This window comes from Toxorhynchites rutilus, chromosome 1 (genome assembly GCF_029784135.1).
Source record: "Toxorhynchites rutilus septentrionalis strain SRP chromosome 1, ASM2978413v1, whole genome shotgun sequence".
Lineage (NCBI taxonomy): Eukaryota > Metazoa > Arthropoda > Insecta > Diptera > Culicidae > Toxorhynchites > Toxorhynchites rutilus.
In genome coordinates, this window is record NC_073744.1 from 12,431,998 (window position 1) to 12,556,650 (window position 124,653).

Here is a 124,653-nt window from a genome sequence, read left to right on the forward strand (position 1 = left end):
TTGCAATTCAAAATTGTTGTAGGTGGCGACACCATGAATAAAATTAATTGAATCATTCGTTTGGCATTTGACATGACGGTGCTGGTGGAAGCATTGACTGCATGTGTGAATTGGTGGAGACATTGACGGAACGTAGACGGTCTTCTCCGTAACGTGCTATGTGAATCGCACATTAACCGACTCCTGTCCTGTCAACCCTACCAGGTGAAAATCCTACAAGCCGAGATGTCTCCTTGTATCGAACCCCAGAGAGAAGAAGCGCCATGGTGACAATAAATAGTTCCCTTTATTCTGCGCGGCGAATGACGTGAGATAGCAAGGTTGATTGCTTTATTGTGGAAGCCATCTAACTTTTCAGATCCCATTTGATACCTGAGCCGATAACATAGAACGACACGACTTCGAATCTCATCTACTGACAAACTATAGTCACGTAATTCACCTTCGAGAACACCGTGACTTGAGCCATTTCACGTCATTCGCCGCGTAGAATAAGGGGGAGTATTTCTATAGTCTTTGCAGAAAACTGATTTATTTCGTTTCAATGCATTGTTGTGGCCAACAGGTTGAGGCCGCCCATAACCGTATCCGCGGCGCGATAATTGGTTAAAGTAGTGCTATACATCGGTAACAGTGCTTTTCAATGGAAAGAAATATCACCGTGAAATGCGAGAGGCGAACATTCAAAATGGCGGACGCAAAATTCGTGGTGGAAAAGTTAGGCGATGCCAACTATGCTACGTGGCATATGGAGTTGATATTGGCCAAGATGTAATTTTACGAGAGACGGTTTCTTGCCAGAAGCCGGCTCAAGTGGATGCCGCATGGCTAGCCAAGGTTCGAAAGGCTTGTGCGGATCGTGACGACCATGCTAGGTGTAATTAGAAGCGGATCGCGACGACCGCGCTTATTGTTATACAAAATGTATCGTGATGAACGCGCTAGATATAATTAAAAGCGGTTCGCAACGACCGTGCTTTGAATGTTTGTATGTGAACTTTAAAACAACACGGTCATAATAAATAGTGTTTCTATAGTCTTTGCAGAAAACTGTTTTATTTCGTTTCAATACATTGTTGTGGCCAACAAACTAAAAATCCCTGTGTTTTACTTCCACTTACAGCCGCTGCATGCTACTTCCCGATCGAGTACCAAGGCGAGTACATCACCCAGAACACGGTAACCGACGGATCGGTGCGATACAGTCGGATCAATATCACCGAGAACGCGATTCCCATCTGGGGGATGTGTCACCGGAGAAACGACAGTAACGTTGTCCTGCTGACGGGGACCGAGGAGGCATCCTGCTTCCGGTGCTTCCATCTCAAGCTGGTGTCCAAGAATGTGCTCCGAGTGCTAACTACAGACAGTGACTACATTTCCAAGTGTCACACCAACGAGGAGAAAGCTCTGGCCTCCTGTCTCCAGGAGGATGCTCTGCAGGACGAGGAGAAAAATACCGAAATCATTCTCTACAGTAAGTTCACACATCTAATTCCATTACAAACAAACGATTCTACGAATCTGTTCTCGCTTACAGAAATCCGCGAGTGGAACGGTGACGAGGTTCGCCAGGAGTACTGCCCGATCCACGGTCGCTATAAGCTTACCTACAACATCGACAATGGCACCGAGAACCAGGTGGAATGTGAGTCCCAGGAGTCCGAGGTGGACAACTGCCCGTCGGGTTCGGCAATCAATTTACGCTTCCGCAACTGTGCCTTCCGTGACCAGGAGGTTACCCTGGAGTGTCTCGGCCATTGGCGGGGCTTGCGCAATCAAAACTTCATCGCGCTGGTCAACGCAAACAACGACGGTCGGTTCGGACCGAAGTATCGCTGCGCGACCTGGGTGGAGAACCCGAAGAGTGGTGAAATCGAGATCTCCTTCAGCAAAGATTCGACCTGTCGGGCAATCAACAAGTACCATCGGAGTCCCAGTACGTACGGGAATAACATCAACAACGATTACCACAGCGAGGTGATCCGGATGAAACCGATTCCACAAAATTTTGGCAACATCAACCAGTTTTGCAGGTAGGGACAGGGTAAAATATCAGCGCAAAATCTAGGGTATTAAAACCGGCCTTCCATTTGCAGCTTCCCGAACTGGATGATCGGCAAGTGGGAACACGTGATCGTCAGTCAGAATCAGCTAATCTATAAAGATCACACCTCGTTCAAAACGTACACGATGAAGTGCGTGAAGAACCACACCAGTCACGACTCGGACAAGTTCATCGTACACAGCCAAACGCAATGGTAATTATTCCGTCGATCCTAGCCTGGAGTCAACCTCCTATAACCATGTTTATTATTCTTCCAGTGGCGAGGAAAAGTACCAGTGCCTCAAGATAGAGCGACGTGACGAAAACGTGTTCGAGTTTCAAATCAGCGCCCGGTCGGAACCCAACTTCACCAGTACGATCTGCAACGAGTTCTACTTCAACGACGACCGGTGGCTAACGCAAGGTCGGCTGGACAGCAACAGCATCGTATCGCCCTGCCCAATCGTGGGTGAGTTCTCCGGCGTCATCCCGGACGACGAAGGGCTCTGCGCGAAGCTGTCGTCGGAGTGCGGCTCGCCGGATATTATGTACTATCAGATCTCAGCTTGCGGAGTCGTCGATGAGGTGTATGAAGGTGAGTTACTCTGATGATGACAACCTCTCTTGACACAATCTAATCGCGTCCGTATGTTCACAGAACGGGAATATCGCTGTTTGGGCCAGTGGACGCATCGGAACATTGTGTACACGTATACCCAGCGTCGGGACGTCGGCACCTACGAGTGCTTCGTAGGCACGATGCTTTCCGACAAGCAAATCTTCATCAAAGAAGCTGGCGAACACTGCCAGCGGGACGTCAATCCCCATCGCTTCGGCATGGAGCTGAACAAGGTAGCGCACTGCAGTGCTCCGGAACCATTCAAACCATCCAGTCGACCCATACACAAGTACTCCCAAATTCCGACGATACGGTCGTCTACCCTGAACTACAACAACAACAACAACAACTATTACAACAGTAATAGCAACAATAACAACAACAATAACTACTACTACAACAACCAACATAGTTCCTCGCCGTCCGGGGTGGCCAACTCGACACCGTCGCCAGTGGTCACCACCGGACGAAGTAACACACAGTACACGGTCTCCAATCAACAGCCGAAACAGTCGCATCCCACGGCGAGACCAAGCGTGCCCGGGAGCTCAGGAGCCACCAGCACGCGAACTGTACAGTCCTCCTATTTATTATTGTTAGTAACGTTTATCTGTGTTATACTAGGTCATAATAAATTTAGCTGTTAAATATTTTTTTATTTAAAACCGACACCTGTTTCATTCCCTGAAATCTGTGGTAAAATAACGAACAGCGAAACAGTCCGAAAAAGGAACACCAGCAAAGATAAAAAAGTTCATGGGTTTGGGCCTAGGGGCACTGACGGGATCTTGACATAGAACTGTGATTGTATGTAGTAATTGCATTTGAATTGAGTTTTTTCATTGTTCAAAATCTGTATTTTTTCCTCTTTTGATATGCGATGTCCTTCACTTCGCAGTCAAACTGGCCACACACTTGCATCCATTGACAGATCTGTGAACTAGTCTCATTCTTGTCAGGACGCGCCATTTTTCTATCGCTTTGTAATTCGCCTTACATTTATTTACGAAATAAAAGACATACCGAAACTTCCCAAGTTGGAATGAAACCTCGAACTGAACGTGCTGAGAAGAGACCGAAGCAATTACCTCCTGCTTTACGTGGTCCTGCTATCAACCACGGGTCCTCAGCACTGTTGTGTATTTAATTTTTTACATTCGAATTCTATTACTTTCTCTGGCAACACTGCCGTTCAGTTTTTTTAGAAGACTTTATACTATAGAAAAGAATACCACCTTTTGTCGGTATATGACAATCTGAATTTAGTCCGTTTAGTTTTTTGTAATGCAAATAAAAGTTATAAATCGCATCCGTCGTTGTCTCTTCTACCTCTAAAATTCCGAAGATATAATAAGCACTCCCGGAACGACACCGAAAACGTCTGTTACATTTTCGCGGTCGAAGCAACAGCCACTACATGGCTTGCAGACCTTGTGGATAACATTTTAAATGCTTTAAATATGCATGATCCTCTTAAAAGCATAGTATTATGTTTGCTTCCGGTTGTGAGAACATGTTTGCAAGAAAAATGTGGCCTTTTAACAGTGTTCATATCCCTCGATGCCTAATTCAGCGCAAGAGGTCAAGGATTTGACCATCACCTCTAAACTAGACCAATTTGATTTTTTTAGTTCACAGTTCTAACTGCGATGTATTTTATCTCTGTGAAACATGGCTTTGTTCAGACGACGAGCTGAATTTCCGCGATTTCAACATTTCCTCGATCGAAATGACTCGTTTGGTGGCGCACTATTAGGGATCAAAAAATGTCACTCCTTCTATAGAGTCACTATCACATCGATCACAGGCATTGAAGTTGCCGCTTGCCAGACACAAATCAATGGCGAAGACCTCTGCATTGCCTCAATATACATTTCTCCCCGAACGATGGTAGGTCACCATCATCGAGGCATTGCCGGAGCCGCGGCTAATCTCAGGTGACTTCAACTCCCATTGAACGGCATGGGGGTCACTCTACGACGACGACCGCGTCATGTTGATTTATGATCTGTGCGACAACTTCAACATGACAGTTTTAAATACCGGGGAAGCAACTAGGATAGCCAACCCTCCTGCGCGGGTAGCATTCTAGACATATCTCTCTGCTCTTCTTCATTATCCCTGGATTGCACATGGAAGGTAATCCAAGATCCCCACGGTAGTGATCACCTACCAATAATTTTATCGATCGCCAATGAATTAAAAAATATTTACTGGAGAAAATTTGCGGAATTAATACCTGAAGCAATCGTTTCGATGCATGAACTTCCTCCCCTTGAAGAGTATAACTTTATATCAAGTTTAGTTTACGATAGCGCACTTCAAGCTCTAAAGAAACGTGTACCTGCTACCACTTTCCGACGTCGTCCTCCATCACTTTGGTGGGACAGGGAGTGCTCTAAGGTCTATCTTGAAAAATCATTCGCTTTCAAAAAATTCAGGAAAACTGGATTAGTGGAATGGTTTCGAAATTACCAAGCTTCAGAAGCCAAACTAAAAGGTCTGATTAAAGCAAAAAAGTGTAGATATTGGCGGAAGTTCGTCAATGGTTTGTCAAGGGAGACCGCTATGAGCACTCTTTGGAATACGGCTAGGAGAATGCGTGGCTGGAACCATACAAATGAAAGTGATGAATACTCTGACCGTTGGATTTTCAAATTTGCAAGAAAGGTTTGTCCCGATTCCGTTCCTGCACAAAGCGTCGTACGCGACATTCCGCTCCAATGCGATTATGAGAATTTTTCGATGGTAGAATTCTCAATTGCCCTCCTCTCATGTAACAATTCAGCTCCGGGATCGGACAAGATTAAATTCAACTTGTTGAAGAATCTTCCCGACTTGGCGAAACAGCGTTTGCTGAACTTGTTCAACAAGTTTCTGGAGCTGAATATTGTCCCACATGACTGGAGACAAGTGAGAGTGATAGCCATACGAAAAACCCAACAAGCCGGTTTGCGATCACAATTCGTATAGGCCGATTGCAATGTTATCCTGTATTAGTAAATTGTTAGAGAAAATGATTCTACTTCGTTTGGACAAGTGGGTTGAAGCGAACAATTTGCTGTCAAATACGCAGTTTGGCTTCCGCCGAGGTAAAGAGACGAACGATTGTCTCACGCTGCTATCTTCTGAAATCCAAATCGCATTTGCTCGCAAAGAACAAATGGCTTCCGTTTTTCTCGATATCAAAGGGGCATTTGATTCAGTTTCCATGGAAATTCTCTCAGAGAAGCTTTATAATCGTGGACTTTCACCAATTCAAAATAAATCCTATACAATTTACTGTCAGAAAAGCACATGATTTTCGCTCATGGCATCTCGAAATATTCTCGTTACAGTTTTATGGGCCTATCGCAAGGCTCCTGCCCAAGCCCTCTCTTATACAGGACACGACCGCGTTGTTGACGTAGAACTACGCTGTTATATTATATATGTCGCTTGTTTATAACTTCGGATATTATTTTAGAATGCTGTGAAATTTTAGAAATAACTGTGTAGTAGAATGGTTTGATCGCCTGAAATGGTTTTTATTGTAGAATAAATTGTCGATAATTGATTGATGATTCATTCTCGCCCTCGCAGAACAATACACTAGCCCTATCGTATGTCGCAATTTGTTTCATGTCAATGCATTGAAAGTTTACCTCGAACGCTATTCCAGTGGCCTTTTTCGCAATTGACATAGACTCGGCTACAGTCGATCATATTACTTGTTGCGCCAGTACCATTATTCCACATCTTATAACTACATCAATATATCTTTGGCACCGTATGGAAACAACAACAATGACAATATTTGCAAGTATCAAATATCATGCTACCTGTTATTTAGTATTGCCTCAGTGGAATAGTACCTCTAGGCATCGTTCGTACCATGAAATCAAGCACCAAACAAGCTCAAAGGTGGCTCAAAGCTACTAGAAATATAAACAATTCTCATCATTTTACGCTATTCTCAAAAGAAACGCTCTCGTTAATATTACTGGCCTACTTTCTCATGCTCAAGATAAGCGCAGCTGTCATCCTTAGTGGACAAAGTTTTGCTACTGGCGAGCGAAACCAAATTACATACAAAATTCCAGAACGACATTTACTTTCATGGTGATTAAATAAACGAAATAATCTCTTTCTGTTAAAAAGAGTAGCATTGCTTCATTATGATCAAGATTAGTGCAAATGCAATCCTAGTTGAAGGCAGTTTTGCGACTGGCACGTTTGCATTCGTTTGATTAATTCTCGAGTAATGTAGAAAATTTGTGTTTTATTTGTATGGTAGCGTCCCCCCCTTTAAGAAGGGGGGAGGGGTCTCAAACTATCATGAAAACCTGCCCCGGCCCCAAAAACCCCTACATACCTATTTTCATGTCGATCGGTTCAGTAGTTTCCGAGTCCATAAGAATCAGACAGACAGACAGACAGAAATCCATTTTTATATATATAGATTTTCAGACAGTCTCAGCTCAATAGAGGCAATCCGCTCAGTGAAAGTTGATAAACGCTCATCTTATTTCCTAACAAGAATAAGACAACTATTGAGTGTTTTGGTCGAAAAATTATTCAAGATTACCTTAGCATGGGTTCCCTCTCATTGCTCGATTACGGGGAATGAGAAAGCGGACTCGCTAGCTAAAGTGGGCGCTTCAGTAGGCACACTTTTTGAAAGGCAAATTGCTTATAACGATTTTTTTCACATTCGGGTCAAATGTTTTGCGATAAAGAACAAAACTACTAATTTTCACCAAAATCCGAGAACCACTATATCGGTTTGGCATGGAATGGCTGTATATATATTTTGGGAAAAAATCCGGATCGTCTTCCTGTTGTTCCTTCACTGCGCAACAAGTCCTTTCCTTGATGAGGACCATCTTGATCGAAAAAGACCAGGAGCCGTAGTTCTCCGAACCGCGTAATATTTCCCTCACTGACAGCGGCACTGAACTACCCGGTAATCGAGCTCCAGCATTGCTTTGTCCTCTGAAACCTGTTTGAGTTCCGTTTCCCGCTCCGGCGTCTGTTCCGGCACCTGGCTTATTTTCTCGATCACTACTATTCATATTTCACACAGGAGATATCCTCACTGACATACTATTCACACGATTGAAAAATCTTGAATAATTCCTTCACATTGAGAAAATTTCTTCCCGAATGAAAAATTTGCCCGTCACCAAACAGAGAAACAAACAATCTGAGCCCATAACCTAATGGGACTATTGACTAAAATACGTCTGTTTGGTATGATGGCTGGATACAAGAGAAAATTTATTCATTAATACATTCATGGCTTGCTACAATATAAAAACTAATTCATCGGTTACTTATCCAACACCTTCAACTCAGTGCGTCGGTTTACCGACGAACCTCGCGAATCCTTCGAATGCCGGTCCCATCACATCCTGATACCCCACCAGTTCCTTCTTGCACGTTTCGTACCACGCGAAAACTTTTGGGAATTTTTCCAAACTAAATTTACAAGCAACCAGCACCGAGGCACTGGCCATCATCGATATGTCCGCAATGGTCAGCCCATTGCCAGCGACGTAACGCGTTCTGCCGAGATATGCCTCCAGAAACCCAAGCGCCTCGTGAAGTCTCTCGCGATCGGCCTCCGACCCTGTGGTCTTGCTCTTCCACAGCGGGGAACAGTAATCGTAAATCCGGTGGTAGAATATGCCCAAATCAAAGTTCAGCTGCTGCTGAATCAACGCCCGAACCTTGGCATCGCTCGGGTACAAAGGATGGCTGCCTTGGGCGTGAGCGTCGACCAGGTAGGACAAGATGGCCCGCGATTCACTGAGCGTGAATTCTCCCTCCTGCAGGGTCGGAACTTTGTGAACAGGATTCAGCTGAAAAATGCATACGGATGAAGTAATCAAATATGTGTGGTATGACTGCAGAGGATGTGTACAAACTTTGATGAAGTCCTCCTTCAGGTGAGCTTTCGAGAAGAAGTCGATCGGTTTCATATTGAATTTGATGTCCAGCTGGTGACCTAACAGAAGCACAGACCAGCACGGAGGGGAGAGTGAGAAATAGTAAAGATCCATGGTGGATTGGGACCGGTAAAATGCAACCTAGGGTAACAAACTGTTAGTTTCGTGCTCCGCAATGGTGCATTTTATACTGAGTTTTCTTTCGCTTCGTAATATAGCAAGATAAGATTACGGTTTGGCACACTCGAAGGGATATCACCCCTTTGAATTGAATGGTTGTCACTGCGTGTGATTGTTATCGTGAGTATGTGCTCGTTTCGGATTTCAAGCATGACTTGCACTTTGTTAACGAGGTGCCAAGATATTTGATTGTGTTCTGAATGTTACCATTACTGAAACATATTGGGCCTGATCACACGAACGTCACCTCACGGTGAGAACGAAGTGAATTGTATACAACAGTGGAACATATTTCATATGGGCGAGAATGAGTACCGTCGATGGGGGTGAGAATGGGTCAAAATCAGAGAATGTTACTATTAGTAATATCTTAAAAATATTGCGAATACTTTTAAAAGCTGTGAACCATTTAGCAGGAGGCATATTTTCACTACTTCCAACTCATAATACTTAACTGTAGTACAAATAGTTATTGTTTAATAATTCATCAATTTTTAAGTTGTAAATAGCCAACAAATAACATCTCAGAAAAATCGAATGCTTATCATTCTTCAGAACTACTACAAGGTTGAATATTTCATAAAATGATTCTTTTATGTCTTATCTAGATCAATAATTGTTGTTTTTGAACATCGAAAACGTTTTTACATGGGAATTTCAACACTTTTGAAATAATATCTTATTTACGCTGAGTGGGGGTAAGAATGAGTCAAGCAGAAAATTGACGGCTTCCCATCATCCTTCACGGTTCAAAATCATCCGCATCGCGAACGCCCACGTACGGAAATTTTGCCTTTCGCGTAATTTATCAATTTATCAACCAACTCGAACGTTTCCTGGTTCAGCTGCAGGTCGGTTCGCCCCATCTTCGACACTAGGATTGTTCCACGACTTCTTGACTTCGGATTTCTTCGGATACTCCTTGGTTTGATACACTTCTTGAGGTTCTTCAGATAAAATAAAACTGCTTCCAAACTTCCGGTTGTGGCCATTTGCCTGAGTTTGAGCTTGGGTAGACTGTACAAATCGTAGTTGCTCTCTGTGATTGACCTGAACCAACCAAATTGCACAAAGAACACACAGAATTACGCTTGGGACTAGCAAATCATTCTCGTTGTACAATTTTCGATGATTCGAGCTTTAAATGGTCAATAACGACGCCGGCCACGTCCTTACAGTCACCAGGGAAAGGGAAGGAATGTTAGCATGATATTCGCCGCCCGAAGGCCAGAAGGATCGCCTCTATAACGTGGTTCCCTAGCGTTTATCATGGAAAGGATAGTTGTTAGTGAGAATGGTTAAGAAAAATCAGGATTCACGGTAAGTGATGTGATTATGTAAACGCGAGCTATTGACTACTCGACGAAATAAAAACTTCATGTGTCACAACGCGCAGCAGAGATTATCTTTAGGTAACCTGAGAAGTAAAGCCTAAACAATTCATTGGACCAGCTATTGTTATTTAATTATTTAACGCATCTTTTTTGTCGAAATTTCATCGCGGAAATATAACTTTGGCAAACCTGAAAAGGTTTCCGAGTACGTTTCATAGAAATTAATAAATATCTAATCGGGACGGCGAAAATAAACTTTAGGAAACCTTAGAACCTAGTAAGCTAGTAACCTAGTAATCTGTAATCATCTTTATCGATGTTTCTTAAAAAGAAAAAAGAATTATAAAAAGTCGACAGAATCGATGACCGCGAATTCTATTTATAGAGAATGTGATTATTTTCGAGGTTACAAATGCGTGGGAAGAAAGTAAAATCCTATGTTCCTAGAAGTCAGCTATTCTGCAGTAAAGGGTGTGTCACATCAAATTGCATCACGGAAAAAACGCTGTAGAAATTTAATTTTTAGGAATTATATCTTCAGCTTTCGCTTATAATCAAATAAGAGTGTATAGATCACGTTGGCCATGCTTCACTGTCAATTTTTCGTAAATTTGGAAAAATGTTGTCGAACGAAAAAGAGCGTCGTGAATTAATCCTGCGCACTCATTTCGAGAATCAGGAGTTGTCACATCGGGACATCGGTAAGATGCTGGGAATCGTCCAATCCACGGTCAGCAGAGTACTAAAACGATACTTCGAGAACCTAACCATCGACCGGAAGGTGAAGAACGGCAAAAATGGATGCTTCGTCAGTGAAAAAGATCACAAGCGCGTAGTTAAGCAGTTTAGACGTGATCCGAGAAGTTCGGTCCGGGATGTCGCCAATAAGCTGAATTTGTCAAGTTCATTCGTCCAGCGGACCAAGCAGCGGGAGGGCCTGCGTACATACAAGGTTCAGAAGGCTCCTAACGGCGACGAAAGGCAAAACATGGTGGGGAAGACGCGAGCCCGGAAGCTGTACACCGAAATGCTGACGAAGCCGCATTGCCTGGTAATGGACGACGAAACCTACGTCAAAGCGGACTGTTGTTCTGTTGTTCTTCTCCGCAGAGGACAGATTCAGCGTTCCGGAGGAGATTCGCAAGCAGAAACTATCCAAGTTTGCCAAAAAGTACATAGTGTGGCAAGCGATCTGCTCTTGCGGAAAGCGGAGCGCCCCCTTCGTGATGACCGGCACGGTAAACGGACAGGTTTACCTTAAGGAGTGCCTACAGAAGCGCTTACTACCACTATTGAAGCAGCACGAGGGCCCGACCATCTTCTGGCCGGATCTCGCTTCGTGCCACTATTCAAAGGACGTGTTGGAGTGGTACTAAGCCAACGGGGTCACCTTCGTGCCAAAGGAAATGAACCCGCCCAACGCGCCGGAGCTTCGCCTAATAGAGAAATATTGGGCGATTATGAAGCAGGCCCTCCGGAAGAACCCGAAAGTTGTCAAATCGGAGGCAGACTTCAAGAGAAAATGGATTTCTGTTCAAAAAAAACTACAACCTGACGTTGTACAGAACCTTATGGACGAGGTAAAGAGGAAGGTGCGAGCATACGGGCTTGGGCTCGAAGTATGAATAAAAAGAAAATGCCAAAAGTTGTTTCATAGTTTTTATTTTACTGTCTAAAATTTTCAAAAGGATCGGTCTACTGGGCGAATTTCTACAGCGTTTTTTCCGTGATGCAATTTGATGTGACACACCCTTTATGCGAATTCTTTCCTCGGTATGGTATCAGTGCAACATTTTTTTCTTTCTTCATTTCCTCACTGTATAAAAAAAATTCCTGCTGCTCTAAAATGATAAGAACTTTGTCTACTGGAAACACTGTGCATATCGATAAGAGCGGCAAATAAATCTCCGCTGATTCACTGCACTGAGAGAAATAATTAGTAAATATAACGAATTTTTTGGTAAATACTACCAATCTATAGTCATTTTCGACCGTACTAATAAACACATATGTCAAGCAAAACCATGGTTCGGAAGCCCAATATCGGCTACATTTTCTCGCCGAAAATGCACGTATCAGAATTATATTCTTATTATACCTCCGTATTGCCTTATGGGAACAATGAAAATGGTTAATACGCGCTTTTCTCACCAGTTTTCAGATATGACAATATCCAAGCTTACTAATGTTATCGAGTAAAATATACTAATCTCTGGTAGGGATGCGGGTTTGTTGACAATATGTACAAAAAATTTGTACATTCTACTAATTTTGCATTACCAAATGTATTTGGTAGTTTTCGACCGAGGATTTTTCTAAGTGTGCTTGCAATAATCATCAGGGATGCCAGGTTTGAAGACATGTCTTCATTTTGAAGACATTTGACCTACTGTGAAGTCATTTGATTTTTGAGAGATTTTATTTCTATAAAATTCCAACTATTGGGAGAAAATATCATCAAAAGATGTAGGGGTTCTGTCTGACATTCGCTCGTCTTTATATAAGTGTCACCCGTCTACCTTTGGTCCCAGCAATCAACGGAAGCTTTTGTCTCGGGGTCATTCATTCGCTTTTTTCAAACCTTTCCAAGCAGAAAATCCAGCATCATATCCAGCGAGCATAGAGAATGAATTCAACAACAAAGCGATATCTACTTCAAATTCCGAAAAACTTCATTCTGAATATAAGTTGTCTCTAAAAGACACCAGTTCATCTGCGCTCGAGAATTCGAATGATTGTGACACTGTATTATTATTACACTGGGCCTATACTATACAACAGGCTAATCCAGATCCCTCAAATGACCACTTCACAATTCGAAAGCTTTCCGGCTACATACTGTCTCAACAATCCCAACAAGTCCCATGGATATGGTTTAAGTTACAACCAAATCCTCGATACTGAAACAAACAAATCCAGCTATCGAAGCTCGTGTCTATGGAAGAACGGAGGCTACATTCACTCAATCAACGGCCCATTAAGCCAACCGTCACTTCTAAACTCACAAAATCTAGTTCGCAGCTGCGCATTATATTATTTGTTCAGATCTACTGAAATAAACCCCAAAACCCCTGCAAGATTAATGAAATGCGCCATACAGTGTTAGACATTCGTTTAGCCGCACTTGAAAATAAACTTGAAATACTTACAAAACAACTAAGAATGTTCTTTTTATCGATATAGTTATTTGCTGTAGTGATAGTATATTTAAGTCACTTTTATTGAAAGAACGTGCGTCACAATCACACACACACACACACACACAAGGCGGCATCGGTTGATATAAAGATTCAAATGTCGTTTTTTCCCGAGACATACGTTTAGCCGCTGGGCATAAAAATCGAGTTTTCGCATAATCACCAAGCCTTTATCTGTGTTTTTTTTTTTAAATACTTGGGAATGTTCCATTTATAAGATAAATATTAGATGTGCAACGTAAGAAGTTGGTCAGATTAGTGATTTACGTAGAATTTAAAGGAATGGCGAAAGGTATTCTATTGACGGAAGAGGGGCGGAAAATAATAAAGATATTCAGCGAACAAAAGTTTTCTAATCGCTCGATCGTAACAAAAATTGGTCGATCAGAGAAAGTAGTACGGAATTTCTTTAAATAGTGCCAGAAATATGGAATATAACCACCAACAAATGGGAATACCAAAGTTACTTTGTGTCTTAAAAGTCGAATAAGACACGAAGCAACCAGGAAACGATGTCCTGCTCATACATTAAGGCAGAATCGGTTGTTCCAGTAACGAAGAGACATGTTGCGCGCATCTTGAATGAGTCACCAAACATAATGTGGAAGAAACCTCAAGGGAAGCCGAAACTGACCGCCACCTATAAGGAGAACCATCTCATTTTCGCCCGGCAATACATGGAATGGAAACTAGAATGGAGAAATGTTGTATTTTCCGGCCAAAAAAGTTCAATTTGGATGGTCCGGACTGTTACAGTTGCTATTGGTACAATGTAAGTCAACGGCACGTCGTGAGATCAAAGCGAAACTTTGAGGGCGGAAGTTTGACAGTGTGGGGAGCCGTTTCCTATCACAGGAAGCTTCTCATTTGTTTCATTTTCACCCGAATGAACTCCGAAAAGTATCTTCAATTACTGGAGGACGTTTTGATTGGCCATATTGAGAATAACGCTACCGAGGATGTCGTTTTTTCAGCAGGATTATGCATAGATCCACGTTTCCAAGCAATCGAAGGCATGGTTTGCCGAGAAGGACATTCCGCTTCTTGAATGACCTGCTGGCAGTGGATTGCAATCCCATACAGAACCTATGGAGAATCTTGGCCGAGATGATCTATGCAAACGGATGACAATTTGACAACATTTCCAGTCTCAAGGCAGTAATTCAGGAATGTTGGGCTATAATCAATATGGCAACACTACAAAAGCTGTCTGACTCGATGCCAAATCGAGTTTTCAAAGTGATCTGAAATGGAGGTGGACATACTAAATATTAGCTACCGATTGGACTCGAAATTTGCCACACAAATTTTCTTTTATTGAAATTTTAGGATGCGGCTAAACGAATGGCCACCCTCATTCCACATATTTGAATTACTTAGAAAACAAAAAGTGAATTTATACTTTTTTTTAGAATGAATTCGATGAAAATAAACAATAATCGTCTTTTATGAGTAAAACTGTACAAAGAATTGACTTATTTTTGAAAATATTGAGGAAAAATAGGGTGCGACTAAACGAATGTCTACCACTATATAACAATATCAACCAGAACAAACACTGAACACGTTATCAAACCTGCCGAAGAGCAAACTATGAGTTCCAGCAACCTCCGACATGACTGTGAAGACATTTGAAGACATCCTCCCGTATCATGCGAAGGCACTTGAAAAAATCACCTGGCATCCCTGATAATCACCGTACACTGATTTCACTCTCGAAAAACAGCCCATAATCAATATCTATTCAACACAGAAACGTACACATGAAAACCATACATAATGATCTATTTCAGATACGAAAACGAATATCCGAAATTTGGATTCCTAAAGCTACATACAATGCACACAAGGCAAACACGGAGCATAAATATGAAAATGCAACCTCGAGTTCGTTTATCTGAACATCGGATTTTACATCTGAGGACTGGAATTCCGAGCCAGTTATTCATATTCCAGAAGGCGGCTGAAATCGCAATTTAAAGATGTTTTGTTTCACGGGTCATTTGCTCCAGCAATAATGCATATCAATGACCGATCGTATATTGTAAAATATTTAGCACAAGTGTAAGTGTAAAATTGTATATGGTAGTAGTTGTGTTAAAAATAGCTTGATATATGAAACGATTTATTTCAATTTTCATAAATAAAAACCAAAGTATGTTCCCAAGGAAAGTTTATACGGCGAGGAAAATTGGAAAAGTGAAAAAATATTAGAAAAAGTGATTTCCCATGTTCTCTTCATATAGTATTAGGTGTTTGTTGCGACAGCACGAAACTGAAATCCGGTTCTTTAAGGTGAAGGTGGAAGCTAGCCACAAATGGCTGCCACAATGGCGCTCATTTCATTCATCTCCCTCCCTCACCTCTCGCCCGAAAATCAATAATTTTGCGAAACAGTGTGAAGAAAATGATCGTTTTCGCACACTTCCCATCAAATAATATCAACCAAATTCTAATCGATTACTTACAAGATGTTGAATTTTCATCTGCTGTCGCACTGTATAGTGAAAAACGTCGGAAAACTCTAGCAAGTGCTCTGAAAGTTAAATTTTCGTTTTTCAATCTTCGGCATTGGTTTTGTTTGTATTGGTGAAAGCATCGTTATTTTTTCGACACTGATGCCAGACAACATCATCGAAACAGCTATAAAAACCACTCAATAAAATGTTATTTGTGAGGCATAGCGTTTCATGTCATGAAAATCAATAGAATGAAATTGTGTTGATATCAATACAATTATTATTTTTACGTTTAATGGGTATATAATGTATGTTTTAGCAACTTTAACATTGGGTAAGAAAATTGTATCACAGAGCTCGGAACACTGCCACGGCTGCCTATGCTCTCAAAAACAGTAAACGGAAAAGTATTACATTCAATCAAAATTAAGGCTCTCCAACGTGAATATGTGAAAACAATACGATCAACGAAGGAAAATATTAAGGAATTATCAACATCGAGTTACTATGCGGAAGAACCAAATTAATACCAAAAGACCCCCAATTCGCATGTGTTATAAATTTGCTCATGTATTACGCTCGCGTATAATCAGAATTTTGCTTCATATGCAAATGCACCTTCTATATATATTTATATTTGCATTTGTTCATCGGAACATATCGTTCATACATTTAACTTTAGTATTGAATTGTTATTTTTTTTCAAATGTATTCAAAAACTCGTGTCAATGAAGCGCCACACAGTCTGATAAGTAAATTGATCTATTTACGTGTGCTTTGCTCTTCTCTCACAAACACTATTACCCCATTTTTACTCGTGGGTTTACCTATACTACTACAATGGCTAGCTTCCACCTTCACCTTAAACTTTATTTAGGAAAGTTTAAAAATCCCTTCATGAGAAAAAACAAATAGGTTAGTTTTTTACATTTTTTCATTTCTGCTTGCCTACTCACGTTTAGTGTCGTCCTATACTCGCACTACGCAACGTTGATCTTTTTTCAATAGCTAATACAATTTTTAAGCTAGATTTCAAATGGATAAAGTATTCTTACAAATTCGAAGAAATTCAAGATAAATTATTTTACCTGCACAAGCTAGCTCATTTTCTTTTTCACTGATTTGATTATTTTTTCTTCACATGACAGCTAATAGGGTGCGGCTCTGCAAAGTCGATTCAAGGTTGCTGGACTAGAGGTTCGTCACACGCAGAGGTGTGACAGTGTTGTTAGTCCAATTAAAATTCGCATAGGGTTGAATAAACACCCAAAAAGTAAAAATTATAAAAGAAAATTATTTTTCCCATTTCAAATATGTTTTCTCAATATTAAAGTAACATGTTTTCACTAATGAGAAAAATAGATAATTGTGTTCGGTATTGGTAATTATCTTATATTACACTAGCTGACCCGGCAAACTTCGTCCCGCCCAAAATTTGTTTTTTGTTATCCATACCTTTAAACATTCACGTTTTCCTACTAAGCGCAAGTTCAAGAGTCCAATCGTAGAACTGTTCATTGACTGATATTCTAATCGAACCCGTTCAATTTACCTTTTACCTCGATCTTCTGCTCTTCTTATTTGAACGCTTCACATGCCTAATTTGGTTTCGTTTGCTAGATTAATTCTCGAGTAATGCAGAAATTTGTGTTTCATTTGTATGGCAGGCCCCCCTTAGTGAGGGGGGAGGGGTCTCAAACTATCACGAAAACCTTCCCCGGCCCCAAAAACCCCTATATACCAATTTTCATGTCGATCGGTTCAGTAGTTTCCGAGTCCATAAGAATCAGACAGACAGTAGTCCATTTTTATATATTAGGCTGTCAAAAAAGTCCTGCGGTATTTCCGCGAGGTGTCGTTGTAAGCGTGTAGTTCTAGTTGTATTCATTGTATCGAGTCATACTATAGCTTGTTGGAAAGGTATTTTTGCGCGCTATAATATAGTCCTTGACAGTGTTTTGTTTGGTTAAGTCGATCGTGAGTTATAGTGTCGCAAATATGGAGCAAAATAAAGAGAAAATCCGACGTATTTTACAGTACTACTATGACAAAGTCAAAAATGCATCTCAAGCTGCCAATAAAATTTGTGCAGTTTATGGACCCGATACAGTTTCCATTTCCACCGCACAACGATGGTTTCAACGTTTTCGTTCTGATGTAGTGGTCGTCGAAGATGCGCCACGCTCCGGAAGGCCCGTCGTCGAAAATTGCGACAAAATCGCTGAATTAGCCGAGAAAGACCGGCATAGTAGCAGCCGTAGCATCGGCCAAGAGCTGGGGATAAGTCAACAAACCGTTATTAACCATTTGAAGAAGCTTGGATTCACAAAGAAGCTCGATGTATGGGTTCCACACACGTTGACGCAAAAAAAAAACATCTTTGACCGTATCGACGCATGTGAATCGCTGCTGAATCGCAACAAAATCGACCCGTTTCTGAAGCGGATGGTGACTGGCGATGAAAAGTGGGTCACTTACGACAACGTGAAGCGCAAACGGTCGTGGTCGAAGCCCGCTGAAGCGGCTCAGACGGTGGCCAAGCCCTCATTAACGGCCAGGAAGGTTCTGCTGTGTGTTTGGTGGGATTGTCAAGGAATAATCTATTATGAGCTGCTTCCCTATGGCCAAACGCTCAATTCGGACCTGTACTGCCAACAACTGGACCGCTTGAGGGTAGCACTCATGAAGAAGAGGCCATCTTTGATAAACAGAGGCCGCATTGTCTTCCATCAGGACAACGCCAGGCCACACACTTCTTTGGTGACGCGCCAGAAACTCCGGGAGCTCGGATGGGAGGTTCTTTTGCATCCGCCGTATAGTCCGGACCTTGCACCAAGTGACTACCACCTGTTTTGACGTAGGACTACGTCTTTCATTTCTCTACCGGAGTGTAAAATCAAAGTTTCGAAAACGAAAGCGTTACGCCGGAGACCGAGATTTTGAGTGTTAATAGCTCCTAAACAACTGAACGAAATGGTATGATAAACACTTCATTCGAAAGATAAAATGTCTACGCGTTCTATACTTGTTACTTTCTGATCCAAAAACTTGTTTCAATAGTCTTAAATTTGCTTTCAAAATAGGCTATTGAAATCACCAATCGGTATATAAGCGAGCGCCGCTCGGAAATCCACTCAGTTCTAATTGAACAGCGATTGGAGCATGTTGTCGCTGTTGTGGTGAAGCTCTTCATTTATCATGAAAGCGCGGATGAACGGTGTCACCAAGAGCCTGTTTGTGCACCTTAGGCCAGAAGGGAATCCATCAGGAGGAGAGTGATGCTACAAACGGTTCCCCGGGAAGATCCCGAAGCAGCCGCTACACACACACACATACACGCACGGAATTCTTTTCGTTTGGATCGAGAAAGATCCGGAAAATAATCTGCCAGTTCCTCTAGGAATTTAAAAATACATTCATGTGAAAGAGTTTTTTTTGAATGTTTTCTATCCATGTAACACTGTGACCAAATATGTTTCAATCATATCCAAAATCAACAGATAGCCTAACGGAATCCTGCGTCAACTATGCGGTCGTGTCTCGGACACCTGTGGCTTTTTCGGAATTGATTTTTGAACGCCCGAACTTAATCTGCCCTAATTAAACCTTCTTAAAAATACTAAGAATACGTTTAAACTTTTCTGAAAACATGCATCTAAAACTATTTGGTATGTATTTTATGCACCCGCTGTGCACTCGGTTCCCCAGACTTCAATTGGCAATATGCTTCTTTCTATTCAGAGAATGTTTTCTTTTCACGGGAAAAAAACTATGAATGATTTAACCAGATATCCGCCGAAAAAATGAGTACTTACCTGGTGACCGCTCCGCTGCTCCCGCCCTGCTATCACTATGTAACATTGGGCGTGTTTGGGATAAACATTGAACAATAGCGAGAAGCAAAAGCAAAGCAGTCCAACAAAAACATGGAATTTGAACATTGCGTACACATGTGTAAGTGTTCGTCAACAAAATTGAATTTCTTGTATAAATCAGGACAAACGCTAGAATATGATAAATAAATCAGGACGCCTCAAAACAATCTCAAAATCAGGACATGTTCATGTGACTTGCGGGAAATAGCTTCGAAAGCCTCAAAATCGCTTATGCTAGTAAAGCAATGTTTGAATTGGCGAGGCATTGTATGTTATGACAAAGAATGTTTCCAAAAGAATACATTTTGCTATATACCATAAATAAAAGTTCTCCAATGGATAGGACATCTTCGGTGACGAAAAAAATTATAGGAGGTTTTGTTCAAGACACGACCGCATTGTTGACGTAGAACTACGCTGTAGTTTAATTCAAGTCGCTTGTGTATAACTGCGGATAATATTTTATAATGCTAGGAAAATTTAGAAATAACCATTCCCCCAGTTTGGTGAAATGTTTTTTTTTTATTGTAGAATCATTTGACGATAATTGTTTGATGATTCATTCTTGTGCTCGAGATAAGCGCAGCTATCATCCTTAGTGGAGAAAGTTTTGCTACTGGCAAGCGAAACCAAATCACATACAACATTTCAGAACGACATTTACTTTCTTGGTGACTAAATAAACGAAATAAACTCTATCTGTTAATCTCAACAACCCCGAAAAGAGTAGCACTGCTTCATTATGATCAAGATTAGCACAAATGCATTTCTAGTTAAAAGCAGTTTTGCGACCACACGCGAGCCCAAATAAATTGATGCCCTAATAAAATTTATTGAATAATTTAAATGCTAGGAAAAATGCTGAATATTTGCCACAGCAAAGATTCAATACCCTAGCGTAAATATTTCCCTCCCGCTATCTCCCCTCTTTGTTTATATTTGCCTTTACAAATAGGGTTTCAGCGTAGCGAAGGTGCACTTTTTTTGAGTAAGGGTTATGAAGCACGCACTTACGCACACAAATATCCATATATCGATGGCTCGAAGCAACTGAAAATACACACACTTATTTCCGTTTTGCACTCTTCTCAACAGAAGCCCTTTTTGTTAAAATTGCCAGTCTAGATGACATCCTTTGTGAAGAGAGTTTTACTACCGTCATGCGAAACCAAATTACTGACAAAATAGAACATTTATTTTCTTAGTGAGCTGACGATAGCCTAGCTTGATGATTCCCCACACAATTGTGTAGCTCAGAACTTTAATGCAATGGCGACAGTTTGATGCAATGATTGCAATGCCAGAGAAATCAGCGAGTGAGTAATTTGGTCGCGTCCACTGCTCAATCCGAAACGAAAACATGTGATGACAAGAAAGCAAAACAAGGAAGAACAAGCGATATTCATTGCTTTCAATACAGAACGATACTGAAAGTTTGCCTTCATTTTTTGCTTGATCCTTTAAACTTCTTCAAGCCATTCGTCTGTAACCTTCAAAAAGGCCTTATTACGACGACTGATTTGTCTCCTTGAAAACTAGCCTCGTTTCCGGTCTGCAAAATGCATGATGCGGCTTATTACTGAGCCGCCATCATGTTCAAAGTGAATTCTGCTGTATACAGCTTGAATCGGCACCGACACTCACACACCTGACCACCAACACGCATGCACAAGTAATAAATGCTCACTCACCAATATAGCCAGATCGTCCACTCCTCTGATTGGCTGCCTGGGCGTCCCAGCGCTCTTTGTCCTCAGCACTTCCGTTTTCTTTCTCGGTTCGCTTCCCACCAAGATGGCCGCCACCACGTTGCTGCTGATCCGGCGACTGAACCACGGTGACGCGGGCCAGACAATGCCACCACCAATCTTCGCAAGTCTCAGCTGCTTCCACCGTTGACGATCTGCGTCGATCTGCCTGCCTACTGTGATCTGGCGTACCTCGACCACGACTTCCAAGACGATCTCCCCACGTGTGCCACCGACAAACTATGACCCTAACGGCAACTTTGTTCCGTCGGCTTCTAGCACCCCGCGATAACAATATAGCAGCGGCAGCACCAATCACTATTCAGCGAATACCGATCTCAAAATTTTCTATTTAATTTTTTCCAATTATTCACTCCTAAATTCCATAACAGGGATCGCAGCCCCACTTGAATGCTTTCTGCGAATTATCATTCACCACTCGAGCACTTATGATTTCGCGAACAACGCGCAAGCACGCTTTATCGAGAATCAACATACAGACGCCCCAGAACTTATGAATTTGCAGTGACCGCTCACGTCTCACTCCGCGGTAATAGCAGCTTCGACGCCTTTATCCTTGGCGGGTCAGTTTTCCACGGAGAGCTGACGAGCGGAAGCAATGGATTTCACTTTGCGGTAATAGCAGCATCGACGCCTTTATCCTTGGCGGGTCAGTTTTCCACGGAGAGCTGACGACCGGACGCAATGGCTGCCAATTTAAAGCTCCCGCATTGGACGCCGCGTTGTTTGCCACCGCGAAGATAGAAAAAATGAACCGTTCACCACCGTGGTCTCGCAATTAATCCCCTTTTTATCTCGCTTGAGGCGTGCGTGGTTAGTTTGCTCTCCTTTGTGTTAGTTTTCTAATAGCAGTCTACCACCAATACTACCACATGTGTGTGAGTGTTTGTCGGCTGGTGAGTGCCGTCATGTTGCGTGAGTGAGCGCATGTTGTGTTGCGTGTTGGAATGTGTGAGTGCCACATGAATAGCTGCAGCAAAAGTGACTGCAAATGTTACACAACTCCACCATGAGAGCAGAGTTTTTTGTGAGACGTTGCTGAATGTCTCACAAAAAACTCTTGAAGGTTATGATGATTTTGTGGTATGAGTGAAATGTGCAGATTGACGTATTGTGAAGTCGAGCTTCACTTCTGGAATCCTGACCTTGAAACTGAGTTGCGCAAGCCATTGTGCTCGCCATATCTAATGTATACAACTAAAACTGATCTACTATAACAAATAATACGAACTAACCGATACATTCGGTTGAAAATTTTTTTGTTTCTGCTCATCGCTTTTGCGAATAAAATTTTCACTCGGTCTGAATTTCATGCTTTCTTGATTTGCTCCCATGGTGTGTGGAATGTTCGAATCGATGCGTAAATAAACATGATCGAACCATAAAATTTTGGATTTCGTTTATACTCATTTTTGTGTTGATGTGATATCAATTCTCAGCTTGACCGCACCCTGGGAAAGGGAGCATTTCCTCTACCCAAATCGCCATGAGCCCTATGAGTGGATTTAAGGCCGCGCCTCTCGTTCGCGTTGCTTTTGTATTGGTACAGTTTCATGACGATCCCCATTTGGTCTGTTCGAGAATTGTTTTTATCATGAGTGGAAAGAGGCATTTCGCGAACCCTAGATACACACACTAACGCTTTTGTACGGAGTTTTCTTCTGTGTCAGAATATGCACGCAGGGTCTTGATTTTGAACTTCATTTATGTCGAAGTTTGTCCATATGTAACGTTGCATAATAAGCTGCTTACCAAGATGGTTGTTGTCTCTCAATTTTTATATTCCGTACTTGACAATTTTTTTTGTGGGATTTGGAGGGGTGATAACGTTGAACAATAGTTTTTTCGCGATTGCGTAACTCTTCGTTTGAATGGACTTAGTGGGTTTATTCTCTGCGATGTCTGTTTTTTTCGGCGATATTTAGCAGTACGTTGTCAGCGGTTTCAGCCGTTCGTTGCTAGCGGGGTTGGCACTTCGTCTCCAACATTGTGACAGTCAACGGCATTTTTGGCAGTTCGTTGCCAGCGCTATGACAGTACGTTGTCAGCGGGTTTTTTGGCAGTTCGTTGCCAGCGATTCAGCAGTCCGTTGCTAGCGGTGTTTGGCAGTTCGTTGCCAGCGAGTAGATAGGATTTTCCGTGCCACGACAGTCCTGGCTGTAACTATTGCTCCATAATTTTTTTTTTTAATTCTTCGTGCCACGTCATCCTATAGCTGTATAATTCTGACCTTGTCTTGGTGGGGAGGTAATTGTAGAACTGTTGTTGCTCACCGCACCTTGACGAATGTCGTGTTTTCATGAGTACGAGACTCTTGGTTGGTAGGTTTTTACCTATCGACATAGCTTTATTGATTAATCTGCTTTTATGTCCTTCGCGTGATATCGACCTTTCTTTCCAGTCGCCACATCTTCTAGCAAGTACAAATTTGCGCCCAGCATTTCTTTGATGATTGCTGGTAAAAACTTCGGATTTAATTTCTGATTTATTCTGTCTGTTTTTGAAGAGAGACTAAAATTTCTTCGCCATACTAAATCATTAACTTTAAATGCCACAACTCTCGTTCGAAGATTGTATCGCTGTTTGGTTTTTTCATGATTGTTTTTGATTCTCTTTGTTATGAAATCTTGTATGCGTTTTACCGATGATAATCGTGTATCTTGTGCGAGTTTTGGGTCCTCTTTTGTGTTCAATTCTTGCTGAGTATAAAGATCTGTGTGAAGGATTAGCGACCTTCCGAAATTAGCGAAGTGTGGACTTACACCTGTGATGTCATGCTTTGCGCTATTTATCGCAGCAGTTATGGCTGATAAATTTTCATCCCATGCTTGATGGTCTTCATCTAGCAACGCTCTGATGCTCGTTGTCAGTACACGATTCACCCGTTCTGCATTGTTCACCATGGGGCAATAATAAGCCGTTTTCATGTGCGTTATTTTGTGTTTGGCAAGAAAGGCCCTGAATGCTGCTGAAACAAATTGTTTTCCGTTGTCTGATAGTATTATTCGAGGTCGTGAAAATCTCAGGAACACTTGTTGTTCGAGGAAGTCGATCATCTTCAATGAATCTGCGGAGCGCATCGGGTGGACTATTACGTATTTCGTAATCCAATCGACTATGACCAGCATTACAGTATTTCCGCGACGTGAGCGTGTGAAAGGACCAACAAAGTCTATACTTATCAGCTCCCATGGCAAGCGCGCTGGTTTCGATGCCCCCATGCTCGGCATCATTGCGGTATTCGGCGCTTTAGAGGCTTTACATACGTTACAGTTCTTGATGTATTTGGAGATGTCATCCCTCATTTTGGGCCAGTAAAAGTGTGATTGTATTTTTTGCAGCGTTTTATGATACCCTAAGTGCGCTGCTGAAGACTTGTCATGAAATTCGTGGATGATTTTAATTCTTTCTGGTTCTGGTACAACCTTTTTCCATACATGAGTGCTTGATCCCAGCTCGTCCCTACATAAGCAATTTTTGTACAACTCGTTGTTCGCGATTCTGAAGTCGGGGAAGTCATCCTGGTTGGTTTGGACACGTTCTGAAAGCCGCTGGTACCATGCATCTGTTGACGCATTGATGGCGAATACCGCTATCGTTTCTATTCTGGATAGTGCGTCTGGTACTACATTTATCGCCCCTTTCCTATATTTAATGTCGAAATCGAAAGCGTTGAGGCGTAACAACCATCGGCTCATTAAGGCTGTGGGGTTTTTCATGGATTTAAGATAACTGAGCGCCGCATGATCACAGTGAACTGTGAAACGTACTCCTTCTATGTATCCTCTGAACTTTTCGATTGCCCTGATTACCGCCAGACACTCTTTTTCAGTTACAGAATATTTTCGTTCTGATGACGAAAGCTTCTGCGAGAAGTAGCAAATTGGGTGTTCTTCATTATCGACTTCTTGTGTGAGGACGGCTCCTATGGCCACGTCACTAGCATCGCAAGCTATGGCGAATGGTTTTGAATAGTCTGGCATTGCTAAAACTGGCGCAGCGACTAAAGCGGATTTTAATTTTAGAAACGCATCTTCGGCTTCCATTGACCACTTGAATTTTGTCTTCGTTTTTGTCAACTCCGTAAGTGGTGCTACAATTTTTGAAAAATGTGCGATGAACCGACGATACCAGTTGCAAACACCCAGAAACCGCTGTACTTCTTTTCTTGTCGATGGAGTGGGGAATTTAACAATACATTCTATCTTTTCGTCATCGACATTCCAGCCGTTCTCATTGAGAATGTATCCCAGATATTTAAGTTCACTTCGACAGAAATGGGACTTTTCTATCGAAATGGTAAGGTTAGCGTTCCTCAACCGGTGTGCTACTTCCTCTAGTAACTGAATGTGTTCTTCGAAACTGTTCGAACATATTATGATATCGTCCAAATAATGAAAGACTTTAGGCTCCATATCAGCAAAAATGTGAGTCATTAACCGTGCCAACGCTTGACTTGCTGTGCATAATCCAAAAGGCACTACTTTAAACTGAAAATGCCCACGCTGTGGTATAGTGAAAGCCGTCATCGGGCGAGATGCTTCTTCCAAAGGCATTTGCCAGAAAGCGTCTTTCAGATCAATGGATGAAATATACGTGCAACTGCTCAGGTTGTTCACAATTGACGATATTTGAGGTATCGGGTACCCCTCAGTAACCATTATTGAATTAAGATGACGGGCGTCCAAACACACTCTGTATCTGCCATTTTTCTTCTTCACCGCGACTAACGGGTTGTTCCAGGGTGAGAATGTTGCTTCTTCTATTACATCTAGTTCTAGCATGCGATCTACTTCCTTATTAACCTCGTCCAACACATACTTTGACATTGGGAAGTGACGTTGTTTGCGCGGTTTTGCATCGCCTACATCTATCTTATGAATATATTTATCGGTTCTTCCGAGTTTCTCTTCTACGGCGCCGGGGAACTTTTTTATGGTATCTTGCAGGATTTTCATTTGATCTTCCAACAGTGGTCTTGTGAGTTCTATGGGTGGCTCCTTCCCTTCATTTTGTGCCGTTTGTAATGAGCAACATACAGGTTTTACGCCGAAGGTGTTCCAGAAATTCATCCCGAATATAATGCAATCTGGGAGTGTTGGCAATAACAGTGCCGTTATCGGTTCATTTTTGCCGTTATAAACCACGGGAAGTCTAACATAGGATTGAATTTGGTGCTCTGTCCCATCTGCCGTTTTTATCGCGCCTTTGAGCGCTATTTTCTGTAGCTTCATGTCATTTACCGTTCGCACAAGGGAGCCTCCTAATATCGAACAGTTTGCCCCGCTGTCTAGCAAGCCAGTGAATCGCTTGCCCAATATTTGCACCGTTGCATGTGGTCTATTGTCGTTTTCTAGGTTGATAATTAGCGAGTTAATTTGAGGTAAATCGGTTCTGAGCGAGGGGTCGTTGAAATAAGGCGAGGATACCTGCCCCTCTGTTATAGGTTCCCCGCTTGCGAGTTTCCCGGACGTTGACGGCAGGTTGGACAACTCCGAAGCGAGAATCCCTTCTGACCACAACGATAACAGAACAACACTGCCTGCGGTTTTGTGCAGTCCATAAAACGATGCCCGTTCTCATCACAATTCCAACATATCCCGTTGGCTTGCCGCTGGATATTTGTTTCGGACGATTGTTCGACACGTTGTTCTTGCTGTCTGTTATCCTGATGATTTTGCCTCCCTTCTCTTCTCTCGAAGCTCATCTTCAATGCACTGACCTGTTGTCTAAGCATTTCTATGTTTGAGTGTACGTCTTCCGCGTCTTGCTGCTCTTGTTCGTTTTTCGAGCGTATATTTTCTGATTCCGGCATAGAGCTCTCCGTTTCTACAACGTGAACCTTTCCATAGCGTGGAATCATTTGCTGGCTTTTCGAAATATTGCTTTTCATCACAGGAGTGGCTAGTGTGGGCTCCAAAAGAACATCATGTGGAAGAGGGATGCGTCGTTGTACATCTTGTAGCTTCTTCAGTTCGTCATATTCCTTGCAGGCTTGGACAAGCTGGTGCATTGTTGTTGAATGCTGAGCTGCCACTATCGGAGCGTAGGTGGAGTTCATGTTCTTTTTTATAATAAACACTTTTTCCTGTTCGCTCATCGGTGGATCCACATAGTGGAATAAAGTCGATATGTCTTGATAGAATTTGTGGAATGACTCGGTCTCCCCTTGCAAGCGATGGTATGCTTCTACCCGTAGTATGAATGCGTAGCTACTTGGGAGAAACTCGCAACGAATCCTCTTCTTAAACGCTTCCCACGAATCGAGTTGACCACTAAGGTATGCGTTCCCATACCATGTGAGAGCATCATCCAATAGCAAATGTTTGATGTTCTTCAATAAAACTTGCTCTGGCACCGTTTCAGACAACGCAAAAATTTCTACCCTTTGTAAAAATGTGTTTAACGACGTACCATCTTTCTCGCCTTTGTAGCGAAAAGGCCAGTTATGAATTGCTTTGCATACTCTCCTTTCATCTATCTGCGTCCGCCATGCTGCATTTTCCTCGGGCCGTAGATAACTCGTCACCCATTCGTTTCGCATGCGATCGTTGTTAAACTGATCTCTCATCATCGGTCTGCTACTCGAGGCAGCGTACGGAGGAGGTGGATACTCCTCATTCAATCTTCCTCGCGATGTCGGATGGTTTGCTGTTTCATTCACACCGTGTAGAGCTGCAGCAGCTAGTCGTTCTTCTACTGATCTCCAACCTCGACGATTTAAATTTGGCAGAAGGTCGAATCTCTGACCCCACGATTTATCTGCTCTGGTTTCTTCTTGTGGATGTTGGTTTACAGCGCCACGGTCACTTAGTTCTACCCGGTCGACTGGTTGATATACGCTCGGCGTTTCCTGCTCTGAATGAGTCCCCAGTGGTGATTCCTGTTGCGACTGGCTTCCCGTATGTTTCGCTGTCGTATTGACTTCTGTTTGTGCCGACGTACGCGTCGTCTTCGGTATTGTTCCGGTGGCACCCAGAGTATCATGTTTATTATTCAAATTTAAATTTTTGTTGCCCTTCCCCAGTGCATCGTCTATGTCTTCCAGTGCGAACTGCACTAATAGGCATAGCGAAGTGTGTGTATCTAATAGATCGGCTGTCGGCTCAATTATTGCCAAACGGTCACGATAATGAAATAATCGAGATCGAGCTTGGCGAATAAATGGTAAGTCGCTCTTTTGGAAGGCCGTGTCTAAAGTCAACAAAAGTTCATTGACGTTGAACTGGCATGCATTTATATTTATATCTGCTTCCATCACATAGGACGATGTCTCATAAAATTTATGCTTCGTTGCATCTTCCTCCATCAGTGCTCTCAAGCGCACTGCTCTAGCCCTGCGTGGAAGGGAGTTTAGACTCGAAACGTGGCGTAACGCCAATTCATAACTTATTTCCTCTTCCGTGAGGCACGCAGGATCCATAATTGCTCTTAGTTATGGATTTATTATTCTCTTATATTCGATACGAAAAATAAATCTAACTTAAATTCATCAAAAATTAGTTCTAATTATAATACACCGAAGCTCACTGGCTTCAAACATGCACCATGTGCGAATATGAAATTCAAAACCTAAGCTGAAATCCTCACCAATTATAAACAACTTCAAAGTTTTTCAAGAACAGATAAAATCTTTCAAACATTTGAATTGTTTGTATTATAGACTACGATATTATTGAAGTTTTACATCAACACGATAGAGCATGAGTGGTTCGGGATTAGTTGGGCGCCATTATTACGACGACTGATTTGTCTCCTTGAAAACTAGCCTCGTTTCCGGTCTGCAAAATGCATGATGCGGCTTATTACTGAGCCGCCATCATGTTCAAAGTGAATTCTGCTGTATACAGCTTGAATCGGCACCGACACTCACACACCTGACCACCAACACGCATGCACAAGTAATAAATGCTCACTCACCAATATAGCCAGATCGTCCACTCCTCTGATTGGCTGCCTGGGCGTCCCAGCGCTCTTTGTCCTCAGCACTTCCGTTTTCTTTCTCGGTTCGCTTCCCACCAAGATGGCCGCCACCACGTTGCTGCTGATCCGGCGACTGAACCACGGTGACGCGGGCCAGACAATGCCACCACCAATCTTCGCAAGTCTCAGCTGCTTCCACCGTTGACGATCTGCGTCGATCTGCCTGCCTACTGTGATCTGGCGTACCTCGACCACGACTTCCAAGACGATCTCCCCACGTGTGCCACCGACAAACTATGACCCTAACGGCAACTTTGTTCCGTCGGCTTCTAGCACCCCGCGATAACAATATAGCAGCGGCAGCACCAATCACTATTCAGCGAATACCGATCTCAAAATTTTCTATTTAATTTTTTCCAATTATTCACTCCTAAATTCCATAACAGGGATCGCAGCCCCACTTGAATGCTTTCTGCGAATTATCATTCACCACTCGAGCACTTATGATTTCGCGAACAACGCGCAAGCACGCTTTATCGAGAATCAACATACAGACGCCCCAGAACTTATGAATTTGCAGTGACCGCTCACGTCTCACTCCGCGGTAATAGCAGCTTCGACGCCTTTATCCTTGGCGGGTCAGTTTTCCACGGAGAGCTGACGAGCGGAAGCAATGGATTTCACTTTGCGGTAATAGCAGCATCGACGCCTTTATCCTTGGCGGGTCAGTTTTCCACGGAGAGCTGACGACCGGACGCAATGGCTGCCAATTTAAAGCTCCCGCATTGGACGCCGCGTTGTTTGCCACCGCGAAGATAGAAAAAATGAACCGTTCACCACCGTGGTCTCGCAATTAATCCCCTTTTTATCTCGCTTGAGGCGTGCGTGGTTAGTTTGCTCTCCTTTGTGTTAGTTTTCTAATAGCAGTCTACCACCAATACTACCACATGTGTGTGAGTGTTTGTCGGCTGGTGAGTGCCGTCATGTTGCGTGAGTGAGCGCATGTTGTGTTGCGTGTTGGAATGTGTGAGTGCCACATGAATAGCTGCAGCAAAAGTGACTGCAAATGTTACAGCCTTTGGAAAACTTCACTTTATACATAATATTACTCCTCCACCCCCATTGTCTTGAGGAAGGCATTCGGTCTCTCGCCGTCCAGCTCGCCCAGCAACGATGTTGTTCAGTCGATTTCTTCACGAAGAATGGAAGTTTGCCTATTCTATTCTATTCTTTGTTTTTGAGAGGCTTCAAACTTTGCCTCTAGACATTCGCCTCTAGACAAGTTTGCCTCAGTGAGATCCACTGTTTATACTCTAGGCAAGTATTCCCCTCCGTTCTTCTTCTTTTCCTTTGTTCACGGAGACTTTACATCTTACGTTTTCCACTTCGTTGCTCGTCGATAAGTTGCTTGTTATTGACAGCTCTGTTCGGGAAAGCACACAAATGGACAGAACAAATGTATGAGGAAATGGAAATGCTTCCAATTTTCATTAATTTAAACCATATACCATATATAAACCATATACTATAGACTATAGGATAATAATGTATAGCATATCAAAAAAAATCTTAGGGAATTTTCGTTTCGTTTGGTATGTAAACCGCCATAATCCGTTCGCGACAAAAATAGTTATTAACGTTAACTTTATTTCATAAAAACGTGACCTGTTTTCTGATTTGGCAACCTTAATGAAAGACGTAGTTCTACGTCAAGAGTCCAATGTAGATGGTCCTGATGGTTTCAACCTAGGTAGTGCGGACTGAATCAAAACGGCTGTCAAAAAAGATCCAATTGAAATGTCAAAAGAGATCCAACGATCAGGAGTGTTATTTTTCTTATGATAATCAACACTATAAAAGAGGTATTGTTGTCAGGGGCAAAAATAATTCAAACAATAAAATGAACGAACTACATTTTTCCGTAAATTGTTTAATTAACCATTGCATCTCTGAAAGAGCATCTCAGCCTTTCACTGAGCTACGCCTTTTTAATGTCCCCTCTCTTTGACATAACGTTTTTCCGAACGAAATAAAAACAAACGAAGTCAGAGTCACGTAAATGTTTACTCCTGCGATTTGAAAATATTCCATAAAAAGTGGAAGGAAGAGATGCCAGATGATTTTTAAAAAAAGTCTGTAAAAACATGTGAATGTCTGTTAAAAATGTGGAAAAGTCTGTAAAAGTGTGCAGATCTATAGAAATGTCTTTTAACGTTAATTTTCACATATTCATTAATACTTTGTACATCGTGATGCACGTAAGATTGTATTTTGTATATATATACAGCCATTCCATGCCAAACCAATATAGTGGTTCTCAGATCTTCGTCAAAAGTGGTAATGTTGTACTTTATCGCAAAACATTAGACTCGTATTTTTTTATTTTTTCATTGGGGTGCCCATTTCCATTTTAGGGTGATCCAAAAAATCATTTTTTTCCACTTTTTCCCAAAATGACTTTTTTCAAAAATTTATAACTTTCGATCCACTTAACCGATTTAGATGATCGACACATCAAATTGAAGCCAATGAGCTTTAATTGAGAAATATTGAACTTGCAGATAACATGGATCCTATTTTCGTAATTATTGATTGTACTCGTTTTTTAATGTTTTCATGGCTTTGGACTAGGGGGCGCTATATTTTTTTATATTTTTTCTTGAAACGTGAGAATTTTTTACATAAAATATCTCGATATCAGAGATGCTATTTTTTTCGTTTTTGAAATATGATTTTTCAAAACTAATCGATGGTTTGAAAAACAAATTTTACCCATTTTTCCCACTACAAAAACATAACTCTTGAACTATTGGACCGACATGATCAAATTGAAGCTTACGAGCTATTTTTCTTTGGAAAAATGTTACTTTTGCGAAAAAATTTAATTCTTGTTTTTGTAATTATTGATTGAGTTATTTTTTCATAGTTTTCTCGTTTAAAGATAGGAGCGCTATATTTTTTTTATATTTTTTATGGAAAGCTGAGGATTATTTACCTAACATATCTCGATATCGGAGATGTTATAATTATCGTTTTTAAGTTATAAATTTGTAAATTTAACATGTTTTAAGTCTTCGATCAATATTCATATGTGACTAAACTAGAACTATGCTACTAATATCCGTCCCGCAAGTGTGATATTTTTTCAAATTTTGCTTATTGGCTTCCATTTAATACATCGATCATCAAAAGCGGTTCAGTAGTTCAAATGTTATGATTTTTTGCAGAAAGTTATTTTTGGACAAAGGGGAAAAAATGATTTTTCGAACCACCGGATTACTTTGAAACATCATATCTAAAAAAACAAAAAAATAGCATCTCTGATATCGAGATATGTTATGTAAAAAATCCTTAGTTTTCAAGGAAAAATATAAAAATATAGCACCCTCTAGTCCAAAGTCACAAAAAAAAAATAAAAAACGACTACGATCAATAATTACTAAAATATAATTATTTTTTTCGCAAGTTAAATATTTTTTAATAAAAGGCTAAGTCATTAGTTTCAATTTTATATGTCGATCATCTAAATCGATTCAGTGATTCAAACGTTTTTAATTTTCATTTGTCATTTTTGGGAAAAAGTGGAAAAAATTGATTTTTCGGACCACTTAATAACTTATGTGTTGTAAGTGTGTTTAAATGTTTCAACGATCTACACATACATACATACACATACATACGCGTTGTTAATTTTTATAAAAATCGGTATTTCTTCGTTGATATATTGGACATCCACCAAGGTTTGCGGTCTTGTCGTTGATGAAACTTATAAGAAAATACAGTGTATATTTTCCATCCGCCATGCAAGGCTATACAAGTTTTAGATCCCCACTTAGCCATGAACTATGTCTGTGGTAACAATATCGAACAGTAACCCATTTTTCGTCATAAGCAGGCCCGAAAGCGAATGTAAATTGTTGAGAATAGAATGAAAATTTCTATTCGATTTTGTTTTAATACTAAGAAGACATAGTCCTGACCCTAGCCTTACTATTTTTCAATAAATCTCCTTGCATTTCAGCAAAACAATCTTATCTAGAACAAAAAATTATTATCAGAGACAATTTTCGTTCAAGATTTTTCGTTACCTGCAGAGAATGCAATTTTTCATTAATTGTGAATAACCGTATCCTCTCTTTCGTCTGCAATGATGTCAGGGCAAAAGTACGGGTTCCAAACTTCATACACACCAGATGGGCCAACCAGAAAGACTGCCGGGCCGCAGGTTGAGTATCGCTGGTCTAACGTCATGTGTATTGATATAAACTAAATATAATAACTTTTCTGTATTAAAACTATGGAAAAATGTCATATGGTGAGTCGAATATCTTTGATGTGATGAATAAAGCCTCTTATTTTTCAAAAACCTGTGAAATATTTTTGTATCCAAAAAGTCTACAACAAAAATGAAAAGTGTTTTACAGATGTCTGTAAATTTACAAACATATTTGTAAATCTGGCATCCCTGGTGGTCTAAGAATTTATTGCAAGAAATCGCTTGAAAACATGCATGAATTTGCTTGAAAATGAAGTGGATTGAGTCCGCACCACTTAGGTTTCAACGGGTACTGGCGTGATTTACTGAAGTAGGAACAGTATTGTTCAACCATGAACTTCGGTGGTGGATCGTGCATGGTTTGGGCGGAATTCCGAGCAACCGGAAAGCTCAAGATAGCTTTCACATCATTCAAAATGCATAGCGAGGATTACATACATGTTCTGGAATCCTCTCTCCTAGCGTTTTTGCGTAGATATCGTCGAAAAAAAATCACATTTCCAGTCAGCAAGGAATCTAAGCAATAGGTGAAGGTCCAAAAACTTGACATATTTGAATGGTCGGCTCACTCTCCAGACTTGAATCCTTTTGAAAAACTTTGGGGGATTCTAGTACGCAGAATCCACGCTTAGGGAAGGCAGTACACCACGGTTGATGAACTCAATGCCGCAATTTCGGAGACATGGGAAAATATCGAGAAATCCGTTCTGCAGAATTTGGTAAATATTATTCCAACACGAATTTTCCAGGTTATCAGGCGAAATGACAAGCTAACCAATCATTGACATGTAAATCTGCCGATTGTTCTGAATTTTTCATTGATAATACTTATGAACTTTGAAATGGTCTCATAGAAACTGGACAGCTTAAGTCATTATATTAAAGCGCAATAAATATACAAACGACTCTTTTGAATGAAATTGACGTTAAATATACTTCATTCTAAGCTTTCAACAATCTATGAAATTATCTTGTTGAAATTCTAACTGTTTGTGTTACATTCGAAACATTCAAAACATTCGAAAATAAAGGTTAAACTTTTTTTTGGTAAATTCTATAAATTTCAGACAACTACCTTTTAAACACCAAAATCACTTATTTTAGCATACAGCAATTGAAAGCCAATTAAAAATAGATCCCTTAATCGCCAAAACAAACCCAAAAATTCGATTGAGAAGCCAATCATCTGAGTTGGAATAATAGTTTGCACCACTTCCATGAGTCGCAAAAGCAGCCCCTTCATAACACCGCAAACCCAGCTGATAATGGTAATAAAACAAACCGGGTGGACATTGGAGTGATAAGATAAGCAGCTTCGATCGATCCAACGAGTCACATATTTTGAAGACGCCAGCGAGAGCGAAACAGCGATGATGAGGAGTGGGATTACTATCGTACCTGTTGTGAAGTCACCACCGTCTTCGGGTCTTCGCGATGAGTTGTCACAAATATATTCGCCGCGTTCGTCCGTTCGTCACGCGTTTCAGGTAGAAAATTGTGGGCTGGAATCGAAATGTCCACTATCGCGTTGTACTGCCACATCGCTGCGCCCTTCTGCCGATCCGTTTTGCTACTCGCGAAGGCACTTGGAATCGAGGTAAACCTTATAAAGCTGGACGTTTTAAGTGGAGAGCAGTTCAAACCAAAATTTCTCGAGGTACGTAGAAATTTCTCGGCGGAGGAATGGAATACAAAAAGTAACGTAACGTTCTCTATCTCAGCTGAACCCACAACACTGCGTTCCCACCCTAGTCGATGGTGATGTTGTGGTGTGGGAATCAAATGCGATTTTGATATATTTGGCCGAGAAGTATGGCACCGAAGAACGATCATATTACCCGAAGGACATAGCTGAGCGTGCCCAAGTGAATCGGCTGTTGTTCTTCCAGCTGGGCACGCTCCACCGCGCTCTATCAACCTACTACTTTCCAATTTTGGCGGGAATCGGCGAAGGAAAACCGGAAGACTTCCGGAAAGTACTGGATGCCGTCAGCGTTCTGGATAAGTTCCTCGATGGCAACAAATGGTTGGCGGGAGATAAGCTATCGGTGGCGGATTTCAGCACCGTTATCACGGTGGCGTCGCTCGATGGTATTGACATTTTCGACTTGACGCGTTTTCAACACATTTCCCGATGGTACCAACAGTGCAAGGACGAGTTCATTGGCTTCAAAGAACTCACCATGGAAGCCGTAGAAAAATCGAAAGAGTGTATCGAGGCGCTGCGGCAACTGAAGAGAAACGAGTTTCAACAAGCGAATAAACCGAGCTGCAGCAGTGAAGGAAGCAATGAACGTAAAAGTAATGATAGCAATAAACCAAACAGTTTGAGCTAACAAATGATTCGAAAGGCTGTTCATTGTTCATTGTTCAAATATGGAGCAAATCCACACAAAACGGATCCGATCATGAATCTACCCTCTCTGATAAAAACGTATACAAAAAAGTGACCTATTGTTTTGAAAATTATATTTTGAATGTTTGTCTGATTGAAATGTGATGTTCTATCAAATAACGGGCATTTCAATAGGGACGCTACAAAAGTAGACCGATAGGAACAGCAAACAACGCCATTTTTTTCCCGCTCTCTTGACGTTTCTCTTTCAGTAAGGTTTGCCATTTCATAATGGAGAGATATACGATCCAACAACGAGTCGAGATTATTAAAATGTTAATAAGGGGGAAGCAATGTAACCACACCAATACAATTCAATGTGGTTGTTTTTTTTTTCACTATTGCATACAATTCGTACGGCCACATCTCCGCATCCAATGACACCACGGCCTAACTCTTCATTTCTATTCGCGTTGACGGCATTGAGCTTCGCTTAAAGGCCCATTTATACGTTGCTAGTAGCTGGCTTCACAATGAGCAGCTACTGACCCGGTGAACTCGCTTGACAAATGGTTGACTCGCCTTGTCCGTTCACACAATGTGAGCTGCTGGCAAGAAACTAGATACTACGGCACGGGTTTACCAGAGATGCCAGACGATTTTTCAAATGTTCATCAAATAGTCAGAAACAGCAATCAGGTCCGAATTTGTCAGATGAGGAAAATGAAAATGATAGTAGATTTGCAGAAGGAACAAATACGCCTCGAAAACTAAAATAATGAAGGAAAATCTACTTTTTTATATCGATTATGTATTCTGTTTCTTAGAACAATACTTTTTTTTGCAAGTTGTGAGTGAATTCTGAATGAAAATTGTGCCCGATAATGATTTTATATTCAGATTCCCAATAAAGTTATCTCAAAAAGAAAACGTATTAGTTTTCCAATAATTTTCAAATCTATAAATATCTTCGCACATTTTCAAATATCTTAAAAATAGAGACATGTCAAGACAATGTAAAGATTTGGCATCCCTGATTCGAGCGCTAAATTCTGTTTTTGACGTTTTGAGGGATGCGAGTGCGAGTAAATTCAAAAAACTTTGAAGTAGCTCGCACGCCGAATCACACATGACACTAACTGGAATGATGTGTTCACACGGTGTGAGTAGCTGCACTGCAGTAACTGACTAGATCGACTCGTATGCTTACTCGCACCGTCTGAACCCGGCTTAAGGCCCATTTATACGTTGCTAGTAGCTGACTTCACAACGAGCAGCTACTGACCCGGTGAACTCGCTTGACAAATGGTTGACTCGCCTTGTCCGTTCACACAATGTGAGCTGCTGACAAGAAACTAGATACTAAGTACGGGTTTACCAGAGATGCCAGACGATTTTTCAAATGTCCATCAAATAGTCAGAAACAGCAATCAGGTCCGAATTTGACAGATGATTGATCCGAAATCAACTTATTTATTGGCTGTTTTCGGCTTAGGTTTTCAGTTGAATTTATCATTACACAATTTTAAATTTTATCGCGAGACACACGCTGGCCGTGTTTACAAATACTTTGTGCTGAATTTCTTTGAACTGAGGGTACTATCCGAAAAAAGCAGAAAGAAAAAAGGATTCGGGCCAGGAATTGGATGCAAAGAAAAGGAGTAACAAATACAATACTGGAGTAACTCCACGATGATGATCCCCGAGAGTACAGAGCAGTGTTGGAAATAACACCTGAAAAAGTGAAAAAACTGTTGGATTTAATTGCTCCACAAATACAACGCCAATATACACTCATGAGTGAAACTAGAAATGATGTGCCTTTCTTCTGGAATATGGAATATATATCAGATTATTGTCGCTATTTTTTAGAACCTCGAAAGCATCCATAGCTTAATTAATTCCGAAAGTATGTGGTGCTACAAATGGCAGTCTAAAAGATTTTTCAAAATTTGATTTACTTCGCGTTGACAGCAGCTTCGTGTACCAATTTGTGAAATGAAAATGATAGTAGATTCGCCGGAGGAATAAATACGTCTCAAAAACTAAAATAATGAATGAAAATATACTTTTTTTCAAATCGAATATGTATTCTGTTTCTTAGAACAATACTTTTTTTTGCAAGTTGTGAGTGAATTTTGAATGAAAATTGTGCCCGATGATGATTTTATATTTAGATTCCCAATAAAACTGTCTCAATAAGAAAACGTGCCCCGCCAGTGTGCCAAACAAAATAACAACGATTCCGTTTAGAAACTATTAGGGTTTTATTTGTTTTTCCAATATTTTTCAAGTCTATAAATATCTTCGCATATTTTCAAATATCTTAAAAATAGAGACATTTGTTTACATTTGGCATCCCTGATTCGAACGCTAAATTCTGTTTTTTGACGTTTTGAGGGATGCGAGTGCGAGTAAATTCAAAAAACTTTGAAGTAGCTCGCACGCCGAATCACACATGACACTAACTGGCATGATGTGTTCACACGGTGTGAGTAGCTGCACTGCAGTAACTGACTAGATCGACTCGTATGCTTACTCGCACCGTCTGAACCCGGCTTTAAGGCCCATTTATACGTTGCTAGTAGCTGACTTGACAATGAGCAGCTACTGACCCGGTGGACTCGCTTGACAATTGGTTGACTCGCCTTGTCCGTTCACATAGTGTGAGCTGCTGGCGAGAAACTAGATACTACGGCACGGGTTTACCTGGGATGCCAGGCGATTTTTCAAATGTCCATCAAATAGTCAGAAACAGCAATCAGGTCCGAATTTGTCAAATGATTGGTCCGAAATCGACTTCTTTATTGGTAGTTTTCATCTTAGGTTTTCAGTTGAATGTATCATTACACAATTTTATAGAGATTACAGAGCAGTGTTGAGAATAACACCTGAACAAGTGGAAAAACTGTTGAATTTAATTGCTCCACAAATACAACGCCAAGATACACTCATGAAGGATGCTGTACCTGCAAGAGTGATAATATAAATGACATTGATATGCCTTTCTTCTGGAATATTGTTCAGATTGTTGTCGATATTTTTTAGAATCTCGAAAGCATCCATAGCTAAGATAATTCCGGAAGTATGTGATGCTTTAAATGATAGTCTAGAAGACTTTTTAAAATTTTATTCACACGCGTCAAAAATTAAAATAATGAATGAAAATGTACTTTTTTAAATCGAATATGTATTCTGTTTCTTAGAACCTTACTTTTTTTCGCAAGTTGTGAGTGAATTTTGAATGAAAATTGTGCCTGATAATGATTCTATATTAGACATTCTCCAGAAAACTATCTCAAAAAGAAAGCGTGCCCCGCCAGCGTGCAAAACAGAATAACAATGATTTCGTTAAGAAACTATGAGGGTTTTATTTGTTTTTCCAATAATTTTCAAGTCTATAAATATCTTCGCATATTTTCAAATATCTTAAAAATAGAGACATTTCTTTACATTTGGCATCCCTGATTCGAACGCTAAATTCTGTTTTTGACGTTTTGAAGCATGCGAGTGCGAGTAAATTCAAAAAACTTTGAAGTAGCTCGCACGCCGGATCACACATGACAATAACTGGCATGATGTGTTCACACGGTGTGAGTAGCTGCACTGCAGTAACTGACTAGACCGACTCGTATGCTTGCTCGCACCGTCTGAACCCGGCTTTAAGGCCCATTTATACGTTGCTAGTAGCTGACTTGACAATGAGCAGCTACTGACCCGGTGGACTCGCTTGACAATTGGTTGACTCGCCTTGTCCGTTCACACAGTGTGAGCTGCTGGCGAGAAACTAGATACTACGGCACGGGTTTACCAGGGATGCCAGGCGACTTTTCAAATGTCCATCAAATAGTCAGAAACAGCAATCAGGTCCGAATTTGTCAAATGATTGGTCCAAAATCGACTTCTTTATTGGCAGTTTTCATCTTAGGTTTTCAGTTGAATGTATCATCACACAATTTTATAGCAAAACAAACGCTGATCGTGTTTAAAAATACATACTTTGTGCTGAATTTCTTTGAACTGAAGGTACTATCCGAAAAAGCAGAAAGAGAAAAGGATTCGGGCCAGGAATTAGATGCAAAGAAAAGGAGCAACAAATACAATATTGAAGGAACTCTACGATGAGGATCCCCGAGATTACAGAGCAGTGTTGATAATAACACCTGAACAAGTGAAAAAACTGTTGGATTTAATTGCTCCACGAATACAACGCCAAGATACAGTCATGAGGGATGCTGTACCTGCAAGAGTTAAATTAGAAATGACATTGATGTGCCTTTGTTTTGGAATATCGTTGGGATTGTTGTCGATATTTTTTAGAATCTCGAAAACATCCATAGCTCAGATAATTCCGAAAGGATGTGATGTTATAAATGGTAGTCTAAAAGATTTTTTTTTTTAATTTTATTTATTTTGTGAAATGAAAATGATAGTCGATTTGCAGGTGCAATAAATACGCTTCAAAAATTTTAATAATGAATGAAAATGTACTTTTTTAAATCGAATATGTATTCTGTTTCTTAGAACAATACTTTTTTTTGTAAGTTGTGATCTGATAATGATTCTATATTAGAGATTCTCAAGAAAACTATCTCAAAAAGAAAGCGTGCCCCGCCAGCGTGCAAAACGAAATAACAATTATTTCGTTTAGAAACTATGAGGGTTTTATTTGTTTTTCCAATAATTTTCAAGTCTATAAATATCTTCACATATTTTCAAATATCTTAAAAATAGAGACATTTCATTACATTTGGCATCACTGATTCGAACGCTAAATTCTGTTTTTGACGTTGTGAAGCATGCAAGTGCGAGTAAATTCAAAAAACTTTGAAGTAGCTCGCACGCCGGATCACACATGACAATAACTGGCATGATGTGTTCACACGGTGTGAGTAGCTGCACTGCAGTAACTGACTAGACCGACTCGTATGCTTACTCGCACCGTCTGAACCCGGCTTTACACTGGAGAAATAGTTTAGTAAAAGCAGCTACCAAATCTTTAGTAGCAAAAACATTGGTAAAATATACACATTTTTTTGTAAATATTACTAAAATGGCGTAAAAAAGATGTCAGACGCAATGAAAGTTCCTACCAGGAATTCGTATATTTTACTTCATACCATTAGTAAGTTTGTTTTTATTGTCATACCTAACAACTGTGATGTGCGCACTTTGTCTTTTGGAGACGAAGCGATTCGGAGGTAAGCACTTTGTTTTTATTGAATTTAATTATGTATTCATCTCCCCCGAGAATTTGTTTTCATATTTTCGGCGGGGAAAATATCACAAGAAATTTTGATCCATATTAACATAATTGACCTAATACCATTTTTTTCTTTTTTAGTTGGCCTTAAAATTATATGCAGTACAATCATTCATCATAAACAAATCGGAGATAAGTATTCGTTTTTTTACATCATTTACATCACCTCGGTCGGGAAACTATTTTCATATTCCCGCCAAGGATAAACATCAGTTATATTCTATACATTACAACACTATTGACCTTTTTCCTTGTCTTTACAGCTGGCATGATCCCAGACTCGTAATACTTGTTTACCAAAAACCATCCAAGCTATGGGATTGAACGTAACGGCGAGTTTGTCGCTAAGATTGGAATCTTTCTTCAACACATCATCGACCGTAAAAAACTTAAGGTGAACATACATAATTTATTGCATATTTAATATCATTAACATATGTACTTCTTTTCTTCATAGGGACACGAGAGAACAAAATACGGATGAAACGTGCTAATTCTACCGCCAATCTGCTAATCAGCTGCTAATCAGCTAGTGCAAATCAGAGCGATGCAGCAGGAAGAGGAACGGGAACTTGCTTTGGAAATGCTCATCAAATTGAGGTGGTTGAGGCTGCGATTGAAATTTGCCTCTTGTACTCAGTTTATAGAATGATTCCAACGAGAATTATTGATGTTGTTTATAGAATAAGTTATTAGTATAATGTATTCTAAGTAAGTAGAATTAAATGCAATTAAATACAATTTTTTAAATTAAAAATAATTATTAAAAAATACTGTTATTATCCCTGATGATTACCTCTCACAAATATGAAGCAAAATTTTCACTGTTATTGTACCAATGTTGGACCAACAATTTGTAGTTTGTTTGACATATGTGCCTACCATTCTTTTTTTGTAACATGTACCAATGATTAGTAGGGTAGAAAATGACTAGAGAATTGGTAACATGTACCAAAAAATTTGTCATATTTACTAAATTTTCCTCTCAGTGTACTAGCCAAGTGGTGCGGACTCAATTCACTTCATTTTCAAGCAAATACATGCATTTTTTCAAGTGATTTCTTGCAATAAATTCTTATACAACCAGAGATGCCAGATTTACAGATATGTTTGTAAATTCACAGACATATCTCACGTAACTTTTGAAAAGGTCCTATGTAACATTCACATCAACTCGAGAAAAACGAAGTTAAAGACCGGAACATTGTTTCGAATTGTTTCAAAAGGAATCGATCTTTATTACTACTTTTACCACTATCAGCCAATAATAACTCTGGAAAACCAGTCGAAACTGTTGTAATGTGATTTTAGTTTGAAATTGAAGCCTCCGAGCGAAAAATGTTACATTGGACGTTTTGACTGACGACTATGTACATTGGACAAATTACGTAGCACGATGAAAATTTGGAAATAACTACTGAACAACGATCCAAACACTTGCACTTGCAAAGCAGATCTTTATTGTTATCATTCGTAGAATTGCACTAAAAACGGTATCTACACTCGAAAATAACAAAAACTCATAGGGCCTGATTCTCGAATACACTACGAATACACTTCACGGTGGAAACGGTATGAAACGCATTCGCGATGATAACGGTACGGTGTCGACATCTGGATGCGAGATTAGTTTCCCACTAAATTTATCATTATAATATCAAATTATCTTCAGATGAGATTTTTGTATGGGATTATTATACCACATGAAGAAAACAAAGTTTTCCACTCACATTGAATACCAGTTTGATACGAAGAAGATAATTTTCATTACTGATTTTTTATTTGAAAAGTGCTCATTCTGCCTGAAAACTCATCATTATCTTCGACACTTCACTAACTCGTAAAACGTAGTTCAATGACGTGCCGTTCATTTCGTTTCCACCGTGAAGTGTATTCGAGAATCAGGGCCAAAATGTCCGAAGTGCGACTTCGTGTTGTTTTGATTGCTTTGTTACTTCGGACGTATCGAACGTTAGAGGAAAGTGGCATCCGAAGTAACAGTTGAGTGCTTAAAATTAGAATCTGTACGTTGGACATATTTTGTATCGGTGATAAAAAGGTGAAAAGGATAGATACTTGAACGGTTGTTTTCGCAATGCATTCAATGATTGAGAACTAATGGTGTGCATCCATTAACTCGATTTGTTTACATTTGTTACTTAGGACCTTTTCAAAAGTTACGCGAGATATCTGTAAAATACTTTTAATTTTTGTTGCAGACTTTTTGGATAGAAAAATATTCAATAGGTTTATGAAAAATAAGAGGCTCTATTCATCACATCAAAGATATTTGACTCACCGTATGACATTTTTCCATAGTTTTAATACATAAAAAAAATTTTAGTTTATATCAATACACATGACGTTAGAGCTATTTTTTGAGTCATTCATTAACATTAACAGGCGTAACCACAGTGGTCACGTTCGCAAAATAGGTCGCACCGCAGTGATTTCGTGAGCATAATATCGCTCAGTGGCCGACGACAGTACTTCAGTATCTTTTGCATTCTGTTGGTGTTTTGTTTGGTAATAATAACTTGCACACCCCAACGTTTTTTATGATTTCAGTACTTTTGCCCTGACATCATTGCAGACTAAAGAGACGATACGATTCTTCACGATGAATGAAAAATTGCATTCATTTACTATACATACTATACATTTACTATACTACACTTCGAACTTTTATGACAGTGAGGGTCAAGAACAGAGTCAAGAACCTATGAGAACTATCGATGGGATTGGTAAAACTTAACAGATTGTAATTTCCCGATAATGCGAAAAACGGCCGGCGACAAACCAAGTAAACCGAATTAGCGCTACCGGCGCCAAGCGAATCATTTTTTAGCAAACGTGCGGACGGCAACATGTGCGTCGCTAATTTCCTTAAAAATGACTCTCCTAGAGGGGTCTCTTTTGAGCAAACGACAATGAGTTGATCCTCAGAGCCCTGACTGAACATCTTTGAGTAATATTAAGATTGACTACATCCAAGCGATAACGGAGATCGTTTCATCCCATTTCATGAGCATCCCTCCAACCTTGCACTGTTAACCTATATCTATCTATATAAATAAAAATGGAAAGCCAAATCTGTTCGTAAGCGGAAAACCCGAAGAAGGGATGGCTCGATTTTAACATAGATCAATATAGTGGAGAGCAAAATCGGAAAATTTTCGGAAAACTCTGAAGGAATGTTGGAAAATTTGAAAATTGAATTCCCATATGATCTAATATTACATCATGATGAGCGTTTGTTAGGCCATTCGATATTTGCGCTAGCGAAGTTGATCTTTGTTCGAAAGTTGAAATGGATTTTCAGGCAAAACAATGCATTCCTTCTATCCATCTATCTATGAAAATAAAAATGGTAAAAATGGAAGGCCAAATGTGTTGCTAATCGTAAAATCCGATGAAGGAATGGTCCCTTTCGAGCCACTTTCATTTTGTTGTATTCTGCCCAAAGAACAATGTTATGATGAGAAAAAGTTTAGGAATTCGTTCTAAAGAATTCATATCAAAACAATAATTTTGGCGGGACGAAGTTCGCCGGGTCAGCTAGTATATATATATACAGCAATTCCATGCGTTCTCAAGGGGTAAAACGGTTTTTCGGAATACTGGTTGACTTTGAAAAATCATATCTCAAAAACGAAAAAAAATTGCATCTCTAAAATCGAGATATGTTATGTATAACAGCCTCATCTTTCATGAAAAATATAAAAAATATAGCGCCCTCTAGTCCAAAGACATGAATACAATAAAAAAACAAATGCTAAATGCAAATATCGATAATTATGAAAATAAAATCCATTTTTTTTTTTGCAAGTTCAATATTTTTTAATAAAAAGCTAGCTCAGTGGTTCTGAAGTTATGATTTTTTGAGAAAAGTCTGTTTCGGAAAAAAATATTTTTCGGATCACCCTAAAATGGAACCCTAACGAAAATAATAAAAAAATACGGGTCTAATGTTTTGCGATAAAGAACAAAACTACCACTTTTCATCGAAATCTGAGAACCACTATATCGGTTTGGCATGGGATGGCTGTATATATACAAAATATACATATACAAAATATACAATAATATACAAAAGACAATCTTACGTGCATCGCGATGTACAAAATATCAATGAATCTATGAAAATTAACGTTAAAAGACATTTCTACAGATCCGCACAGTTTTACAGACATTTCCAAATTTTTACAGACTTTTTTTAAAAAATCATCTGGCAACTCTTCGTTCTACTTTTTATCGAATGTTTTCAAATTGGCGATCTAACGCAAAACGTAAACGATCGGTGAGACATCTGGATTTGGTTTTTGAACTAAGAAAATTATGCTAATGTAACCTAAAACTCAAAAAACAAATCACGTATATTTTACATCTGGGCTTTTCAAGGTAGTTCTCACATGCAGGAATCGTGCATTTTTCTACTTGTGTTTGATTGTGCTCTCGAATTTCCTTCTTTAATTCAACCATTGTCAACATTTTTATAGTTTTCACTACTGAAAGAGGTAAATAAATAACATGTTATATATAAAATTGCGCAGAATTCAATTTCTTACAAACTCATCGCAATCAAATATTCTTTTATGATTATAACATTGTAATTTGTGGAAAGAACTACAAACCTTCCATAAGCTCACATGGCAAAATTTAAAACCATCATCACTTTCACCGCAGCGCCGCCTAGGTGTAGATTTATACGTTAGATCGCCAATCGCAGGAGGAAACATTTACGTGACTGTGACTTCGTTTGTTTTTGTTTGGTTCGGAGAAATATTATATCAAAGAAAGTGGACATTTAAAATCGTTGCTCAGTGAAAGGCTGCCCGAACACGAGTTTTATCATATACCTTCGGAAACGTATTTACAGATGCGCTGGGTCGATTTTTGTGGAGACGACAAACTAGTTCCGAATAAGGGTTCCCGTATCTGTGGAGTAAGTACGATGTTTCAATTATTGAAAACCAAAAGTGTATCAAACCTTTCATACACCTTTACAGATTACAAATACATCGTTACATTTCAACCGCAAAAGAAGCCTGGTGAGAAACTGTAATGCCTTCTCCACAATTAAGCCGGTAGTTGACACAGAAGATTACGTCCGTCATCAACACGAAGCGCAGATTGCTTCACCGTTATATTTATCACCAGGACTAGCGGATCGTAATTAAACGGATTTCATTCGGGAAGCTTCACTAGCAAGGCTGTTTTCACCGACGTTAGAAAAAAACGTCTCCAGAACATTTCATATTTGCTATGTATGTACGTATCGAAATTCGCCAATGTCATCATCATGTCATTCGTTCATTTTATAAGTTTAATTGTTTTTGCCTTTGATAACAATACCTTTTTCATAGTGTTGATTATCATAAGAAAAACAGGAAGTGGGTTATATCTATGGTATAACCGCAAGGGTGACGTAGGACTAGCGTTGATTTAGAGATCATTTGTTTGAAGTTGAATCTAAATCCATCCTGAATGAATGGATAAATAAATATTTGGGTGACTTCAAAAACGAGAGCGTTACGTTGGAGGCTCAAGGTTTTTCATGTTATGCATCCAATATTGGATACGAAAATTTTCTACTGATGGGGAAGAATAATTTTCAGAAGCTTTCCTGTTAATTGCGATTGATTGAAAAATCAAAAAACCAAATGTATTTGATTGCAGTGTTATATGGATAGAAAACATTAGAATAAACTATTTCGCTTCAATGTATTTTTCAATTCCCAGGGGAACTGGCAGAGTATTTTTCAGCAACAATTAATTCTTTTCAGATTTTCCTCGATACTCGAAGCCCACCAGTGGTTAATACTAACTCGATAACCACCTGTTAATAGCACTTGATTGAAAAATATTTGGTCGCTGTGTTATATGGTTGGAAAACATTAACATAAACTCTTTCGCATGAATGTATTTTTCAATTCCCAGGGAACTGGCAGATTATTTTTCAGCAACGATTAGATCTTTCCGGAATTTTCTCGATGCTGAATGGCATCCAAACGAAAATATTCCTTTCAGTTTGGTCTGTAAAAAACTTTTCTGAACTCTTATCCATCAAATTTGGAGCCCTGAAAAGGGCAGTTGATTTTATGCTAAGCTAATAGCACGCTCTCCTCGGATACAATGGGCCAGCTGGATGTCCTTGGGCATGATGTGACGTGTTTTGCATGGACAGCACACAAATTGTTATTTTCGAATAGGCCTCCTGCAGCATCATAACCGCGGAACTTTGGAAGCGCAAATCGGTTTTGAAGTCCTGAGCAATTCCACGAATCAAATGCTGCAAAGGTAGATGGCGGGTCAGCAATTCGGTCGACTTCTGATAGCGACGAATTTCACGCAAAGTTCCCGGTCGATAGCGATGTGGTCACACTCCTCGCGGCTGGTGCACTTATCCGAGCTGCTTTCGTGGTGCCTTACCACCGAAAGACTAACGAGCTGTGTGCTTGGTCCACACAAACGAGTCCTCACGGTGCGAGAGTAGAGTAAGAAATGAACGAAAGCAAAGGAAGCGTCATTTTATAAACCAAAAAAGTATAAAATGTAAACCCCACCCTTATTATATTCGTAGCTTACTCTGAGAGAGAAACGAATAACATCGAAGTAAGTATACAGTAAGCTTATATAATAAAGAGGGTGGGGTTTACATTCTGGACTTTTATGGCTTATAATAAGATGCTTCCTTTGCTTTCGTTCATTTCTTACTCTACTCTCGCACCGTGAGGACTCGTTTGTGTGGGACCAAGCACACAGCTCGTTAGTCCTTCGGTGGTAAGGCACCACGAAAGCAGCTCGGATAAGTGCACCAGCCGCGAGGAGTGTGACCACATCGCTATCGACCGGGAACTTTGCGTGAAATTCGTCGCTATCAGAAGTCGACCGAATTGCTGATCCGCCATCTACCTTTGCAGCATTTGATTCGTGGAATTGCTCAGGACTTCAAAACCGATTTGCGCTTTCAAAGTTCCGCGGTTATGACGCTGCAGGAGGCCTATTCGAAGATACCAATCTGTGTGCTATCCATGCAAAACACGTCACATCATGCCCAAGGACATCCAGCTGGCCCATCGTATCCGAGGAGAGCGTGCTATTAGCTTAGCATAAAATCAACGGCCCTTTTCAGGGTTCCAAATTTGATGGATAAGAGTTCAGAAAAGTTTTTTGCAGGCCGAACCGAAGAAGCATTTAACGAAAATCGTTGTGTCGATGATAATTCGATACCGATAAGTGCCATGGATATGGATTTGATAATGAAGAATATGAAATATATGACATGATGTAGTGAATATATCCCCATATCAAAGAAATCACTTTGATGAGACTGTTTGCCGTTTGTTGTTTTTAATTGTTGGGACGAGGGGATTATTTTTGCTGAGTAAATTCCAAGAAAAAATCCATCCCTTCTTTAAGCGTGATTCATTCTGCTTCGGATCATTTCATACAAATTTCATACAAAAGATAAAGTGTCCAAGAGTTATATGATTGCTATCTATTGACTTGAAAAATTGTTTCAATAGCTTAATAATAGCTTCGAAAACAGGTTATTGAAATCATTCGTATCCGTATGTAGCGCGCCCTCTTGGAAACCCATTAATCTTATTGGAATGTGAGATGGGGAAGCTCATACTCACGTTTATGCATTATGCTGTACTCTTCCAATTAATTTCGTTTTTGCAGGCCGAACTGAAAAATTTTCAGTCGAGTTAACTCTCTTTTACAGTAATGTTTTTGAATCCGGACGCTTTTTAATCCGGACACTGCATTACATTCAATATCATATCACAGCCATAACATTTTTTTCATGTTGAATTTATGCGATTAATAGTTACTAATATAGTTACTGATAGTTACTTGATAGTTACTAATCAATCGTATTAATTCAACATGCATAAAATGTTGTGGCTGCGGTATGATATTAAATGTAACGCAAAGTGTCCGGATTCAAATAAATTACTGTATACTTACTTCGATGTTATTCGTTTCTCTCTCAGGCTAAGCTACGAATATAATAAAGAGGGTGGGGTTTACATTTTATACTTTTATGGTTTATAATATGATGCTTCCTTTGCTTTCGTTCATTTCTTACTCTACTCTCGCACCGTGAGGACTCGTTTGTGTGGGACCAAGCACACAGCTCGTTAGTCTTTCGGTGGTAAGGCACCACGAAAGCAGCTCGGATAAGTGCACCAGCCGCGAGGAGTGTGACCACATCGCTATCGACCGGGAACTTTGCGTGAAATTCGTCGCTATCAGAAGTCGACCGAATTGCTGATCCGCCATCTACCTTTGCAGCATTTGATTCGTGGAATTGCTCAGGACTTCAAAACCGATTTGCGCTTTCAAAGTTCCGCGGTTATGACGCTGCAGGAGGCCTATTCGAAGATACCAATCTGTGTACTATCCATGCAAAACGCGTCACATCATGCCCAAGGACATCCAGCTGGCCCATCGTATCCGTGGAGAGCGTGCTATATTAGCTTAGCATATAATCAACGGCCCTTTTCAGGGCTCCAAATTTGATGGATAAGAGTACAGAAAAGTTTTTTGCAGGCCGAACTGAAATGAGCATTTAGCGAAAATCGTGGTGTCAATGATAATTCGATACCGATAGGGGCCATGGATATTGGATTTGATAATGAAGAATATGAAACACATGACATAATGTAGTGAATATTTCCCCATATCGAAGAAATCACTTTGATGAAACTGCATTATAAAATTATTTGTGTACTGGGTTATTTCCTCGGAGGACTCGATTCCTTCTTTGAGCAATAATAATCTCTTTCTGGCAAAACGAAGTGGTATGAATCACATTATTCGAAAGATAAAATGAAGATGTTTTCTGCCAATTTTCTTCAACCTCCAAACATCTCTTTCTCCCGTTTGTCGTTTTTGCGTTCGCTAATCCTTTCTCACAACACACATTTCTCACTTGAGAAATTGTTGAGTAAACATCGTTTGCCAGTGCGCGTAGAGCGGGAATTCCTCAAGATTCATTGCACCTCTAATAAATTGCCGAAAGACGTGGTCTTACATTGATCACACTTGATTGAAAAATCCAAAACGAAATGTATTTGGTCGCAGCATTATATGAGTAAGAAGCAAATGATTACTCGAATATTACATGATTTTGGCGATGTGAAAATTTTTCCGTTTTTCATGTTATGCATCCAACATTGGATACGAAAATTATCTACTGATGGGGGAAAATAATAGAAGCTTTCCTGTCAATTGCGATTGATTGAAAAATCACAAAACCAAATGTATTTGGTTGCAGTGTTGTATGGATAGAAAACATTAAAATAAACTCTTTCGCATGAATGTATTTTTCAATTCCCAGGGGAACTGGTAGATTATTTTTCAGCAACGATGATAGCAACGAGGATTCCGCGCGTGTATGTGTGTGTGTCGGCTGCTCCGATGTTTCAAGCGGAACCGTGGCATCACTCTCCTCCTGATGGATTCCCTTCTGGCCTAAGGTGTACAAACAGGCTCTTGGTAACACCGTTCATCAGCGCTTTCATGATAAACGAAGTGACCTTCATCACAACAGCGACAACATGCTCCAGTCGCTGTTCAATTATAACTGAGTGGGTTTACGAGCGGCGCTCGCTTATATACCGATTGGTGATTTCAATAGCCTATTTTGAAAGCAATTTTAAGGCTATTGAAACAAGTTTTTGGATGAAAAAGTAACAAGTATATGACGCGTAGACATTTTATCTTTCGAATGAAGTGTTCATCATACCATTTCGTTCAGTTGTTTAAGAGCTATTAACGCTCAAAATCTCGGTCTCCGGCGTAACGCTTTCGTTTTCGAAACTTTGATTTTACACCCCGGTATAGAAATGAAAGACGTAGTCCTACGTCAAAATAACACTCCTGATCGTTGGATATTTTTTGACATTTCAATTGGATCTTTTTTGACAGCCGTTTTGATTCAGCCCGCACTACCTAGCTTACTAGTTAAGGGGAGCGTCAAAGAATAATTGATTTTAAGGCGGAATGAACACGTTTTCAAAATTAAAATTATGAATGAAAATTAACCATTCCGTATCAAATTAGTATTCTACTTAAATGAAAAACACTTTTTTGCAGGTGATGATTGTTTTTGAATACAGCTTTGTGTCACATCCCTATCGGTCGGCGCTCCTCATCGAAGCAATCTGGATCGTGCAGCCATTGGGAGAGATTGAAACGTCAAGGTGAAAAAATATCATTGTCACGATTTTGCCATTACTATCCATTACCTGAAGAAAATTATATTATTATTGAATTAGAATGCAACGATTATAAGAAATTATGAAGAGGAGAAAAATAGAGACAGAAGGAGAGAATAAGGAAACTAAACGTAAGTGAATTAGAAATGAAGTTGTTTCAGGGAATAATATGAATTGTTGTCTGCAGGAAATTTTTAATTTTGTGAATACAATATTAATTATACGGAACCCGCCTTATTCTTTCGTCTAACGAGTAACATTAAAAATTTCGTTTAAATCTGACGGAAGATGCTTGGTAGAACACCAATCAAGACTAGAAGCAACCTTCTTCACAACTACCTACGTGCTGATCCCAGAACGTCCGAAAAAGATGCAGATTCCGTCGTAACGAACTCACTTGAGCGTGAATGCAACATACATCAAAATATCACCAACAAAGGGATGTTTCGAGTCGTGCCAGTTATCGTCTACGGTTCGGAAAAACATTTTAAAACCTTCGCCTTTCTCGACGTTGGCTCTTCGCTCACATTGATTGATGCTGCTCTAGCGACAGAGTTGAACCTTAATGGGAAACGGGAACCGTTATGCCTAAAATGGACAGGAAATAAATGTCGCGTGGAGAATGAATCGATGATGTTAGACATCCAGATATCCGGAACAGGAACAAACCATAAGCAATATCGCCTTCAAGGAGTGCATACAGTGTCAAGCTTAGATTTATTTCATCAAACTGTTGACGCGGAAAAGCTCGCAGCTCAATACAAACATTTGCGTGGAATACCAATGGAGTCCTACGAGAATGTGCAACCCCGTCTCTTAATAGGAATAGATAACGCTATTCTCAGCTATGCTCTAAAGGGGCGAGAGGGAGAAATGTATGAACCAGTGGCCACGAAAACCCGACTTGGATGGGTCGTTCACGGAGGTTCAGAAAAACACGACACGTTTGTCGGGCACCATACCGTTCACACATGTCCGTGCCTTCTAGGAAACGTTGACACGTTAGAACATTCAGTGCAGGAATATTTATCGTTAGAAGGGATTGGTATCACAAAACCTGCGGTAGCTCTAACATCGAAAGAAGATCAGAGAGCGCTTCAAATCTTGAAAAGAATTGTCCAGACGGACAATGGACATTATGAAACACATCTACTGTGGAAATACGACAAATTCCGTCTGCCAAACAGCAAACCAGTTGCTTTACGACGATTCTACTGTTTAGAAGCTAGGATGAAAAGAGAACCAGCGTTAGCCGCAGTTCTAAGAGCTCAAATTGACGATTATCGAAGAAAAGGCTACATACGAAAGCTTACGAAAGATGAAGAATTGAAGATAGAAACGCAACCAGTGTGGTACATCCCAATATTTCCCGTATTCAACCCCAATAAACCGAATAAGGTGAGAATCGTGTGGGATTGCGCTGCCGAAACCAGAGGCATATCATTGAACTCAATGCTTTTAAAGGGCCCTGACCAGGTGATTCCTCTCGATGTCGTTTTGTACAAATTCCGAGAAAATAAAGTGGGACTCAGCGGCGACATAAGAGAAATGTTTTTACAAGTATTAATTGCAAAAGCAGATCAGAGTTTCCAACTATTCCTGTGGAAGGATCCGGAAGACGAGCAACCGAGCACGAATGTGGCACAAGTGATGACATTTGGAGCTAGCTGTTCGCCAAGCTGTGCCCAATATGTCAAAAACCTTAATGCGGATAAATACGCTGTACTTTTTCCCAGGGCTGTTGAGGCAATTACCAAGCGGCACTACGTGGACGACATGTTGGTGAGTGTTGAAACCGAGGAAGAAGCCATTCAACTAGCGTGTGAGGTTCGCCATATTCATGCACAGGGAGGTTTCGATATAAGAAACTGGATTTCTAATTCTTCTACAGTTCTCCATGCACTTGAGGAAAAGAAAACCGACGAGAAAAGTCTTCATATCGGAGCAGAGATGGCCACTGAAAAAGTGCTCGGAATGTGGTGGTGCACTGCCACAGATAACTTCACATATAAATTGTCGAGGAAACACGATGCTGATCTACTAGCAGGAGAACGTAAACCAACAAAACGGGAAGTCCTACGTATGTTAATGTCCATATTTGACCCGTTGGGCTTAATATCGAATGTCCTTATCATCCTCAAAATATTGTTTCAAGAAGTGTGGAGATCTGCAATAGGCTGGGATGACGAAATCCCAAATAGCATACACGACAAGTGGGACCAATGGCTGCAGGTCCTTGCTAAAGTAAAAGAAGTTAGTATACCTCGATGTTACCGTTACATGACGACGATAAGTTCACCAATCATAGTCCAGCTTCACACGTTTGTTGACGCAAGTGAATTAGGCTACGCAGCGGTTGTGTATTTGCGTTTTGAGCAGGGTAACACTGTGGAGTGTATGATAGTTGGAGCGAAGTCAAGAGTAGCGCCATTAAAATTCGTTTCCATCCCACGTCTTGAGCTGCAAAGCGCTATGATAGGTGCGAGACTGGCGAATACCATCTCTAAGGCTTTAACATTTAATATCACGGAGAAGTTTTATTGGACCGATGCCCGCGATGTCCTATGTTGGATACGTTCAGATCATCGTCAGTACTCTGTATATGTAGGCTGGCGAGTAAGCGAAATATTGGAAACAACAGATGCCAGTTGCTGGAAATGGGTTTGCTCCAAAGACAATGTAGCGGATGAAGCCACCAAGTGGAAGCGACAGCTGAATATCAGAAGCGACAGTAGATGGATAAGGGGTCCTAATTTCTTATGGCAAGCAAAGCACGCTTGGCCTACGGAACCATTCAACACTATCTCTACCACGGAAAAACTGCGGGCACACCTACTTTACCACAATGTGGTGCAGGAGCCATTGATACAAGTGGATAAATTCTCCAGTTGGCATCGGTTGATGCGTATAGTAGCTACGGTTCTGCGATTTGTAGAAAACTTGCGCTATAAAGCCAGAGGCAAAGACAGAAAGATAGGTCCATTAACCAACGATGAACTACGAGGCGCTTCCAATCTTCTATATCGACAAACACAAAGCGAATCTTTTCCTGACGAAACAGCTATTCTGTTCAACACTGACACAACTGAAAAAAGAATACCCAAATCAAGTTCTATCTTCAATTTGAATCCATTCCTCGACAACCAAAACGTTATGCGAATGCACGGAAGGATCCATGCTTGTGAATATGCTAGCACCGATGCCCGAAATCCAGTTATTCTACCAAAGGATCATCACATCACTAAATTAATAGTTAATGACTACCACTGCCGTTACCATCATCGTAATCATGAAACCGTGCTGAACGAGCTGAGACAGGTTTTTCGAATTCAGAAGCTACGGGTGCTGTATCGGAAAGTCAGAGCAAATTGCCAATTGTGCAAAAACCAGCGTGCATCACCACAACCACCTCCTATGGGCGACCTCCCGAGAGGTAGGTTGGCGGCATTCACAAGACCTTTCTCCTTCATCGGGATAGATTATTTCGGTCCACTTTCTGTAGCGGTTGGACGCAGAATTGAGAAGCGTTGGGGTGTACTTATAACCTGCCTGACCATTAGAGCAGTGCATTTAAAAATTGCACATTCGATGGACGCGGACTCTTGTATTAAAGCGTTGAGAAATTTCATGGCGAGGCGAGGAGTTCCGATTAAAATATACAGTGATCAGGGCACCAATTTTATAGCGGCCAACAAGGAGCTCAAAGCGGCACTTAAGGAAATAGAACATAATAAAATAATCCAGGAGATAGTAAGTCCACAAACCGAATGGGAATTTCTTCCACCAGCATCCCCACACATGGGGAGTTCCTGGGAACGATTGGTGCAGACTGTGAAAATTAACTTACAACAGATGAAACCTGGGCGCAATCCTAGCGATGAAACTCTTCGGAATTTATTAGCGGAGATAGAGAATCTGATCAATTCCCGTCCATTGACCCACGTACCGGTAGATGATCCTGACGCACCAGTCTTAACGCCGAATCATTTCATCTTAGGCTCATCAAGTGGATTAAAACCTGGGACATGTCTAGACGATAGCGCTGTTGTTTTGCGGCGGTCCTGGCGGGCGTCACAGGTGGAAGCAAATATTTTTTGGCGAAGATGGGTTAGGGATTACCTCCCGGAACTCACGAGAAGAACTAAGTGGTTCAACACAGTAAAATCAATAGAAATTAATGATGTTGTTATTGTGATCGACCCGGAATTGCCTCGCAACTGTTGGCCTAAAGGAAGGATAATCAGTGTAAACCAAGGGAAAGACGGACAGGTGAGGTCAGCAACGGTTCAGACAAAAAGTGGAATTTATGAGCGTCCTGCTACGAAGATCGCTGTTTTGGATGTTCGTCGCGAAGAACCAGTAAGCCAGGAGCCTGGCGTACGTGGGGGGAGTGTCACATCCCTATCGGTCGGCGCTCCTCATCGAAGCAATCTGGATCGTGCAGCCATTGGGAGAGATTGAAACGTCAAGGTGAAAAAATATCATTGTCACGATTTTGCCATTACTATCCATTACCTGAAGAAAATTATATTATTATTGAATTAGAATGCAACGATTATAAGAAATTATGAAGAGGAGAAAAATAGAGACAGAAGGAGAGAATAAGGAAACTAAACGTAAGTGAATTAGAAATGAAGTTGTTTCAGGGAATAATATGAATTGTTGTCTGCAGGAAATTTTTAATTTTGTGAATACAATATTAATTATACGAAACCCGCCTTATTCTTTCGTCTAACGAGTAACAGCTTTGTATAATAATGAAAAAGAAAAAACAGTAACAATGTTGGAAGTGTATAAACAAATGGTTGAATAAAAGTCGGAAATACGTGTTTCATGTAATTAAATAACATGATGTGAAAATTTTTATTCAAATTTTAATATTTGAGAACCGATTTCGTGCCATATCTTCAGGCCGTTTTAGAGATCCCGTGAACGTGAACATGAACAGGTGGTGGAATAGTACGATCATTCCACAGTGAACCACATTGCGAACAAACAACTCAAACAATCGTGGTGCATAGAATGTTTTTGTTCACGTTCAAGTTCATATTAAAAGTTCGCCAGTAAACGTGAAGTAAATAAACATCGAGCTTCAATAAAGTAATTCGGATAAAATATACAGTTGTTCACGAATCAACCCGAAGCAACGAAGTTTTTCAACCCGTGCAGAGATCCGATTGAATAAAATAGCATCCATGTCGAAATTTTCATTGAAAACTCGAGTGTTGCTAAACACATCCTTTTACAGTTCACGGCGAATTAATTTTCAGAATGTCTTGGGACATTCACGTTCGAATGTGCGGGGAAATATTTTGACTTCTACATTCACCACTGTTTCCACGTTTATGTTCACCGAACTCAATTGACGAATTCACGCAAAGCTGAATTGAATCAGCTCATGCGACATCTACATTAGAGCTCAGAATCACAAAAGTGAGGGTGTATGTTTATTTTACGCACTGAAAAGCAAGTTTCGGTGGCGTTTATTCATTTTATTTCAATTTAGATTAATTTCAGCCATTGAATGTCGTCAGTATATGGTAAGAAAGTTGGAGTTTTGTATATTTATGATGGTTTCAACACGCGATTTGACCAAAGTCATAGATAATCATCGAAAATTTTAAGTTTGACAATGCTTACCGGTTATTGATACCATGGATAATGGTGATGAAATCGATATCATATCAAATTAGCGATCTAACGCAAACGTAAACGATCGGTGAGACATCTGGATTTGGTTTTTGAACTAAGAAAATGATGCTAATGTAACCTAAAACTCAAAAACAAATCACGTATATTTTACTTCCGGGCTTTCCAAGGTAGTTCTCACATGCAGGGATCGTGCATTTTTCTACTTGTGTTTGATTGTGCTCTCGAATTTCCCTCTTTAATTCAACCATTGTCAACATTTTTATAGTTTTCACTACTGAAAGAGGTAAATAAATAACATGTTATATATAGAATTGCGCAGAATTAAAGTTCTTACAAACTCATCGCAATCAAATAATCTTTTATGATTATAACATTGTAATTTATGGAAAGAACTACAAACCTTCCATAAGCTCACATTGCAAAATTTAAAACCATCATCACTTTCACCGTAGCGCCGCCTAGGTGTAGATTTGTACGTTAGATCGCCAATTGGCTGATATCATTGATTATGTACACTGGAGACAAACATTAGTAAATGAAGCTACCAAATCTTTAGTAGTTGAAACATTGGTAAAATGTACAAATTTTTTGTACATATTACCAAAATCCGGTAAAACTGATGTCAGATGTAATGTACATCCCTACCAGAGATTCGTACATTTTACTTCATGCCATTTGTAACCTTCAATGTTTTCATTCCTAGCGACTGTGAAGTGCGCATTTCGTAATCGCCATTTTTTTGTGGAAGCGAAGCAATTCGGAGGTAAGCATTAGTTTTCGTTATGTTTCCGTTCTTATCTAATGTTTTCTCTGTGTTGGTAAATTCTAGATATTCCGAAATATACTCATTTTGGACGACGTTTCTTCTATTCTACTACTGATAGAAGCGTTTCCATTTGCGATCAATCGTAAACGAACATTTTACAACAGCCATGATTCGATGCTAATATTTGGCGATACAAACTAGGGAAAGGAAGAACCAATAACGATTCACCATCGGTCCGTGCAAACGGTATCTTTTCGTCGACCAACGGCAGCGACCAGCGAATCAACAAGTGCAGCTGACTCCAGCACGAATAGCTCTTCTGTTTCTTCACTGGAGCATCGAAAATCCCGATCAGGCTCAGGTGCAGGCAAGAATCAATGAAGGAGGAGCAAGCTATGCTACCGCAAGTATAGTCATTTGCTCATAAAATTTACAAGGTATGGCCTTCCGATGAACGAAAGTAGATTTTTCGATCATATTTTCATTCGTTTTCCAGATGTATCGAAACTCTCTAGGAAAAGTGTCGTCATTCGTTTTTTCTACAAACTGATAACTTCTGCGTGTTAATGATGTGTCAGGAAGATCCAATCAACTGCTTTTCTCAACCGGAGGATGACATGGAACATGAAGAACGTCAGAACCGACGTGCTCTGTGCAATCATCAGGATCTGTTCCAGGAGGAGAGTGTTGAATTTGATACTGGAAAGCATCGACAAAATCAATGTCATATCGTCACTAGGTTTCATGGTTTCCTCCTGGCTAATGATGAAAAAGTTGGGAGTCGATATCCGGATATCTGTTCCAACTACTAGCGTTTGTCATCAAGGAAAACTCAGTTTGCTAACTCAAATCATTTTAATTGGCTCATCCCCCATCTTGGAACGCAAGCATCTAGTAAGGACTCCGGATCGATTCGATAATATCTCGCCTCTCGAGAACCATAATCGTGCTCCGATTTTGTATGTGTTGTGTTCACTGTGCGTTGGTAATGGTCGGTATGGTTGGTTGGTCGGTAATCCTAATATCCTCGTTCATCGTGTTGAGGAATCTGGGGTGTACCAGAAGTGTTACTTTGAAATTACTATGGACCATAACGGACAAACGTGCACAAACATGACACCGCATTTGCGAATTAATTGGGCCAATACTGCTGAATATGTTGAGGATGTAAATATGGGGCGAAAATGACGTTGGTAATAATTTGTATACTGATGATTCCGGACGTGACAAAACTATTCATCGCAAAAGGAATGGAATTGCACGCTAGATCTCAGTGTCTCGATGATACGGTTTATGTTCAATGGAGAGCCAATGCATGTTTGATTTTAATCTAACTGGAATGTTTTTTTTCCGGTGATGAGCTGCTCGTCGTAAGTTGTCAATTTTATTTTGGTTTCCGCGTTTCTGTCTGCGATATTGAACCCTAAGCTGGAAGAATTCGGCGATCTGCTGGTCGAGAGCACTCACAACTTGTGAGACAAAGAGCGAATTCAACAAATTTAAACAAAGACAACGAAAACCATCGTAGCTCCCATTCAGTTCCGTACAGCATATACGGCTATGGCGACTATCAGAAAGCTGTTGATCTATGGATACAATTCGGACCAACAAACTGGTGAGACGAATGAGCCCCTTGCGGCGGAAGCATTCAGACAGAACTTTGCAACCATCAGAACGCACCTAGCGGAGAAGACGTATGCTGTTATGTCAAGAAAGACATACTTTTAGTTTGAGGTACGGACTGTGGGACTGATGAGGGTTTGTAAAAGTAGTTTTTTGTTAACAATCTGTTAGAATTAGTTTTTTTTTGTTTCAGCAGGACTGCAATTCCGAAACGATGTTGGGGAATGATGATCAATCGTGTGCTTTTGATGGCTACAATATAAACATGAGCACAAATATCGAATCCGATTGTTCAATACGACCAATCACGACCCCTCAATCCAATGTAGTCGTTCTGTTACAAGAAAACAAGCCCCAAATTCCTACTGAAGACACATTTCCACTGCCTCACCCAGAGCAAATCACATAGATGGTTGCCGAAAAATTTCAAATGTAAGTTTATATGAACCCCCTTCTTCGAACTCTGGGGCATTCCAGAGCGTCACAATTAAATGGGCAAGTAAACTACACCTGCGCAGGGTCGAAGATTTCGGTAGGCGATACCTGGTCGGAGACGTAATCGTTTTCTTCATAAATATCCACGACAAGATCGTAAGTAGAGACAATCTGTAAATCTTAAATTTATATTTTTAATACCATTAATATATCAATATTTCTTTTCTTCTTCAGAGCACGAGAGGAATAAATACGAACTAAGAGTACTGGGTACTGGTGTCATCGACTTCCTGCTAATCAGCGCCCCATTCTCTAGAGGCAGCGATGCAGTAGAAGGAGTTATTGCGACGAGAATTATTGTTGTTTTCATATTTTACAATGTTTTTTTTATTGTAGAACTATTGAAATTGTATATAGAATAAGTTATTAGTGAAATATTATATTAAAATAACATGTTATCAAACACAGAATTTTAAATAAAACAAAAAGGAAAAAAATATTATTTTAACCCTGATGATTAACTCTTACAATTGAGAAACAACATTTCTACTGATATCGTTCCAAAGGTTAATCAACAAACGCCCTTTTATTGAACCGACAAATCACCTTCATTGAGCTGATATTGATCCAACACTGGACCAGTAGTACAGTCCGGATCGTAGTTTCGTTTGACATATAAACCTACCAATCTGTTTTCGTAGAATGTACCAATGATTAGTAGGTTAGAAAATCACTCGGGAATTGGTAACATGTACCAAAAAATTAGTAATATTTACTAATGATTCCTCTCAGTGTAGGGGCCGATACGAGATGGATTTGCAGTATTCCTAGCGCAAAACACCCTATTCATCGTTTATTTAGTTGAAAAAAATTAAAGTTACAATACTTATAACAAGCCAATCCTCGTAATATACATAGCACATTGTAAAATGATGATTTTCTAACCTTTTCAGCGTGGAAAGAATACATGAAACCGGGAAATTTGAAGATAAGCTCAGATTTTTCTAGGAAATTTGAACGAATTTCATACCAAAAAAACAAAACATCCTCATTTTACTCGCTGCGCCATCTGGTTGTAAATCCAACGTAAATTCGTCAATTGGCGATCTAACGTACAATTCTACACCTAGGCGGCGCTGCGGTGAAAGTGATGATGGTTTTAAATTTTGCCATGTGAGCTTATGGAAGGTTTGTAGTTCTCTCCATAAATTACAATGTTATAACCATAAAAGATTATTTGATTGCGATGAGTTTTTAAGAAATTTAATTCTGCGCATTTTTATATATATCGTGTTATTTTCTTATCTCTTTCAGTAGTGAAAATTGTATAAATATTCACAATGATTGAATCAAAGACGGAAATTCGAGAGCACCATCAAAAACAAGTAGAAAAATGCATGGTTCTTTCATGTGAGAACTACTATGGAAAGTTCGGAAGTAAAACATACGTGATTTGTTTTTCAATTTTAGGTTACCTTATAATCATTTTCTTAGTTCAACGACAGAATCCAGATGTCTCACCGATCGTTTACGTTTTGCGTTAGATCGCGGATTCGCGGATTACGGATTATGTTTTTGAACTAAGAAATGCATGGCACTTACACCAAGTGTTGTTTCCTATGTTATGAATGAAACAATGTAAAATGATGATTTTCTAACCTTTTCAGCATGGCACGAATACTTGAATCTGGGAAATTTGAGGCAAAATTCGTATTTGTCCAACAATTTGAAACGAATTTCATACCAGAAAAAAAACAAAACATCATCATTTACTCGCTGCGCCATCTGGTTGTAAATCTAACGTAAATTCGCCAATTGAAAGTCGCCACCAGACGTCGATACTGTATCACTGTCATCGCGAATTAAATTCGACGCTGGCTTTGTTTACAATCAAAATTTGAAAAATCTACCAGAGAATTTCCACAAATTAGCACATCGAAACGATATTGAAACGCACGGTGGTAGAGCAAATACGATGGGCGGGTGTCGGTGTACCTTTCGTAACTGCGAGAACAGTACCGCCTCACGCCCAGGGATGCATTTCTTTCACTACCCCATCCGGGATTGGCCACGTCTGGAGAAATGGGCAGCTTTCGCAAACAAGGTGGCCTTCAAGGAGTTGCCGCTTGCTAAACTCAAGAACAAAGTTGTGTGTGAGGAACACTTCAAGAATTCTATGTTTATGAACTATCTCAAGGAGAGTCTAACGAAAACTGCCGTTCCGACGCTGGATGTGCTGGCCGGTGAAAGGGTGCTTGACCTTGAAACAAACGCGGCAGTGCCCCGGGAGGAGTGGATTGTTCCCGAGAAGGAATCCAAAGAACCAGAGCCGGTGCTTGTTTCGCTAGATTCCGATAACACTAGGATGCAGGTTTGTTGGGGGGAAATAGTGTGTGTTGTGTTCAAAATAGTAATGTTTTGTTTTTTAGATAAAATTTTTGGACGAAGATGAGCCTGTTCAAGAGCAAAAACCGGTGCGTAATAATAACACCGTCATACTCAACAAAGAACCCGAGTTCGTAGCAGTAAACGCACCGTCCACCGCAATTCTTCGGAAAGTAGTAATCAAGCGGAAAAATCCTCCATCGAACGGAGAAGTGCCCAGCGGGTCCAAAATGCAGATTCTTTCTATTGAAAAATTGCCCAAAAAGGCCACGATAGTAGAGACGGTATCGGAAGAGACTCCAGCGCTCGCTACACCATCATCTTCAACGGACATTACAATCAACAAACCACCATTAATTATCCAGCCAGAGCCAGTCGTCATTCCACAACCTTCAGCACCTGTAATCGATCCTGCTCTGATGGAAAAACTTACCCAAAATTCCAACGAGATCGCCGAACTGAAAAATCTTGTTGTGGAGGCACTTAACAAGCCACCAATCGAACCTAAGGTTATCACAGTGCCCGTACCAACGCCCGTAGTTTCACCGGCCGAATGTTTATCGCTAAAACTCGAGAAAGGTCTTCCCATGAATAAAGTCCAGCTGTTCAACGGCATCAAACGGTACCTAAATCCGACAATGGTTGCCTTACTGCGGATGGAAATGTTTGGCGGCTCGGCGGAGCGGCAGTGGAAGACTGACGAGAAAAGTTTAGCTGTGGAACTACTTTCGCTGGGGGAGAACGTATACGATCACTTTTGTGACGAGTTCCGTTTCCGGCTGCCACAGAAAAGAGACGTCCAGAAATGGAAAGACGAGGAGCTGAATGATGATGACGCATCGTGAAGTAAGTATGCAATATGAGTATTGAATTTTATCTTAAATGCACTGCTATAATGACGAATCAAAAATAAAGTTTTATTGGAGGACTCATGCTTGACGGTTTTTAAAATCTCACAATTCTTTCATCTTCACGCACAGAGTCCGAATTTGTACACTACTTCGTGGTTGTACGTCTCACCGGGAACCAAAATCGAGTTGGGGAAATTGGCGTGATTCACCGCATCCGGATAGTTTTGTGTTTCTAAACAAAATGCTCCGTGTTTGAAGTACTTAGCACCACCTTTACCCTTGATGGGTTGTTCGGGACTCATCGAACCGACCACCGGTTCCAATCGAGTGACATCGTAGTACTCCGGTGCGTTTACAGGTTTTGGTCGGATCTGTATCGCATACACACACACTTTATTTCAAAATGAGCTCGGAAATTGAAGTAAAACAACTTACGTTACGGTTGGGATCCGGCATAGAGTTGCTAGTGTACAGTTGAACTCCCGGCTGGTCGGTATAGACTTCCAGTACACGTCCTGAGTGCGGATGGGTGACCCGGGCGGCGAAGGTCATTGTCTGCTCAGTGCCTTTTGTTATACAAAAGTTATTATCGAAACCTTCGCCTGGTGCCCGAGACATGGCTGGACCTAACTCCCTTGGTATACGCAAGTCGTATGGTGTGCCACCCACGCAAATAAATTCCCCCGTGGGAATAGAATCCTCATCAGTTTCTGTTATTCGGTCAGCATTGACCGAGATGATGTGGCGATAAATTTCTTCGTGACCGGTATGCTGCGGAAATAAAATGTTCACACATGACATTTCTTGACAAATTATTCAGAAGTAGTTTACTCACATGGCCTGCTAGATTGAAATACGAATGGTTGGTCAAATTGATTGGCGTTGGTTTGCTGGCAGTCGCTCGAAACTTGCAAACAAAACGATTATCTTTTTTCAATTCATACGTTACGGAAGCCAGAACCGTTCCCGGGTAACCTTCGTGTTCATCCATATTGGTATGGCTCAAAGTAACCACGGTTCCCTCGACATGCGGAATCCAATTGAACTTATCGAATCCAATCTTACCACCATGTAACTGATGTCGATCGGCCATATTTGCAGTCACCTGATACTCCACCCCTTCAAGGGTAAATTTCGCTCCCCCGATGCGGTTGGCAACGCGTCCCACCGTTGCCCCAAAGTACGGATTGTTTGCCATTTGGTAGCCTGGAATGTGGTCGAAGCCAAGCACGACATCGGCAATGGTTCCGTCCATTCCGGGCACCTTGATGGAGGTTATGATCGCACCATACGAAATAACCTGCACCGTCATTCCCGAGTCATTACTCCAGGTAAACCTTCTGACCGGTTGCACTTCTCCCGTTAAGGGATCTTTCACCGTGCCAAATCCATCCACTGTCAGCGCTACGGATTCGACCTCCGAATAAAGACTCCCGTCCATCGTTTTCACCGTCACCGAGCTGGCATCTTGATTGCTTTTGGATTTGTTCGAATCCGGTTCGCCAGAATGTTCACTCATGATTTAGAGATTTAGAAAACGAACTCTGCGAGAGAATTGTACGAACTTTGACAACTGTTCGACGCAAGTACCGACTTGGTTGGTTATGCAGGGAAGGAAACAAAAAAAACGCGACCTGATCGAGATGGAAATACTCTCGCGAATGAGGAAAACGCATCGCATGCTAATGTATTTCAACGTTTTGCTGTCTGTCGCAATGTGTGCGCTGCGGTTGCTTGACCATCGTTATCAGTGCACTTCATTAAACGTTATCGTGTATTATTTGTGTTAACAATTTTCGCAATGGTAGCTGGAGGGGAAAGAAGACGGGTGGGAAGTTGTTAGGATAAGAATATTGTGGTTGACTGATTGGGTAAAGATAAACGATCACCTATTGAGTTTCAAGTGATAATTCTCCTTTTTCGTCTAACAATAGTGTTAAAGCACCGTCAACATCTGAAAGGGAACCCCTCGTGGGTACAGTGCCATAGGGTCTGATTCTCGAATACACTTCACGGTGGAAACAAAATAAACGGCACGCCATTGAACTACGTTTTACGAGTTAGTGAAGTGTCGAAGATAATGATGAATTTTCAGGCAGAATGAGCACTTTTCAAATAAAAAATCATTAATGAAAATTAACTTCTTCGTATCAAACTGGTGTTTAATGTGAGTGGAAAACTTTGTTTTCTTCATGTGGTATAATAATCTCATACAAAAATTTCATCTAAAGATAATTTGATATTATAATGATAAGTTTAGTGGGAAACTAATCTCGTATCCAGATGTCGACACCATACCGTTGTCATCGCGAATACGTTTCATTCCGTTTCCACCGTGAAGTGTATTCGTAGTGTATTCGAGAATCAGGCCCATAATTTTATGGAACAAGTGAAAGAACATTGAACTGAAATTAAGAGTTTGAATAATTTGAAATCGTAGCAAACGAGGATTTTGAATCAAATTGCTAGATCATTCTAGAGGAAAAAACATCGAAGATCGAAGTAAAACTGAAGAGCTAGAAACTTTCATATATATCAAGTGAGAAAAAATGAATTTGTTGAAGTTGTTGAGTAGAGTTTATTAATGTATTGAATTCGCTTGATTAAGGTCCAGAATTTGGAAAAAAAGGCATTTAGGATTTTTTTTTATCGGATGAGAAATACTTAATTATGTAAGTTAATCCTTGAAATTCATGTAAATTGTTACTAAAAAAAATAAATTTAGCTTAAAGCTGTTCCCTGGAAAAAACTGCTTTGGGACCAGTAACTCGTCATCCGAATAAATAGCGTTGAAATATGATGCGCTGATGTAGGGAATAAGGCGTAGAACTTTCAATTGTAATACCACTTCTATTAACGTTTTTAATAATAAATCTGACTTTATAATTTTACTTTTTTATATTTTTTATACATATTTTTAAAAAAACGTTTAATAATCAGACCCAATTACTTATCATCTAACGTATAAAGAGTCAAACTTCACCTTAAAATAAAACTTATTTTCTATATAGTTAAGGTCAACAATTAAAAAATAACCGAATCTATTACTAGATTAAATGGACAGGACTAGGTTTTAGAACTGGGATGGAGCGAGTGAGGCAGTTTGGTTTGATGAGGAGATCATAAATCAAACAGTGATATCATTTCATTTGAAAAATTTGTAAAGAGAAAACTTGAGGTTAAGGTCGCGACTAGCTAAGCCATCCTTAAGTTAAGATTGTCTTCCAAGTGAGTGATTCCGATAGATTAGCCCTGGCAGAATGAAAGTTTGTGCAGGACCAGACCACATGCTCGATGTCATGATAACCATCGCCACAAACACAAATATCACTATTAACGATCCCAATGCGAAGCAACAATCCCGAGACGCAACAGTTGAGGCCATTCGGAAGACCCCTATCCTTCTTTCACAGTCGTGCCCTTCCCGTCAACTGTTAACAGTCGTCCCAGACCTGGGTTTGAGCACGGGAAAGCGTTCTTCCAGCCTATCAGCACAGGCAAGTACAGCTCCATGGAATTCGAATTCGTACCAGATTGTCGCTACGTTTCCAGTTACATTTCTCTACCAAGAATGACAATATCATACAGGCTTCACCCATTCAGTCGTCGGTGGTTACTCGCAACGGAATGCACGCAAAACAGCTTGATGGAAGCTCCCAAGCCGCCCGGCATAGTCAGGCACTGCTGTCGTCTCACCGCTGACCGTTCCTGCCATCCAAGACATTCCGTTGCTGGGTTCGGGGCCCACCAGCTCCGAACCGATTCTTTCAAATTGCTGCCTCAGGCAAGTACGATAACAGTACCTGTTTCCGCCCAGATGGTTTTCTGAAAAGAATTCCAGAGATGATTGGACTTGCCACACTTGATGTAGAAGATATAAGTTGAAATATAGCCAAAGCTGGTGGGCCTATGTTGATACGTGGTTGTGGATTCCGCTTGGACTTTTAACTGTGCGGAATTTCCCCTTCCGATGAGAGAAAACGTTTTCTATGAGCTTTCCGGTTCCGCGTGATAGTCAGAACACTTGATAGTTTCACTATTTCACTACGATGGTTTATTTGCGACTGAACGAAGAATTGATTCTTTGTTTTTAAAAGGATTTAAACTTTGCAGTTCATTCGCCTCTAAGAAAGAACTGAACATTTTTTGTCTTATTATTATGGTACACGCTACGGCGAATTCTATTGCTGCACTTTTGCTCGGGTATTCTGGAATATTCGCTATAAACAATGGAGCTTTGTTTTATAGCGGGTTCGTTTCCATCCGTTCCAGTTCTATGACAATGCGATTGTTATTGTTTCGATTCCGTAATGTTATTGTATATATTCATTGTGATGACCAGGGTTGCCAACTATAATTGGAAAAAATCAGGAAAAATGAAAATAAAAATCAGGATAAATCAGGATAGCTCATATTGGGTTGTCCGAAAGGTTAATGTCGATTTTTGGGAAAACAAAAGCAGCATTTTAAATCAAAGCATTATAATCTTTCTTTCGCCATCTTTCACACAGCATAAATAAAAGTTTAGGGATATCTATGCCTAAAAGCACTGTACTGCTCAATTGTGCGCCCCATCCTGGAATATTCATCGATCATCTTGTTAACTGAGTGCTTCTTTGACTCCAAATTGTGCTTTGCATCCTGCCCCGTCACAATATGACCTTAGAACATCTTAATCCAGCCCTCTTATTCGCTTTTTTTTGACGTGGGATAACGAAAACCTTCTCGCTGCTTGCCTCGACGACAGCTTCGGGTTCCGCTTGAAAGTCCCACTATTCCTGCATGTTAAAAAATATGGTTTTCACCAAACCGTGTCACAATGTTAAACACCTTGGATTTCGGAAATTTCTAGCTCTCGAACGGATAGACTAGGATTTTCGTTTCGAGAGTACAGGAACAAATCGCGAATCCGATGAAGCCACGATGCAAACAAATGATCTTACAACCAATGCCTACTAAATTGTATTTTTTTTTCAGTGAAATTTTGATACAAAAATTCGTCCAGATATTTTCGTGTTCAATCTTTAGAAGCTATTAAAGCTTACAGGGGTCCAATTAACTGCTAAATAGTGACTGTCATCTAACAGAGAACAACAAGAGCACCAACAGTCTTTTCGTTTATTTCATCTTCCAGATTCTCACTTTAAATGCTGTATTTCGACCGAAAAACTCCACAGTTGACTCGGAGCTCCCCGTCGACACTCGCTAGCACCAACATCCGCTCCGACGAGATTCTCCAAACACATTTCACTTTCGCTGTGAATCAGTGTCCCTCCAATCCTTTCCCAGCGCTGCTCCCGTTGTCCCGTCTCACCCTCCAAACATTGCTCCAGCAGCACCAATCCTTCCTTCACATTCATACACGCACCCGAGTCGGTACTGAGTTGGCCACTTTTTTTATTCAACGACCACTTGCTCGCACTGTCCATATCCTCCCGATTGCAATCAATCAGCACCACATCATTCTCCTTCGTCAGCTGACTACGCCTGCGAGATTTCTTATATTTTGGCTTCACATCTAGACATCGCTCACCGTGCCGCAGATGACCGAAGGCAACATTATTCTCGTTTGGTAACTTCAAATCGATAAACACATTCTGCAAATACCAGCTGAATTTACGACAGTTCAACTGTCTCTTCAAAGTCTTCAAATCTTGGAGAGAACCTACGTTCAGCGAATTTGCCTCCGGACGCATCTGGTAGAAAAAACTTTGGAACTCATCCAACCAAACGGAGGCAATGCGCTTAGTATTTCTGGAACATATTCGAAATAAATATTATGTCGTGCTTTTGAGTTCATGAGTGTTTCATACCTAAGATAGGTAGCGGTACTTCCCTGTGGAAATCCATACGGATGCTTCTTGCGAAATACATGCCCAATTCGAGAGCATGGAACGACTTCCACGTGGGCCCCACATAGCCATGCTTTCAGGGAGAACTCCAACGATTCCCCACCCCAAATCTCCAGCCCATTATCGAAGCCACCCAGCTGTTGGAACAACTTTTTGGCAACAGCGAATATTCCACCCGAAATGGCCGGACTGAAAAATGGCAACGATTCATCATAGCTCCGGTGTTCCAGTTCCTCCTGTGCCACTGGGAGCCACCGAAATCGTAAACTCCAATCGAATCCACCCCTCAGCCGTGCCGAGTTCGGTCTGTACTCGAACGTATCCGGATCGATCACATCGATGATCGGACTCAGCACCGCAGTGGGACCGATCGTGAGCCGATCTATCAGCGGCTCCAGCCATCCTCGATTCACCTCGCAGTGACTATCGAGGAACACGACGTAATCTCCGCGGGCATAGGCTACCCCAATATTCCTGGAACGAATCAATCCTTGCTTCAGTGCTCGTTGGAAGAGTTCTTGCTGCTAGTCTGTGAGGTCTGTCGGACCTACCTTCCCGCACGTAGTTGCGATGAAATCGTACCAAAGGCAACTGTCCCAGGAAGCTGAGGTCGTTCTCGAGCGCGGTGCTGCAATCGTCGATAACGATGATCTCACGAAGCAGATCGGATGGGGTGCGCTTCAGGATACTGGTGATGGTTCGCAGCAGCGCAGAGGTGGCCTCGTTGTGGAACGTTATTATCACAGATGTAGAGCGCTCGGGGGAAACCTGAAACTCGCGCGATTTACATCTGAAATGATAAATTTGAATAGGACAATCTTATTTTTTTTTACTTTAACTAGCTGACCCGGCAAACGTTGTTCTGCCATTAGTTTGGTTCCTCAATAAAAATAATTTATGGTGTAAATAAAAATAGGTGGGTTTGAATGTTTTAACTAGTGATGAAACGGATAGTAGTTTGGCCGGATCGCCGGATATTCGGCTCTTTATTTGCGAAGACGAAACTGGGAGAAATTGCATGTTTGCATGAAGCAATACAAAATTGCGATCCATTCGGGTAATTCTAATTTGATCGAATTTCATAATACGGGTGAATAGTTGATCAGTAAACGGGCCTGCAGTTTCCAGTGAAATTACACGTATTTTGTCCACTAACCATACTAAAAATGTGTGTATGGGGTAATAATCGCTTCTGCCATTCAATCAAATACATCTAGCAACGTGTGGAACCGAATGCAAAAATGTTGCAAAAAAGCTCATTAAAGACATCATATTTTGTTTGAACACACGTGCTGTATGTAATCAAGATTTCGTTACTTAATGTGACATAGGGGGGAGGCGGGGTAGCCATGATCGTTAGGTAACAAAATTCAATTTTTATTCCTAAATAAATTCACGGGCCCCTATATGCTTTAGCAGCTACCCAGCAAACATTAAATCGCATAACAAGCGTATATATAGCATCATATGCCCTAAATTTTGGTTGGCATATAATGCGCCTTGTGCTCCCGTGGCCGAGTGGTTAGCGTCATAACTAACATGCCGGGTGTTCGGGTTCGATTCCCGTTCTGGTCGGGGGAATTTTTCGTCAAAGAAATTTCCTCCGACTTGCACTGTGATCACGCGTATTCTAGAGCTTGCCACTCAGAATGCATTCAAGGCGTGTTATTTGGCATAGAAATCTCAACTAAGTACTAATAAAAATGACGCAAGTAATACTACGTTGAGACGGTGAAGTTCCTCTAGGAACGTTAGTGCCATTGAAGAAGAAGAAGAAGATATAATGCGCCTAACTGGCATATGCATGCAAAAGTGGAGGCCATAAACATACATGGGAAATGCTTACCGAATTAGTTTGGATAAATATGCAACTTTGACCGACTATAATATCGATTATGTTGAAATTGAATTGCGATCTAATATGAATATATTCATGAATTGTCAACGCATCTAAAATGACTTTTGCCATACTCATATACGATTTATTACACACATAGAAAAAAAAACAAATGGAGAAAAATATTTTCGTAAAATGTTTATTACAGCCTCACGAATCGCTATTTTCATATATGAGTATTTATATTTGTAGAAATAATAACTATTAAATTTACTTGTGTTGGGAGTGGAATATAAATGTTTAAAATGGCACAGATTGATGTTTGGTGAAAACTGATCCGATGTGGGTTCGAACTCCTGTCGTCTGGATTATCATCTACCAGCTATCTCGCGCGGCTATCTGAAATTTAATTCAACAGCGGTTAAAACTCATACATATGATTCGATATGATATAACCTAATACATTCTATGCAGTAGGATCAGTCATTCCTGGTTTCCGGGCCATATAAGAGCCACTTTTTTTGACGTGGGACTACGTCTAACCGGAGTATATGGGGGGTAAAATGGAAACCTAAACACAGAACATGCAGGAAAAAATGAAAGATTCCGAATGCTTATAACTCGAACATTTCTTACTGGATCGGAAAGATGATTGCATCAATTTATAGGGAATATTTCTACGCTTCTGTCGCAATTAATAAAATGTTATTTTTCATTAGATAAACAATTGAACAACTGTATAATGTTAAGCGATATCTAAACGCCCTAACTGCCTCATTTTGATTGGCCCGATCTACGGTTTCCCTAACACAGCCATCAAAACCAAGCAGCCTTGGGGGAATCGGCATTGTAATACATGAAAGTCGGGGGTATTTTTGTTCCGACTGAAATGTGTTTCCCAACACAGACTCTAGAACCAAGGTGTCTGAGGAAATTAGCATTGCAAATTCGTGTAAGTCGGGGGCATTTTTGTTCCGACTGAAATGTGTTTGCCTCTAACACAGACTTCAAAACCAAGATGTCTGAGGAAATCGACTCAGCAAATAAATGCAAACTGCGAGTACTTTTGTACTCGCTTGCCTTTGTGCAAGTGCCTGAAGTTCATCAAATCAAGCAAATTCGCGGTTCGAGAAAAACGTACACTTGAGAGATGCAAACTTCAGAAGGAAACGTAAAATAAAATAATCGTTTGATAATAATTTTATTATTCCGTTCACATATTTTGTCCTAGGCATGATAAGAAACGTAAAAGGACTGTCATTAAATTTACTTGTAACGAAGAACATAATCTATCATAATGCATTAATTGACCTTATATGGAATTATTGAATTGTTTCATTCTATCCAAAATTTAATCAATACAAACGAATGATTGCTACGCTAAAGCAGTCCCACGTCAACCTTGCGGTTATATCATAGATATAACCCACCCATTTTTTTAATTTAATTATTTTATATTTTGTATGTGTTCAAACATTGCTGTTATGAAATGAAACTTGTCAATGTTAAAGCATTTCATTGACATCTCAATATGATGTAATATGTTTTTTATTAGGAGCTAATATGATTTACTGTTTCATGATTTTCTTCAGCATGCAACACGATTTACTGCAGTACTGAATCGATTTAAATTATACGCTTATACGACACACAAACTGCATCAGTGTAATATACGCATATGATGCGGATTAAATATATTTTATGACAATGTATATCATAAAACTGATGTTTGTTATACCGAATTGCGACTTAATTTGATAATGATATATAAAATCGAGTTTTTACATTTTATGCGATTTCAAATATACACGATACATACTTTGATTGATATTATATGCGATTATGATTTATTCTGATTTCTTGTAAGACTTAGCACGTGCAAAATTATACGATTTAATGTTTGCTGGGTAGTTTCGATTCTGAGACCGAATGAGGTGTGTTTCCTGCGCCAAGATGATAAAGCAAGTGTTTTAATGGATTTAACAGCAGTCAGTAAGCAAGCACCGATAGATGCATCTCGAACAGAGTTATAATATCTTCATAATATTCTGTATTTCTACAGATTTTGACGTAGGACTACGTCTAACCGGAAGATATAGGGGGTGAAATGAAAATCTAGGCACTGAACAAGTAGGAAAAAATGCAAGATTTGGAACGCTTATAACTCGAGCATTTCTCAATAGATCGCAAAGGTTTTTGCATCAATTGATAGGAAATATATCTACGCATCTATCATAACGAATAACATTTTATTTTTCTTGAGATAAATAATTGAATAATTGTGAAATATCAAGCATTGTCCAAATGCACTATGTGCCCATTTTTGATTGGTCCATTTTGTGCTCCTCAAATCGTACCGACCAAAACGGTCAACCAGAGCAGCAGCGAAATACAATGAAGCACGATTGGAAAGGAAAAAGAAAAAATATGAACGAAACATTGGTCGCAGTCTCACACATGCGTAATTCTCGAGCCAGCCAGTCAGCTTAAAAATCCCCGCTCCGCTGCCGTAACGATCATTCTTTGTGTGGACACCGACTGGACAACATCGTTGCTGGACGAGCTGGATGGCGAGGGATCGAGTGCCTTTCTCAAGGCAATGGGGGCGGAGGTGTAATGAAGGAGTTAGAGTAGAGTTTTAAGGGCCTTTCTCAAGGCTAGAGACGAATGAACTAAAAAGTTTAAAGTCTCTATAATACCACCACCGTAACGATCATTCTCATCCGAACCGTACACCACATCGTTTCGCATGACATCACATCAACAAACCAACACAAGCAGCCATGGTTGGATATGGCAAAGGAGGAAAAGTGAAGGGAAAGGCAAAATCCCGCCCGAACCGTGTTAGTCTGGAGTTCCACGCAAGGGTAGCTAGGCCGAGCGCGTTAGTACCAGTGCATCAGTCCACCTAGCCGGCGTTATATAGTTTCGGCCGCCGAAGTGGAAAAGCTGCTCGCGACGATAAGAAAACCCGCATTCAGAACAGACCACATTCGGTTCGGTGGACATCAAGACAACACAACAGGCAGTTGCAGCGAGTGGCGAGTGGCAAACGCAATCGCAAAACGACAGCAGGTAGCAGAAGAAAAAAGTTTGTTCTTTATACAATCTGCTTTGGTGGCAAAACCAAAACAAGGCGGCATCGAGGACGTTCGAAATGGTTTTTTTTAAACCACGAGTACTAAGTTTTCTAAATTGGAACCATTCCATAAAACACGGCGCTTATCAGGGCCATTAAACCTTTCAAAAAAGAGTTTACGAAATACAGTTCAATGCATTCTAAAATAATATCCAAAATAATAATAAGACACAAATTGATTTTTTTATAATTTGTTTGCCAGGATATGATGAGTATGTGAATTTGGCAGTTGTTCTGAGCTTATTGATGGTTGGGGACTTTCCCGATTATTCAATTTTCACCAATTCTTAAATTGCTTCTAGATTGAAAGTACAGTAATTTATATTTAGCTCGACGTTGAGCTAATTGGATGGATCTGTAATGCGACATTTTTGTCGCAACATACAGTTCGGGGTCCAACTTATGACCCCACATTGAAAGTTGACACTGTACCACTGTCATCGGAAATGTTCAATTACAGGTTTAAATCGCCTCAAATGCGACACGGAGTGTTTCTCCGGCACGTCGCATTAAATGTAATTTACTGAACAACATGTCACAAGCTGAATGGGAAGAAATTTTCCAACTGTGAAAGCTGTGGCGAGTGGCAAACGCAATAGCTAAACAGGAAGGTTTAACCGAACAAGATGGGGATATCGAGTGATTAAACAGTAAACTAATCCATTTTTCAGGTAGATAGGTAGGTATTCACGTAGGAGAAGAAAATAAAACAATATATTTAAAATATATATTTAACAAAAGCTGTCCCCTTTGTATAGTCCTACGTCACTCCGGTTATGTCCCCGACATTACCCACTCGTCTTTTTTAGACTTTTTTAAACCACGATTTTTTTTTGTGTTTCATACAAAATTAACAGATTTTTCAAAATAACGTTGCAATAATGGCTTTAGGTTGATGATATTGTTCGCATCTCACCTATTTTATTCATATAGCGTTATAATAAATAAATAACATCGTTTATCCTTTTCCTACTAAAGTACAGAGAATGTAAATTCGAAAAGTACATCCATACTGTCGTGAAAATTAATTTCCTTTTAAAGTATATTTTTCAAATGGATTGAAAATGCACATTTCAAAACGAAAAGAAGGTATCAAATCAATTCAGGAAATATTAAAGCTCGAACCAAAAATACTGAATTCGCCCGCTCTCAATGAAATCAGTCGTTAAACATAACCTAAAGAGATTCAACTACGACCGAAATCCTATTTTCCTGTTTTTTTACATCAAATCTGAAGTTCCAGGACCAGACATTGGAGATTTAGAAAGGCATCGGAAGATATCTACATAGGTGTTGAAGATGTAGAAATAGAAGCTATTGAACTGGGAGCGAACAAAACAATAACTTTTAGGATCATCTGCTGAACCATCAAATTGTTGGACGAATAAAGTTTGAATAACAAATAGAAATTTAAATAAAACCATACTCGATTAAATTGTTCAGAATGAAAAAATCCTGTTCTGTCCATATCCTCAGCATTAGCTAAATAGTAACTTTATGTGCCCTTCTCAAGCATTGACAGTTCCCCAGTTCAGCCTTAAGGCTGTTTTAGACGATGCCAGTCAGCGCTCTAGTTGAAGTATCCAGTGAATAGAGAACAGACACTCTGTTCAAGTTAGAGGTCAATTACTTGTTCGATACTGGTACAAGTAACTTGAACAGAGTGTCTGCTCTCTGTTCACTGGATATTTCAACTAGAGCGTCGTCTAAATCAGCATCGTCTAAATCAGCCTTTATTATGCTACCTTTTAATTCTTTACTGTCATTACATTTTTGTGTGTACATGAAATGTACCCTTAGAAAAATCCTCGGTCGAAAACTACTGAATACATTTGGTAATGCAAAATTAATAGAATGTACAAATTTTTTGTACATATTGTCAACAAACCCGCATCCCTACCAGAGATTAGTATATTTTACTCGATAACATTAGTAAGCTTGGATATTGTCATATCTGAAAATTGGTGAGAAAAGCGCGTATTAACCATTTTCATTGTTCCCAAAAGGCAATACGGAGGTATAATAAGGATATAATTCTGATACGTGCATTTTCGGCGAGAAAATGTAGCCGATATTGGGCTTCCGAATCATGGTTCTGCTTGACATATGTGTTTATTAGTACGGTCGAAAATGACTATAGATTGGTAGTATTTACCAAAAAATTCGTTATATTTACTAATTATTTCTCTCAGTGTATCATAATGAAAGTATTTACAAGGTAACTGAATAAATTTCCATTGCACCTCAATAAAGCAATGTATTTTTACTACAGTGTATATGTTTACAGGGATTGCGTGGATACCATCAACATCGTCTAATCAATGACTTTTATGCCAATCGATAAAGCGGAATTAGTACGATATTAAGCCGACTGTTTTACTCGTCACTTGAGGACATTCCAAAAAATGGCATTTTTAGCGTTACGTAATTTGTGCACGACGCCTTAGACATTTCATGAGGGATTCATGTTATTTGTGCATCAATCGATCTGGACTTTTCAAATATCATGCTACATGTTATTTAGTATTGTCTCAGTGGAATCGCACCTCTAGACATCCTTCGTACAACATAAACCAAGCGTCAATCAAGCGTTCGTCATAGCATGCATACAGAGCCTTATGTTGGTGGCTTATAGCTACTAGAATAAACACTTCTCATCATTTGGCACTGTTCTCAAAAGAAATGCTTCTGTTAATATTACTGGCCTCGAAAAAAGTTGCATTACTTTCTCATGCTCGAGATAAGCGCATCCTCAGTGGAGAAAATTTTGCTACTACCAAAATGCGAAACCAAATCACATACAAAATTCCAAAATGACATTTACTTTCTTGGTGACTAAATAAACGAAATAAACTCTTTCTCCTTATCTCAACAACCTCTAAAAGAGTAGCATTGCTTCATTATGATCAATATTAGCGCTAATGCAATCTCCCCTATCTCCCCTCCTTGTTTATATTCATCATCACGGCTGCATAATTTGCTCCACCAAACAATTTTGCGTTCCTTTTCAACACAAGCCCTATCTGTTAATATTGCCGGTCTAGATTAGCGTACCTCTCATCCTTTGTGGAGAGAGTTTTACTACTGTTATGCGAAACCAAATCACCGACAAAATTCGAGCTCTGTTCGGGAAAGCACACGAATGGACAGAACAAATGTATGGGAACATGGAAACGTTAAAGTTTTCATGAATTTTAACCACTTACACACCAGGGAATTGTAATGTAAAGCATATCAAACAAATCATAGGGAATTTCCGATTCGTTTGGGATGTAAATCGTCTAAATCCGTTCGCAGCAAAAATAGTTATTCACGTTATCTTTATTTCATAAAAACGTGACCTGTTTCCTGATTTGACACCCTTAATGAAAGACGTAGTTCTACGTCAAAAGTACAGATGGGAAAGATTTTCAACCCTTCTGGTACAGATTGAAATGTGGCAACACTAGTCTGGCCTGCAAATGCCATATGGAACATTCGACCGCAGTACCCACGGCAAGTAATAAAATCAATGTCGTTAATTGCTTGACTGCACTTGGACCCCGTTAAATTTAACTTTTACTATAAATTTCCTAGTATTTCTAACAAAACTCATCATTATAACATCAGATTATTTTGAGACACAATTCTCGTTCAAGATTTTCCAACCACTTGCAAATAACATGTTTCTCCGTTACATGGAATAAATGTTTTATACAGAAAATATGATAGAATAAAGACAGCCCTAAATGATTAAATTCATTTCTCGAGTTCTGCTCTTATCAACACATCCGGCGATCCTTTTTTTGTATAGATAGAGGAAGATATAGGAGTGCGTTTCATCACATTAAAATCCATTTCCAGTTTCGAACTAAGATCAATTTCGCTAGCTCGAGTAACGCAGAAATTTGTGTTTCATTTGTATGACAGCTCCCCCTAAGAGAGGGGGAGGAGTATCTAACCACCGTAAAAACATTTATTGCAAAACCTCCACACGCCAAATTTGGTTTCATTTGCTTGATTAATTCTCGAGTAATGCAGAAATTTGTGTTTCATTTGTATGGCAGGCCCCCCTTAGAGAGGGGGGTGGAGAGTCTAACCACCATATGAACATTTATTGCACCCTAAAACCTAAATATGCCTAATTTGGTTTCATTTGCTTGAAGAATTCTCGAATAATGCAGAAATTTGTGTTTCATTTGTATAGCAACCATCGCACACCCCCTCCCCCCACCCCTTTGATATGGGGGTGGAGAGTCTAACCACCACAAAAACATTTATTGCACCCTTAAACCTTCAGATGCCAAATTTGGTTTCATTTCCTTGATTAATTCTCGAATAATGCAGAAATTTGTGTTTCATTTGTATGGCAACCCCCCCTTAGAGAGGGGGGAGGGGTCTCAACCTATCACGAAATCCTTCCCCGGTCCCAAAAACCCCTACATACCAATTTCCATGTTGATCGGTTCAGTAGTTTCCGAGTCCATAAGAATCAGACAGACAGACAGACAGAAATCCATTTTTATACATATAGATATATCACTTGTTATTTTAGCACTATGGAATCATAAGAAAATCTAATAAGCATCAACACTTCCCAAGGGGAACATTTGACAGTTCATAAAGACCATTTGGATCTCGCCCGAAATTTGTTGAATACCCTTGATGCGAAGAGGACTTTTCACCAACTATGGGACAGTTTAAAGAATACACCTAATGAGCGAGAGACCCCGAAAAGTTTCGGAGTGGAAAAAAAGTACACGTGTTCATTTTCCGTAGACCTTAGAATGGGTATATGAGTATCATCACTACACCGGGTATCTAGAATTTGTCGAAGAAATATTGCTTCGCTTCATTAAACGATGTTGTATCGAATTCGATCCATTTTTCGCATGAGCTTTTTTTGCAGAAGTGACATCATTTCATCGCTGTCGCTAAGAAACGTTTCGCAATCTTTACTTTCTGATCGCAATTCTAATACAGGTCGGACTCGATTATCCGGAGTATTTTATTTTGTTTATTGTTTATTATTTTTTCCAGAAGTGACATCATTTCATCGCTGTCGCTAAGAAATGTTTCGCAATCTTTACTTTCTAATCGCAATTCTTATACAGGTCGGACTCGATTATCCGGGATTGGATTATCCGGAATATTTAATTTTGTTTATTATTTATTATTTTTATATTGGAAATTTTGAATAATTTGTATAATAATTCCGTATTGAATAATCAATATGGATATCAAATGAAAGGGATTGACTAGTAGAACATAGTTATTTATGAAAAATACAAACCCAAAATGACCGTCACCACAAGATGGCGCCATATATATTTCATTCACAACCCCATCAGTATGGGTATCAAATGAAAGTGCTTGACTAGCAGAACACAGTTATTTATGAAAAATGCAAATCCAAGATGGCAGCCGCTACAAAATGACGGATTATATATTTTCTAAGAACCTTATCAATATGGGTATCAAATGAAAGTGCTCGAATGGTAGAACACAGTAGATCTTGAAAAAACCAAATCCAAGATGGCCGCGGTTCCCAAATAAACAATTACTTTTTAATGGTTTCATTCACCTTGCCCTGTTTGTATGTATGTTTGAGTGTTTGTAGAGATGTCCATTAATTTATTGGAATTAATTGAAATTTTACCCCGTTCCTGGTCACTGAATGATCTGAAATTTGGAACATATCTTTAATTCTACTGTCATTATAAAACTGCGTATTCCATGATCATAAAAAATTCAATTTGGCCGCCGCTAAAAAACGGCTGAATGGCTTGGCTTGGAGAATACACTACATTATTAAAAACATAAATTCAAAAAGGTCGCCACCACAAAATGGTCGACTATGTACTTACTATGTATCAAAATATTCTGAAAAAAGTTAGGTAAGAAATAAAAATTTGAAAAAAAGTTGAATGATTTTATTTTAGAGAAGTAAACTAATGATACAGATAATTTACTAAAAACTAGAAAATAAGGTAAAAAAAGATGCCATTTCCTGGTCATGAGAGTCAAATGCGCAAAAAATTAGCTATTTTGAAGCTTAAAAATGGTTTGTATGTATGCGTGCAGACATCTCTTTCTGTTTTCTTTTCTCTTTTCATTTGGGATTGTGCAAAAAAAGCCCATACACCGTCGTCAATGGGGATCGAACCAAGGCAGGCTGGAATGCGAAGTTACTTTACACGACCACTCTATCCATATAGCTGTCAGCGCTATTATGAAGGAGCGCGATAATATTACACCTCATCATAAAATGACGTTGGAAGGTGTTTTCTAAGCCGATAGAGAAGAACATGAACGAGAATATATCTTTCTCTGTCTCCTGTTTCGCTCCCTCATATTGGCTCTAGCATATATATCATACAAATGATATACATGTATTGGGGAGTAGAACATTTTATGTTATCTTTCAGCTCATTTAATGTAATAAATCGGGATGCCAGAAAATGTGCTAAAAATTAACTTTGGGTGTAGTAGTTATCACATCCGTTACTTCATTAATCTATAGCAATGATGAGACTGTAACAAAATCGTGGGGTATATGATGAAACAACTTACTGTGAATAATGGAAATTCAACGTTTATTTCGTTTTATTTATTTCTAATTTTCTTCGGAATATTTTCATGATGTACTGTATTCTATTAGTGAAATCATTTCATCTGATACCGATATTGAGGGAATTGCAAAAAATACATAGTCGACCATTTTGTGGCGGCGACCTTCTTGAATTTATGTTGTTTATTATGTTTTGTGTTCTCCAAATCAAGTCATTCAGCCATTTTTTAGCGACGGTCAAATTGAATTTTTCAAGGTCATTGAGTATGCAGATTTATAATGACTGTTGAATTAAAGTTGTCTTCCAAATTTCAGATAAATCAGTGATCAGGAAAGGGGACAATTTTCTATTAATGGGGGACAATCCTACAAACATTCAAACATACATACAAACAGGTAAAGCTGAATGAAACCATTTAAAAAGTTATTAGTTATTTGGGGACTGCGGCCATCTAGGATTTGGATTTTTCATGATCTCATGATTCATGTTCTACTAGTCGAGCACTTGCATTTGATACCCATATTGATGAGTTTTTGAAAAAAGACGGGTGGGTAATGTCGGGGACATAACCGGAGTGACGTAGGACTATACAAAGGGGACAGCTTTTGTTAAATATATATTTTAAATATATTGTTTTATTTTCTTCTCCTACGTGAATACCTACCTATCTACCTGAAAAATGGATTAGTTTACTGTTTAATCACTCGATATCCCCATCTTGTTCGGTTAAACCTTCCTGTTTAGCTATTGCGTTTGCTACTCGCCACAGCTTTCACAGTTGGAAAATTTCTTCCCATTCAGCTTGTGACATGTTGTTCAGTAAATTACATTTAATGCGACGTGCCGGAGAAACACTCCGTGTCGCATTTGAGGCGATTTAAACCTGTAATTGAACATTTCCGATGACAGTGGTACAGTGTCGACTTTCAATGTGGGGTCATAATTTGGACCCCGAACTCTATGTTGCGACAAAAATGTCGCATTACAGATCCATCCAATTAGCTCAATGTCGAGCTAAATATAAATTACTGTACTTTCAATCTAGAAGCAATTTAAGAATTGGTGAAAATTGAATAATCGGGAAAGTCCCCAACCATCAATAAGCTCAGAACAACTGCCAAATTCACATACTCATCATATCCTGGCAAACAAATTATAAAAAAATCAATTTGTGTCTTATTATTATTTTGGATATTATTTTAGAATGCATTGAACTGTATTTCGTAAACTCTTTTTTGAAAGGTTTAATGGCCCTGATAAGCGCCGTGTTTTATGGAATGGTTCCAATTTAGAAAACTTAGTACTCGTGGTTTAAAAAAAAACCATTTCGAACGTCCTCGATGCCGCCTTGTTTTGGTTTTGCCACCAAAGCAGATTGTATAAAGAACAAACTTTTTTCTTCTGCTACCTGCTGTCGTTTTGCGATTGCGTTTGCCACTCGCCACTCGCTGCAACTGCCTGTTGTGTTGCCTTGATGTCCACCGAACCGAATGTGGTCTGTTCTGAATGCGGGTTTTCTTATCGTCGCGAGCAGCTTTTCCACTTCGGCGGCCGAAACTATATAACGCCGGCTAGGTGGACTGATGCACTGGTACTAACGCGCTCGGCCTAGCTACCCTTGCGTGGAACTCCAGACTAACACGGTTCGGGCGGGATTTTGCCTTTCCCTTCACTTTTCCTCCTTTGCCATATCCAACCATGGCTGCTTGTGTTGGTTTGTTGATGTGATGTCATGCGAAACGATGTGGTGTACGGTTCGGATGAGAATGATCGTTACGGTGGTGGTATTATAGAGACTTTAAACTTTTTAGTTCATTCGTCTCTAGCCTTGAGAAAGGCCCTTAAAACTCTACTCTAACTCCTTCATTACACCTCCGCCCCCATTGCCTTGAGAAAGGCACTCGATCCCACGCCATCCAGCTCGTCCAGCAACGATGTTGTCCAGTCGGTGTCCACACAAAGAATGATCGTTACGGCAGCGGAGCGGGGATTTTTAAGCTGACTGGCTGGCTCGAGAATTACGCATGTGTGAGACTGCGACCAATGTTTCGTTCATATTTTTTCTTTTTCCTTTCCAATCGTGCTTCATTCTATTTCGCTGCTGCTCTGATTGCCCGTTTTGGTCGGTACGATTTGAGGAGCACAAAATGGACCAATCAAAAATGGGCACATAGTGCATTTTGACAATGCTTGATATTTCACAATTATTCAATTATTTATCTCAAGAAAAATGAAATGTTATTCGTTATGATAGATGCGTAGATAAATTTCCTATCAATTGATGCAAAAACCTTTGCGATCTATTGAGAAATGCTCGAGTTATAAGCGTTCCAAATCTTGCATTTTTTCCTACTTGTTCAGTGCCTAGATTTTCATTTCACCCCCTATATCTTCCGGTTAGACGTAGTCCTACGTCAAAAAATATATAGCGCCATTTTGTGGTGGCGACCATCTTGGATTTTCAAGATCATGGAATACGCAGTTTTATAGTGACACCAGTGATAAAGATGTGTTCCAAATTTCAGATCAATTGGTCAACAGAAAGGGGGTTAAATTTCTGTTGATGTGGTGCAGCGGTACAGACAAAGTTCCAAAGTCATACATACAAACGGGTCAAGCTAGATAAAACCATTTAATAAATAAGTGCAAATCATAATACTATTACGTTTACCGAGGGAATTTTTTTTTTTTATGATTCGATTATCCGGAGGATTCGATTATCCGGAGTGAGACAAAAATCAATACTCCGGATAATCGAGTCCGACCTGTATAATATCAAATTGAATTTGTTTTTCGACCTTTTTGATTTTTCCAATAGCCGTGCACTTCGCCTTGTTTGCGAACCCAAATATTTGACATTTCTCTACGAGACAAAATTTTGCTCGAAATCTAGTACACTGAAAATATTAACTCGAAAAAGATACATTGATAGCAAATTCGATTCGATTCGAGTTTAAGTTTTCGCAAACCGACTTACTCGTTTCGAAATGCGGAATACCACCCCTGGTGTTAACTTGAAAAAAAAAATGGGTGGGTTATATCTAAGATATAACCACAAGGTTGACGTGGGACTACCTTAGCTTAGCAATCATATGTTTGTATTGATTAAATTTTTGATTGAATGAAACAATTTCCGAGTTCAATTGAATCCAATATATTTGCTTTGTGAGTAAAAAGTTTGTATGATGCCATGTAAGGTCAATTCATGCAATGTGATAGATTGTGTTCTTCATTACAAGTAAATTTAGGACTGTCATCCTTTTACGTTTGGTATGAAGGCATCTTTGTTTTGAAGTCTTTGTTAGGCAAACACATTTCAGTCGGATCAAAAATGCCCCCGATTTTCATGAATTTGCAATGCCAATTTCCCCAGGAACCTTGGTTCTGATGTCTGTATTGGGGAAACACATTTTAGTCGGAACAAAAATGCCCTCGAATTACATGTCGTGATCCCCGATAATCGTTCGACTAATCGATTAATCGAATACTTCCTACAGAAATCGATTATTAATCGAACGAATACTGCGCAACTAATAATACATCGATTCATCGATCCAAACCCAGAGAAAAAAAAACGTACGGCCGCTGCAGATTTATCCTGAAATTCAATCATTATCTTTAACGCTCCCCTAAACTCGTAAAAGAAGCTCAATGCCGCGAATTGAGATTCGTTAACCAGTTTAGGGGAGCGTAGAAGGTAGTGATTAGTTTTCAGGCAGAATGAACACTTTTTTGATTCCAGATGGCTTTCTAGCAAATGAGAAATATTAGTATAACTAATTATTGCTCTCAGTGTAACGATTAATCAATTAATCGATTATTTGGGGCGATTAATCGTATCGAAACAAACTGCTGAAAAGTATTCGATTAGCTGATGAACGATTAATTTCAAAAATCGGGGATCACTACTTAAATGTATTTGCAATGCCAATTTCCCCACGCTCCATGGATTTGAAGCCTGTGTTAGGGAAATACATTTCAGTCGGAACAAAAATATCCCCAACTTTCATGTACTTGCAATGCAGATTTCCCCAAGTCTGCTTGGTTTTGATGGCTGTGTTGGGGAAACCGTAAATCGGGCCAATCAAAACAAGGCAGGTAGGGCGTTTTGATAACGCTTAACATTTTACAGTTATTCAATTGTTTCTCGAATGAAAAATAACATTTTATGATTTGCGATAGAAGCGTAGAAATATTCCCTATCAATTGATGCAAACATCTTTCCGATCCAGTAAGAAATGTACGAGTTATAAACATTCGGAATCTTTAATTTTTTCCTGCATGTTCTGTGTTTAGGTTTTCATTTTACCCCCCATATACTCCGGTTAGACGTAGTCCCACGTCAAAAATTTTGATCGGAAATCGACCTTCTGGGACTTAAGTGCGCTACACATACAGCGTCACCGTCACCGTCCCGTCAACTATTCTCTTGGACTTATTTTGCCGACATCAAAGTGGCCGGTGATTGTGTATGTGAATGCTACCATACGATTCCCATGGGAGAATATTTGACATTTCATTCCTTCACGTTGACTTCACGGTGACGGGACGGTGTATGTGTAGCGCACTTTAGTTGAAAAAGCAATACTTTGAGTGCTTTGAGGCACCCTAAATCATATCCGATTGAGCTGATAATATTTTTTTTTGTTTGTGCCAATAAACAACATGTCAAGTTCGGTTCTTTGAATTCGATGATGAATTTTTTGTATACATCCATTGCCACTCTAATATAGATATTGCACTTTCCGCATGTCTGTGGCGAAAGTACAACGATTGATATGGAGATCACGCTCCGATAGAATCCGTTACTCCAATTGATACCCCTGAGAGCAATTCAACGCCAGTCTTCTTACTAACATTATTCCACTTCCATTCAATTTGCACGAAAGCTTTTTTTTTTTGTGTATTTCTTAATGACGAAAATAGCTCACCATCAATTTTGTGTTTTGGCTTTTATTTTACTGCAGCGCGTATCGAGCAGTGCGATTTGAAGAATTGATTCGCGACGTGGTTCGAAGAGGCTCGGCAAGAGGAAGGGAAATGAGAGGTAATTGGCCTAACCATCAGCGAAGCATACTTACTTGGCATGTCGCGTGTCCGGCAGCGTTCGATCGACGCCTATGCGGTCGCTGCGATCCAAGTCGAAGTAATGCCGCTGGTAGACGGAAGAGCCGTTGCGAACGCGAATCGTCCCATTGAGTGCGGAGGGTTTGGCCAGATCACGCCAGCTGCTGTAGATGAGCGCCAAACTGGTCGTCTGGTTAAGGTCGTCTACCTTTCGTTTGATTATCGGCTCGTGGAACAGGTAGAAATTGTTCCAGAAAATGAACATCAGCCCAAACACTAACAGCAGCAGGAAGCCGCATTTTTTGCGAAATAATATTTTCATTCTACTGTGACACGATGCCGCTGCTGTTTGTTAGGTTTTAATCTCTTTCGTGTGCTGTTCGGAGCTAGCCGCTGTTACGCCCCCCGTTAGTGGCCTCCACCGGACGCAAGGCCATATGGCAGTGCTAATCTGGTTGGTACTAATCTCGCCGGGCGTCTATTCCTCCTCAATTTAGAACGCTTGGGGATTAAGTTCCGTTTCTGTTCAAATCTGTAACGATGTGCAAGCGAAGAAGTCAATCAAATGCAAAATTCAAGGTTGTTTCGTGATTGAGCTAGACGCAGTGGCAACATTTCTCGCATTTCTGTGTCCATTTGTTTGTTTCAGATTTTGTCGCACACAGTTTAGCATCACGCTGACGCGTAACTTAAGGTTAAAAGGAAATATTTTCACGTTGTAGCACAAGTAAAAGAGCGAATTATCTCGCGCATCCAAAGATTAGAGTATCTTGCAGTGTGACCTATTTATACCGATTTGTGCTGATAAATATTTCCCGGCGAAAGCATCCAACAGCCAATTGAAATCAATTTGCGCCATCTCAAGCCTAGAGAGGTTCATCGCCACATCAACTATTACATCTAATTGTATCGCGAGCCACAATGAGCTTCATTGTTGTTTGTTGAAACATGTTGGCGTTTATTCTGGTGCACACGCATCTTCGCATCGGATGAATTACTGATTCGTAAACGTTACGAACCCATTTGCAAGTAATAATTGATGGGTGGTCGCTCATTAACTCGCTCGCCGCTGTTTCTTATCAATTTTATTGTAATTAATCTCGTGAGTCTATTCCACGTCACATTTTGTTCTGTGCGTCAAATGCAAATGTTACGGTTACGCCACAACGATCGAGAACAATTTTTAATCACACTTCAATCATGGTTTGAGCCAATATTAGCTTAAAAAGTGTCACGTGCACACAGCCAAATCTAATCAGAAACGTTGATCGTGTGCGGTGATTCCAAGATACGTAGTACGAACCGACGGCATCAAGTGTTTGCCGGCGCCAAGCGAAAACACATGTCCTTTTATCCGACATCCGGTGTTGTTGAGCTGCAGTAAACTAACGAATCAACTCACGTCTCAACACAAGACCGACCGACCGGGGGTACGTGGTCTTCGATCGCCCTGGTCCAAGTTAGAAGTAAACACACGATACACGAAAAAGTTCAAACGGTGCGTCCGCTCACAGCACCGGTTCGAGTGGAACTGGCACCCATTCACACGCAATCCCAGTGGACGAGGGCATTTTTTTTTTGCTTCCTTTCAAAAATAACAAAATCGAACTATCACTCAGCTCGCCGCCGCCTGTCTCCCCATCGGACTCCTCGGTCGGTCAATCATCCATGGTTTGCTGTGGAACAACTCTGTATGGAGCGGAAATCAGTGGAGAGTTCCTCTCTGCTTTTATCAATGGGAGGGGTACAACCTGAGATGCACTATCTCTGCCGAACATCATAAACAGAGATTTTAAATATACTACCGCCGATAGACGATATTTACGTTACAATTTTATGTCACTGCAATGGTTTTGCCAACGATATGACTTATCCGTCGAGAAAATTTTATACTTTGCATTTCTTTCTGTACTCTCTCTCTCTCTCTCTCTCTCTCTCTCTCTCTCTCTCTCTCTCTCTCTCTCTCTCTCTCTCTCTCTCTCTCTCTCTCATAAATGCTTATACGCAAACAACTTCACCGTGGGTTGGCAAGCAACCACGTTGGCGAATCGGAATTCGCATGGCTTGCTGCACCATAGCGAAGTAGATGTGGCGGGTTTTAGAATGAGTACACCTCGTCCATCAGCCCACTGGAAAAGGGTCCAATCGATGATGTCTCGACATGTCGTAGTCACGATGGTAGGATTAATTTTTGAATCATTTTTTGGTAGCCCAACTTTAACGATATTTTTATTATCCACCGCAAACGTGATTAGCATGCAGTGGAACTGATGGGTGCTCAATGTTTTCATTTGGGGGCAGCAATTAAACGCTATTAATTGGTCTCGGACGTGGTTTCACTCATCTACGATATCAAGCACACATCGCAATACAGCAAATGACCATTATGTTTGGAGAATAATTTAATTGAACGTGTAGATTCGCCATTTTTCTCTTGGAATTTAAATGGCTGACTGCTATTTTTAGTAGCGTGGGATTTTCTTCGTCTTGGATGGCACTAACGTTCCCAACTGGAACTTTTGCCTTCTCAACGTAGGGTAAGTGGAGGTAATTTGGACACCCTAAGCCTATTCTTCCCCAACCAATCCGCGTTGACGGCATTGAGCTTCGTATTACGACATGGGGGACAAGGCATGACAATATGGGTTTTGCAGAAGAAATGAACACACTTTTAAAATAACAATTATGAATGAAAATTATTTTTCCCAAATCAAATTAGTACTCTATGTAGACGAGAATCACTTTTGCTTGCAAGTAGTAAAAAAATATCATACAAAAATTGCGTCTAAAGATAATTTTATATTATAATGGTAGGTTTTAGGGAGAATATCTGAAAATTGATAGAAAATAGTTTAAATTAGGGTCAGAGCAACGTACGTCTAGTAGGTAAATAACGCCAACAAAAATTTTCATACAAATTTTAGCAATTCAAAACTGCCGTAGGGCCAGCGTTGCCAATGTTCCAGTTTAAACTGGATTCTTCCAGTTTTTTTCTCGATCCAGTCATCCAGTTGAACCCTAAAATCTTCCAGTTTTTTGGAATATCGTCCAGTTTTATCCCGTGTTTCATATGTGTGCCCTAGTTTTATCCATTTTATGTCCAATAAATTTACAACGATAAATATTATCTGTCCCTCCCTTTTCCTATCCCTTATGTAATTTTATTTTCTTACATTTATCATTCGACCTTGGATCGATCTCTCTTTACTGCGACCGGCGAGGTTGTGATTCGGTTTTTTCCATTTTGTTCAATCGGTCGGTGTTTTGTCGAAAATTTCATAACGAAGAGCTTTCCCGAATGGTGGAGACTTATCAAACTACTTCAAAAACAGGGTATCACTCAATTGATAATTTTATTTAACAGCCTACCCAAGAATCAATGTGCTACATTGTGTTTCGATTTATATTAATATCGGATGTTCCGAACCATTCTGAAGTTCAGACCAATTGATCTACCATTCCATTCGCGACTGGTACAATATCCATAGAAAGAAAACTTACCCAAAATAGGTCATAGTTTATATAAACATCAGATGTTATAGATCCTATAAAACATTCTGAAGTTCAGAAGGTCATAGAATAATGGTTTCCATTGTCTTTAATTGATATAAATATAAAACCCAAGTAACCTTGCTTCCGTTCACAACAAATGGATATTAGTTTCTCATAGTCACTCGAAGGAGTTTTAGTTCCAAATATAAATAATTTAATTAATGCAAACAAACTCCCCTGAATAGCTGATAGCTAACATGCATAAAATGCATGTGAACCATAGTGTATATTTTAAAAGAAAGCATACTATGCATATTTTTTCAAAAGTACTTTCTCGAGCTAGAGGAAATATTCAAGGGTCCCTCATATTGATCTTGATACCGAAATTTGGTTTGTACAACCCTAATGTAAGATGTAAATTAGCAATGAATAATACCAAAAAAATGAGAAAAATAGCTTCTCAATACCAAAATTTGATAATTTCAATACCAAAGTAATACTTGAGCAACGTTGTTTGTGGTTATTTGAGTATTGAAAAAACAGGAAGTGAGTTATATCTATGGTATAACTGCAATGGTGACGTAGGACTATCGTTGATTCAGTGATCATTTGTTTGAAGTTGAATCTGAATCCATTCTGAATGAATGAATGGCTAAATGAATATTTGAGGCACTTCGAAAACGAGAGCTCTTTCGCTTGCATGTTATTTTCAATGCCAAGAGGAACTGTCAGATTATTTTGCAGCAGCGATATCTTTCCGGATTCTTCTCGAAGTCCACCACCAGTGCACTATGGTCCAGAAGGTGCATTTAAGTGGAAATTGGCATCTAGAGCTCGACAGTGATTCTCTAGACAAAAACTGTCTTCGACAAAGTTGTTACATATAATAGAGCGCTCATTTTTATGTTATCAAAAATAGGGTGATCAAAATTGTCGATGAAATGAAAAATCTAACTTTCTTATCTTTATAGATAGAGGTAAACATAGTTCGACAATATTGTAGCCCTGGTTATTTTAAGTAACTTTGTGGAACAATATTTCTTTCTATCTCTTCAAATAACCGATATAAAGCTTTTTCTCTAGGTTGAGTTAGGGTTACCATGAAAAAAACAGGAAGTGGGTTATATCTATGGTATAACCGCAAGGGTGACGTAGGACTATCGTTGATTTAGAGATCATTTGTTTGAAGTTGAATCTGAATTCGTTCTGAATGAATGAATATTTGGGGGACTTCGAAAACGAGAGCGTTACGTTGAAGGCACAAAGTTTTATGCATCCAATATTGGATACGGAAATATCCTACTGATGGGGAAGAATATTCTTCAGAAGCTATTCTGTTAATTGCGATTGATTGAAAAATCACAAAACCAAATGTATTTGGTCACAGTGTAACATGGATAGAAAACATTAGAATAAACTCTTTCACATGAATGTAATTATAAATTTCCAGAGGAACTGGCAGATTATTTTCAGTAACGATTAGATATTTCCACATTTTCCTCGATACTGGAAGCCCACCAGTGGTTAATGCTAACTCGATAACCATCTATTAATAGCACTTGATTGAAAAATATGTGATCACAGTGTTACATGGATAGAAAACATTCAAATAAACTCTTTCACATGAATGTATTTTTAAATTCCCAGAGGAACTGGCAGATTATTTTCCGGAATTTTCTCGATGCTGAATGGCATCCTAACGGAAAGAGTTCTGCGCGTGTATGTGTCGATCCTTCGCCGTCCACCTCCTCCAGCACGTTAGGCAACGATGTTGTCTTGTCGATGTCCTCGCGAAAAATGGATGTGTCTCACCACCAGAATATCGCTTAAGTATGCTTTTTGTGTGTGATTGAATCGAGAGAAGGTGTGGTTTATGATGGCAATTTGGAAGGCAAACTAGAGGGGAATGAACTCTCTGAGCTCGAAACTTTCGGCGACTGAGCAATAATCGATTGCGTACGCATACAATATTGGATACGGAAACATCCTACTGATGGGGAAGAATAATCCTCAGAAGCTTTCCTGCTATTTACACTTGGTTGAAAAATTACAAAATCAAATGTATTTGATCGCTGTGTTATATGGTTAGAAAACATTAAAATAAACTCTTTCACATGAATGTATTTTTAAATTCCCAGAGGAACTGGCAGATTATTTTCCAGAAATGATTAGATCTTTCCGGAACTTTCTCGATGCTGAATGGCATCCAAACGGAAAGAATTCCGCGCGTGTATGTGTGTGTAGCGATGTCTTCCCGGGGAACCGTTTGTGGCATCACTCTCCTCCTGATGGATTCCCTTCTGACCTAAGGTGCACAAACAGGCTCTTGGTGACACCGTTCATTCGCGCTTTCATGATAAACGAAGAGCTTCACCACAACAGCGACAACATGCTCCAATCGCTGTTCAATTAGAACTGAGTGGATTTCCGAGCGGCGCTCACTTATATACCGATTGGTGATTTCAATAGCCTGTTTTGAAAGCAATTTTAAGACTATTGAAACAAGTTTTTGGATCAGAAAGTAACAAGTATAGAACGCGTAGACATTTTATCTTTCGAAAGAAGTGTTTATCATACCATTTCGTTCAGTTGTTTAGGAGCTATTAACGCTCAAAATCTCGGTCTCCAGCGTAACGCTTTCGTTTTCGAAACTTTGATTTTACACCCCGGTATAGAAATGAAAGACGTAGTCCTATGTCAAAAAGGTTTTTTTGCTCTAACTTTTATGTGTAAAATTCTACATCAAAACTGTCTTCGAATGACTTTTAGAGCTTTCCAATCCACGCATTTTACGGTGCATAACTTGTATGTATCTTAATTCTACTCAAAGTTATGAGTAGAATTAAGTAGATTAAGTAGATGTTTTTTTTCCCGAAAACACGACCTTTTCATTTGCTAGTCGTTCTTTTTGGGGCAAACATAATAAAAAATTTTTGATGGCATTTTAAAGAGCACATTTGATTCTACATAAGGTGTAACTTCCAAAAGAGTGTTATTTTTTGTATTTGAATAATTAAATTTGAAATTATGAGTTTTTGCATATAAATGAACAAGTTGCAATTTTTAAATGCATATAGTAAGCGTAGACTTTAAAGCAGCATCACTTCAGTTCAGTCTTATAGCCACTCAACATGGAGGTTCAAAGAAGATACCTTTTCGGTGGACGAAATATAGAACACGTTATACAATTATTACGAGAAAAATGCCAAGATATATGTGTTTTGAGTGCCAGAAGGTGCCTGAAATGCCAAATGCTGAGCCAAAGGATGAAGCGTAACCGTGTTCGGGAGATTACAGAAAAATTTTCTGCTGAAGAAATGGGCCTCGCAACAGCTTCGGATCCAGTATTATCTCTTAGTAATAGGCAAACACCAGAGTATTCCGATCTTCTGATCCCGGAAAATGCTAAGCATTTGATTTTGTAGTTTTTTATTTGTATGATTTTTATTTATTACTATGAATTTAATTTCCATTATAACAACTAAAACAGGTTAATTTGTACATACGGAAGATTTTAAAAATAAATTTGAATAAAACAATAGGAACAACAAAAGTTTGGTTAAATAATGTCATCAATCAACTCATCGCCAGTAAAATATGTCAAAATATTACTAAAAAATAACACGTCGAGCCCCGAGTTGTTCTTCATACGGTTTCTTTTCAGGAAGCATTTGATAATTTGTCGGTCCCCGCTTTTTTTTTTATACAATAAATATATTTTATTGTAGAAAAAGAAAATAGTCAGAAATTTTTCTCGTAATAATTGTACAGGTAAACTTCGATATAACGTACATTTCACTTTCAAAATTTTACGTTGTATTGAATTGTACGTTATATCGAAGCATAATAAAGTACTCACAAACGTAGTCTATATTACATTATTGTGTTGCTGTTTTAGTAAAGATAATAAATAACTTCAATCAGAAGACGAAGCCGGCCTTTCTCATGATGTTTCCCTTCGTACTGTTGATTAAAGCTTGATTCATTTAGAATCCGAAATCACAAAACCAGCTGTATTTCGGAATTGATTGAAGGTACAAAACTTGTTTTAGCATCACAATAAAGATAATTCATTGTTCTATCAGAAAAAAAATATTGAAAAAAAAATTTCCTTTACACTTTGGAAATGTGTACGTTATATCGAGGTAAAATGTACGTTATATCGAGTGACGTTATATCGAGGGTACGATATAACGAGGGTACGTTATATCGAAGTTTCCCTGTATAACGTCTTCTATATTTCGTCCACCGAAAAGGGAAATCAACAATGTGTCTTCTTTGAACCTCCATGTTGAGTGGCTATAAGACTGAACTGAAGTGATGCTGCTTTAAAGTCTACGCTTACTATATGCATTTAAAAATTGCAACTTGTTCATTTATATGCAAAAACTCATAATTTCAAATTTAATACAAAAAATAACACTCTTTTGAAAGTTTCACCATATGTAGAGTCAAATGTGCTCTTTAAAATGCTATCAATAATTTTGTATTATGTTTGCCCCAAAAAGAACGACAAGCAAATGAAAAGGTCGTGTTTTCGGGGAAAAAACATCAATAACTTTGAGTAGCATTAAGATACATACAAGTTATGCACCGTAAAATGCGTGGATTGGATAGCTCTAAAGATCATTCAAAGACAGTTTTGATGTAGAATTTTACATATAAAAGTTAGAGCAAAAAAACCTTTTTTTTCATGGTAACCCTAACTCAACCTAGAGAAAAAGCTTTATATCGGTTATTTGAAGAGATAGAAAGAAATATTGTTCCACAAAGTTACTTAAAATAACCAGAGCTACAATATTGTCGAACTATGTTTACCTCTATCTATAAAGATAAGAAAGTTAGATTTTTCATTTCATCGAAAATTTTGGTCACCCTATTTTTGATTACATAAAAATGAGCGCTCTATTATATGTAACAACTTTGTCGAAGACAGTTTTTGTCTAGAGAATCACTGTCGAGCTCTAGATGCTAATTTCCACTTAAATGCACCTCCTGGACCATAGTGCAGTGGTTAATGCTAACTCGATAACCACCTGTTAATTGCACTTGATTGAAAAACCACAAAATCAATTGTATTTGGTCGCAGTATTATATGGATGAAAAACGTTAAAATAAACTCTTTCGCTTGAATGTAATTTGCAATTCCAAGGGGAACTGACAGATTATTTTTCAGCAACGATCACTTCATTCCGGATTCTTCTCGATAACCAGCAAACGTAAAGAGTTGCGCGCGTGTATGTGTGTGTGTGACGGTTGCTCCGATGTCTCAAGCGGAAACAATTTTCGATGCTGGTATTCTCTCGGTCGTTTTCTCTTCTCTTAATGATAATGAATCCCTTGATCCCTCACCATCCAGCTCGTCCAGCTCGTTCAACTCGTTCAGTAACGATGTTGTCTTGTCGATGTCCTCACGAAAAATGAATGCGTTTCACCACCAGAATATCGCTTAAGTATGCTTTTTGTCCGTGACTGAATCGAAAGAAGGTGTGGTTTACGATGGCAATTTGGAAGGCAAACTAGAGGCGAATGAACTCTTTGAGTTTGAAACTTTCGGCGACTGAGCAATAATTGAAATATATATGATTTTCGCGATGCGAAACATTTTTCATTGCGCGCGCGAACTGTATTCGATACGAAAATATTCTACTGATGGGGGAGAATAATCTTCAGAAGCTTTCCTGCTAATTAGTTGCACTTGATTGAAAAATCACAAAACCAAATGTATTCGATCGCAGGAGTACTATGTGAATAGAAAACATTAAAATAAACTCTTCCGCTTGAATATAATTTTCAATTCCAAGGGAACTGGCAGATTATTTAGCATTAACGATGACATCATTCCGGATTCTTCTCGAAGTCCACCACCAGTGGTTAATGCTAACTTGAAAACCACCTGTTAATTGCACTTGATTGAAAAATCACAAAACCAAATGTATTTGGTCGCAGCGTTACATGTTAGAAAACATTAAAAAAACTCTTTCGCATGAATGTATTTTTCAATTCCCAAGGGATCTGGCAGATTATTTTTCAGCAACGATAATATCTTTCCGGAATCTTCTCGATGCTGGATGGCAACCAAACAAAAATAGTTCCGCGCGTGTATGTGTGTGTGGTGGCTGCTCCGATGTCTCAAGCGGAACCGTTTTTCGGTGCTGATACTCTCTTGGTCACCTTCTCTTCTCCTTCTGATGGCTCGGCTTTTCTGCCCTCCCTCACAGTTCCAAACAAACTGCATGTCTTTCAGGTCAGGTCAGGCTAGGTAATGAATCCCTCGATCCCTCGCCGTCCAGCTCGTCCAGCACGTTCAGTTCGTTCAATTACGATGTTGTCTTGTCGATGTCCTCACGGAAAATGAATGCGTTTCACCACCAGAATATCGCTTAAGTATGTTTTTTGTGCGTGATTGAATCGAGAGAAGGTGTGGTTTACGATGGCACTTTGGAAGGCCAACTAGAGGGGGATGAACTCTCTGAGTTTGAAACTTTCAGCGACTGAGTAATAATTGATTGAAAATTATATAATTTTCGCGATGCGAAAGATTTTCCGTTGCGCGCGCTTGAAATATTGGATATATCCTACTGATGGGGAAGAATAATCTTCAAAAGCTTTCCTGCTTATTACATTTGATTGAAAAATTACAAAATCAAATGCCGCTGTGTTATATGGTTAGAAAACATTAAAATAAACTATTTCGCATGAATGTATTTTTCAATTCCCAGGGAACTGGCAGATTAAAGGGTGTGTCACATCAAATTGCATCACGGAAAAAACGCTGTAGAAATTTAATTTTTAGGAATTATATCTTCAGCTTTCGCTTATAATCAGATAAGAGTGTATAGATCACGTTGGCCATGCTTCACTGCCAATTTTTCGTAAATTTGGAAAAATGTTGTCGAACGAAAAAGAGCGTCGTGAATTAATCCTGCGCACTCATTTCGAGAATCCGGAGTTGTCACATCGGGACATCGGTAAGATGCTGGGAATCGTCCAATCCACGGTCAGCAGAGTACTAAAACGATACTTCGAGAACCTAACCATCGACCGGAAGGTGAAGAACGGCAAAAATGGATGCTTCGTCAGTGAAAAAGATCACAAGCGCGTAGTTAAGCAGTTTAGACGTGATCCGAGAAGTTCGGTCCGGGATGTCGCCAATAAGCTGAATTTGTCAAGTTCATTCGTCCAGCGGACCAAGCAGCGGGAGGGCATGCGTACATACAAGGTTCAGAAGGCTCCTAACCGCGACGAAAGGCAAAACATGGTGGGGAAGACGCGAGCCCGGAAACTGTACACCGAAATGCTGATGAAGCCGCATTGCCTGGTAATGGACGACGAAACCTACGTCAAAGCGGACTTTCGTCAGCTGCCGGTTGTTCTTCTCCGGTGACCAAGCCAACGGGGTCACCTTCGTGCCAAAGGAAATGAACCCGCCCAACGCGCCGGAGCTTCGCCCAATAGAGAAATATTGGGCGATTATGAAGCAGGCCCTCCGGAAGAACCCAAAAGTTGTCAAATCGGAGGCGGACTTCAAGAGAAAATGGATTTCTGTTCAAAAAAAACTACAACCTGACGTTGTACAGAACCTTATGGACGGGGTAAAGAGGAGGGTGAGAGCATACGGGCTTGGGCTCGAAGTATGAATAAAAAGAAAATGCCAAAAGTTGTTTAATTGTTTTTATTTTACTGTCTAAAATTTTCAAAAGGATCGGTCTACTGGGCGAATTTCTACAGCGTTTTTTCCGTGATGCAATTTGATGTGACACACCCTTTTTTTTTTAGCATCGATTAGATTTTTCCAGACTTTCCTCGATACTCAAAGCCCACCAGTGGTTAATGCTAACTCGATAACCACCTGTTAATAGCACTTAATTGAAAAATATTTGGTCGCAGTTTTACATGGATAGGAAACATTAAAATAAACTTTTTCACGTGAATGTATTTTTCAATTCCCAGGGAAACTGGCAGATTATTTTTCAGCAACGATTGAATCTTTCCGGAATTTTCTCGATGCTGAATGGCATCCAAACGAAAAAAATCCGTGCGTGTATGTGTGGCGGCTGCTTCGATGTCTTCCCGGGGAACCGTTTTTCGATGCTGATACTCTCTTGGTCACCTTCTCTTCTCCTCCTGCCTCCTGCCTCCTGGCTTTTCTGCCCTCCCTCACAGTTCCAAACAAACTGCATGTCTTTCAGGTCAGGCTAGGTAATGAATCCCTCGATCCCCTGATTCCTCGCCGAAAAAGAATAATTTTCAGAAGCTTTCCTGTTAATTGCGATCGATTGAAAAATCATAAAACCAAATGTATTTGGTTGCATTGTTATATGGATAGAAAACATTAGAATAAACTCTTTCTCATCAATGTTTTTATCAATTCCCAGGGGAACTGACAGAGTATTTTTCAGCAACGATTAGTTCTTTCCAGATTTTCCTCGATACTCGAAGCCCACCAGTGGTTAATGCTAACTCGATAACCAGCTGTTAATAGCACTTAATTGAACAATATTTGGTCGCAGTGTTACATGGATAGAAAACATTGAAATGAACTCTTTCGCATGAATGTATTTTTCAGTTCTCAGGGGAACTGGCAGATTATTTTTCAACAACGATTGAATCTTTCCGGAAATTTCTCGATGCTGAATGGCATCCAAACGAAAATAGTTCCGCGCGTGTATGTGTGTGTGTGTGTTGGCTGCTCCGGTGTTTCAAGCGGAACCGTTTGTGGCATCACTCTCCTCCTGATGGATTCCCTTTCGGCCTAAGGTGCACAAACAGGCTCTTGGTGACACCGTTCATCCGCGCTTTCATGATAAACGAAGAGCTTCACCACAACAGCGACAACATGCTCCAATCGCTGTTCAATTATAACTGAGTGAATTTCCGAGTGGCGCTCGCTTAAATACCGATTGGTGATTTCAATAGCCTGTTTTGAAAGCAATTTTAAGACTATTGAAACAAGTTTTTGGATCAAAAAGTAACAAGTATATAACGCGTAGACATTTTATCTTTCGAATGGAGTGTTAATCATACCTTTTCGTTCAGCTGTTTAGGAGCTATTAACGCTCAAAATCTCGGTCTCCGGCGTAACGCTTTCGTTTTCGAAACTTTGATTTTACACCACGGTATAGAAATGAAAGACGTAGTCCTACGTCAAAACATTATGAGAAGTTGTTTATGGTATTTTTGTTGGTATTTTACCTCGTATCTAATGCTGATCCGTGCCTTTTTGAGGTATCGAACTATACGCTACGCCCTTCTATCAGCGATTTTATGGATTTTATAAAGCGACAAATACGAAGCTCTTCAAGTTTTGCCCAAATAAAACCATTCCTCAAATATTGTTGCACAGTAATTACAGTTACAGTTTTATGAACTACATATAAACACTACACGAAGCATAAAAAAATTCTATTTCTCAAGCATTGAAATGGGTAAAAAAATCAATTTAGATAAATCATAGCCGGTCTTCTTAAAATAAAAAGGTTTTACAGGATCCAGTTTTTTTAAGAGCAATCTTCCAGTTTTTTCAAAAATATTATTGGCAACCCTGCGTAGGGCCGACTAATCTTATAGAGAATAGTTGGCCTCATACAAACTAATGTCGTATCCAGATGTCGACACCATACCGCCATCAACGCGAATACGGTCAAAATAAAAAAAGTCACACTGTACACTGAGCTCAGAGATGCCAGGTTTGAAGACATGTCTTCATTTTGAAGGCATTTGACTTACTCTGAAGACATTTGGTTTTGTGAAGATATTTTGAAGACATTATGAAATATGTCAAGACATTTCAGCATGATAGCGTATGTGAATTTTTGAGAGATATTATTTTCATAAATTTCTAACTATTGACCGGAAAGATCGTCAAAAGAAGTAAGGCTTTTGTATCAATGTCATTCGATCGCATTTTTATCAGTGTCACTTGTTTACTTTTGTTCTTAGGGTGCCCATACACTGTTTGACCGAAGCCAAATATTTGACTCTTTTTGACAGATAAAATTTGGTCAACGTGTACTGATCAAATATATTCTACACAAAACACGACAAGCAAATATTCAATTATTGGATGCCTAAAATATTTCAGTCTGTTCTTCGAACCTGTCGGTACAGGTCGGTACATGGTTAGGTTACCTTGAATATTTCAGTTGATTTTTTCCATGTTCGGTGTTTGAATACTGTTGAAAATTGAAGAGTGGCAAATAAAATAGTGTTTGTACAAATATCAAATCAAACCTTATCTGTCAAAAAATAACAAATATTTGACCTCCGGGCAAACAGTGTACGGGCACCTTTAGTAATCAACAGACTTTTGCCTCGGGTTTTCTAGTGTTCAACTAGCAACAATCACACCTCGGATAAACCTCAATAGTTATGATATCGTCACTGTGCAAAACTAGTCTCGGGGTCATTCACTCGCATTTTTCAATCTTTTCCACACAGAAGTGTATATAATGAATTCAACAACGTGGGACTTTTAATGTCTCTTGAAAATATTAGTCCATTTGCACTAGAAAATTTGAATGATTGTGACATTGTATTTGTATTAATTTGGACCTATATTATACAATAGATTAACCTAGATCTTTCAAACGACCACTTCACAAAACGAAGGTTTTCCGGTTACATACCGTTTCAATGATCAGTTTTATGAAAATGGTTTGAGCTACAACCAAAACTTCAAAGCTGAAATAAACAAACCGGGGCGATATTCACTCAATCAACGGTATATCAGGCTAATTATCATTTCTAAACGCATGAAATTTAGTTCGCGGTTGTGAAATATATTCTTTGTTCACATTTATTGAAATAAACTTCAAAAACTCAAGGCAAGTTTGGTGAAATGCGCTATATAACAATGCCAATTAATATAAACATTGAATAAGCTATCAAACTTTGTCCAAATGTAAGCTATGAATTTTAGTTTTTTCGATATGACTGTGAAGACATTTGAAGACATTTTTTCGTTCTATGTAAAGACATTTGAAAAAATCACCTGGTATTCCTGACTGAGCTACACATGCAAACTGAATAACTGAATGCAATCTCGAATTTATTGCCTGGTATTCATTGCTTTGGATGCTTATTAGCCACTAGATAACTTGAGTAATACTTTCAACCTCTTGGCTCATGTACTCGTCATCCTACAGTGCTACACGAGATGGAAAATGTATGGTGGGAAGATTTTCAAATATGTGACGTTACAGATTTTGTTTATGTGTGTTACTTTTCTTATAATAGTCCAGAACATAGGAAAAGTATTGATATTAAAAGTAAAAATAATCAGATGAAATGAACGAACTAATAGGAGTACCGATAAGTTTCTTGGTTTTTTTTTTCCAAAAATTAATGCTTTATTCTGGCAAAATGGTTACAAGTTTGATATTCTAAGTATTGCCTATCGCTATAACGCATAACTTATTCCCATCTTTCTGGCTATTCACGGATTCCTTTGCGGAAATAGCCGGTTTTTCGGCTAACCACGAACGGATCCAGTTTTTGACTTCAAAATTGGAGAAGTGTTGGTCAACCAGGCCATGTCGCATTGATCGAAAAAGGAAGTAATCGGCCGGAGCAATGTCTGGAGAATACGGCCGATGGGATAGGACCTCCCATTTCAGCGTTTCCAAGTATGTTTTGACCGGTTTCGAGACATGCGGCCGAGCATTGTCGTGCTGCAAAATAACTTTATCGTGTCTTTGCCCGTATTGTGGCCGTTTTTCCTTCAGTGCACGGCTCAAACGCATTAACTGTCGGCGGTAGAGGTCCCCCGTAATGGTTTCATTTTTGCAGCTCATAGTACACCATGCCCAGCTGGTCCCACCAAATAAATAACCTTCTGGCCGTGGATATCCCGCGCGTTCGTCGATGTAGAGGCATTGCCAGGGTATCCATACGTTGCCCGACGTTTAGGATTGTCGTAGTGGACCACTTTTCATCGCCAACAACGATTCGATGCAGAAACCCTTTCTTTTATTCCGTTAGAGCAGTTGTTCGCATGTGAAAAACGGCATTCGTCGTCTCGCGGCTTCAATTCATACGGCACCCAATGGCCTATCTTTCGGATCATTCCCATTGCTTTAAAATGATCGGATATGGTTTACTGAGCTACTCCAAGTGCATCTGCAAGTTCGTGTTGCGTTTGTGATGGATCTTGATCGAGTGAAGCCTCGAATTCTTCATCTTCAAACTTTTTTGGCGATCCTGAACGATCGTCTTCCAAGTCAAAATAACCACATTTAAACCGTGCAAATCACGTCCGACACGTTTGCTCAGTTGGAGCAAACGTGTCACCATCATCTTCCACCAAAATGCGATGACTTTCCGCAGATTTTTCTTCATATTAATGTAATGAAGTACTCTCTCTCTCGTTGGGCCGAAATTCGACATATTCGAAGTGGCAAAAAACTATGTTGTTTACGCTTTAACTTTTTGATATATACTAAAAAAGACGCGCAATTAGAGACGTCGGTTAATCGTTCGATTAATTCAAATAATCGAATACCTGAAATCATAATCGAGTAATTTTGTATCGAATAATTTAAAATCAAAATATGAATACATCGAATAATTGTCACTGTAATCGCGATTAATGAAAAAAGGAATCTTTCTCGAGGTTAATGCATTTTTAAGTTAAGAATTAGGCTATACAATTTTTTTTATCCAACATTTTTTTATCCAACCATGTAACATCGACAACCCCATAGACCACGCGACCAGAAAGACAACGTGATACGTGATTATTATAAGGGTGGGTTTAGACTAGGGATATATTCATGTGAAGAAATATGATGAGATTTATAGAAATCGCATCAACCGTTTACACTAGCGTGAACTTCTATAATGAATATATTCATATCTTCGGTGAATTTATTCACCTGAAGTAGAACTGCATCCAACTTTAGTGATTTCTCACCAGTGAGAAATTCACAAGCGTTTCCATATGCTGAATTTATTCAAGTTATATATACCTCGAATAAGTGTATCATATTTATTCTCACCCGTTTACACCTATTTTCACGTGAATAAATCCATCTATAGCTATAGATCTCCCTAATGTAAACCCGCCATAAGAAATAAATATTCGCTCGATGAATCGAATATTGAAGACAATTGTTCGAATGAATCGAATATTGAAAAACGATTAATCGATAATCGAATAAATGAAAAATTTAGACATCACTACGCGCAATGACGGTAGCTTTCCAACGAATGTCTGGAAATTGGATTCCCTGGAATAATAATCAAGTTACGCCATCTGTTGTAAAACCGAAGAAACTTACCGGTACACCTAATAGTTTTATGGCGAGTTTACACTAGGGAGATCTATAGCTATAGATGGATTTATTCACCTGGAAATAGGTGTAAACGGATGAGAATAAATATGATACACTTATTCGAGGTATATATAACTTGAATAAATTCAGCATATGTAAACGCTTGTGAATTTCTCACTTGTGAGAAATCACTAAAGTTGGATGCAGTTCTACTTCAGGTGAATAAATTCACCGAAAATATGAATATATTCATTATAGAAGTTCACGCTAGTGTAAACGGTCGATGCGATTTCTATAAATCTCATCATATTTCTTCACATGAATATATCACTAGTCTAAACCCACCCTTAGTTAAGCATCTCCAACTCAAGACGCGTGGAAGTATACCCTAAGGTGGGCCAACTTGCTAAAACCACTCTTCAGCCATCTTGGAAATCTACTGTGTTTTGTTTGTAAACAAAACACAATACGCTTGTGCCGGAGCTCGCTCGTGATCAGTCTGTCTCTTTCACGCTTCAAGGAAATAATTCCCCTTCTGCTTTCTTCCGTACTGTTTTCATATACCGCTCCCCTAGCCAACTTAGTGACGAAACGGCCTCACCTAGTACCATAGACCCGTCTTGCTCCAACTCAGCTTCAACAAAACATCATCATTTTACTTTCTGCGCCATCTGGTTGTAAATGTAACGTAAATTCGTCAATTGGCGAATTTACGTTGGATTTATAACCAGATGGCGCAGCGAGTGAAATGATGATGTTTTGTTTTTTTGGTATGAAATTGACGAATTTACGTTGGATTTACAACCAGATGGCGCAGCGAGTATAATGAGGATGTTTTGTTTTTTTTGGTATGAAATTCGTTCAAATTTTCTTGAAAAATCAGAATTTATCTTCAAATTTCCCGGTTTCATGTATTCTTTCCACGCTGAAAAGGTTAGAAAATCATCATTTTACAATGTGCTATGTATATTACTATGTACTTAAATTGTTTCCAACTAAGTAGACGATGAATAGGGTGTTTTGGGCTAAAAATACTGTAAATTCTTCTCGTATCGGCCCCTTCATAATCAATGATATCAGCCAATTTCATATGATATCGATTTCATCGCAATTATCCATAGTATCAATAACCGGTATGCGTTATCAAACATAAAATTTTCGAAGATTATGACTTTGGTCAAATCGCGTGTTGAAACCATCGTAAATATACAAAACTCCAACTTCCTTACCATATACTGACGACATTCAATGGCTGAAATGAATCTAAATTGAAATAAAATTAATAATCACCACCCAATGTCCTGGAAAAAAGGTAATGAAGATGGTCGAATTTCGAGCGACATAGCATGCGCTGCCATAACTATTTCGCAAATAGTGACGTCAGTCGTTGTGTTTATCTTTGATTGCCCACCGCATCCATGTGAAAATGCTATTTTCAGGAAGTAATTTATCAATGAAAAACGTACATTTGTGTAGAGCTCCAGCTGAATTTGAGGCTAATATGATAGCGTAAAGTGAATATTTGTGAAATCACTTCGAAAAAGACGGATTAAAGTGATATTTCCATGTGCCATTTTCACTTCCCCACGTTCATAGAATCAAACGAAGTTTCATTATTTTATCGTTATGAAGTTGATGTTTCGAAGGCTCTCAGTGTCGGTGTGTATGTTGTGAGATAATAATCGCCAGCTAATCAGAATTTCACCGAAAGTGTTACTGCTTTCGAGAACTAAGCATTCGACTGCTTTCTGGACCTTTTTACCACATGAATAATCGAAATAAGCCACGATATAATTGTCACCTGTTAGAAAACAACCAGTTGAATGATTTCATGAGAATTTTGGCTCAAATTATCATGCAACCGTGAGTACTTTCAACATTGTTTTGTTTCTTCCATATACATTCCATATAGAACGCAAATAATTACGACACGATATTTTGCTTGCCAATACAGATACACTTCGCCTACTGCTCCACCTCTATATGTACCTCATTGATCACCACCGAATCTTGCTTTTCAGTGCGTAAAATAAACAAACACCCTCACTTTTGTGGTTCTGAGCTCTAATGTAGATGTCGCATGAGCTGATTCAGCTTTGCGTAAATTCGTCAATTCGTTCAAATATTTTAGAAAAATCAGAATTTATTTTCAAATTTCCCGGTTTCACGTATTCGAAACTATACGATACGAAGTTTGATACGAAGAAGTTAATTTTCATTAAGGATTTTTATTCGAAAAGTGCTCATTCTACCTGAAAACTCATTATTATCTTCGACACTTCACTAATTCGTAAAACGTAGTTCAGTGGCGTGCCGTTTATTTCGTTTCCACCGTGTTCGAGAATCCAGGGGTTAGACATCAAATTAATATAGGCTATCCAAAATCAAAATCAATATGGCGTCATTTGTTTACCAACATATCATTTACGAGGATTGAAAACGAAAAATGCGCTGCTTTATTCTAACTGCATGAGCGATTTTTATATTTCGATTTCACATGGAGGTGTTCACATTTAACATGGAGTTTAAAGTTAGTCACTATTCGACTATATAATCGGACCGAGTTGTAAACAACAGTAATTGATAGAACCAAAATGTCAGTGAACCGCTGCAATATTGGGTACACTGGCAATATGAGGGATTTCACGTTTTAGTCGTACCCCTGCGAGAATCAGACCCCCTATATTGATGTTCACTACTGACATCTATCAGTCGTTATCAACTTTGATTGGAAATGCTCCAAGTCTACCAAAAGTAACTGATCGATAATACCTCGTAAAATAACGGCAATAGGGCAACTTGCGACGAAAACTATCAATGGCTCATTTTCAGCGTTTATATTTCCGACGAAGAAAGTATGTGGTTTTGACTTGGATAACGTTTCTTAACGTTCTCGTTCAATATAATCTCTACCGCGATTCCATCCCATCGGATGGATATAATCATAATCGTTCGAGAATCGAAAATCGACGCCAATCCACCACATACTGTAGACTAGGGTTCTTACAAACTAATGTTCACCTCAATACGCACATCCTAACCGAAGAATATTTAACGCACACACCATGTCTTCACCAAATTCCACCAAGAAAAGATTGACCCAACATCAGCAATGTCACTTTCTGTATTTTAAACAAAATGTTCCCGTCATAAAATATGCGTACGTTTTTGTTACGTGGTTCTGTTTTTCCCTCTCAAGCGCTCGCTAGCAGAAAGAAAATTTGATGTTGTAAAGCTAATCCCACGGTTTGTTTGTGTGTGTGTGTGGGTGTGTGTGTGTGATGTTTCCCTTTTTTTCAGTAGAAGCGTTTTCTAGCGTTCTCCTGGTGCCTCTGGTAGAACATAATTCCAATAACGACCAGCACCACCACTATCAGCATGGACAGCAGGATGAGGAAGAAGATTTTCACGTTCGATGAGCCGCCCTGCTTCGGATCATCTTTATGTTCGCGAGGCGCATCAAAAGTGGCCGCTGATGGAATAATGCGACTGCGATCTTCCGCCAAAAGCGCCGGCGCTTCCAGTTCGTAGAACTTGATTGCCAGCACGTCATGGTTATCGGACAAATCGCCGGTCGTTGCTGATACACCAAAATGGTAGCCCGTAGGCAATTTGACACCGGAAACTTGCAAACATTGCTTCCATGTGTTCTTGTTCTCCAAATCGGTGGATACTGTAACAGGGTGGTATGTTGAGAAAGTGGTTTATTTTCAGGTTTATTGGATTACCTGTCAGCACATCATTTTCGTATCGGATGCTGACGAGAGTATCAAAGTCTACGTTTCTGAACTTAGCCTCGCAACCAGACAATTGCGTATGTGTTCCATCTAGATCATGATCATAGGATAGACTACCATTGTTCACCATGGCACTAATGTATGGATGTTGATGCTGCAATACAGATATGAACATAATCCCATCATAATAACCTGTATATCATATTTTCTTACATTGTGTGGCCCGTTATGGTTGCTGTATGTATCGAGAATAACTGCTAAACCTTGAAAATGGTCCCGACTTCCAAACACTGGTCCCATCTCTAGCCGATCCTTGGCATACCAAATGGCCATTCCATCGCCATACAGATCCTTGCCTTTACCGTGTACTTTGAAACTTATCTGTATCTCCCAATTGATCGAATTACAGGGCTAAGGCGAAACAGAGGTGCGCAACACAAAGCGATTAATAAACACGTTTTATCATATAATCAATAAAGAGTTTCTTTGTTGCTCCGACAGCCATAAGGCATCTGTATTATCACAGTTGGAGGATGACGTATTTATTCAACATACCAATTGATTCCAAATAGATCCACTCTTGGATTGAGAGTCGGGCGTAAGCCGGACGTAACTATTCGTCACAAAGGTGGATCCTATGAAATTCCAATAAGGAATAGTCATCCCTGAGCCTGAAAAACATTAACAAAACGAATCACTTTCACTCTGAATCGATCAGCGAACTGCAAGAAAAAAATAACACCGGAATACTTTTTTTTAAACTCACCCTGAAATGGTTTGATGAGGGAATGCTCTCGCTTCATATAATCGTTAGGTTCATTTTGTTGGCAACTATAATGCACACCGAAGCTCAGCAGAATGAGCAACCCGGCAGTTACGGTTTGGTGATTTACGCCGCTCGGGAACATTCTCCTCTGTGTCGTCTTGCTTTTTATTCACCTGCAAGCTTTCCTCTCTATATCTACAAAACCGAACTACAATGTACAACGCGACCTCTTCGCTGGTCCTCGTCTTTATCATTCACGGGTGTTACAAATAGCTCATCTGTATCGAGAGCAATCACTTTTCACTAAACACCTTTAACACAAGAAAGATTCTACAAACGATCCGATAATGGATTGCGCTTACTATTCTGCTTTGGATGAGTTTGCTTTCGACCTTTCGACTGATACAATCATGACAGCTGGATAGCCAGTGCTGCCATCGATTGATTGGCTGAATTCAGTGTGATACACGGGTGGTGTAGATGGAGTAGTGAGTTAAGTGCTGTGATTTCACAACTCAATAGTCCCCTCCCATTCCATGACGTCAGAACGTCGTGCAAGTCACAGTTCTCCAGAAGGCGAATTGACGAATTAACGCAAAGCTGAATCAGCTCATGCGACATCTACATTATAGTTCAGAACCACATTGTAACTTTTTTTTTTCAACTGAGTAAACGATGAATAAGGTGTTTTGCGCTAAAAATACTGCAAATCCTTCTTGTATCGGCCCCTACATAATCAATGATATCAGCCAATTTGATATGATACCGATTTCATCGCAATTATCCATAGTATCAATAACAGGTATGCACTATCACACTTAAAATTTTCGAAGATTATCTATGACTTTGGTCAAATCGCGTGTTGAAACCATGGTAAATATACAAAACTCCAACTTTCTTACCATATACTGACGACATTCAATGGCTGAAATGAATCTAAATTGAAATAAAATGAATAATCACCACCGAATCTTGCTTTTAAATGCGTAAAATAAACAAACACCCTCACTTTTGTGGTTCTGAGCTCTAATGTAGATGTCGCATGAGCTGATTCAGCTTTGCGTAAATTCGTCAATTGCGATGATATCAATATCATTGACGAATTTACGCAAAGCTGAATCAGCTCACGCGACATCTACATTAGAGCTCAGAACCACAAAAGTGAGGGTGTTTGTTTATTTTACGCACTTAAAAGCAAGATTCGGTGGTGATTATTCATTTTATTTCAATTTAGATTCATTTCAGCCATTGAATGTCGTCAGTATATGGTAGGAAAGTTGGAGTTTTGTATATTTACCATGGTTTCAACACGCGATTTGACCAAAGTCATAGATAATCTTCGAAAATTTTAAGTTTGATAATGCATACCTGTTATTGATACTATGGATAATTGCGATGAAATCGGTATCATATCAAATTGGCTGATATCATTGATTATGTAGGGGCCGATACGAGAAGAATTTACAGCATTTTTAGCCCAAAACACTCTATTCATCGTTTACTTAGTTGAAAAAAATTAAAGTTACAATACTTAAAACAAGCCATTCCTCGTAATACACACAGCACATTGTAAAATGATGATTTTCTAACCTTTTCAGCGTGGAAAGAATACATGAAACCGGGAAATTTGAAGATAAATTCTGATTTTTCTAGAAAATTTGAACGAATTTCATATCAAAAAAACAAAACATCCTCATTTTACTCGCTGCGCTATCTGGTTGTAAATCCAACGTAAATTCGTCAATTGGCTGATATCTTTGATTATGTGGGGGCCGATACGAGAAGGATTTGCAGTATTTTTAGTGCAAAACACCCTATTCATCGTTTACTTAGTTGAAAAAAATTAAAGTTACAATACTTATAACAAGCCATTCCTCGTAATATGCATAGCACATTGTAAAATGATGATTTTCTAACCTTTTCAGCGTGGAAAGTATACATGAAACCGGGAAATTTGAAGATAAATTCTGATTTTTCTAGAAAATTTGAACGAATTTCATACCAAAAAACAAAACATCCTCATTTTGCTCGCTGCGCCATCTGGTTGTAAATCCAACATAAATTCGTCAATTGATATCAACATCGGTGAATCCAAAACATATCGTTACTAATAAGGCTATCAATTCTATTAAGAAAACATGTAATAGAAAATTGAAACAAACTTGAAATTAGATTTAAGCGCAAAGTATAGGATTCTCTTCATTTTCTTCTAAAAACTGGAGAAACGCCCACGTGGACAATAGTGGGAGGGGTATAAGGAATGTCCACGCTTGTCCACGGAGGGGGAGGGGGGTGTCTAAAATCATGCTTTTTCTGTCCACGTGGTATGTGGACATCCCCGTACTGGATGGCATGATTGAACGCTCCTGTCTTCTTCTCCTCGAATAATGCACGCAAGGCTTTAAGTAGTTTACTTACTACGTCTAGGGACATGCCTTTTGATTGTAATGATTCATTCACTTTATACACACTATCTTTCCCACTGTTGTGTTCGGTCGAATCTGTTAAATCAGAGAGAACAAAAAAGACGGAATAAATGAATCTTTCCAACGCTATACCGCTTGCCATTTTGATGACCATCTTGTATCGGATGGCCTTTCGACGATACTCTCAAAAACTCAAACGCTATAATTCTGAAATGTCTTCACATATTTCATAATGTCTTCACAAAATCTTCAAATGTCTTCATAGTATGTCAAATGTCCTCAAAATGAAGACATGTCTTCAAACCTGGCATCTCTGCTCGTGGATTATATCCTCTTGGCCGGGGCGTGGGTTAGTCCCTCTGATTCAACCAGAGTGGCATTTCGCATTTCGAAACGAGTGGTTTTTGTTCGTTTGCACGACCACTTTTACAATTATGAATTTCGAAGCGAGCTCGAAACGAGCGAAATGAATAAAGTAGTAGTAGAGTTGCGAGCAAAGTTTGACATTACGTAACATTGTGTTCGAGCATGTTTTAACTCGAAACAAGAACAAACGGCTCGACAAGAAATGGATGATCGTCGTATGGGAAAATGCTAGTGCAACTTTGATTTTAACACTAAACCTTACATCAAAGAAAATTTCAATTGCATTTCCTTTGGTTTTGACGTCTATTTGTACAAGTATGGGAGTATAAATACAATACTTCTATTTTAGCACTATGGAATCACAAAGAAATACAAGAAGTATCACATTTGCAGTACCTTTGTTCATTTTTCTTAAACCTTCGAAATGGGTATATGAGCAACGGGTATCTTGAATTTGTCGAAGAAATATTGCTTTGTTTCATTAAACGATGTTGTATCCAATTCGATCAATTTTTCGCATAAGCTTCTTTCCAGAAGTGGTATCAGTTCATTGCACACTGAAGAAACTGTTGGTTGAGCCATACCAAGTAAAAAGTTTTCTCCTTCATTACAATAATTTGATACGACCAGAAGCCAGAAGATTCAAAACGGCCACAAATTTCAAAGCTGCAGGAGTAGCAGTACTTCTGAAAGTTGTTTGGAATACGGTTGTATCCAAAATATTCTTAAATACTCCTCGACTAAGTCTGATATACTGCCAAAACCTTGAAACAAAAGAATAATTATTATCAGTTATATCGGAAACGTATATAAGACAAACTCACTCATTTTCACTTAGCGAAAGAGAGTCAGTTTTATCGCCCCATCTCCCGCCTCTGTGGAATAAACGCGCAATGTCACCCAGTTGCGGGTAATAGGGGAAAAGGGGGGAATTTGGACCACCTAAGCAAATCGCCTAATATTTCTAAACCAATACGGTCTAAATAAGAAATGTCACATTGTATACTGAGCTACACTTGTTTTCTCTCAATAAATAATGTTTAATCATTATATGAAGCTTCAATCTACCAAATATATCATGAAATAGAAGAGATGATTTTTGGACATTAAAATTTGATGCGGGGTGATTTGGACCGTCTGTGGGGTGATTTGGTCCAGTGTGTGTTTCATCGAAAAAAACATACTTATGTTTATGTAAAGTACCGTTCTGAATTATATTTCGGACGCTTAAGGTGAAGGTGGAAGCTAGTCACAAATGGCTGCCACAATGGCGCTCATTTCTTTCATCTCCCTCCCTCACCCTTCGCCCGAAAATCAATAATTTTGCGAAACAGTGTGGAGAAAATGATCATTTTTGCACACTTCCCATGAAGTAATATCAGCCAAACTCTAATCGATTACTCACAAGATATTAAATTTTCATCTGCTGTCGCACTGTATAGTGAAAAACGTCGGAAAACTCGAGCAAGTGCTCTGAAAGTTAAATTTTCATTTTTCAATCTTCGACAATGGTTTTGTTTGTATTGGTGAAAGCATCGTTATTTTTTCGACACTGATGCCAGACAACATCATCGAAACATCTATCAAAACCACTCAATAAAATGTTATTCCTGAGTCATAGCGTTTCATATCATGAAAATCAATAGAATAAAATTGTGTTGATATCAATACAATCATTATTTTTACGTTTAATGGGTCTATAATGTAAGTTTTAGCAACTTCAACATTGGGTAAGAAAATTGTATTGCAGAGCTCGGAACACTGCCACGGCTGTCTATGCTTTCAAAAACAATAAACGGAAAAGTACTACATTCAATCAAAATGTCTCGGCCAACGAAGAGAAGAGTTAAGGCTCTCCAACGTGAATATGTGAAAACAATACGACCAACGAAGGAAAATATGAAGGAATTATCAGCATGCGGAAGAACTTGTTAATATCAAAAGAGGCCCAATTCGCATGTGTTATAAATTTGCTCATGTTACGCTCGCGTATAATCAGTATTGTCAGTGTCAATGAAGCGCCACACAGTCTGATAAGTGAATTGATCTATTTACATGTGCTTCGCTCTTCTCTCACAAACACTATTACCCCATTTTTACACGTGGGTTTACCTATACTACTACAATGGCTAGCTTCCACCTTCACCTTAAGGCATATGATGCAGAAAACAGATTTAAGGTGAAGGTGGAAGCTAGCCATTGTAGTAGTATAGGTAAACCCTCGTGTAAAAATGGGGTAATAGTGTTTGTGAGAGAAGAGCAAAGCACACGTAAATAGATCAATTCACTTATCAGACTGTGTGGCGCTTCATTGACACGAGTCTTTGAATACATTTGAAAAAAAAACAAATAACAATTCAATACTAAAGTAAAATGTATGAACGATATGTTCCGATGAACAATTGCAAATATAAATATATATAGAAGGTGCATTTGCATATGATTCTGATTATACGCGAGCGTAACATGAGTAAATTTATAACACATGCGAATTGGGGCTCTTTTGGTATTAACAAGTTCTTCCGCATAGTAACTCGATGTTGATAATGCCTTAATATTTTCCTTCGTTGATCGTATTGTTTTCACATATTCACGTTGGAAAGCCTTAACCCTTCTCTTCGTTGGCCGAGGCATTTAGATTGAATTTAATACTTTTCCGTTTACTGTTTTTGAAAGCATAGGCAGCCGTGGCAGTGTTCCGAGCTCTGCAATACAATTTTCTTACCCAATGTTAAAGTTGCTAAAACTTACATTATAGACCCATTAAACGTAAAAATAATAATTGTATTGATATCAACACAATTTTATTCTATTGATTTTCATGACATGGGACGCTATGACTCCGGAATAACATTTTATTGAGTGGTTTTTATAGCTGTTTCGATGATGTTGTTTGGCATCAGTGTCGAAAAAATATCGATGCTTCCACCAATACAAACAAAACCACTGCAGAAGATTGAAAAACGAAAATTTAACTTTCAGAGCACTTGCTCGAGTTTTCCGACGTTCTTCACTATACGGTGCGAAAGCAGATGAAAATTTAATATCTTGTGAGTAATCGATTAGAGTTTGGTTGATATTACTTGATGGGAAGTGTGCGAAAACGATCATTTTCTTCACACTGTTTCGCAAAATTATTGATTTTCGGGCGAGAGGTGAAGGAGGGAGATGAAAGAAATGAGCGCCATTGTGGCAGCCATTTGTGACTAGCTTCCACCTTCACCTTAAACTTAATGCACAGGTATTATTTGGTTGATGTTTTTAATAAATTAGTTCAATATGCTTTTAAGCTTTCTATTTTGGTACCTATTTGATTGAAAACATAAAACAAATCATCGAAGAAAATGCTTTTCAAATGAAGCGAATAAGAATCAACTTCGGACACTGAATCTAATTTCGGACAGGTTAAGTTCAAATTTCGGACACTTTATTTTGTAATTTTTTGGACGAAAATTACATTACACTTGATTATTGCTACCTTGGCTACCATGACTGTTGATAGATCACAGTAGCCATGCCAGAAGCAGGAGTGACATGCTTTTAGATTTGTGCTTATTCTAGTTTTACTTTCCAACTAATAAAGACATGAAATCCTCAAGCTCTCATAATTTATTTGACTACTGAGAAGGTAACATTTTTGGCGACGAAGTTGAAGCCTGAAGATTCTTCCGAGATGACCACCGAATATGGAACTCAAGCCGGATCCGAAGCTGGAACAAGTGGAGGAGAAATTCCGTTGTCCGTTGTGTTGCAGCAAATGGCCGAGCAAAACAGCCGTTTAATGAAGTTACTAGAACAGTTCACCGGTAACCAAGCAACGTCAACACAGCAAAATGCTCCAGAGAAAATTCTCGAATCCCTTGCGACCAACCTTAAGGAGTTTCACTTCGATCCGGAAAACGGGTTGACTTTCGATCGCTGGTTTTCTAAGTACGAGGATCTATTCAGGCAGGATGGCAGAAGCTTGGACGATGCCGCGAAGGTTAGACTTTTGCTGCGGAGTCTCAGTGTTCCGGTGCACGAGAAATTCCTCAACTACCTACTGCCGTCCCACCCACGCGATTTCACCTTCGACGAAGTTGTAGACGAGATGAAGCAGATTTTTGGTCAGCATAAATCTCTGTTCAGCAAGCGCTACGACTGCCTCAATATTGAGAAGAACGAAGCCGACGATTTCGTAACGTATGCTGGAATCGTCAACCGTCAATGTGAGGATTTTGAACTTCAGAAGCTCACCGTGGATCAGTTCAAGAGCCTGGTGTTCATCTGCGGTTTCAAGTCATCGAAGGACACCGACGTCAGAACCCGACTTCTGTCGAAGCTCGAGTCCGATCAAGCTGAAACCATCAACCTGGCAGGACTGGTCACCGAGTGCCAACGACTGTCGAATCTTAAACACGACACGGCGTTGGTCGAGAAGAAACCGACATCTTCAGCGGTCCAGGCAGTTCGGCAGTCACTGAAGCAGCCGAACAACCAGATGAAGTCATCAGCAGACATCAAGACACCTTCATCACCATGTTGGCAATGCGGCGCAATGCATTTTGTGAAGGACTGCAAATTTTCGAAGCACACCTGCAAACAGTGCGGGAAAGTGGGCCACAAAGACGGCTACTGTGGTTGTTTTTCCAAGTCATCTACTACGGAGTCGAAAGCTGGTTCCAAGAAGAAGAAGCCTTTCAACACGAAGGTTATTCAAATCGTGAAGCAGGTCCGTAGCCGTAGAAGGTTCATCACCGTCAATTTCAACGGAAAATCGGCCGAGCTCCAATTGGACTGTGGTTCCGACATCACCGTTATCAGCACACACACGTGGAAAATGATTGGCTCACCGTCATCAACGGTGACTAGCGTAGAAGCATCAACGGCATCAAGGGAACCACTCGAATTGGTTGGCGAATTCACCTGCCCGGTTACTATCGGGAAAACTACGAAGGCATCGGTCTGCTACATCACATCAGTTGAAGATCTGAACGTCATCGGACTGGACTGGTTGGACGCGTTTGACTTATGGTCGAAGCCGCTTGCTGCCAACTGCAAACAGGTGAATCTTTCCAATTTTTCGCCTTCCTCTGATCAGCACTTCCTTAAGCAATATCCTGAAGTTTTTCAAGATGGTTTGGGCCACTGCATGAAGACGAAAATTTCACTGTCTCTGAAGCCGGATGCCCAACCCGTTTTCCGACCAAAGCGACCGGTGCCTTTTCATGCCATCCAAAAGGTAGAAGAGGAGCTGGATCGACTCGAGCGGTTGGACATCATCTCGCCGGTCGATTTTTCGGACTGGGCAGCACCCATCGTCGTTGTCAAGAAACCGGGGGGAAAAGTGCGTGTATGTGCCGATTACTCGACTGGGCTCAACGCAGCACTGGAGACCAACAACCACCCTCTTCCTACCCCGGAGGAGATCTTCAGCAAGCTATCCGGCAGTCAAGTCTTCAGCATCATCGACCTGTCGGATGCCTACCTTCAGGTGGAGGTCGATGACGAATCCAAGAAGCTGTTGACGATTAACATCCACCGTGGGTTATTCCGTTTCAACCGATTGGCTCCAGGGGTCAAGTCAGCACCCGGTGCATTCCAGCAGCTAATGGCGAAAATGGTTTCGAGTCTACGTGGTGTGGAAGTTTTCCTCGACGATATTCTGGTGCACAGCAAGACTCTCGTGGATCATAACCGAATCATCCACATGCTTTTCAACCGTCTGCGTGACTATGGATTCCGTCTACGTGTGGAGAAGTGCCGATTCCACCAGGATCAAATCAAGTACCTTGGACATATCGTTTCTGCTAAAGGTATCCAACCCGATCCAGCCAAGATTGCAGCCATTTCGGAAATGCCCGCACCAACCGACGTTCCCACCTTGCGATCGTTCTTGAGTGCAGTCAACTTTTACGGCAAATTTGTCCGCGAGATGCACAAACTACGCCATCCGTTAGACAACCTTCTGAAAAAGGACACGAAGTTCCATTGGAGTAAGGAGTGTCAGTACGCTTTCCAAAACATCAAAAAAGTGCTACAATCTGGTCTGTTGCTCACCCACTACAATCCAGAGCAAGAGATTATCGTGGCAGGAGATGCGTCAAAAACTGGCATTGGTGCAGTTATTCTTCATCGTTTTCCGAACGGCATCATCAAGGCTGTGTCACATGCATCGAGATCGCTGACTGTAGCAGAGCAGAACTATAGCCAAATCGAAAAAGAAGCGTTGGCATTGGTTTTTGCTTGCACGAAGTTCCATCGTTTGCTGTGGGGTCGCCGGTTCACGCTTCAAACGGACCATCAACCATTGCTGAGAATTTTCGGATCCAAAAAGGGCATTCCTGTACATATCGCAAATCGGCTCCAACGATGGGCCCTGACACTTTTGGGATACGATTTCAACATCGAATACGTATCAACTCAAGATTTCGGTTACGCTGACGTACTTTCCCGGCTTATCAGCAACCATCCGAAACCCGACGAAGAAGCAGTCATCGCTATGGTTCGAGTCGAAGATGACGTTAGTTCCTGTTTCCATGACTCTATTCAAGATCTTCCAGTCACCCACAAGAGCCTGAAGATCGCCACTAAGAAGAATGCCGTGCTCCAGAAGGTAATTTCCTACACACAAGGTTCCTGGCCATCACGGTGCGAAGGTATCGAAGATGTAGAAGTTCGATCTTTCTTCAGCCGTCGAGATTCCTACTCCGTAATTGACGACTGTATCATGATGGCGGATCGAATTGTAGTTCCCAAAAGCCTGCAGAAAAGGATCCTCAAGCAAGTTCACCAAGGACATCCTGGCATCGAACGGGCAAACGCTATCGCTCGTGGAATCATTTTCTGGCCGACAATAGATGAAGACATCACCAACTACGTTCGTAGATGCCCAAGCTGTGCGAATGCTGCAAAATCTCCACCACATGCTCAACCACAACCGTGGCCTCGAGCTGAAGGACCCTGGCAACGACTCCACATCGATTTCGCTGGACCTGTGGATGGAGAATACTATTTAGTTGTGGTGGATTCTTTCTCAAAGTGGCCGGAAATACTGCAAACTCGTTACCCGACTACTTCCACAACGACCACATTTCTTCGAGAATGCTTCGCAAGATTTGGAATTCCTACAGTCATTGTGTCGGACAATGGAAGCCAGTTCACCAGTGCTGAATTCCGTGATTTCTGCGAAGAATTTGGGATCGTCCATTTCCGTACAGCTCCGTATCATCCACAATCAAACGGGCAAGCGGAGAGGTTTGTGGACACCTAGAAGAGATCGCTGAAGAAAATTGTCGACAGAGGAGAGAGGTCAACCCTTACTGCGCTTCAAACGTTCCTGTACGTCTACAGATCCACTCCATCAGCGGTTCTGAGTGGACAATCTCCAGCCGAGGTAATGCTTGGACGCAAGATGAGGACAACTTTGGACCTGTTACGACCGTCACCCAAACCAGAATATCACCCGCAACATCAACCAGTCAAGCGAAGTTTCCTAGCTGGTGCTCGAGTTTATGCCAAAGTCTACTCTGCAAACGATAAGTGGAAGTGGATGCCCGGTGTTGTGCTCGAAGCTATTGGCAACGTCAACTACAACATATTATTGGACGGCCAAGTTGGTCGACGCAAAGTGCTACGTTCGCACATTGATCAACTCCGAACGGGAATGGAAGAAGTTGCTCCTGCACCAGCACCATTATCCATCTTGATTGACGACTTTGGACTTACTCCAGCTGAACCAACACCTCAGCTGGACAGAACCCAATCTTCGATCCAGAACGATCAACCAACACCTAATGAAGTCCTGAACTTGGATCAACCAACATCTGATGAGGAGCACGTTGAGTCAGCCGAGGTTCTTGATCTTCAAGATACGTTGTCGAGTGAAGGAGATGAAACTCTACTGTCAATGGATGTTCCCCAGCCGATTCTGACATCGACACCTTTGCAACGTCCCGTGCGATCAACCCGGCCACCAATCAAGTTTCAAGATTATCACTGCTACCAAATTAGAGGGGGAGATGCTACCTTGGCTACCATGACTGTTGATAGATCACAGTAGCCATGCCAGAAGCAGGAGTGACATGCTTTTAGATTTGTGCTTATTCTAGTTTTACCTTCCAACTAATAAAGACATGGAGTCCTCAAGCTCTCATAATTTATTTGACTACTGAGAAGGTAACAATTATATGCTATAGTCAACTGCGAAACACTTACCAAGCAATCACAGTAAACTGTTAACGATGATGAGAACTGATGAAACACGGAAGAAATTTAAATATTTATGAACGGGTAAATTCTACGTGCTCACGCTAAGCAAACGTCAAACACAAACGATAATGAGTAGTGTTGTTATATTTTTGCCGATTATGTTATAATTCAAATGTAGTTCTCATATGAAATGATAGTGAAACCAATGGATTACTCTAAAGAATCAATTCTGATATTAATTTTATAGTTATATCATCAGTGTCTCATCAGTATATAAAACATGACATTATAAACAACATGACATTATAAAAAATCCAAGTTGAGCCGTAATTTTTTAGATAAAGCGGTGGTCCAAATCACCCCATATGACCTATTCACCCCGTGTTACCCTACTTGTAGGCAATTTATCGACTGGTTGCTTATGCTACCAGACACAGAGCATGATTTTCTTCGAGTGAAGACTGCGGCTTCAAAGGCAGTTAATGGTTCATTTCACCCACTCCAAGATTTTTTTTTAGCTCGACATTGTAATTGATCCATTATTTATCGCCTCTCATGATCTTCCTTGTTTGCATTTGAGAGGCAGTAGTGAGAGTGACCAACGAGCGAGTAATTAGTGAGAGCCAGATTCAGTAAACTTTGCAATTCATTCACCTCTATTACATGTTTTCTTTGCGTTTATAAGTCGAGTCGTAGTAAGAGATGCGATAAATTGAATGTATATTTTTGAATAATATAAAACAATTGAACTTAAGAAATAATTAAAACTGTACTTTTTCAAAGTACATCTGTACATCTAAAGAATGGCAGACTATTTCCGGATAAAGTCACTCACGAGCTTGTTGAATTCCTCGGCATATTTTAGATGAATATTATGTTTACCATCCACAAAAACATGTAGGCTAAAAGCGCAAAAATTGGAATGCATCGTTTGCAATGAGAAAATGCTGCATTTCACACTTACTCAGTGTCAGGAATAGTGTTTATGAAATGAGGCACATGTTGGGGAACAATCATGGGATCCAACGCACCATGAAGGATGAATGTCGGCGCTTTAATATTCTCCAGCGACCCTTTGCAAATGTCCCCATCGCGTTCTTTATAAAATCTAAGCATTCCATCCACCCAAGCGGACCAAATTCTTGGAAACCCATCTTTGCCATAAACCTGCTCCATCGGTTCACGCATTCGTACGGACCATTTGTTAACATCGCGAATACCTGTTGAGCCAAAAACATTTTTTCTATTTACTATATTTATTGCAACAAATATTTGCATACTCACTTTCATAAATCTCTGATTCTTTTTTAGTGATGTATGCGTTCGCACCCCAAATAATCAACTTTTCCACCAGCGGAGGCTTTCTTCCAGCCAGAATCAGACCAGTTATTCCCCCATCGCTCCAACCAATGATTGAAAATTTTTTGAATCCGATTTTTTCCATCAAACAGGCAGCAGCTTCAGCATCCTTTTCGAAAAAGTCCAAACCAAACTCCTTCTCAGGTGGCCGTGACTTGCCATAACCAGGTGGATCCCAGGCAATGACCCTATGGTTCGGTAGAAACTTTGGCAACTGTTCAATCTGCGGCTTAAAGTCCGTCCAAGCTGTTCCGAGAGCTCCCGGTAGTAGTATTACGCCCTTCTCGCCCGAGCCAGCTTCGACATAATTAATTTTATGCCCACCAACCTCCAGCTGTTTCTCCATAGCGGGGATTGAACTGCAGTACCGAATCGATTTTTTGCCGTATCGAGCATGGAACCTGAATACTTCAGCCAAAAGTAAACGCATTTCGACTTGCATTTATTGGCGGCTACTGCTTGTTGAATGTTTCGCTTTAGTACATTATTGGTGCTGTCAAATACTCAATGCATTACTAGCTATAAAACAACATTTAGAAGGTCAAACATTGAAAATCATTTGAAGGGAAGCAATAACAAATTGCAATATTTTAGCATTTTCGATTAAATACACCGAAGAGGTAAAATAGGGCATCATTTCGCTTAATTTAGAACGCAATTCGTCCGCCATTATGATCCGTAGGCGGGCGAAAAGCTTTGAACCTGCAGGGCTGTACATGAAACATGACGATGGACTTTTGAAATATTTCCCATTTCACGCGTCCGTTGCTTTTGATGATGGGGAATTGTTATATAGTATTAAATTTTGTAGTTTGCATGAATAATCTTATTTCAAATTGAGGAATTAAATGTAAATATTCTCAAAATGTTCCAACGTGTCATGGAAAATTTCAAATTCATAGAAATATTCAAATAATACAGGCACACTGAGTCGCGCGAACATGCTAGGGGCTGTCCACATACCACGTTGACAGAAAAATCGTGTTTTTGAACCCCTTCTCCCCCTCCGTGGACAAACGTGGACATTTACTATACCCCTCCCCCTGTTGTCCACGTGGACATTACACCAATTATTTCTAAAAAAAATCCAAATAAAATTGAACCTCTCTTAAATTTCATTTTGGGATTGATTCTATTTTGTGTTCTATAGTTTTATGGATAACAATGTTAGCTTAAATAATAATAGCGGTTTATTTTAAATTCGTTTATTCTCTATCCAGCATTCTCCGGGAAGTTATTTGTATCGCTCTTTAGTTTCTTCTAAATTCCATTTATGCTGTCAGGTTGTTTTTACCGCTGAAATCCATATAAAAAAATCACTTGAGAATCTATTCTCGGAAATTCTTTTTTTCTTATTCTTATTATCATTCTTTATAATCATATACAATTATTTGCCAATTTTATTTATTTGGTTGAGCTGTAACAGTTCGGCTGAAAAATTCATAAGGTTGACGGTCCATCTAGAACCTCTTGCAAAAATATACTTGACAATCACAAAGCACTATCATGGATACGTGTCAAAATTTGACAGCAATCGGTCGATTGGTTCGTGAGTTACAGCATTGAGAGTGAAGCAACTTTTATTATTGTGAAAAAATTGAAAAATCACAAACGAATGAAAACTATGGCAACATTGCATGAATTGGGCTTCGAATTGCTTCCGCATCCACCGTATTCTCCAGATCTGGCCCCCAGCGACTATTTTCTGTTCGCAGAACTGAAGAGAATGTACGCTGGCAAGAAATTTAAGACCGATGATGAAGTGATTACCGAAACCGAGGCCTATTTTGAGGAAAAACCGAAAGATTACTATAAAAATGGTATCGAAAAGTTGCAAATCGTTTTACTGTGTTACTTTTCAGCCGAATTGTTATATGTTTTCAAAAAATCAGACAATGAAATCTAGGGCTTCATTACGAAATCGTTATTGGAATCGCAAGACAAAGCAGCAGTGATAAAAAATCGATATCGGTATCATCATGATGTTCAAGTTATAAGAATGTCGTGTTAAATTATGTAGTGTTAGTTTGTTTAACACACAAATGGCGGCTCAAATGAACAATAAACCTGTATCGTGATCGCTGGCTTCATCTACCAATGATTTTTCTGTTCAACCTCGTAAGACTTGGAAAATATTAGGTTGTTCCCGAATTCGTGCCGACTTTAAGGGAAAAAAATCCAAAGTATCATTCTTACAAACACACAATTATTCGAATGTATTGGGTCATTTAAAAAGTATTCGCGTTTTTCTGTTTAATTTCTGAATGTTTTTTTGATGTAGGACTACGTCTAAAAATTTCGGACGCTTATATCTCGATCATTTCTTAATAGATCGCAATTATGTTTGCAAGGTCTGGGATAAACCATGGATGCATCAAAAATTCCCAACTAATCGCCCTAATTTTTTGGAGCGTCATCAAAAATTTATGTGACACTTTTCTGTTGATCGATTCTGGTGGTTTCTTCCATAATCGCCTCGTGAAATCTATCCAGTTGTGAACCGTACAACACGGAATTAACCTTTTGGCCATGTAACTCCTCATAATCGGAGATTCGCTTCCAGTTCCACCATACACACCGCGTCCCTTTTTGTGTAATCCTGGCTTTGATGTTATTTGCAGTGGTTTGTCTTGCTAATCCCATGATCTTTGCAAACAATATCGTATTTTACCCATTTCTATACACCGTGATCGATTTTCTGATGAAAATTCAGTCCAAAATTTACAAAATGTAGTAAAAATTTACTATAATTCATGTGACATCGAGTTTCTTTACGAGGTTTTTTTTTGATATTGATTGGTTAATTCTTATGCCTAGTTTACACAGTGTAAGGTATTGCTGAATCGATCCTTCCGCAATTTCAAAACCCAACCTCCCAACACTTGTTTGGTTTCTCGTAAAAAAACTGGACAAGGTTCTTTTCCATGCTACCCAATGGGCCGAAATTATTGCGCTCAAGAAAAGTGGCCTGAAAAATTGGTAACCGGAAAGTGCAATATCTGGTGATGATGGCGGGTGAAATAGCACTTCTCAGGCAAACCTAACATTTTCGGCCAGGTTGTCAAAGAGAAGGAAGATTGACATTGTCCTGATGGAATATGACGTCTATTTTATTGGCTAATTATGTTAGTTTATTCTGGACTTTAGTTTCGTTTAGTTATAAGCAGTTCTTGTTAGAATCTATCGAAGCTCTGTAGAAGCACATTAAACGGAATTCCTTTCCAATCTCACCAGACACAAGACGCAAAAGTATGGAACCGATATATTGTAGATTTATAGAAATCGCATCAACCGTTTACACTAGCGTGAACTTCTATAATGAATATATTCATATTTTCGGTGAATTTATTCACCTGAAGTAGAACTGCATCCAACTTTAGTGATTTCTCTCCAGTGAGAAATTCACAAGCGTTTACATATGGTGAATTTATTCAAGTTATATATACCTCGAATAAGTGTATCATATTTATTCTCATCTGTTTACACCTTTTTTCACGTGAATAAATCCATCTATAACTATAGATCTCCCTAATGTAAATCCGCCATAACATACTTTGGTGGTATCTTCGTCCTGGCGGAATGTATGATCCTCTTCTGCCAATGTAAATAAATCCATCACTCTCAGTTCATGTGCGTTACTCTCAAAATACACATTTCAGCGAAACAGTTCAACAATATGATAAAATATGGTCTCTTATTGATAAATACGGAGTACTCGCAAGGGGCGACAAGATTGAAATTTGATAAAAATGCAGAGCAGATTTTATTCTTTATTGATTATGGATATTAATGTATTTTCAAAAATATTCATATTATGTATCCACGTGACATTATCTGAACCCCCTCCTCCCTCTCCGTGGACAATCGTGGACATTTTCGTACCCCCTACCCCCCCTAAAGTTGTCCACGTGGTATGTGGACAGCCCCCTATGACTGCATTGAGCTTCGTATTCCAAATTTGAGATGCGACAATGATAATAGATTCTCGGGTGGAATGGACAGCAGAATGGTCCGCAGAATGGTCCGATTTGAGCCGTCTTTATTTTGTTGTATTCGTCTCTGCCTGTAAATAAATATAGCGGAGAGAAAAATCGGAAAGTTTTCGGAAAACTCTGAAGGAAGGACGTAAAATTCGGAAAATTTATTTCCCATATGTTCTAAAAATTTCTTCATGATAAGCGTTGTTAGACCATTCGACGTTTGCGCTAACAAAATTGAATTTCAGGCGAAATGAAGCATTCCTATATCTAAAAAAAACTGGAAGGCCAAATGTGTTTGTAAGCGCAAAACCCGAGGAAGGAATGGTTCGATTTGAGCCGTCTTTGTCTTGTTGTATTCGTCTTTCCGCGCAGATGTTATGGTTAAAATTTTTGAAAATCTTTGAAAGAATGTTCGAAAAAAATTAATTCTCATGCGTTCTACAATGACATCGTTGTTAGCCCGATCGCGATGTGCGATTTCGCGTTTGCGGAATCAAGCTTCGTGTTCCGTTGGTGTGGAGCGAAAATAGCAATAGCTTCTCAGCTGGAATAACGCACTCAGAAAACAAAAATTACGAATGAAAATTTACTTTTCCGTATCAACCAGGTATTGCATGTAACGGAGAAACATGTCATTTGCAAGTGAATCAAGAATGTTGAGCGAAAACTGTGTCTGAAAAAAATTTTATATTATGATGACGAGTATTGGTAGAAGTAATAGGAAAATTATAAAAAAAGAAAATTGTAATGGGCTCATTAGAAGACTAATAAATGACGAGTTTGCCATTAAACCCACTAACGTTCGCTTAGTAAGAAAACGTGAATGCTCGAAGTTCGATTCATATCAAAAATATATCTTAGGCGGGACAAAGTTCGCCGGGTCAGCTAGTATGTAAATAAAAAAAATGTCGAGGGTTTGTATCTGAGACACGACCGCTTAGGACGTAGGACTACGTAATCTTTTTTTTTTAATTTATTGGTTTATCATTTCAGATATAAATAACTCTTTAGTAAAAAGTTCCGGGGACCCTGAAAAGGTTTAATGGCACTCGAATGGACAGAACAAATGTATTGGGAAATGGGAATACTTCCAATTTTTATCAATTTAAACCATATACAGACTATGGGATTGTAATGTATCACATATCAAACAAATCTTAGAAAATTTCCGATTCGACTGGTTATAGGGTTCTATATCATAACAAAGTGTACCTTGTATATCAACAACCTTGACCTTCGAAATGAATATACCTGATTAGGAAAAGCACGTTGATGGGGACACATACGGAAAGGTGAGTATTAAAGAAGGACCAAACATACGGATTCGAGGAGCACACGGACAGAAGTCACACCCGAGCGGACGGATGTTATCTAAACAAGAAAACTAGGTATTTACACTGGAATGCAAATCGTTAAAATCCGTTCGCAGCAAAAACAGTTATTAACATTAACTTTATTTAAAAAAA

The 124,653-nt window shown here is 39.6% G+C and overlaps 10 protein-coding genes and 1 pseudogene across 11 annotated transcripts in view; 5 read left to right on the forward strand and 6 right to left on the reverse strand.

Annotated features, from left to right (window-relative positions):
• LOC129779127 (uncharacterized) overlaps positions 1 to 3,331 on the forward strand; it is an 87,640-nt gene extending 84,309 nt beyond the window's left edge. The window contains exons 2-6 of the mRNA XM_055786406.1: positions 1,124 to 1,477; positions 1,541 to 2,036; positions 2,100 to 2,261; positions 2,326 to 2,642; positions 2,706 to 3,331. Coding sequence (XP_055642381.1) covers positions 1,124 to 1,477; positions 1,541 to 2,036; positions 2,100 to 2,261; positions 2,326 to 2,642; positions 2,706 to 3,313 — 1,937 coding nt within the window. The 3' untranslated portion in view covers positions 3,314 to 3,331. The remainder of the gene's footprint in view (positions 1 to 1,123; positions 1,478 to 1,540; positions 2,037 to 2,099; positions 2,262 to 2,325; positions 2,643 to 2,705) is intronic.
• A 4,563-nt stretch (positions 3,332 to 7,894) lies between these two features.
• LOC129774915 (glutathione S-transferase 4-like) lies at positions 7,895 to 8,906 on the reverse strand. Its single transcript, XM_055778992.1, has 2 exons — positions 8,576 to 8,906; positions 7,895 to 8,509 (listed from the first exon to the last, which is right to left on the reverse strand). Exons 1-2 carry the CDS (start codon positions 8,708 to 8,710, stop codon positions 8,000 to 8,002), a joined length of 645 nt encoding a protein of 214 aa, XP_055634967.1. The 5' UTR covers positions 8,711 to 8,906; the 3' UTR covers positions 7,895 to 7,999.
• Positions 8,907 to 34,958: 26,052 nt separating this feature from the next.
• Positions 34,959 to 36,874, forward strand: LOC129763043 (glutathione S-transferase 1-like). The gene is made up of 2 exons (XM_055761767.1): positions 34,959 to 35,266; positions 35,331 to 36,874. The coding sequence occupies exons 1-2, from the start codon at positions 35,123 to 35,125 to the stop codon at positions 35,943 to 35,945; spliced, it is 759 nt and encodes a 252-aa protein (XP_055617742.1). The 5' UTR covers positions 34,959 to 35,122; the 3' UTR covers positions 35,946 to 36,874.
• Positions 36,875 to 45,976: 9,102 nt separating this feature from the next.
• Positions 45,977 to 56,225, forward strand: LOC129762983 (uncharacterized). Its single transcript, XM_055761630.1, has 5 exons — positions 45,977 to 46,152; positions 46,217 to 46,478; positions 51,318 to 51,424; positions 51,500 to 51,570; positions 51,627 to 56,225. Exon 5 carries the CDS (start codon positions 51,728 to 51,730, stop codon positions 55,898 to 55,900), a length of 4,173 nt encoding a protein of 1,390 aa, XP_055617605.1. The 5' UTR covers positions 45,977 to 46,152; positions 46,217 to 46,478; positions 51,318 to 51,424; positions 51,500 to 51,570; positions 51,627 to 51,727; the 3' UTR covers positions 55,901 to 56,225.
• A 5,538-nt stretch (positions 56,226 to 61,763) lies between these two features.
• Positions 61,764 to 63,233, forward strand: LOC129762562 (uncharacterized). Its single transcript, XM_055760955.1, has 2 exons — positions 61,764 to 62,286; positions 62,345 to 63,233. The coding sequence occupies exons 1-2, from the start codon at positions 61,891 to 61,893 to the stop codon at positions 63,143 to 63,145; spliced, it is 1,197 nt and encodes a 398-aa protein (XP_055616930.1). The 5' UTR covers positions 61,764 to 61,890; the 3' UTR covers positions 63,146 to 63,233.
• On the reverse strand, positions 63,192 to 65,158 carry LOC129762561 (galactose mutarotase). Its single transcript, XM_055760954.1, has 4 exons — positions 65,041 to 65,158; positions 63,987 to 64,959; positions 63,587 to 63,922; positions 63,192 to 63,522 (listed from the first exon to the last, which is right to left on the reverse strand). The coding sequence occupies exons 2-4, from the start codon at positions 64,668 to 64,670 to the stop codon at positions 63,271 to 63,273; spliced, it is 1,272 nt and encodes a 423-aa protein (XP_055616929.1). The 5' UTR covers positions 64,671 to 64,959; positions 65,041 to 65,158; the 3' UTR covers positions 63,192 to 63,270.
• A 3,083-nt stretch (positions 65,159 to 68,241) lies between these two features.
• On the reverse strand, positions 68,242 to 87,475 carry LOC129762304 (polypeptide N-acetylgalactosaminyltransferase 2-like). 2 transcript variants are annotated; one of them, XM_055760452.1, is made up of 5 exons: positions 87,000 to 87,475; positions 85,612 to 86,129; positions 69,555 to 69,793; positions 68,965 to 69,493; positions 68,242 to 68,905 (listed from the first exon to the last, which is right to left on the reverse strand). In XM_055760452.1, exons 2-5 carry the CDS (start codon positions 85,917 to 85,919, stop codon positions 68,290 to 68,292), a joined length of 1,692 nt encoding a protein of 563 aa, XP_055616427.1. In that variant the 5' UTR covers positions 85,920 to 86,129; positions 87,000 to 87,475; the 3' UTR covers positions 68,242 to 68,289. The 2 variants fall into 2 exon arrangements, with proteins under 2 accessions (XP_055616427.1, XP_055616428.1); XM_055760453.1 differs by having other exon boundaries at positions 86,901 to 87,475.
• Positions 87,476 to 99,315: 11,840 nt separating this feature from the next.
• Positions 99,316 to 99,484, reverse strand: LOC129763751 (U4 spliceosomal RNA; annotated as a pseudogene).
• A 5,701-nt stretch (positions 99,485 to 105,185) lies between these two features.
• On the reverse strand, positions 105,186 to 107,295 carry LOC129771623 (vesicular integral-membrane protein VIP36). The gene is made up of 5 exons (XM_055775461.1): positions 106,867 to 107,295; positions 106,656 to 106,771; positions 106,314 to 106,511; positions 106,092 to 106,254; positions 105,186 to 106,036 (listed from the first exon to the last, which is right to left on the reverse strand). The coding sequence occupies exons 1-5, from the start codon at positions 107,006 to 107,008 to the stop codon at positions 105,660 to 105,662; spliced, it is 996 nt and encodes a 331-aa protein (XP_055631436.1). The 5' UTR covers positions 107,009 to 107,295; the 3' UTR covers positions 105,186 to 105,659.
• A 6,036-nt stretch (positions 107,296 to 113,331) lies between these two features.
• Positions 113,332 to 117,089, forward strand: LOC129764805 (uncharacterized protein K02A2.6-like). The gene has a single exon (XM_055764305.1). The coding sequence runs from the start codon at positions 113,332 to 113,334 to the stop codon at positions 116,908 to 116,910; it is 3,579 nt and encodes a 1,192-aa protein (XP_055620280.1). The 3' UTR covers positions 116,911 to 117,089.
• A 1,455-nt stretch (positions 117,090 to 118,544) lies between these two features.
• LOC129761764 (valacyclovir hydrolase) lies at positions 118,545 to 119,864 on the reverse strand. Its single transcript, XM_055759513.1, has 3 exons — positions 119,133 to 119,864; positions 118,813 to 119,068; positions 118,545 to 118,750 (listed from the first exon to the last, which is right to left on the reverse strand). Exons 1-3 carry the CDS (start codon positions 119,647 to 119,649, stop codon positions 118,660 to 118,662), a joined length of 864 nt encoding a protein of 287 aa, XP_055615488.1. The 5' UTR covers positions 119,650 to 119,864; the 3' UTR covers positions 118,545 to 118,659.
• Between the last annotated feature and the right edge of the window lie 4,789 nt (positions 119,865 to 124,653).

Bases quoted from the DNA above. Each gene is read 5' to 3' on its own strand.
- LOC129771623 (XM_055775461.1), bottom strand. From the start codon at position 107,008: ATGTTCCCGAGCGGCGTAAATCACCAAACCGTAACTGCCGGGTTGCTC. The intron at 106,255-106,313 runs GTAAGAAAATAT...TCTGTATTGCAG, and splicing joins ACCATAACGGGCCACACAAT to CATCAACATCCATACATTAG. The intron at 106,037-106,091 runs GTAATCCAATAA...ACCCTGTTACAG, and splicing joins CGAAAATGATGTGCTGACAG to TATCCACCGATTTGGAGAAC.
- LOC129762561 (XM_055760954.1), bottom strand. From the start codon at position 64,670: ATGAGTGAACATTCTGGCGAACCGGATTCGAACAAATCCAAAAGCAAT. The intron at 63,923-63,986 runs GTGAGTAAACTA...TTATTTCCGCAG, and splicing joins ATTTCAATCTAGCAGGCCAT to CATACCGGTCACGAAGAAAT. The intron at 63,523-63,586 runs GTAAGTTGTTTT...TATGCGATACAG, and splicing joins TGCCGGATCCCAACCGTAAC to ATCCGACCAAAACCTGTAAA.
- LOC129764805 (XM_055764305.1), top strand. From the start codon at position 113,332: ATGACCACCGAATATGGAACTCAAGCCGGATCCGAAGCTGGAACAAGT.
- LOC129763043 (XM_055761767.1), top strand. From the start codon at position 35,123: ATGTCCACTATCGCGTTGTACTGCCACATCGCTGCGCCCTTCTGCCGA. The intron at 35,267-35,330 runs GTACGTAGAAAT...TCTCTATCTCAG, and splicing joins TCAAACCAAAATTTCTCGAG to CTGAACCCACAACACTGCGT.
- LOC129762562 (XM_055760955.1), top strand. From the start codon at position 61,891: ATGGGCGGGTGTCGGTGTACCTTTCGTAACTGCGAGAACAGTACCGCC. The intron at 62,287-62,344 runs GTTTGTTGGGGG...TTTGTTTTTTAG, and splicing joins CCGATAACACTAGGATGCAG to ATAAAATTTTTGGACGAAGA.
- LOC129774915 (XM_055778992.1), bottom strand. From the start codon at position 8,710: ATGGATCTTTACTATTTCTCACTCTCCCCTCCGTGCTGGTCTGTGCTT. The intron at 8,510-8,575 runs GTTTGTACACAT...TGCATTTTTCAG, and splicing joins TGAAGGAGGACTTCATCAAA to CTGAATCCTGTTCACAAAGT.
- LOC129762304 (XM_055760452.1), bottom strand. From the start codon at position 85,919: ATGAAAATATTATTTCGCAAAAAATGCGGCTTCCTGCTGCTGTTAGTG. The intron at 69,794-85,611 runs GTAAGTATGCTT...TTATCATTTCAG, and splicing joins CCGGACACGCGACATGCCAA to ATGTAAATCGCGCGAGTTTC. The intron at 69,494-69,554 runs GTAGGTCCGACA...CACTGAAGCAAG, and splicing joins TCGCAACTACGTGCGGGAAG to GATTGATTCGTTCCAGGAAT.
- LOC129762983 (XM_055761630.1), top strand. From the start codon at position 51,728: ATGCTTGGTAGAACACCAATCAAGACTAGAAGCAACCTTCTTCACAAC.
- LOC129761764 (XM_055759513.1), bottom strand. From the start codon at position 119,649: ATGCAAGTCGAAATGCGTTTACTTTTGGCTGAAGTATTCAGGTTCCAT. The intron at 119,069-119,132 runs GTGAGTATGCAA...TTGGCTCAACAG, and splicing joins AGAATCAGAGATTTATGAAA to GTATTCGCGATGTTAACAAA. The intron at 118,751-118,812 runs GTAAGTGTGAAA...TTGCGCTTTTAG, and splicing joins AACACTATTCCTGACACTGA to CCTACATGTTTTTGTGGATG.